Source organism: Salmo salar, chromosome 15 (genome assembly GCF_965601325.2).
Source record: "Salmo salar chromosome 15, fSalSal1, whole genome shotgun sequence".
NCBI lineage: Eukaryota > Metazoa > Chordata > Actinopteri > Salmoniformes > Salmonidae > Salmo > Salmo salar.
In genome coordinates, this window is record NC_138305.1 from 28,596,668 (window position 1) to 28,740,846 (window position 144,179).

At 43.3% G+C, this 144,179-nt stretch overlaps 6 protein-coding genes across 7 annotated transcripts; 3 read left to right on the plus strand and 3 right to left on the minus strand.

The window, feature by feature from the left end:
- Positions 1 to 10,146: 10,146 nt before the first annotated feature.
- On the plus strand, positions 10,147 to 63,902 carry LOC106571113 (uncharacterized). The gene is made up of 17 exons (XM_045695570.2): positions 10,147 to 14,032; positions 14,249 to 14,360; positions 18,042 to 18,103; positions 19,485 to 20,107; positions 30,108 to 30,249; positions 33,014 to 33,101; positions 36,139 to 36,200; positions 36,286 to 36,374; positions 42,047 to 42,176; positions 42,445 to 42,591; positions 43,461 to 43,520; positions 43,789 to 43,909; positions 46,624 to 46,716; positions 57,882 to 57,933; positions 58,107 to 58,256; positions 60,730 to 60,811; positions 62,814 to 63,902. Exons 1-17 carry the CDS (start codon positions 11,204 to 11,206, stop codon positions 62,859 to 62,861), a joined length of 4,890 nt encoding a protein of 1,629 aa, XP_045551526.2. The 5' UTR covers positions 10,147 to 11,203; the 3' UTR covers positions 62,862 to 63,902.
- A 49-nt stretch (positions 63,903 to 63,951) lies between these two features.
- Positions 63,952 to 65,164, minus strand: LOC106571103 (gremlin-1). Its single transcript, XM_014143780.3, has one exon. The coding sequence runs from the start codon at positions 65,162 to 65,164 to the stop codon at positions 64,616 to 64,618; it is 549 nt and encodes a 182-aa protein (XP_013999255.1). The 3' UTR covers positions 63,952 to 64,615.
- A 499-nt stretch (positions 65,165 to 65,663) lies between these two features.
- 7b2 (Neuroendocrine protein 7B2) lies at positions 65,664 to 76,528 on the minus strand. The gene is given in 6 exon segments (NM_001140648.1): positions 65,664 to 66,147; positions 66,476 to 66,529; positions 66,855 to 66,967; positions 73,695 to 73,844; positions 75,545 to 75,773; positions 76,440 to 76,528. Coding segments are annotated over 6 exon segments (723 nt in total). The 5' UTR covers positions 76,512 to 76,528; the 3' UTR covers positions 65,664 to 66,042.
- A 4,139-nt stretch (positions 76,529 to 80,667) lies between these two features.
- On the minus strand, positions 80,668 to 88,870 carry LOC106571104 (actin, alpha cardiac muscle). Its single transcript, XM_014143781.3, has 8 exons — positions 88,735 to 88,870; positions 85,508 to 85,661; positions 85,147 to 85,275; positions 84,581 to 84,776; positions 83,705 to 83,866; positions 82,608 to 82,799; positions 81,577 to 81,758; positions 80,668 to 80,922 (listed from the first exon to the last, which is right to left on the minus strand). The coding sequence occupies exons 2-8, from the start codon at positions 85,634 to 85,636 to the stop codon at positions 80,779 to 80,781; spliced, it is 1,134 nt and encodes a 377-aa protein (XP_013999256.1). The 5' UTR covers positions 85,637 to 85,661; positions 88,735 to 88,870; the 3' UTR covers positions 80,668 to 80,778.
- Positions 88,871 to 98,673: 9,803 nt separating this feature from the next.
- ak7a (adenylate kinase 7a) lies at positions 98,674 to 104,782 on the plus strand. 2 transcript variants are annotated; one of them, XM_014143798.3, is made up of 18 exons: positions 98,674 to 98,803; positions 98,910 to 99,068; positions 99,438 to 99,552; positions 100,215 to 100,309; positions 100,406 to 100,516; positions 100,613 to 100,696; positions 100,792 to 100,880; positions 101,012 to 101,102; positions 101,240 to 101,317; positions 101,512 to 101,661; positions 101,934 to 102,062; positions 102,311 to 102,416; positions 102,726 to 102,854; positions 102,985 to 103,041; positions 103,129 to 103,326; positions 103,514 to 103,734; positions 104,016 to 104,174; positions 104,554 to 104,782. In XM_014143798.3, the coding sequence occupies exons 1-18, from the start codon at positions 98,717 to 98,719 to the stop codon at positions 104,587 to 104,589; spliced, it is 2,094 nt and encodes a 697-aa protein (XP_013999273.1). In that variant the 5' UTR covers positions 98,674 to 98,716; the 3' UTR covers positions 104,590 to 104,782. The 2 variants fall into 2 exon arrangements, with proteins under 2 accessions (XP_013999273.1, XP_013999274.1); XM_014143799.3 differs by lacking the exons at positions 100,792 to 100,880; positions 101,012 to 101,102.
- Positions 104,783 to 108,884: 4,102 nt separating this feature from the next.
- On the plus strand, positions 108,885 to 130,906 carry papola (poly(A) polymerase alpha). The gene is made up of 20 exons (XM_082961637.1): positions 108,885 to 109,116; positions 110,361 to 110,531; positions 113,627 to 113,693; positions 113,936 to 114,017; positions 114,731 to 114,840; positions 115,308 to 115,361; positions 115,492 to 115,603; positions 115,960 to 116,049; positions 118,331 to 118,469; positions 118,774 to 118,846; positions 119,667 to 119,787; positions 120,152 to 120,236; positions 122,502 to 122,555; positions 122,752 to 122,871; positions 122,941 to 123,050; positions 123,205 to 123,326; positions 123,537 to 123,791; positions 127,647 to 127,859; positions 128,065 to 128,136; positions 128,575 to 130,906. The coding sequence occupies exons 1-20, from the start codon at positions 109,109 to 109,111 to the stop codon at positions 128,668 to 128,670; spliced, it is 2,154 nt and encodes a 717-aa protein (XP_082817763.1). The 5' UTR covers positions 108,885 to 109,108; the 3' UTR covers positions 128,671 to 130,906.
- The last annotated feature ends 13,273 nt before the right edge of the window (positions 130,907 to 144,179 follow it).

Genomic DNA, 144,179 nt, shown 5'->3' on the forward strand with positions numbered 1-144,179 from the left:
AGGACAGGTAGGGGACAAAAAGGGGACCAGAAAGCGAGTAGCATGGCTAGACCTGAGGCTGAATGAGCAAAACCAGAATGACAGCCAGAGCAAAGGCGACTCCAGTTGGGCTGAGCCCGGTGTTTCCAGTTTGTCCGCTGTGCTGTCTTCAGGTGAGTGGTCACCTTATGCAATTCATCATGTCCAAATTATAACAAGAAAGATAAGCTTACAGAATGGGGAAAACATACTGCGTAGAACAGAGTTAGACACATTCTGTTACGTAACTAATATCCAGTGTTCTTGTCTTTGAGGATGTATACTGAGCTGCACAGGTTAATCAGCTGACCCTTAAAACAGTAGAAGCTGCTTCTCTTCCTTGACAGACAGACAGACAGACAGACAGACAGGCAGGCAGGCAGACAGACAGACAGACAGACAGACAGACAGAGAGATAGGGGTGAATAAGTGGAAAGCAGAGCTCTATGATGCTCTAGCTAGGTTCTGACAGTCAGGTTTACACATCGCTTAGTGATCTGCTGTTTCTGCCTCAACCACTCTGCATTCTTTATAGTCAGGTGACTGTTAGGGGCCAAGGCTTCTCAGCAGGGCTCTGACACATAAACGTCTCTGACACACACACACACACACACACACACACACACACACACGGATGCTGGGCCTTTTTTACTTTCCAATTTATCACACTCCCTTTCAGGCCGTTAACTCTCATCAACCAGCATGGAGCCATCATTTCCAGAGTACGGATGTAGGGTCCTAATTTGATGCAGGATTATATTCCTGTTGTATCAAACTGTCTCAAATGCAGATCCTACATCTGTACCATCAATCCTCTCTACCCATGTTTAGTGCACCAGAGGTGCCTGTGTGTATATGTGTGTGTGTGTGTGTGTATGTGTATGTGTATGTGTATGTGTATGTGTCTGTGTGTGTGTGTGTGTGCGTGCCTGCGTGCGTGCGTGTGTGCGTGTGTGCGTGTGTGTGTGTGTGTGTGTGTGTGTGTGTGTGTGTGTGTGTGTTCAAGCATGGGGTCAGTGGGCACCTGACAGCAGCTCTCTCTGGAGGCCACGATAGAATGTGCAGTGACCGGAGTCCATCCTAGGTTCAGGATTAAGGACTAGTGTTTGTGTGAACAAAAAAAGCAGAGGTATTTTCAATGGGAAGGAACAGTCAGGAGTGCAACCTAGGGTTAATCAGCATGGTTCAGTGTGATTGTGCCAGAGCTTCAAGGTCTTATAGGTATAGTTTTCAAAGGCCAGGTGTCTTATGTTGGTTACAGTCCTAAACTGGTCGGTACAACCCAAAGTTTGAAATGAACTCCATTGGCGAACATTCATAAAGGTGGAAGAATTCAGATATGATGTAATTGTTTTAGCGCTATCCACTGAGTTGTTAAAAATATTGAAGCTAAAATTGGGATCATGTAGACTCTGTTAATGACCATACAAAAACAAAATGGAACGGAGAGAAATGTACAATATGGAGAACTTAGCAAAACAAGGAATGTGTGGTAAGTGCATTGTGGGCCACCATCTTTATGCACCCTCCACTATTATGCAATGGAGTGAATTCAATGGAGTGAAGTTTTTGCATAAGAGGTGATTACTGGTAACGGCATCTTCTGCTCTCGTGTGTGAAAACGAACAGAATCACAAAGTAGCAGCTGTCTATTTACACTGAGTATACAAAACATTAAGAACACTTGCTCTTGACCAGGTGAATCCAGGTGAAAGCTATGATCCCTTATTGATGTCTCTTGTTAAATCCACTTCAATCAGTGTAGATGAAGGGGTGGAGACAGGTTAAAGAAGGATTATTAAGCCTTGATACAATAGAGACATGGATTGTGTGTCATTGGCCATTGGCCACACCCACGATGTAGCTGACCAATTAACACAGTGTCCATCACCCTGGTATTCCTGCCAACCAGACATCTTCATCCAGACAGCCTCACCAGCTGAGCCATCTGTTATCATTCTACCTGGCACACACATACACTATATATATATACAAAGGTATGTGGATACTCCTTCTAATTAGTGGATTCGGCTATTTCAGCCACAACCATTGCTGACAGGTGTATAAAATCAAGCACACAGTCACGTCATAGGATGCCACCTTTCCAACAAGCCCTGCTAGAGCTGCCCCGACCAACTGTAAGTGCTGTTATTGTGATGTGGAAATGTCTAGGAGCAACAACGGCTCAGCCGGGAAGTCGTAGGCCACACAAGCTCACAGAATGGGAATGCCGAGTGCTGAAGTGCGTAGCACGTAAAAATAGTCTGCCCTCGGTTGCAACACTCACTACCGAGTTCCAAACTGCCTCTAGAAGCAATGTTGCCACAAGAACTGTTAGTCGGGAGATTCATGAAAAGGGTTTCCATGGCCGAGCAGCCGCACACAAGCCTAAGATCACCATGCGCAATGCCAAGCGTCGGCTGGAGTGGTGTAAAGCTCGCCGCCATTGGATTCTGGAGCAGTGGAAACATGTTTTCTGGAGTGATAAATCACGCTTCACCATCTGGCAGTCCGACGGACTAATCTGGGTTTGGAGAATGCCAGGAGAACGCTACCTGCCCCAATGTATAGAGCCAACTGTAAAGTATGGTGGAGGAGGAATAATGGTCTGGGGCTGTTTTTCATGGTTCGGGCTAGGCCCCTTAGTTCCAGTGAAGGGAAATCGCTACAGCATACAATGACATTCTAGATGATTCTGTGCCTCCAACTTTGTTGGCACAGTTTGGGTAGGGTCTTCTCCAGTTTCAGCATGACAATGCCCCTGTGCTCAAAACGAGGTCCATACAGAAATGGTTTGTCGAGATCGGTGTGGAAGAACTTGACTGGCCTGCACAGAGCCCTGACCTCAACCCCATCGAACACCTTTAGGATGAATTGAAACATCGATTGCAAGCCAGGAGTAATCACCCAATATCAGTGCCCGACCTCACTAATGCTCTTGTGGCAAGTTCCCGCAGCAATGTTACAACATCTAGTGGAAAGCCTTCCCAGAAGAGTGGAGGGAGGCTGTTATAGCAGCAAAGGGGGGGACCAACTCCATATTAATGCCCATAATTTTGGAATGAGATGTTCGATGAGCAGGTGTCCACAAACGTTTGGTCAAGTAGTGTATCTCAGTCATTCACATCTCATTACAGGTTAACATGAAGGACATGAGCTGATTTGACTTGTGATTATTTACAATATCAGTACAGTTCCATGCTGTTATATGGGCTGGGGCTACCAGTGGGGTAAAGTTAAAATACTTTAAAGTACTACTTAAGTAATTTTTTTGTAGTATGTACTTTATTTTTGACAACTTTGGCTTTTTCTTCACTACATTCCGAAAGAAAATAATGTACTTTTTACTCCATGCATTTTCCCTGACACCCAAAAGTAAATTTGTTGTGCTTAACAGGACAGGAAAATGGTCAAATTTACACACTTATCAAGATAACATCCCTGGTCATCTATACTGCCTGATCTGGCAGACTTACTAAACACAAATGCTTCATTTGTAAATGATGTGTGCTCCTGGCTATCCATAAAAATAAAAAAAAATGGTGCCGTCTGGTGTGCTTAATATATATTTTAGAAATTACATTTACTTTCCATACTTAAGTATATTTAAAACCAAATACCTTTAGACTTCTACTTATGTAGTATTTTACTGGGTGACTTTCACTTTTACGTGAGTCATTCTCTATTAAGGTATCTTTACTTTTACTCAAGTATGACCGTTTTGTACTTTTTCCACCACTGGGGGCTACTGAGTTGATGTTCAGAAGGACATGAAGAACTCACGTCATTGCTGAGAATGGCAGCAATTCCACTTCTAATTCTGAAGGTGGCGCCACAGCTTAACTTTATACAGAACCATACAGTATTGTGGGTGCTGTAGTGCCCTGGTTATTACACTCAGTCAGAGTCCATTTGTATGAATTCTTTTGCATTAGGAAATGCATTAGGAAACTTAGGGAAAGATATGGCCTTACAGAAGGTTGAAGTTTTAACCTTGGTGTCAACCTTGGCCAATAAGCATTACTGTAGTAGAAGGTGGAACTGGACTTGTTAAGCACATTACACAATACCAACTTCTACCCAGCTTAAGAGGAATGGTTTCTATGTGGGGTTTTCCATTCATTCATTGAATTTCAAGTCACTTCCTGAATTGACTGAATTTAAAATGAAATGTACCCCAAATTTAAACTTCTACCAACTCTATCTGATGTTCCGGTTGTCTCTTCTCTTTAGACGAGTCCCTGAGGAGACAGGAGGTGACCTGGCAGAGAGACGAGTCCCTGGGGAGACAGGAGGAGATCTGGCAGAGAGATGAGTCCCTGGGGAGACAGGAGGATATCTGGCAGAGAGACGAATCCCTGAGGAGACAGGAGGAGATCTGGCAGAGAGAGGTGGAAGAGTCTCTGTCCTACTGCCGGTCTCTCTCCTGCCCATCTTGCCTCTCCCGCCCCAAACACGTTGACTTCCTCAGGATCACACCCCTGGAAGATGACATCACCAGCGACTCACCTTTCTCCCCGCTGCGAGTGAGTGTCAATGATGTGGTAGATATTTCCCTTAGAGGAGTGTGAAGAAGTTTATTTCCAAAACGCTATATCCACCAATTTTTCACATTTGTGTTTTTTTTTAAGAGAAATGATTGCTTAACTCAAAACATATTAACTCTAGGTAGTTATAGACCTATAGGTATATGCCCTCGCAATGGCTGGTGCACATTCTGCATCTGCATTGTTCCATATCGCAAAGCCATATCATATATCTTGGTTGTAAAATAGTTTCTATTGAGCTGAATATTGACAGTACTTACAGAAAGCTGAGATCCTCCTCTCTTTGACAGGGTCATATGGACGAAGCTTTCAAAGCTGTGTTTTTCCAGCAATTGCGTTTTGAAATGTTTTTCTTTCTTCTCTTGAGCGCATCGGGTGGCTTGCTCATCCCAGCACCAGGCCCCAGCGAAACAAGCAGAGGGGCTGGGCAGACACTTTCATTACAGGAATCATGAGGATAATGCACTTTACTGTTTGACCAAATCATGGTTTTAACTGCTCAAAAAACAGGAAGGTTTGATTGAGGTGACAATGTGCTCTGTCTGTGTTTATAGGCACCCTATGTGTCAATTTCCAACAGCCAACCCAACCCAAATTGTCCAGCCCATATGGCATTTGCCAGAATTGCCAGATGGCCAATCGGCCCCCAGATCTCATATTACTTTACTGATTCATTTTATTTAAATCTTTTTTTAGATATTGACATCACAAATGTATCATTTGTATTGTTATTTATTCAAGTTATTTGTTACATTAGACTGTGTAAAACCTAGCAGTACTACTTATTTCTCAGAGAGTGTGGAGGATATACAGTTGAAGTCGGAAGTTTACATACACTTAGGTTGGAGTCATTAAAACTCGTTTTTCAACCACTCCAAAAATGTCTTGTTAAACAGACTATAGTTTTGGTATCACAATTCCAGTGGGTCAGAAGTTTACACGTACTAAGTTGACTGTGCCTTTAAACAGCTTGAAGAATTCCAGCAAATGATGTCATGGCTTTTGAAGCTTCTGATAGGCTAACTGACATAATTTGAGTCAATTGGAGGTGTACCTGTGGATGTATTTCAAGGCCTACCTTCAAACTCAGTGCCTCTTTGCTTGACATCATGGGAAAATCAAAAGAAACCAGCTAAGACCTCAGAAAAAACATTGTAGACCTCCACAAGTCATCCTTGGGAGCAATTTCCAAACGTCTGAAGGTGCCACGTTAATCTGTACAAACAATAGTACACAAGTAAAAACACCATGGGACCACGAAGCCATCATACTGCTCAGGAAGGAGACGCATTCTGTCTCCTAGAGATGAAAGTACTTTGGTGTGAAATGTGCAATCCCAGAACAACACCAAAGGACCTTGTGAAGATGCTGGAGGAAAAAGATACAAAACTACACAGTAAAACAAGTTCTATATCGACATAACCTGAAAGGCCGCTCAGCAAGGAAGAAGCCACTGCTCCAAAACCTCCATAAAAAAGCCACACTACAGTTTGCAACTGCACATGGGGACAAAGATCGTACATTTTGGAGAAATGTCCTCTGGTCTGATGAAACAAAAAAATAACTGTTTGGCCATAATGACCATCGTTATGTTTGGAGGAAAAAGGGGGACGCTTGCAAGCCGAAGAACACCATCCCGACCGTGAAGCACGGGGGTGGCAGCATCATGTTGTTGGGGTGCTTTGCTGCAGGAGGGATTGGTGCACTTCACAAAATAGATGGCATCATGAGGAGGACAATTTTGTGGAGATATTGAAGCAACATCTCAAGACATCAGTCAGGAAGTTAAAGCTTGGTCGTAATGGGTCTTCCAAATGGACAACGACCCCAAGCATACTTCCGAAGTTGTGGCAAAATGCTTAAGGACAACAAAGTCAAGGTATTGGAGTGGCCATCACAAAGCACTGACCTCAATCCTACAGAACATTTGTGGGCAGAACTGAAAAAGTGTGTGAGCAAGGAGGCCTACAAACCTGACTCAGTTACACCACCTCTGTCAAGAAAAATGGGCCGAAATTCACCCAACTTATTGTGGGAAGCTTGTGGAAGGCTACCCGAAACGTTTGACCCAAGTTAAACAATTTAAAGACAACGCTATCAAATACTAATAGAGTGTATGTAAACTTCTGACCCACTGGGAATGTGATGAAAGAAATAAAAGCTGAAATAAATAATTCTCTCTACTATTATTCTGACATTTCACATTCTTAAAATAAAGTGGTGGTCCTAACTGACCTCAGACAGGGATTTTTTTTACCAGGATTAAATGTCAGGAATTGTGAAAAACTGACTTTAAATGTATTTGGCTAAGGTGTATGTAAACATACGACTTCAACTGTATAGCATTTAGCAAAAAAACATGATTATTTGTCTCTCTGAAATGAAATCATCTCGTGATAGATTTCAAACAAATACAGCGCATTCGGAAAGTATTTGGAAAGTATCCCTTTTTCCACATTTTGTTACGTTACAGCCTTTTTCTAAAATGGATTAAGTAAAAAATAATTCCTCATCAGTCTACACACAATACCCCATAATGACAAAGCAAAAACAGGTTTTTAGAAATGTTTGCTAATTTATAAAAAATGACAAACAGAAATACCTTATTTACATAAGTATTCAGACCCTTTTCAATGAGACTCGAAACTGAGCTCAAATGTATCCTATTTCCATTGATCATCCTTGAGATGTTTCAACAACTTGATTGGAGTCCATCTGTGGTAAATTCAATTGATTGGACATAATTTAGAAAGGCACACACCTGTCTATATAAGACGATTTGACAGTGCATGTCAGAGCATAAACCAAGCCATAAGGTCAAAGGAATTGTCTGTAGAGATCCGAAACAGGTTTGTGTCTAGGCACAGATCTGGGGAAGGTTACCAAAATAATTCTGTAGCATTCAAGGTCCCCAAGAACACAGTGGCCTCCATCTTTCTTAAAAGGAAGAAGTTTGGAACCACCAAGACTTCCTAGTGCTGGCCGCCCGGCCAAACTGAGCAATTGGGGGAGAAGGACCTTGGTCATGGAGGTGAACAAAAACCCGATGGTCTCTCTGACAGAGCTCCGGAGTTCCTCTGTGGAGATGGGAGAACCTTCCAGAAGGACAACCATCTCTGCAGCACTCCACCAATCAGGCGGAAGCCACTCTTCAGTAAAAGGCACATGACAGCCCACTTGGAGTTCGCCAAAAGGCACCTAAAGGACTCTCAGACCATGAGAAACAAGATTATCTGGTCTGATGAAACCAAGATTGAACTCTTTGGCCTGAATGCCAAGCGTCACATCTGGAGGAAACCTTGCACCATCCCTACAGTGAAGCATGGTGGTGGCAGCATCATACTGTGGGGATGTTTTTCAGCAGCAGGGACTGGGAGACTAGTCAGGATCAACGGAAAGATGAATGGAGCAAAGTACAGAGAGATCCTTGATGAAAACCTGCTCCAGAGCGCTCAGGACCTCAGACTGGGGCGAAGGTTCACCTTCCAACAGGACAACGCCCCTAAGCACACAGCCAAGACAACGCAAGAGTGGCTTGGGAGATGTCTCTGAATGTCCTTGAGTGGCCCAGCCAGAGCCCCGACTTGAACCCGCTCGAACATCTCTGGAGAGACCTGAAAATAGCTGTGCAGCAACGCTCCCCATCCAACCTGACAGAGCTTGAGAGCATCTGCAGAGAAGAATGGAAGAAACTCCCCAAACACAGGTGTGCCAAGCTTGTAGCGTCATACCCAAGAAGACTTGAGTCTGTAATTTAAAAAAAATTCAAAAAATGTCTAATAACCTGTTTTTGATTGCTCATGATGCAGTATTGTGTGTAGATTGATGAGCGGAAATAACAATTGAATGAAATTTAGAATAAGGCTGTAACGTAGCAAAATGGGGAAAAGGGAAGCGGTCTGAATACTTTCCAAGGTCACTGTACATGTCTGTCATTGAACAACCCCATGCCATGATTAGATAGTGAAAAATGTCTTTAAACAATAAAATATAATTTACCAACAGTTCTAAAAATGAATATATAGCGTTTTGGAAAGAAACTCTTCATATGCGGTGAGTGATAGTAACTATTAGTAATGGAAATCCTATTACATCTAAAAGGGATTTATTGATTAGTATTATTTATGTATTATTTCACGTGATGTGTGTGAACTAACGAGATAGAACTCATTACCCCCACCACTGATGAATAAATAGTTGGTGTGTGTGTGTGTGTGTGTGTGTGTGTGTGTGTGTGTGTGTGTGTGTGTGTGTGTGTGTGTGTGTGTGTGTGTGTGTGTGTGTGTGTGTGTGTGTGTGTGTGTATTTCTGCTAGCCACCAGCTATCTTGCCTAGCAGCTACCCGTTGACAGGCGCCTGGTCTGACTGTTTAAGCAGGGCGGGGTGTTGTTGGCCTGCTCTGTACTGGTCACACCAAGTATCCCAGTTAATCTCTCAATGGCCATGTCTGTTTCTAGAGTAACTAATGAAGTAACTTTAAATGCTACGATGTTTGTTAGGTTTGGAGTTTGGCTGTATAAATATTAGAGTGACCGATGGTGACAGCCTGAAAATCTGCACCAAGATTTTAGCAATAGTCATGATCCACTAACACACACACTGACTCATCATCTTTGAACCATAAACCTCTTTCTTCCATTAATCCTTTATGACTCAGGTAGCTTAGTGGTTAACAGTGTTGGGCTAATAACCAAAAGGTAATTGATATGAATCCCAGAGCTGACTAGGTGAAAAATCTGTCAACGTGCCCTTGAGAAAGGGCAAGAGCTCTGGATAAGAGCAATCTGCTAAATGACTAAAATGTCATTTAAAGCCTAATCATAAAGCAGTACAGCAGTCTAAGCTAGGCAGAAGCCTTGGAGACTATACTGTAAGTCTCAACCCAAGTTCTATAATTGATAATGTATGAATCTGGTCTGTAAATACACCATGCGGCGATAGCATGCCAAATCAAACAAGTATGAGAAGTGATATGTATAGAGTCATTGGAAAAGAGGTGCCTTTTCAAGTACAACGGACAACTATTACATTTTGGACGTTCTTATCCAGAGTGACTTACGGGAGTGATTAGACTGTGTGTGTCTTGCTCAAGTGCACAACATATACATTTTTCACCTTGTCATCTCGGGTATTCCAACCAGCTACTTTTCGTGTCACTGGTCCAATGCGCTAACCGCTAGGCTACCTTCCCATACACACCATAATATGTCGTTTGTAATTGGTTGTGTCCGTTTCACATAGCTCTAAAACGTTTCTATTCTCCTTTATACCTTTATATTACCATCTAAGAAAAGAAGAGTAACTTTCTATGTAAATAAGATTGAACAATAAGCGTTGTAGGTGACTACGCACCTGATTAGTGTTGTGTTGATCAGTCAGTACACATGAGAGAATGGAGACCTCCACACCTCCTTTTTATAGACTCCTGAGTTCTGGGAGAAAGAATTCTCTCTCTACTTCACAGTCCAATTAAGCTTTGTCGACGAATTGAGGGGACAAAGTGGATGTGTGTTAGATCCAGCCATGCTTGAAGGGGTACAACGGAAGTTGAATAGAATAGCTCACCAGAGTACATATCCTACTCCAGATCCTACTGCATCAACCCTGTTTAACCTACAATCAGTCAGCACGTCAATCTGGGTGTGGTGTTCTGTGTTGTACTGTTGTCTGGGTGGACACCAGAGTACCACTCCAACGGGGAGCTCTTAGGGTGTAGTCTGATTCACTCGAACACTGTGGCTACTACTGCTCTGGACAGAGTCTTCAGTGAACAGGGAAGGAAAGGAGAGGCTGGAGCATTGGAAGGGGAGGACTGCTCAAGTCTACTGCAGGGAAGGATTGTTTTTTAGTAAGAGAAGGAAGGAGGAGAAGCTTCAGGGTCGGTTGTGGAGGAGAGAACCAGACCAACTGTCTGATACTGTGGCTGCTGCTGACAGACTGTCTTCAGTGAAGAGAGAAGGTGACAAAGCTGGAGAGTTGGATGAGGTCTGCTTCAGTCTAGTTGGAGAAAAAGCTAGAGGGATCTGAACAGAAGACAGGGATCTGAACAGAAGACAGGGATCTGAACAGAGAAGGAGAAGATGAGACTGATGATAGAGTTTTTATTAAAGCTAAGTAGAGCTCATGAATGTGTTGCAAAAAAGTACTGGTAACTCACTGCATGACTAAGTACCACTTCTGGGTATTTTTCCATGCTGATGTTTCTTCCTCACAAAACATTTTGGTGGTGAATGGTATCCCCATCAACACCTTCAACTTTTGGAGGACTTTTCAAATAATATTACTACTCAAACTTCCTTCAACTGTTATTGTGACTACAAAAAAAGGAAAATCAGTTTGAATATATATTTTTTAATAGTTGGATTTAGATGCCTTTCTTATTTTCTAGTTATTTTCCTCTGGAGCAGACGCAGCATGTGTTTCTGGAGGTGTACGGATGTACTGTTTCCCGTCAACACTGAATGGCCACATTGTGTTGGACTAACACATCATTACCTGGATCAGAGACAGATTCAAGTACGTTACATGCATTAAAGTGAACGGTGTGTGGGGCGATCGCTGGACATGCTTTGGACCTCAATCATATTAGTTGTTATGATTTATTTTTGATGATTTAAATCTGGATAAAGATCTCAACCATGGACAGAGTAAACAGGAACGCGAACGGCAACACTGATGCTGCTCAGAGGAAGGCCTCTTCCAACCCCATCATCTTCACCCGCTCCGACCGGTCCGAGTCCCAGAGGCCTGATGTCGAGACGCCGGTCCTGAAGTTCTTCCGGACTCTCTCTGAAGAGACAGACACTTCTCCCGACACTTCTCCCGGGAACGTCAACAGCAGTCATGGAACATCTGTTGAAGTCAATGGAAATGAGAGGACAGGAGGGGATTCAAGTGCAGTAGGTGTGGTTCAGAAGAATGGAGAATCCACCACCCCCACCATAGTTGTACGGGCCAATGAGAGAGAGGAAGTATGTGGAACAGAGGGCTGCAGGGAATTGGAGTCTGTAGATGGGATGCCACCAGGGACTAGCTGTTCTGTGGATTGTGACAGGAATGGAGGTCTGGCTCAATGGATTCCAGAAGCACCGAGTGACATCATGGACTTAAAGGAGGATGATGCAAATGGTAAATGTCTTGTCGAGTCAAAAGACTACATCACAGATAAGAAGACCCATTTACAAGGATATGGTGGGTCAACAGACCAATCGGATGGCTGCATTCCAGAAAGGACATCTCACTTACAAGGATATGTGGGGCCAATGGATTCTTTAAAAAATGAACTGAAAGTGTCCATAGACAAACATAGGAACAGTGGAGCATCAGAAGACTGCAATAGGGAGGAGCCTATAGACACAGACACGCAGTGTGCTACAGGTAGCACCAATCAGGACGTAGCCACTGACTGTCCCAGTACAGACCAGTCAGAGATAACTGACCAGCAACGTCTGTACAGATCCACAGACAAAATTCATCAAGATATGTTAAATAGTGATGAAATCAGTAACACTGATGACAAAGACACCGCCAAGGATGTTCGCAACAACACAGATGAATCTACAGACAAGCACAACATACTGACCTGGTTAACAGACAGTGAAACCAATCCAGCAAGCAGCAGTAAACAGGAAACATGTACAGATGATAATCAAATCCAAGACTCACCAACACCTGATGATGATGTGACCAGAGACCTTGCTAACCCCTCTGCAGTAAGAGCTGGTAAACCTCAAGACTTACCAACACCTGATGATGATGTGACCAGAGACCTTGCTAACCCCTCTGCAGTAAGAGCTGGTAAACCTCAAGACGTACCAACACCTGATGATGATTTAACCAGAGACCTTGCTAACCCCTCTGCAGTAAGAGCTGGTAAACCTCAAGACGTACCAACACCTGATGATGATTTAACCAGAGACCTTGCTAACCCCTCTGCAGTAAGAGCTGGTAAACCTCAAGACGTACCAACACCTGATGATGATTTAACCAGAGACCTTGCTAACCCCTCTGCAGTAAGAGCTGGTAAACCTGACACCAGTGGAACACCATCTTCAAACAACAGAACTGTGGTTCTAACCATGATCAGGACTGAACCTGTTTCTGAGGAGCAGCAGCATTCATTCGCTGAAACGGAGCATGTTGTTGGTACAGGACAGACTGAGGAGCCAGGATGTGGGTCTAGCATTGAGGTGAAGGTGAGAGAGGAGACCTACCCACACTCAGATTCAGACAGTCTCACTGGGGCAGTAGTGGAGACAGGAGAGACCGATACTGGGAATGACAGGGTGGTGTCTTGTCCTTCTGAAACTATGCTGTGCTCTGAAGTGATAGAGAGAGCACCTGTATTGGCAAAGTCTACAGCCGGGCCTTCTCACCCAACAAGTCCCCAGGGGCCAACCTCAACCCCAGGTCCAACCAGTGGCCCTCCCCCTGGCACCACCTCCATCCGAGCCACCTTCTCCCTCGGTTCTCCGGTGGAGAAGCCCCTCCAGCTGCCTGCCCTCTTCAGTGGTCTGAGGATCCGAAAGAAGGGAGCGGCAGGGCCGGATCAGGACAGAGTGGCCCTGATCAAACCACCATCACCATCAGACCTGGGTGTGAACAAGCCTGTGAGGAGAGAGCAGAAGACGGTTCGCAGGAGGCAGGGGACTTTCTTGGACCAGCTCTCCCAGTTCCTGAACATAGAGAAGGATGATAACAGTAAGATGAAGGAGTCTACAGGAGAGGAAAGGAAGGAGTCTACAGGAGAGGAAAGGAAGGAGTCTACAGGAGAGGAGAGGAAGGAGTCTACAGGAGAGGAGATGAGGGAGTCTACAGGAGAGGAAAGGAAGGAGTCTACAGGAGAGGAGAGGAAGGAGTCTACAGGAGAGGAGATGAGGGGGTCTACAGGAGAGGAGATGAGGGAGTCTACAGGAGAGGAGAGTAAGGAGTCTACAGGAGAGGAGAGTAAGGAGTCTACAGGAGAGGAGAGGAGGGAGTCTACAGGAGAGGAGAGGAAGGAGTCCGAGCCGTCAGAAGAGTCTAAAGAATTCAGCGATGAACCTGAGGAAGGGAGGGGGGTGAAAGAGAAGACAGAGAAGGATACAGAGACAGAAAAGACAGAGAAGGATTCAGAGAAAGAGAAGACAGAGCAGGATACAGAGAAAGAGAAGACAGAGAAGGATACAGAGACAGAAAAGACAGAGAAGGATTCAGAGAAAGAGAAGACAGAGAAGGATACAGAGAAAGAGAAGACTGAAGGACGGTCTGTGATAAAGCAACCGGAATCTTCAGAACCTTCTGAGACTCTAGAACCCTCAGAACCTAAGGGACCTCAGAAGCCTCCCTCCAGTGCGGAGGTGGCATTTGATGCGTTCAAGGCCTTTTTTGTCCCCAGGCCCCTGAGGAGGGACCAGGATGCAGTGAAGAGGAAGGCCTGGATCTTTGAGAGAAACTTCAAGACTCCTGAAAAGATAACTGATTCAAAAGTATGTTGTCTTGATCTGACCATGATTTCTCTCTATCGTCTGATATGAGTGAATGGGGTAATCAGTTGGAACGTTATTTAATGTTGTTGAAGTGTTCCCTAATGTTGTAGGAACTTTCACAGTTTGCTGGGACATTCATTTCTGTGTTAAGTGCTTAATGCCTGAAATATAGACTGTCTTGAAATATTTTTTTAATATTGTGCCTCTGTCCGCCAGTTGCGGGCGTCGACCCCAGGTGATGGAGAGGACCGGTCCACCCCAGGCCGTCTGCAGGCCATCTGGCCCCCAACTAAGGAGGAGAAAGTGGGACTGAAATACACAGAAGCCGGTAAGGACCCAAAGGACAAAAAGCAACTTAAAGTAAACAAATATTCACTATGGGTGGAACCCTACGGTAACTTGAGGTACGTGTGTGAGATACCTCTGATTATATAACATATTTAATGATGTCAAAGAGAGATTTGGATGGAAATTCAAGTTCTATGTACAGGTCTCAAGTTAGGATTCAGCCTGTGGCCTTGACCCATGCAGCAAGCCAGGCCAGCTCTTTGCTGTGACTAACTGAGCTCTATGGCTTCAATTCCATTTCAATTCCAGTCAATTCCAATTCCACATTTTTCTCATTGAAAATAATTGGAATTTCAATGTACTTCCTGAATTGACTGGAATTGAAATGAAATGAACCCTGTCTGAAAGTTACAGTATGCAATAGAGACAGAACAGTGGATAGGTAGAGAGGGAATGAGAGTGAGAGAGTGTGAGAGAGAGTCAATGTTTTCTCTGTAGTATCTCTGTAGTAAATGTAAAATCCCATGATCTAACGGGAAGGTAAATACTCATACTATACTAATGGGAAGGTAAACACTCCTCCACCCTATCCCTGTGATTGTCCATAGTAGAAGGCTGCCTGGATTCTAGATGACTGATGTCACAAAGGTATTGTTTTGGGACAGGGCTGTGTGTACAGTGGTGCCAGGAACTGTTACATTCACTTCTTCAATTCTTATCCATCCGATAACACATCAGGTGTGTTTGGCAGGGGCCACTCCTTGTGCTCACACAGGCACCAGCTGATTATCAAAGAAATACACAGTACCAGTCAATAGTTTGGACACACCTACTCATTCAAGGGTTTTTCTTTATTTTCACTATTTTCTACATTGTAGACTAATAGTGAAGACATCAAAACTATGAAATAACACATATGGAATCATGTAGTAACCAAAAAAGTGTTAAACAAATCAAAATATATTTTATATTTTACATTCTTCAAAGTAGCTACCTTTGCCTTGATGACACCTTTACACACGCTTGGCATTCTCTCAACCAGCTTCACTTGGAATGCTTTTCCAACAGTCTTGAAGGAGTTCCCACATATGCTGAGCACTTGTTGGATGCTTTCCCTTCACTCTGCGGTCCAACTCATCCCAAACCATCTCAATTGGCTTGAGGTCAGGTGATTGTGGAGGCCAGGTCATCTGATGCAGCACTCCATCACCCTCCTTCTTGGTCAAATAGTCCTTACACAGCCTGGAGGTGTGTTGGGTCATTGTCCTGTTGAAAAACAAATGATAGTGCCACTAAGCTCAAACAGTGTCACCAGCAAAGCACCCCCACACAATCACACCTCCTCCGTGGGAACAACACATGCGGAGATCATCCGTTCACCTACTTTGCGTCTCACATAGACATGGCGGTTAGAACCAAAAATCTAAAATTTGGACTCATCAGACCAAAGGACAGATTTCCACTGGTCTAATGTCCATTGCTCGTGTTTCTTGGCCCAAGCGAGTCTCTTCTTCTTATTGGTGTCCTTTAATAGTGGTTTCTTGGCAGCAATTCGACCATGAAGGCCTGATTCACACAGTCTCCACTGAACAGTTGATGTTGAGATGTGTCTGTTACTTGAACTCTGTGAATCATTTATTTTGGCTGCAATCTGAGATGCAATTAACTCTAATGAACTTATCCTCTGCAGCAGAAGTAACTCTGGGTCTTCCTTTCCTGTGGCGGTCTTCATGAGAGCCAGTTTCATCAGAGCGCTTGATGGTTCTTGCGACAGCACTTGAAGAAACTTTCAAAGTTCTTGACATTTTCCGGATTGACTGACCTTCATGTCTTAACCTCTTGGGGCTAGGTGGGACGCTAGCGTGCCACCCGTGGTGCACTCCATCAACAGCAGGTGCATTTCAAGAGCGGCAAATTTGAATCCAAATAAATGTCAAAATTCAAATTTTTCAAAAATACAACTATTTTACACCATTTGAAAGATAAACATCTCCTTAATCTAACCACGTTTTACGATTTCAAAAAGGTTTTACGGCGAAAGCATACATTTAGAGTATGTTAGGACAGTACATTTACAAGAGTTGTGTGTAATGTTTTGTCAAGTCAAAGACAGGGTCACCAAAACCATAAAACCAGCTAAAATGATGCACTAACCTTTTACAATCTCCATCAGATGACACTCCTAGGACATTATGTTAGACAATGCATGCATTTTTAGTTCTATCAAGTTCATATTTATATCCAAAAACAGCGTTTTACTATGGCATTGATGTTGAGGAAATCGTTTCCCTCCAATAACCGGCAGTCAAGTCAGCGTCACAAATTAAATAATTAAAATTAGAAAACATTGGTAAAATATTATATTGTCATTTAAAGAATTATAGATTTACATCTTTTGAACGCAATCAACTTGCCAGATTTAAAAATAACCTTACTGGGAAATCACACTTTGCAATAATCTGAGCACTGCGCCCAGAAAAATACGCGTTGCGATACAGACTAGACGTCATGTTGGGGAGATCTAAAATCGAAAATACTATGTAAATAATCCATTACCTTTGATTCTCTTCATCAGATGTCACTTCCAGGTATCACAGGTCCATAACGAATGTAGTTTTGTTCAAAAAAGCTCATCATTTATGTCCAAAAATCTCCGTCTCGTTAGCACATGATGTAAGCCAGCCGGACTTCTCGTCATGAACGAGGGGAAAAAATATATTTCCGTTCGTTCAAACATGTCAAACGTTGTATAGCATAAATCATTAGGGCCTTTTTTAACCAGAACATGAATAATATTCAAGGTGGACGAATGCATACTCTTTTATAACGTATTGGAACGAGGGTACCCAACATGAACTCGCGCGTCAGAGTCTAATCGGCCATCACCGTTCCATGGCTCTTGTTCGGTCAGATCTCCCTCCAGAAGACTCAAAACACTTTGTAAAGGCTGGTGACATCTAGTGGAAGCAATAGGAAGTGCCAAAATATTCCTAAACCCCTGTGTTTTTCAATGGGATAGGTTTAAAGTCAATACAACACATCAGGTATCCACTTCCTGTCAGAAAATGTCTCAGGGTTTTGCCTGCCAAATGAGTTCTGTTATACTCACAGACACCATTCAAACAGTTTTAGAAACTTTAGAGTGTTTTCTATCCATATATAATAAGTATATGCATATTCTAGTTACTGGGTAGGATTAGTAACCAGATTAAATCGGGTACATTTTTTTTATCCAGACGTGCAAATGCTGCCCCCTAGCCCCAACAGGTTAAAGTAATGATGGACTGTCGTTTCTCTTTGCTTATTTGAGCTGTTCTTGTTATAATATGGACTCAAACGCATTAAGAAGAAAATAAGTTCCACAAATTAACAAGGCACACCTGTTAATTGAAATGCATTCCGGGTGACTACATCATGAACTGGTTGAGAGAATGACAAGATTGTGCAAAGCTGTCATCAAGGCAAAGGGTGGCTACTTTGAAGAATCTAAAATCTAAAATATATTTCATTTGTTTAACACTTTTTTGGTTACTACGTGATTCCATATGTGTTATTTCATAGAATTGATGTCAAATAGTCAAAATAAAGAAAAACCCTTGAATGAGAATGAGTGGCAGTGTACATCTATAAATAGTTGTCATGAGAATGTTTAGGAGAACACAGACTTACTGCTGCCTTGTGGTTCAGTTGTATATTTCATCACGGTCTGCTTGTCCTCCAGAACACCAGGCAGCCCTCCTGCAGCTGAAGAGAGAATGCAATGAGGAGATGGAGAAGATACAGGTCAGTAAAGCACAGTACTACATCTCCTTTGCTAACTGTGACCCAGACACAGATTTCGCCACAGACCTGTAGGTCATACAGCTGTTTTTCCTATTCCTTTACATAATATACAAAAATTAGTTTCCTAACCCTAACACAACCCTAACACAACCCTAACACAACCCAAACCCTAACACAATCCTAACACAATCCTAACACATCCCTAACACACTACTAACACAACTCAAACCCCAACACAACCCTAACACCATCCTAACACAACCCTAACATAACCCTAACCCAACCCTAACACAACCCTAACACAACCCAAACCTTAACACAATCCTAACACAACCCAAACCTTAACACAATCCTAACACAACCCTAACACAACCCTAACACACTCCTAACCCTAACACAACCCTAACACAACCCTACACAACCCAAACCCTAACACAATCCTAACACAACCCTAACACAACCCAAACCTTAACACAACCCTAACACAACCCTAATACAACCCTAACACAATCCTAACACAACCCTAACACAACCCTAACCCACTCCTAACACAACCCAAACCCTAACACAACCCTAACACAACCCTAACACAACCCAAACCCTAACACAACCCTAACACAACCCTAACACAACCCAAACCCTAACACAATTCTAACACAATCCTAACACAACCCTAACACAACCCAAACCCTAACACAACCCTAACACAACCCTAACACAACCCTAACACAACCCTAACACACTCCTAACACAACCCAAACCCTAACACAATCCTAACACACTCCTAACACAACCCTAACACACTCCTAACACAACCCAAACCCTAACACAACCCTAACACAACCCTAACACAACCCTAACACAACCCTAACACACTCCTAACACAACCCAAACCCTAACACAACCCTAACACAACCCAAACACAACCCTAACCCTAACACACTCCTAACACTAGACCTAACACAACCTTAACACAACCTTAACACAACCCTAACACAACCCTAACACAACCTTAACCCGAACACAATCCTAACAGAACCCCAACACAACCCTAACCCTAACAGAACCCTAACCCCAACACAACCCTAACACAACCCTAACACAACACTAACACAACCCTAACCCTAACACAACCCGAACCCTAACACAACCTTAACCCAAACACAACCCTAACACAACACTAACACAACCCTAACCCTAACACAACCTTAACCCAAACACAACCCTAACACAACCCTAACCCTAACACAACCCGAACCCTAACACAACCTTAACCCAAACACAACCCTAACACAACCCTAACACAACACTAACACAACCCTAACCCTAACACAACCTTAACCCCAACACAACCCTAACACAACCCTAACCTTAACTGCAGGAGGACTTTTGGAAGCAGCTGCGCCAGATGAGAGGGGACAATGAGGAGCGTGTATTCCATCTGGAGTGCAACCTTGCCCGGCTACAGAGCGACCTAGCACTGGGTGCCCACCACCGCCGTGGAGACCTCCGAGACGTGGCCGTATCCACGGGAGATGACCTCTCACCCCGGACCGTCCACACAGTGTGCGTCCAGACGGACCGCCAGACCTTTATCAGAACCCCTGAGGATGAGGAGGGAGGTGTCAGGCTGGGCCCCCAACCGCCCCTCAACGTGCCTAAGAGACTGGGCCTGGCTTCTATCAGTCTAAATCTGTCTGGACAGGCTACCTCTCCCTCTTCTCCCTCTTCTTCCCCCCTTCTTCTCCCTCTTCCTCCTCCACCTCCTCCTCCTCCTTTCCCAAAACAGACCCAGGGACTTGACAGCCCTCCTCCAACCTCTCCACCAGGCTGCAGCCCTCCACCCCCTCCACCTCCTCCACCGCCACCAGGCTGTGTTCCCCCTCCCCCTCCAGGAGGTCCTAACTACAGTGTGTTGGTGGATAAACCCCACAGGAAGCCTGCTGTGGAACCAGCCTGTCCCATGAAGCCTCTCTACTGGACCAGGATACAGATACAGGACAAGTACGTGTTACATCTAACTATCAATCAATCACTCAATCAAATGTTTCTTTCCCCAAAGTTGTCTTTTTCTTGTATAAGGTAACAAAATCGTTATTGCTCTTCCATTTTTACATTGCAAACACCGTTGTAAAGTTGTTGTTTTTTACTTTGCAAAACACAACAGATAAACCACTGATCCCACCTCGATGTTCACACTTATCACTGATCCCGCTCACCTCGATGTTTACACTTATCACTGATCCCGCTCACCTCGATGTTCACACGTATCACTGATCCCACCCACCTCGATGTTCACACGTATCACTGATCCCACCCACCTCGATGTTCACACGTATCACTGATCCCACCCACCTCGATGTTCACACTTATCACTGATCCCACCTCGATGTTCACACGTATCACTGATCCCACCCACCTCGATGTTCACACGTATCACTGATCCCACCCACCTCGATGTTCACACGTATCACTGATCCCACCCACCTCGATGTTCACACTTATCACTGATCCCACCCACCTCGATGTTCACACTTATCACTGATCCCACCTCGATGTTCACACTTATCACTGATCCCACCTCGATGTTCACACTTATCACTGATCCCACCTCGATGTTCACACGTATCACTGATCCCGCACACCTCGATGTTCACACTTATCACTGATCCCGCCCACCTCGATGTTCACACTTATCACTGATCCCGCCCACCTCGGTGTTCACACTTATCACTGATCCCACCCACCTCGATGTTCACACGTATCACTGATCCCACCTCGATGTTCACACTTATCACTGATCCCGCTCACCTCGATGTTCACACTTATCACTGATCCCACCTCGATGTTCACACTTATCACTGATCCCGCCCACCTCGATGTTCACACTTATCACTGATCCCACCTCGATGTTCACACTTATCACTGATCCCGCCCACCTCGATGTTCACACTTATCACTGATCACGCCCACCTCGATGTTCACACTTATCACTGATCCCACCTCGATGTTCACACTTATCACTGATCCCACCTCGGTGTTCACACGTATCACTGATCCCGCCCACCTCGATGTTCACACTTATCACTGATCCCACCTCGATGTTCACACTTATCACTGATCCCACCTCGATGTTCACACTTATCACTGATCCCGCCCACCTCGATGTTCACACTTATCACTGATTCCGCCCACCTCGATGTTCACACGTATCACTGATCCCGCCCACCTCGATGTTCACACTTATCACTGATCCCACCTCGATGTTCACACTTATCACTGATCCCACCTCGATGTTCACACTTATCACTGATCCCGCCCACCTCGATGTTCACACTTATCACTGATCCCGCCCACCTCGATGTTCACACTTATCACTGATCCCGCCCACCTCGACGTTCACACGTATCACTTTTCATAATGAATAATACACCACAGGACACGTCTAAAATAATTCTAATCAAAAGAAGCAGAAGCAGACATCAATCAGCAGCTAGCATGGTTCTGAATGTTAGGAACCTGTAAAAGAACCCCAGATTTTCCTACACTTAATATTTCCTGACACGGTAGGATATTTAGTACATATAGAATACTAGGTGATCACCTAGTTCCACCATTGTCATGTTGATAGAGCATGTTTTGATTTCCATTTTGATTAGATGTACATTTTACCTGCAGTAGCAGTGGCAGTTGATATTTAACAAGGTTATCTCCCCTTAACACCCACATCCTGGGGTCCTTTTTCCTAAAGTTCCCTAAGTATGGACAACTCCATCCCAGTGGATACAGACGACGTTTCAGCGTCTAGTTTTGATTTACATTTGTTTGAGTTGTCAGCTCATGTGAATACGACATGAAATCAACAATAAATGTCACCATGTCACTGAATGTAGGTTAAATGTTGGGTGCTAAAAAAAAAGCCCTTATATTGATGACTTTTTGCAAATCCAATCAGTTTTCCACATTGATTCAACGTCATCACATTTCATTTTTGTTTTTAAGTTATATGGAAACAACGTTGATTCAAGCAGTTTTGGCCCAGTGGGATAGGACATTTGTCAGTTATCTTATTATCAAGCAAATACAATAGTTACAGGTCATATAAGGAAATCAGTCAATTTAAATAAATTCATTAGGCTGTAATCTATGGATATCACATGACTGGGCAGGGGTGCAGCCATGGGTGGGCCTGGGAGGGCATAGGCCCACCCACTTGGGAGCCAGGTCCACCCACTGGGGAGCCAGGCCCAACCAATCAGAATGAGTTTTTCCCCACAAATGGGCTTTACTACAGACGGAAATACTCCTCAGCTTCATCAGCTGTTCGGGTGACTGGTCTCAGACGATCCCACAGGTGAAGAATCCGGATGTGGAGGTCCTGGGTTGGCGTTGTTACATGTGGTCTGCGGTTGTGAGGCCGGTTGGACGTACTGCCGGATTCTCTAAAACAACATTCAATTCTCTGGCAACAGCTCTGGTGGACATTCCTGCATATGGAACATTTCTGGGATCTTTTATTTCAGATAATGAAACATGGGACCAACACTTTACATGTTGTGTTTATATTTTTTTGTTCAGTGTATGAAGCCATTTTACATCAGCAGTTGTCACAGCACTTTACAGTAACCCGGTCTAGATCGGATCACTTAGCCTGTTCCCAGGTCTGTTAGTGCTGTATAGTATAGCCAACTTCTATGGTCGTTTTCATGACAAATAGACCTAGGACCAATCTAGCAATCTTGCACTATTTTGTTCAACCACATTTTGGTTCCTGTTAAGCCTTTTCATTCCTTGTGGGATATGGGGTCCATTGACAAATTGCTTCCATCCCAACCTTTTTCTAGGTTTGGCTCATAAGAGCCTGGTCTAAACGTCTTGGGTGGCTGTACAGTAGACAATTTAGTGTCGTCTGCCAGTAATACAGGAGGCATTGATTTTTGTGTGTCGTCCAATCCATTGGCCATCCTCTCTATTGTTGCACTTTAATCTGAAACCTTTTGAAGGAACTTGTACCCACCCACAGCTCTCCATCGAGCCAATGTAGACAACTGCAAACTGTTATGTTATGAGTGTGGCTCTGTTAAATTGCTGTTGCACCAACAGCCTCCCTGGATGGTCTTTCATCCTGGTGGTGATTGCCAGAGAGAAAGGAAGAGAGAAAATAGCGCAACATTTGTTGCTGCCAAATATAGTGTCACCTTTGCACTTTTCTTAAATAATTCCCTATTTCTTAAAAAATAAGTTGAAATTGAAGAAAACGTTTGGTCTCCACATCATGTTCATGGATTTTCAACATTGTAGAACCAATTTATTTTTGTAAAGTTAGATTTAAATTGTTTATTTAGAAAATAAGAACAAATGGCATGGACAAAATTATTTTCAGATCTCGCCATAGGTTTTAGATGTGATTCAGATGTGTACTTTGCTGGCTTGGGTGCTTTTTAATGTGTGATTGGGGTTGTTGTCCCGCTGGAAGATCCACAACCTTCAACAGAGATACAGTATTTGGACACTGGGTTGAACATTGCACTCCAAAAAACCTTAATAATCTGCTTCTAAATTGAAATTGTGAACTAAATTAAAATTGGTTCTGCAATGTTGACAATCCAATAGCATTTTTTTCAATTTCAATTTATTTGAGAAGAAATAAGGGATTATTTAAGAAAAGTGCAACGGTGCCAATATAAATCAAATCAAATCAAATTTTATTTGTCACATACACATGGTTAGCAGATGTTAATGCGAGTGTAGTGAAATGCTTGTGCTTCTAGTTCCCACCATGCAGTAATATCTAACAAGTAATCTAACCTAACAATTTCACAACAACTACCTTATACACACAAGTGTAAAGGAATGAATAAGAATATGTACATAAAAATATATGAATGAGTGATGGCCGAACGGCATAGGCAAGATGCAGTAGATGGTAAAGAGTACAGTATATACATATGAGATGAGTAATGTAGGGTATGTAAACATTATATAAAGTGATGGCTGTTTAACAATCTGATGGCCTTGAGATAGAAGCTGTTTTTCAGTCTCTCGGTCCCCGCTTTGATGCACCTGTACTGACCTCGCCTTCTGGATGATAGCGGGGTGAACAGGCAGTGGCTCGGGTGGTTGTTGTCTTTGATGATCTTTTTGGCCTTCCTGTGACATTGGGTGGTGTAGGTGTCCTGGAGGGCTGGTAGTTTGCCCCCAGTGATGCGTTGTGCAGAGCTCACTACCCTCTGGAGAGCCTTACAGTTATGGGCGGAGCAGTTGCCGTACCAGGCGGTGATACAGCCCTACAGGATGCTCCCGATTGTGCATCTGTAAAAGTATGTGAGTGTTTTTGGTGACAAGCCGAATTTCTTCAGCCTCCTGAGGTTGAAGAGACGCTTCTGCGCCTTCTTCACCACGCTGTCTGTGTGGGTGGACCATTTCAGTTTGTCTGTGATGTGTATGCAGAGGAACTTAAAACTTTCCACCCTCTCCACTACTGTCCCATCAATGTGGATAGGGGGCTGCTCCCTCTGCTGTTTCCTGAAGTCCATGATAATCTCCTTTGTTTTGTTGACATTGAGTGTGAGGTTATTTTCCTGACACCACACTCCGAGGGCCCTCACTTCCTCCCTGTAGTCCATCTCGTCATTGTTGGCAATCAAGCCTACCACGGTAGTGTCGTCTGCAAACTTGATGATTGAGTTGGAGGCGTGCATAGCCACGCAGTCGTGGGTGAACAGGGAATACAGGAGAGGGCTGAGAACGCACCCTTGTGGGGCCCCAATGTTGAGGATCAGCGAGCTGGAGATGTTGTTACCTACCCTCACCACCTGGGGGCGGCCCGTCAGGAAGTCCAGGACCCAGTTGCACAGGGCGGGTCGAGACCCAAGGTCTCGAGCTTAATGACGAGTTTGGAGGGTACTATGGTGTTAAATGCTGAGCTGTAATCGATGAACAGCATTCTTACATAGGTATTCCTCTTGTCCAGATGGGTTAGGGAAGTGTGCAGTGTGATTGCGATTGTGTCGTCTGTGGACCTATTTGGGCGGTAAGCAAATTGGAGTGGGTCTAGGGTGTCAGGTAGGGTGGAGGTGATATGGTCCTTGACTAGTCTCTCAAAGCACTTCATGATGACGGAAGTGAGTGCTATGGGGTGGTAGTCATTTAGCTCAGTTACCTTAGCTTTCTTGGGAACAGGAACAATGGTGGCCCTCTTGAAGCATGTGGGAACAGCAGACTGGGATAAGGGTTGATTGAATATGTCCGTAAACACACCAACCAGCTGGTCTGCGCATGCTCTGAGGACGCGGCAGGGGATGCCGTCTGGGCCTGTAGCCTTGCGAAGGTTAACACGTTTAAATGTTTTACTCACGTTGGCTGCAGTGAAGGAGAGCCTGCAGGTTTTGGTAGCAGACCATGTCATCTGGCCACAACTTCTTATTCTTAAACACATCACTATGTATGGAATTGATCTAGACTTATTTCTCTCTCCCTCTTTCTGTGGGAAGGAAACATGTTTCTTCTCTTGAGAGCCAGGTCTGCCTACGGCAGCCTTTCTCAATAGCAAGGCTATGCTCACTGAGTCTGTACATAGTCAAATATTTCTTTAATTTAGGGTTAGTAACAGTGGTCAGATATTCTGCCAATGTGTACTCTCTGTTTACGGCCAAATAGTATTCTAGTGTGCTCTGTTTTTTTGTCAATTATTTCCAATGTCAAGTAATTATCTTTTTGTTTTCTCATGATTTGGTTGGGTCTAATTGGGTTGCAGTCCTGGGGCTCTGTGGGGTCTGTTTGTGTTTGTGAACAGAGCCCCAGGACCAGCTTGCCCCAGGTTTATTTCTCTGTAAGTGATGGCTTTGTTAAGGAAGGTTTGGGAATTGCTTCCTTTTAGCTGGTTGTAGAATTTAACAGCTCTTTTTTGGATTTTGATAAATAGCGGGCATCAGCCTAATTCTGCTCTGCATGCATTATTTTGTGTTTTTTTACGTTATACACAGAGGATATTTTTGCAGAATGCTGCATGCAGAGTCTCAATTTGGTGTTTGTCCCATTCTGTGAGTTCTTGGTTGGTGAGCGGACCACAGACCTCAGAACCGTGAAGGGAAATGGGTTCTATAACTATATTTTTTGCCAGATCCTAATTGTCAAATTGCATGTTCCTTTTGATGGCATAGAAGGCCCTTCTTGCCTTGTTTCTCAGATAATTCACAGCTTTCTGGAAGTTACCAGTGGCGCTGATGTTTATTTATTTATTTTATTTAACTAGACAAGTCAGTTAAGAACAAATTATTATTTACAATGACGGCCTACCCCGGCCAAACCCAGACCAATTGTGCGCCACCCTATGGGACTCCCAATCACAGACGGATGTGATGTAGCCTGGATTCGAACCGGGTACAGCAGTGATGCCTCTTGCCAGGAACACGAACAGTGGACCTTTTTTGGAACACCATTATTTTTGTCTTACTAAGATTTACTTTCAGGGCCCAGGTCGGAACAGAATCTGTGCAGAAGATCTAGGTGCTGCTGTAGACCCTCCTTGGTTGGGGACAGAAGCACCAGATCATCAGCAAACAGTTGACTTCAAATTCTAGTAGGGTGAGGCCGGGTGCTGCAGCCTGTTCTAGTGCCCTCGCCAATTTGTTGATATAGACACTACCGTTCAAAAGTTTGGGGTCACTTAGAAATGTCCTTGTTTTCCATGAAAACATACATGAAATGAGTTGCAAAATGAATAGGAAATATAGTCAAGACGTTGACAAGGTTATAAATAATGATTTTTAATTGAAATAATAATTGTGTCCTTCAAACTTTGCTTTCATCAAATAATCCTCCATTTGCAGCAATTACAGCCATGCAGACCTTGGGCATTCTAGTTGTCAATTAGTTGAGGTAATCTGAAGCGATTTCACCCCATGCTTCCTGAAGCACCTCCCACAAGTTGGATTGGCTTGATGGGCACCTCTTACGTACCATGCGGTCAAGCTGCTCCCACAACAGGGTTGAGATCCGGTGACTGTCCTGGCCACTCCATTATAGACAGAATACCAGCTTCTTCCCTAAATAGTTCTTGCATAGTTTGGAGCTGTGCTTTGGGTCATTGTTCTGCTGTAGGAGGAAATTGGCTCCAATGAATCGCCATCCACAGGGTATGGCATGGCGTTGCAAAATGGAGTGATAGCCTTCCTTCTTCAAGATCCCTTTTACCTTGTACAAATCTCCCACTTTACCACCACCAAAGCACCCCCAGACCAACACATTGCCTCCACCATGCTTGACAGATGGCGTCAAGCACTCCTCCAGCATCTTTTCATTTTTTCACCATCTCACAAATGTTCTTCTTTGTGATTCGAACACCTCAAACTTAGATTCATCTGTCCATAACACTTTTTTCCATCTTCCTCTGTCCAGTGTCTGCGTTCTTTTGCCCATCTTAATCTTTTATTTTAATTGGACAGTCTGAGATATGGCTTTTTCTTTGCAACTGCCTAGAAGGCAGCGTAGCCTAGTGGTGTTGGACTAGTAACTGAAAGGTTGCAAGATCAAATCCCTGAGCTGACAAGGTACAAATCTGTTGTTCTGCCCATGAACAAGGCAGTTACCCCACTGTTCTTAGGTTGTCATTGAAAATAAGAATTTGTTCTTAACTGACTTGCCTAGTTAAATCAATATAAAAGGCCACCATCCCCGAGTCGCCTCTTCACTGTTGAGACTGATGTTTTGCGGGTACTATTTAATGAAGCTGCCAGTTGAGGACTTGTGAGGCATCTGTTTTTCAAACTAGATACTCTAATGTACTTGTCCTCTTGCTCAGTTGTGCATCGGGGCCTCCCACTTCTCTTTCTATTCAGGTTAGAGCCAGTTTATGCTGTTCTGTGAAGGGAGTAGTACACAGCGTTGTACGAGATCTTCAGTTTCTTGGCAATTTCTCGCATGGAATAGCCATAATTTCTCAGAACAAGAATAGACTGACGAGTTTCAGAAGAAAGTACTTTGTTTCTGGCCATTTTGAGCCTGTAATCGAACCCACAAATGCTGATGCTCCAGATACTCAACTAGTCTAAAGAAGGCCAGTTTTATTGATCTTTAATCAGAACAACAGTTTTCAGCTGTGATAACATAATTGCAAAAGGGTTTTCTAATGATCAATTAGCCTTTTAAAATGATCAACTTGGATTAGCTAACACAACGTGCCATTGGAACACAGGAGTGATGGTTGCTGATAATGGACCTCTGTACGCCTACGTAGATATTCCATTAAAAATCAGCCGTTTCCAGCTACAATAGTCATTTACAATGTCTACACTGTTTTTTTGACCAATTTGATGTTATTTTAATGGACAAAAAAAAAGGCTTTTCTTTCAAAAACAAGGACATTTCTAAGTGACCCCAAACTTTTGAACGGTACGGTGGAAAGAAAAGTGTGTTCTTTGCCAATTTTAACCGCACACTTGTGGTTTGTGTACATTTATTTTAGAACGTTGTATGTTTTTCCCCCACACCACTTTCCCTCAATTTGTATAGCAGGCCCTCATTCCAAATTGTGTCGAAAGCAACAAAGCATGAGAAGACTTTGCCCTTGTTTTGATTTGTTTGTGTGTCAATTAGGGTGTGCAGGGTGAATACATGGTCTGTCGTACGGTAATTTGGTAAAAAGCCAATTTGACATTTGCTCAGTACAGTGTTAATGACAATGCAGAGGATTTCCCCAAGGTTGCTGTTGATGCATATCCCACGGTAGTTATTGTGGTCCAATTTGTCTCTACTTTTGTGGATTGGGGTGATCAGTCCTTGGTTCCAAATATTGCGGAAGATGCCAGAGGTGAGGATGATGTTAAAACGTTTAACTATAGCCAACTGAAATTTGTTGTCTGCATTTTTTATAATTTCATTCAGGATACCATCAACAACACAGGCCTTTTAGGGTTGGAGAGTTTGTATTTTGTCCTGTAGTTCATTCAATGTAATTGGAGAAACCAGTGGATTCTGGTAGTCTTTAAGGGTTGATTCTAAGATTTGAATTTGATCATGTATATGCTTTTGCTGTTTGATCTTTGTTATATAACCAAATAGATTGGAGAAGTGGTTTACTCATACATCTCTGTTTTGGATAGATAGCTATTCCTGTTGTTTGTTTAGTGTTTTCACATTTTCCCAGAAGTGGTTAGATTCTTCAATTACATTGAGCTGAATTCTGACGTGCTGTTCCTTCTTTTTCCATAGTGTATTTCTGTATTGTTTTAGTGATTCACCATAGTGAAGGCGTAGACTCAGGTGTTCTGGGTCTCTATGTTTTTGGTTGGATAGGTTTCTCAATTTCTTTCTTAGGTTTTTGCATTCTTCATCAAACCATTTGTCATTGTTGTTAATTTTCTTAGGTTGTTTGCTTGGAATGTCTAGATTTAATAGGGAAGCTGAGAGGTGTGTGTGATTTTGCTGTGATCTGATAGGGGTATCAGTGGACTGACTGTGAACGCTCTAAGAGATTGTTGAAATTGTTGATCTCCCCCTCTAGGATGGAGAAGCTGTCATCGTTAAAGTATGGGGATTCTAGTGGGGGATATAGGTATCACACATGAGGACATATTTCCCTGTTGAAATAATTTCCTTCTTTCATTTCTAGCCAGATGTAAAATCCTGTTTTGATTCATTTAATAGAGTGGGTTAGGTCTGCTCTATACCAAATTAGCATACCCCCTGAGTCCCTCCCTGTTTCACACCTGGTAGTTTGGTGGATGGGACTACCAGCTCTCTGTAACCTAGAGGGCAACCAGTGGGTCCGTCTCCTTTATACCATGTTTCTTGTAGGATGACAATGTCTATATTTTCAATTTCTTTGATGAAGTCTGGGTTCCTGCTCTTTTGGCCAAAGGCAGATGACCTCAGACCTTGTATATTCCTCTCTTTTTATCACTCTCTCCCCGTCTGTCTACCACTCTCTCTCTCTCTCTCTCTCTCTCTCTCTCTCTCTCTCTCTCTCTCTCTCTCTCTCTTTCTCTCTTTCTCTCTTTCTCAGTAAGGACACACTGTGGAACTCTCTTGTGGAACCAGACATCATCAACACCACAGAGTTTGAAGATCTGTTCTCCAAGACCACCTTACAGACCAAGAAAAAACCTCTGTCAGAGGCCTATGAGAAGAAAGCCAAGGCCAGGAAGGTACTGTGAGGCTCCTCTCTGATTCAGGGGGGTTGGGTTAAATGCGAAAGACACATTTCGGTTGAGTGAATTCAGTTGTGCAGCTCACTAGGTTTCCGCTTTCCCTATGTAACACAATATGGAGTGTCAATGTGTCTGTTGACCTCTAGAGGGGGCTGATGTCTGGATTTACAGTAGCTGAAATGTAGCCTGGAAATCCACACTGTATTCAGTTCCACTATTGTTTCATGTCTTCACTAAATTAACTGTGAATTCAGTTTGGATTCCCAGGCTAGCTGATAATATGGTTGTAGTCCAAAATGTAATGTATTCATGTTTTATTTCTGGACACCAAAACGTGCCTGTGCATTTCCTCCTCAAATGAACGTGATAGTTCTGGATGTGACCATTATTATTTTACTGACAATGATGTGAAAACATGAAGCTGGAGAGTAATTTTATAACTTTTGCTCCAGAAACCTGATCAGAAAATGCTTGTTTAAAAATTAGTTGATGAAGTCCCCATGGCCATCTATCTATAGTCAGCCATGATGAAGTCTCCATGGTCATCTATCTATAGTCAGCCATGATGAAGTCCCCATGGTCATCTATCTATAGTCAGCCATGATGAAGTCTCCATGGTCATCTATCTATAGTCAGCCATGATGAAGTCCCCATGGTCATCTATCTATAGTCAGCCATGATGAAGTCCCCATGGTCATCTATCTATAGTCAGCCATGATGAAGTCCCCATGGTCATCTATCTATAGTCAGCCATGATGAAGTCTCCATGGTCATCTATCTATAGTCAGCCATGATGAAGTCCCCATGGTCATCTATCTATAGTCAGCCATGATGAAGTCCCCATGGTCATCTATCTATAGTCAGCCATGATGAAGTCCCCATGGTCATCTATCTATAGTCAGCCATGATGAAGTCTCCATGGTCATCTATCTATAGTCAGCCATGATGAAGTCCCCATGGTCATCTATCTATAGTCAGCCATGATGAAGTCCCCATGGCCATCTATCTATAGTCAGCCATGATGAAGTCTCCATGGTCATCTATCTATAGTCAGCCATGATGAAGTCTCCATGGTCATCTATCTATAGTCAGCCATGATGAAGTCCCCATGGTCATCTATCTATAGTCAGCCATGATGAAGTCCCCATGGCCATCTATCTATAGTCAGCCATGATGAAGTCCCCATGGTCATCTATCTATAGTCAGCCATGATGAAGTCCCCATGGTCATCTATCTATAGTCAGCCATGATGAAGTCCCCATAGTCATCTATCTATAGTCAGCCATGATGAAGTCCCCATGGTCATCTATCTATAGTCAGCCATGATGAAGTCTTTTCATAGTCATCTATCTATAGTCAGCCATGATGAAGTCTCCATGGTCATCTATCTATAGTCAGCCATGATGAAGTCTTTTCATAGTCATCTATCTATAGTCAGCCATGATGAAGTCTCCATGGTCATCTATCTATAGTCAGCCATGATGAAGTCCCCATGGCCATCTATGTATAGTATAGTCAGCCATGATGAAGTCCCCATGGTCATCTATCTATAGTATAGTCAGCCATGATGAAGTCCCCATAGTCATCTATCTATAGTCAGCCATGATGAAGTCCCCATGGTCATCTATCTATAGTCAGCCATGATGAAGTCTTTTCATAGTCATCTATCTATAGTCAACCATGATGAAGTCTCCATGGTCATCTATCTATAGTCAGCCATGATGAAGTCCCCATGGTCATCTATCTATAGTCAGCCATGATGAAGTCTTTTCATAGTCATCTATCTATAGTCAGCCATGATGAAGTCTCCATGGTCATCTATCTATAGTCAGCCATGATGAAGTCTTTTCATAGTCATCTATCTATAGTCAGCCATGATGAAGTCTCCATGGTCATCTATCTATAGTCAGCCATGATGAAGTCTTTTCATAGTCATCTATCTATAGTCAGCCATGATGAAGTCTCCATGGTCATCTATCTATAGTCAGCCATGATGAAGTCCCCATGGTCATCTATCTATAGTCAGCCATGATGAAGTCCCCATGGCCATCTATGTATAGTATAGTCAGCCATGATGAAGTCCCCATGGTCATCTATCTATAGTATAGTCAGCCATGATACATGGAAAAGTACATTCCTCCAGATACAGTGTTCCACTTTAATAGGTACTGTACACCATGTTGTGACCTTCAATGTGCTTGTACCTCTTTTGACTAGCTTAAATTCTCCATCAGAGATAGAAAGAGAGAGAAAGGGGGAAACAATAGAATGATGGGTGGAGAGAAAAGAGAGAGAGTGAAGAGGAGGGGGGAGACAAGAGAAAGAGAGGGGGTGAAGAGAGAGGAGAGAGAGAGAGAAAGAGAGAGGGAGGGGGAGACAAGAGAAAGGGAGAAATACAGAGGGGGTGGAGAGAGAGGAGAGATAGGCTCTGGTCTCCATCAGAGAATGAGAGAGAGGGGGGGACAAGAGAAAGAGAGGGGGTGGAGTGAGAGAAAGAGAGGGGGTGGACAGAGAAGAGAGAGAGGCTCTGGTCTCCATCAGAGAGTGTGAGAGAGGGGGTGGACAGAGAGAAAGAGAGGGGGTGGAGAGAGAGAAAGAGAGAGGGGTGGACAGAGAAGAGAGAGAGGCTCTGGTCTCCATTAATGATCAACCCCTCCATCAGTCTTCCATTAGTCCACCTCCCTTCCTCTTACCTAATCTGATGGTCAGCTGAGCTCCACTGTTGTCATGGTGACTGTGTTGTCTTCTTCTCCCTGGTCAGGTCATCAAGCTGCTGGATGGGAAGCGTTCCCAGGCCGTAGGGATACTCATCTCTAGTCTGCACCTGGAGATGAATGACATACAGCAAGGTGAGTGGCATTATCAAGCCCTTGATTAGGTGAATCAGGTGAGCTTTTCAGGGTTACAGCAACGTTGTGACATGTCTGGCGTCCCTGAGGTGAGGTTTGAAAACCCTGGCATGTACTGTGCACCTAAAATCATCTCTGAGAAGAAGGGTGCATACCCTCTTTTAAAAAAAACGTAATCCAGAGATTCAATAGAGGCCTTTATCCAAAGCTATTACATAAATAGTAGCTGAATGCCTATGTGGCCCATGTAGGATGCGAACCCACAACTTAATCTAAGATAACACAATTAACAGTTTACACATACAGCATATTCAATATGTGTGGTCCGTGTAGGACTCAAACCCACACTCAAGCACTAGTCTATGTTCCAACCAAGTGAGTCATCTGAACCACAACTTCAAGTCTGACTCTGGACCCCTCTACCCTGTATTTGACTTCAAACAGACAGACAGACAGACAGACAGACAGACAGACAGACAGACAGACAGACAGACAGACAGACAGACAGACAGACAGACAGACAGACAGACAGACAGACAGACAGACAGACAGACAGACAGACAGACAGACAGACAGGGCCTAACTCCAACCACCACCAAATCTCCATTCAGCTGTACTGTAATACTGTCATATCTGATCTAGTCAGACCAAGTGGAACATCAGGATATATGATCAGTATTACACAAATGCAACATCAGGATAAACAGTGCATTCAGACAGTATTCAGACACCCTTGAATTTGTCCATCTTTTGTTACATTACAGCCTTGGTCTAAAATTAATTAAATAAATGTTTTTCCACATCAATATACAGACAATACCCCATAATGACAAAGCGAACATTTTTATTTTTTTTTATTTTTTTTTTAAACAGAAATACCATATTTACATAAGTATTCAGACATTCGCTATAAGACTCGAAATTGAGCTCAGGTGCATCCTGTTTCCATTGATCATTCTTGAGATGTTTCTATAACTTAATCGTCGTGAATTCAATTGATTGGACAGGATTTGGAAAGGCACAAACCTGTCTATGTAAGGTTGACAGTTGACAGTGCTTGTCAGAACATAAACCAAGCCATGAGGTTGAAGGAATTGTCCGTAGAGATCCGGCCCAGATTTGGGGAAGGGTACCAAAAAAAGTCTGCAGCATTGAAGGTCCCCAAGAACACAGTGGCCTCCATCTTTCTAAAATGGAAGAAGTTTGGAACCACCAAGACTCTTCCTAGACCTGGCCACCCGGCCAAACTGAGCAATCGGGGGAGAAGGGCCTGGGTCAGGGAGGTGATAAAGAACCCAATGGTCACTCTGACAGAGCTCCAGAGTTCCTCTGTGGCGATGGGAGTACCTTCCAGAAGGACAACCATCTCTGCAGCACTCCACCAATCAGGCCTTTATGGTAGAGTGGCCAGATGGAAGCCACTACTCAGGAAAAGGCACATGACAGCACGCTTGGAGTTTGCCAAAAGGCACCTAAAGGACTCAGGTCATGAGAAACAAGATTCTCTGGTCTGATGAAACCAAGATTGCACTCTTTGGCCTGAATGCCAAGCTTGACGTCTGGAGGAAACCTGGCACCATCCCTACGGTGAAGCATGGCAGTGGCAGCATCATGCTGTGGGGATGTTTTTCAGTGGCAGGGACTGGGAGACTAGTCAGGATCGAGGGAAAGATGAACGAAGCAAAGTACAGAGAGATCCTTGATGAAAACCTGCTCCAGAGCGCTCTAGACCTCAGACTGGGGCGAAGGTTCACCTTCCAACAGGACAATGACCATAAACACACAGCCAAGACAATGCAAGAGTGGCTTCGGGACAAGTCTCTGAACGTCCTTGAGTGGCCCAGCCAGAGTCCGGACTTGAACCCGATCGAACATCTCTGGAGAGACCTGAAAATAGCTGTGCAGCGATGCTCCCCATCCAACCTGACAGAGCTTGAGAGAATCTGCAGAGAAGAATAGGAGAAACTCCCCAAATTCAGGTGTGCCAAGCTTGTAGCGTCATACCCAAGAAGACTCGAGGCTGTAATCGCTGCCAAAGGTGCTTCAGCAAAGTACTGAATAAAGTGTCTGAATACTTATGTAAATGTGATATTCAGTTTTTTATTTTGAATACATTTGCAATAAGTTTTAAAAACCAGTTTTTGCTTTTTCATTATTGGGTATTGTGATGTCATTATGGGGTATTGTGATGTCATTATGAGGTATTGTGTATAGATAGATGAGGGGGAAAAAAATATTTAATCCATTTTAGAATAAGGCTGTAACGTAACAAAATGTGGAAAAAGTCAAGAGGTCTGAATACTTCCCTGAAAACTGCTTTTGACCCGGGCCCAGCAGTGCACTATATAGGGAATAGTGCACTACATGGCACCCTATCTAGGGAATAGTGTGCCATTTGGAACAGATTCTGAGAGTTACCATTTGAACTGGGAAAGACAGTACCTTAAGGGGAAGGAATCTACACTGTGGGTCTCTTTGGTTTCTGTGGCAGGGAGCAATTAGTTTCCCAGAAGTGGAGAGTTTTAGATTTGGTGTGTGTGTGTGTGTGTGTGTGTGTGTGTGTGTGTGTGTGTGTGTGTGTGTGTGTGTGTGTGTGTGTGTGTGTGTGTGTGTGTGTGTGTGTGTGTGTGTGTGTGTGTGTGTGTGTGTGTGTGTGTGTGTGTGCGCGCGCACGCGCATCTGGCCCTCACACACCTCTCACCAGCCCAACATTGACAGACCTTGTCCACTGGGCTATCATGGATATATCAGTTTCAGCAGCATGTTTAAGAATAGGGAAACATCCACGTTTGGTTGGTTCATCTGATCCAGTCCTGTTGGATTTCAGCTCTGTGAAAATACACCTTTGGGAATCGTGTAGGAGAGTTGGCTTCAGTTTTTTGTGTGAATCTTACAATTACACCTACAGCCTCCCGCCAGTCGTAGAAATACCCTTATGTGACCCCACAGGCCTGTAGAGATGCAATTCACTGTATACTGTGTATCCATCCATGCAGTACCTTCGCTCATGACTCAATGAACCTGTTTACTCCTGTAGCTGTGCTGACGGTGGACAACTCCGTAGTGGACCTGGAAACCATCCAGGCTTTATACGAAAACGTGAGTACAACTTCTTTCTTGTCTTGTCCTTTTTGGATTTTGAGCTCTCTTCAGTTTGTTAAGTGTTGTTTTATGCCCCTACCAGAGAGCCCAGCCCGATGAGCTGGAGCTGATAAAGAGACACTACCACACTTCAGAGGACGAACTGGTCAAGTTGCTGGACAAACCTGAACAGTGAGTGTTCTCCTTTCCCTTCTCATCACCTTTTTAACTTTCTGTGGAGGGTGATAGCTGGGGAAAACCTTGTGTGTAGCTCCACCTCAAAGCACCGTCTCCACGTCAGGGCACCATCTCCACATTTTTATATAGTACCAGTCAAAAGAAAAAGGAGCTGATTGTGGACTACAGGAAACGGAGGGCCGAGCATGCCACCATCCACATCAAAGGGGCTGTAGTGGAGCAAGTCGAGAGCTTTAAGTTTCTCGGTGTCCACATCACTCAGGATCTATCATGGCCCACACACACCAACACAGTAGTGAAGAGGGCACGACAATGCCTCTTCCCACTCAGGAGGCTTAAAAGATTTGGCATGGGCCTTCAGATCCTCAAAAAGTTACACAGCTGCACCATTGAGAGTATCTTGACTGACCACTTGGTATGGCAACTGCTTGGCATCCGACCACAAGGTGCTGCAGAGGGTAGTACGTCCTGCCACCCAGGACCTCTATACCAGGTGGTGTCAGAGGAAGGTCCTAAAAATTGTCAAAGACTCCATCCACCCAAGTCATAGACTGTTTTCTCTGCTACCGCACAGAAAGCGGTACCGATGCACCAAGTCTGGAAACAACAGGACCCTGAACAGCTTCTACCCCCAAGCCTTAAGAAATAGTTAGTTAAATAGTTAACCAATAGTTACTCAGAATATCTGCATTGACCCTTTTTGCACTAACTCTTTTGACTCATCCCATTTCCTGCTGCTACTGTTTATTATCTATCCTGTTGCCTAGTAACTATATCCCTACCTATGTGTACATACTGGATCTACCTCAATTACCTCGTACCCCTGCACATGGACTCAGTACTGGCACCCCGTGTACATAGATAAGTTATTACCTCGTACCCCTGCACATGGACTCAGTACTGGTACCCTGTGTATATAGACAAGTTATTACCTCGTACCCCTGGTCATGGACTCAGTACTGGTACTCTGTGTATATAGACAAGTTATTACCTCGTACCCCTGCACATGGACTCAGTACTGGTACTCTGTGTATATAGACAAGTTATTACCTCGTACCCCTGCACATGGACTCAGTACTGGCACCCCGTGTATATAGATAAGTTATTACCTCGTACCCCTGGTCATGGACTCAGTACTGGCACCCCGTGTATATAGATAAGTTATTACCTCGTACCCCTGCACATGGACTCAGTACTGGTACTCTGTGTATATAGATAAGTTATTACCTCGTACCCCTGGTCATGGACTCAGTACTGGTACTCTGTGTATATAGACAAGTTATTACCTCGTACCCCTGGTCATGGACTCAGTACTGGCACCCCGTGTATATAGACAAGTTATTACCTCGTACCCCTGGTCATGGACTCAGTACTGGTACTCTGTGTATATAGACAAGTTATTACCTCGTACCCCTGGTCATGGACTCAGTACTGGTACTCTGTGTATATAGACAAGTTATTACCTCGTACCCCTGGTCATGGACTCAGTACTGGTACTCTGTGTATATAGACAAGTTATTACCTCGTACCCCTGGACATGGACTCAGTACTGGTACTCTGTGTATATAGACAAGTTATTACCTCGTACCCCTGGTCATGGACTCAGTACTGGTACTCTGTGTATATAGACAAGTTATTACCTCGTACCCCTGGACATGGACTCAGTACTGGTACTCTGTGTATATAGATAAGTTATTACCTCGTACCCCTGGTCATGGACTCAGTACTGGTACCCTGTGTATATAGACAAGTTATTACCTCGTACCCCTGGTCATGGACTCAGTACTGGTACTCTGTGTATATAGACAAGTTATTACCTCGTACCCCTGCACATGGACTCAGTACTGGCACCCCGTGTATATAGATAAGTTATTACCTCGTACCCCTGGTCATGGACTCAGTACTGGCACCCCGTGTATATAGATAAGTTATTACCTCGTACCCCTGCACATGGACTCAGTACTGGTACTCTGTGTATATAGATAAGTTATTACCTCGTACCCCTGGTCATGGACTCAGTACTGGTACTCTGTGTATATAGACAAGTTATTACCTCGTACCCCTGGTCATGGACTCAGTACTGGTACTCTGTGTATATAGACAAGTTATTACCTCGTACCCCTGGTCATGGACTCAGTACTGGTACTCTGTGTATATAGACAAGTTATTACCTCGTACCCCTGGACATGGACTCAGTACTGGTACTCTGTGTATATAGACAAGTTATTACCTCGTACCCCTGGTCATGGACTCAGTACTGGTACTCTGTGTATATAGACAAGTTATTACCTCGTACCCCTGGACATGGACTCAGTACTGGTACTCTGTGTATATAGACAAGTTATTACCTCGTACCCCTGGTCATGGACTCAGTACTGGTACTCTGTGTATATAGACAAGTTATTACCTCGTACCCCTGGTCATGGACTCAGTACTGGTACTCTGTGTATATAGACAAGTTATTACCTCGTACCCCTGGTCATGGGCTCAGTACTGGTACTCTGTGTATATAGACAAGTTATTACCTCGTACCCCTGGTCATGGACTCAGTACTGGTACTCTGTGTATATAGACAAGTTATTACCTCGTACCCCTGGTCATGGACTCAGTACTGGTACTCTGTGTATATAGACAAGTTATTACCTCGTACCCCTGGTCATGGACTCAGTACTGGTACTCTGTGTATATAGACAAGTTATTACCTCGTACCCCTGGTCATGGACTCAGTACTGGTACTCTGTGTATATAGACAAGTTATTACCTCGTACCCCTGGTCATGGACTCAGTACTGGTACTCTGTGTATATAGACAAGTTATTACCTCGTACCCCTGGTCATGGGCTCAGTACTGGTACTCTGTGTATATAGACAAGTTATCGTATCTCATTGTGTATTTATTCCTCTGCATTGTTGGGAAGGGCCTGTAAGTAAGCATTTCACTGTTAGTGTACACCTGCTGTTTACGAAGCATGTGACAAATAACATTTGATTTGATTGTAAGTGTACCCATAGGAACAAAACAGGAAGTAAAAGTACGTGCTGTGATTTGTTGGTTCAACTCAACTGACATTCCAAAATATACATTTAATTTCATGAGCCACATCAGTTGGCATCATTTGAATGAAAATTCGATTTTACCATGAAAATGATTGCATCACAGTACCAGGCAGCAATTCTGCAATTCCCCTTTATAATAAAGCATTCTACGCATCCTTGCATTTGCAGACTTACTGTATGTAAGATATACCACATGATCAAAAGTATGTGGACATCTAATCGTCAAACATCTCATTCGAAAATCATGGGTATTAATATGGAGTTGGTCCCCCTCTTTGCTGCTATAACAGCCTCCACTTATCAGTGAAGGCTTTCCACTAGATGTTGGAACATTGGACTTGCTTCCATTCAGCCACAAGAGCACTTGTGAGGTCAGGCACTGATGTTAGGCGATTAGGCTTTGCTCACAGTCGGTGTTCCAATTCATCCCATAAGCATTCGATGGGGTTGAGGTCAGGGCTCTGTGCAGGCCAGTCAAGTTCTTCCACACCGATCTCAACAAACCATTTCTGTATGGACCTCGCTTTGTGCACAGAGGCATTGCCATGCTGAAACAGGAAAGGGCCTTCCCAAACTGTTGCCACAAAGTTGGAAGCACAGAATCCTCTAGAATGTCATTGTATGCTGTAGCGTTAAGATTTCCCTTCACTGGAACTAAGGGGCCTAGCCCGAACCATGAAAAACAGCCCCAGACCATTATTCCTCCTCCACCAAACTTTACAGTTGGCACTTTGCAGTCGGGCAGGTAGCGTTCTCCTGGTATCCGCCAAATGAATTGTGATTCATCACTCAAGAGAACGAGTTTCCACTGCTCCAGAATCCAGTGGCGGCGAGCTTTACACCACTCCAGCCGACGCTTGTCATTGCGCATGGTGATCTTAGGCTTGTGTGCGACTTCTCGGCCATGGAAACCCCTTTCATGAAGCTCCAGATGAACAGTTCTTGTGCTGACGTTGCTTCCAGAGGCAGTTTGTGTGAGTGTTGCAACTGAGGACAGACTATTCTTACTCTCTACATGCTTCAGCAGTCTGCGGTCCTGTTCTGTGAGCTTGTGTTGCCTGCCACTTTGCAGCTGAGCCGCTGTTGCTCCTAGACATTTCCACTTCACAATAACAACACTTACATTGGCAGCTATAGCATGGCAGACATTTTTGGGAAAGGTGGCATCCTATAACGGTGCCACGTTGAAAGTCACTGAGCTCTTCAGTAAGGCCATTCTACTGCCAATGTTTGTCTATGGAGATTGCATGGCTGTGTGCTCGATTTTTAAGCACCTGTCAGAAACGTGTGTGGCTGAAATAGCCGAATCCACTAATTTGAAGGGGTGTCCACATACTTTTGTGTATATATAGTGTAGCTTACTGTTCCTAATGTGATGAACAGATTGGATAGTCATAATCTAGGCTAATAACATAACTCATTTACTGTTCAATGCAGCACGTAGTGATGTAGAGGAGGTCTAAGCTATATCACACATGTTTCTGCTCCTTTCTTTGCATGGGAAACAATGGGGCCTTTTATAAACACATTTCATGCAATTCTACTGTAGTTGATATGACTGGAGATATTAGCAGAATCATTTTTAATCTGATAAAATAATGACAGTGTAGCCTACTCTGCTGACACTGACACACAGATCAATAAAAGGATGTTGTCTGATCCATATAATCGGCATATGTGAAGGGGAGACACAAATACAATATGACATCCATCTAACCTGGAGGAGAACTTTATTATCCAAAAACAAATCTTCAAGGGGCACTGAGCCAACGATGATGAAGACAGTGAATATACCCATTAACCGGGAATATGGCCGATGCTCTCTATTGGTGCCAATAGGATAAGCTACTGTTCATACAATTAAGTTGAGAATTTTGATAACTAAAAGACAGATTGGAGTCTTTTCATTGTTTTGCCTTCCCTGTGGCTCAGTTGGTAGAGCATGGTGTTTGCAATGCCAGCATGGTGTGTGCAGCGCCAAGGTTGTGGGTTCAATTCCCACGGGGGGCCAGTACAAAAAAAAAGAAATGCATGAAATGTATGCATTCACTGGTATAAGTCGCTCTGGATAAGAGCGTCTGCTAAATGACTAAAATGTAAATGTCATCTCTTTACAGCAATAGCCATTTGCTTTCCAAACTATGTTTTCCCACGATTATATTTAGAAATATTGCGATATGCCTGTCTGGGCCTCTCTACTTTTCACTGACTGTCGCAACTCAACGATCGTCTATTTGGTATTTGCCGTGCGCGGCCCAAATTGCGGGTCCTTCAGACTATGTGATTTAACACAATAAACAGTTTTATTTTATTGTGTCCAAATCAGCCTTTCTGGTGTAGTAGCCTATTTTGAATGATTGTATTTATTTCGGTATAGGCTATTTAAGCTCTATTTTGGCAAATGTAATTCAATTTACTTTAGGGGAAGCTTAGCTTAAACGGTTATGATGGTTATTTCATTTTCAGGACGGTCCTCATCCGTAACCGTCGGTTATACGGTAATTTTGCCAGCCCTAAACTCTAATGTAGGAAAATGACTTAACAAAGATGGTTGTAGAATCAAAGTAACTTACATCAAGTCTTCTTCCTGTCTCCCTGTGTTGTCTCTAGGTTCCTTTATGAGTTATCTCAGATACCAGACTTCCCAGGCAGAGCTTCATGTATCATCTTCCAGTCTGTCTTCCTAGACGCCATCGCCTCCGTACAGCGGAAGGTTGACATCGTCTCTCGCGTCTGCAAGGTAGTTCCAAGATAATAAGGAATATTAAGAGATTCCCGATTCCCTACCAGATGAATTGAGGAGCTTGCTGTGCTCATTTAAACGACATTCAAGCCTATGTGTCAGGCCTCATTTCCATGGTCTATTTCGGTGGCTCGGTAACAGAGTAACCACAGGAAGCGTCTGTACTGTACATCACATTGTTCAAAAGACTCAAAAGAATCTGTAGTGTTCTGAAGTGTAGTCAAAAGTCTCTAAGTTAACAGGAGGTTGGTATCTCTGAATGTAGGATCTGTTGGAGACCTCCAGTGTGAGGGAAGTAATGGGTCTAGTTCTAGCTCTGGGGAACCACATGAATGGGGGCAACAGGACCAGAGGACAGGCTGACGGCTTCGGACTGGAGATCCTTCCCAAACTAAAAGACGTCAAAAGCAGGGTAATGAAGTCTCAACTCTACAGTATTGTAGTGACTTTAGTATAATTCCTAACAACCTCATGTAAAAAGGTTCAAACCCCTTGGTGTAGTGGCTAAAGTGTTGGACTGACAATAATAATCACAGAATAGTGTACATTGTAACCCAGTATACACACATACCAAGGTTTAATTATTAGTTCGTCTTGTATACATCCTCTCCAGTACCATCATTTTTTATTTTACCTTCATTTAACTAGGCAAGCCAGTTAAGAACAAATTCTTATTTACAATGACGGCCTAGGAACAGTGGGTTAACTGCCTTGTTCAGGGGCAGAACTACAGATTTTTTCCTTTGTCAGCTCAGGGATTTTTCCTTTGTCAGCTCAGGGACCTTTCAGTTACTGGCCCAACACTCTCACCACTATCTTACCTGCTCTAACCGCTAGGCTACCTGTTCTAAACACTAGGCTACCTGCTCTAACCACTAGGCTACCTGCTCTAACCACTAGGCTACCTGCTCTAACCGCTAGGCTACCTGTTCTAAACACTAGGCTACCTGCTCTAACCACTAGGCTACCTGCTCTAACCACTAGGCTACCTGCTCTAACCACTAGGCTACCTGCTCTAACCACTAGGCTACCTGCTCTAACCACTAGGCTACCTGCTCTAACCACTAGGCTACCTGCTCTAACCACTAGGCTACCTACTCTAACCACTAGGCTACCTACTCTAACCACTAGGCTACCTGCTCTAACCACTAGGCTACCTGAGGCAGAAGACAGACAAATGTGGAGTTCGTTTGCAGTGATCTTTCTTTTGATTATGTGCGTTGTGTTTTTTAACATTCTGTTTGATGTCGTTTTGATGTGTCGTGTCTTTGCTCTTTTCAGGACAATCGAATCAGTCTGATCGACTACGTGGTATCATACTATCTCCGCAACCTGGATGAGGTAATGTCACTTTATTGTGATGAACGTTTTTACACAAAGTTGGTCTATGGTGTTTGGTTGGTCTATGGTGGTTTGGTTGGTCTATGGTGGTTTGGTTGGTCTATGGTGGTTTGGTTGGTCTATGGTGGTTTGGTTGGTCTATGGTGGTTTGGTTGGTCTATGGTGGTTTGGTAGATTTCTGGTTTAGCTTTTTTGCTTCCATTCTCGAATGTTGATCAACGTTGTTGTCACTGATATTGTTGTTGATGTTGTTGTTGTTTCCCTCCAGAACGCTGGGACAGAGAAATGTGTCTTCCCTCTCCCCGAGCCACAGGATGTGTTCCTGTCAGCCCAGGTCAAGTTTGAAGACATCACCAAGGAGCTGAGGCAGCTGAGACGGGACCTGACAGGTGGTGGAATCATAATACATTATTCATTATTGATTGGATGATATAGCCCTTTTCCTGGCATTCAACTCACTATTGTAAGAGAGAAACTCACCTGATCCACCACCAATGGTGAGAGGTCTTTTAGGCATCACAATACCCACTTGAATAACTGATTGAAAAGTGTGACAGCATGTTTTTTGTATTTATGTGAATGGAATGGTGTTACTCTGAGGTTAGTGTGTTATGTGTTAGTGTTTGAGAGCCTCCTTCAGCCTCTGTAACTCTATCTCTGTAGTTAGTGCTGCTTCAGATTCCGAACAGCCGCAACCTCAGACTCAGTCAGTCTGGCAGTGTTCTGTTCTCACCAGGCCTCATTCATTCATTCATTCATCCATTCATTCACACAGCAATAAGGGTGGTTTCCCGTCAGACATTACTGGCCACAGCAGCCGTTTAAAAAAAACATGTTTTAATGCTAAAGTACCATCTTTGACTTACTCACAGTCCACCCAGCTTCAGAACAAAAGAGTTCCTCTCCTCCACAGTCCACCCAGCTTCAGAACAAAAGAGTTCCTCTCCTCCACAGTCCACCCAGCTTCAGAACAAAAGAGTTCCTCTCCTCCACAGTCCACCCAGCTTCAGAACAAAAGAGTTCCTCTCCTCCTCCTCTCTTTTATTCCACCTCAGTCATCCTGGAATGTCTTTAAGTGTGCCCATATGCCAGCCAATCAGCCCCAACTATGGTCGCCCTGAGGACAATGGCTCACTCTCTCTGCCATTGTGTGTGTGCTTTGATATTTCTTAGGTTACTGTTTATGTGCATGCGTGTGTGAACACACGTGCAAGTCTGCATGTGTGTCGTGTGGAGACTTCTTGGAGTCTCTCTTGGAGTCTCTGTGATACTGCTCTGGCGCCTTTCAGATACAGCTCTTATCCTGCCCATCAGATCTGTCTCTGTGTTGTGCCTCCTCCTCCTCCTGCTCCTTCTGCTCCTCATCCTCCTAATTCTCCTCCTGCTCCTCATCCTCCTAATTCTCCTGCTCCTCATCCTGCTCCTCTTCCTCCTGCTCCTCCATCTCCTCTTCCTGCTCCTCCTCCTGATATTCCTCCTCCTCCTGCTCCTCTTCCTCCTCCTCATCTTGCTCATCCTGCTCTTCTTCCTCCTCCTCTTCCTACCCCTCATCCTCCTCCTCCTCCTGCTCCTGAGTGTCTTTGTGTGATTGTACTGTATGTTGCCAGCTGAACAGCTTCACATTGCTGCTCTGTCCGTATGTAATCTGAGGGGGGTACTCCTTATCAACCCAATCGGACTGCCCTACTCACACACACGCACGCTCACACACGGAACACCCTACGCACACCCCTTATCTTCTGTTTGGGGCTCTGCAGAGATGCGCTATTCTACCCTGCTTCTCCGTATCACACGGCATCCCCTGTGGCCCCCAGATGTGTGTCCCAGATTCCTTTCTCAGCCTCTCAACACGACTAGGTCTTATCAGTGAGATGCTCAACCACCGTGACATCTCTCCATCTATCTCAGGATCCTTTTGTTCTGCTGTTTGAACCTCCCTCATGCCTGGATTGAACCGTGCTTTTGTTTTTCTTCGGTTAGTGTGTTTGTGTTTGTTTGTGTGTGTGTGTGTGTGTGTGTGTGTGTGTTACTCTCTTCTCCACCTTCTTGTATTGTTGTTGGACAGTGGTTTTGGTGGTGGCGTTTATCCCAGAGCATTATGCTGGGAAATATGAACTGCCGTAGCAAACGAATGACTCACTTTGCGTGGGTGTCTGCCCATGCAAAATACATTTTGAATGTAGTTGTTATATTTTCCTGAAGGAGTTTCCATTAAGTGTCATAACAACCCTTACCGAGCATGTCAAATCCCTAGGTTGTAGAATCAAAGCTGTTCCATTGTCAGGAAGGAAATCACATCTTTGTGGCAGCACTGATTGGTCACACAGGTGAAGAGCTCTAAGAGGGACTGCCCTATCACAGAAGAATTGTAACCTGAAACAAATCACCCAAAAACACAACTCAAAAAGTGGGTTTGATTTAGTCTCACTTTGCCACGTTGGCTGTGTGAAGAGGCTACGTTGGTTTTGCTGCGTCAAACAGTTGCTTCACTACTACACCGTAGTTACAGTACACTTTTAATGTCAAGTAGGCATGTGGCCTCTGTTTACCTGAGACGGAATTACCCTCTTCAAGTCTGACAAGAACAAACTCCTCTCCAGCACAAAAGAGAGAAAAACAAACAAAGCAAAGAAAGACTCGCCACAATGAAGATACCCGCCTCCACAGTTTACACAAATCCTCAATGAAAACAGTATTCTTTGTAATTTTATCTGGGTGGTGATGATGGAGCGTGGCGTGGGGGGCAGGAGGGAGGGGGTGTGTTACTGTGACTCCCAGCAGGCTGTATTATGACTGGACCTGGAGACTGGCTCCTCTGGCTCTCCTGTGATGCCCTGATTGGACGAACAGTGAGCCAGAGGGAACAAACAGAACAGGGACAGGTCTAGGAGCCACAGAGAGAGAGAGAGATATCGGCTGCCGCCAGCTGTATGTTCATCGGTGCATCTAAACAGTTGTTATCAAAAAGGGGAACCATAACGATAACCTTCCCCTCTGGTACAGTTGGAGCTGACTGAAGCTACCTCTCGGTCTGTCCGTATGTCTCTATTTGTTTATTTGGATAAAGTGTACGAGAGAAGTCTAACAATATATGTTTTTCCAGTGTGTGAGAAAGGTGTTCAGAAGGTATGTTCCAGCTCTCCAGAAGAACACCTCCAGCCGTTTAAGGACAAGATGGAGGCGTTCATTCTGATTGGTGAGTAGCCTATAGCACTGGGCAGTAATGAGGACAACAGTAGTCCCCAGTAGTTAGTAGTATAGTGACATAACAACAGTAGGTAGTAGTATAGTGACATAACAACAGTAGTCCCCAGTAGTTAGTAGTATAGTGACGTATAGTGACATAGTCCCCAGTAGTTAGTAGTATAGTGACATAACAACGAGTCCCCAGGTAGTAGTATAGTGACATAACAACAGTAGTCCCCAGTAGTTAGTAGTATAGTGACGTATGAGTGACAGTAGTCCCCAGTAGTTAGTAGTATAGTGACATAACAACAGTAGTCCCCAGTAGTTAGTAGTATAGTGACATAACAACAGTAGTTAGTAGTATAGTGACATGACAACAGTAGTCCCCAGAAGTTAGTAGTATAGTGACATAACAACAGTAGTCCCCAGTAGTTAGTAGTATAGTGACATAACAACAGTAGTTGGTAGTATAGTGACATAACAACAGTAGTTAGTAGTATAGTGACATAACAACAGTAGTCCCCAGTAGTTAGTAGTATAGTGACATGGCAACAGTAGTTAGTAGTATAGTGACATAACAACAGTAGTCCCCAGTAGTGAGTAGTATAGTGACATAACAACATTAGTCCCCAGTAGTTAGTAGTATAGTGACATGACAACAGTAGTTAGTAGTATAGTGACATAACAACAGTAGTTAGTAGTATAGTGACATGACAACAGTAGGTAGTAGTGTAGTGACATAACAACAGTAGTTAGTAGTGTAGTGACACAACAACAGTAGTTAGTAATATAGTGACACAACAACAGTAGTTAGTAGTGTAGTGACACAACAACAGTAGTTAGTAATATAGTGACACAACAACAGTAGTTAGTAGTATAGTGACACAACAACAGTAGTTAGTAGTATAGTGACATAACAACAGTAGTTAGTAATATAGTGACACAACAACAGTAGTTAGTAGTATAGTGACACAACAACAGTAGTTAGTAGTATAGTGACACAACAACAGTAGTATAGTGACACAACAGCAATAGTTAGTAGTATAGTGACACAACAACAGTAGTTAGTAGTATTGTGCCATAACAACAGTAGTTAGTAGTATAGTGACAAAACAACAGTAGTTAGTAGTATAGTGACAAAACAACAGTAGTTAGTAGTATAGTGACAAAACAACAGTAGTTAGTAGTATAGTGACATAACAACAGTAGTCCCCAGTAGTTAGTAGTATAGTGACACAACAACAGTAGTTGGTAGTATAGTGACACAAAAACAGTAGGTAGTAGTATAGTGACACAAAAACAGTAGTTAGTAGTATAGTGACACAACAACAGTAGTATAGTGACATAAAAACAGTAGTTAGTAGTATAGTAACACAACAGTAGTTAGTAGTATAGTAACACAACAGTAGTTAGTAGTATAGTGACATAACAACAGTAGTTAGTAGTATAGTGACATAAAAACAGTAGTTAGTAGTATAGTGACACAACAACAGTAGTATAGTGACATAAAAACAGTAGTTAGTAATATAGTGACACAACAACAGTAGTTAGTAGTATAGTGACACAACAACAGTAGTTAGTAGTATAGTGACATAACAACAGTAGTTAGCAGTATAGTGACACAACAACAGTAGTTAGTAGTATAGTGACATAACAACAGTAGTTAGTAGTATAGGGACACAACAACAGAGATGAAAAAGGCTATTTGAGCTGTCTCAGATACATGTAGATCATGGAACATCTCTTAGCCTTGAACTACCAACCAACTTTCCACAATAGTTTTTTCAGTCAAATTCTTATGTTCTTAAACTTCCATTGTACAAGGCCTTCTTCATCAGCAGGTAGGCCTCATGTACAAAGGTCGTCCACAAAGCCAGCATCTCAACATGCCTCCCAGTGTCCATGGGTTATCCTTGTTTTCCTCGCCTATCTATTCTTTCTCGCTCTCTCTCTCTTTCTCTCTCTCTCTTTCTCTCTCTCTATATACAGTATATATAATGGAAGTTGGAAGTTTACATACACTTCGGTTGGAGTCATTAAAACTAATTTTTCAACCACTCCACAAATTTCTTGTTAACAAATTATAGTTTTGGCAAGTCGGTTAGGACATTTTTCCAACAATTGTTTACAGACAGATTATTTCTCTTATAATTCAAAGTATCACAATTCCAGTGGGTCAGAAGTTTACATACACTAAGTTGACTGCGCCTTTAAACAGCTTGGAAAATTCCAGAAAATGATGTCATGGCTTTAGAAGCCTCTGATAGGCTAATTGACATAATTTGAGTCAATTGGAGGTGTACCTGTGGATGTATTTCAAGGCACACCGATACAAAACACACGTAACATAACATAACATAACAAAAACAATCACTGACAAGGACATAAGGGGAAACAGAGGGTTAAATACACGACATGTAATTGATGGGATTGGAAACAGGTGTGTAGGAAAACAAGACAAGACCACTGGAAAATGATGTGGGCGTGCCCCAAGGGTCAATACTGGGGCCCCTCCTGTTCAGCTTGTACATTAATGATCTGCCTTCCGTCTGCACTGGGTCTGAAGTTCAAATGTATGCAGATGATACAGTGATATATGTGCATGCAAAGAGCAAACAACAAGCTGCACAAGAACTCACTACTGTAATGGTCCAGGTTACAAAGTGGCTCAGTGACTCGTGTTTGCATCTCAATGTGAAAAAAACAGTTTGCATGTTCTTCACAAAGAGGGCAACAGATGCTACTGAGCCAGATGTCTATGTGTCAGGTGAGAAGCTCCAGGTGGTATCTGATTTTAAGTACCACCTCTCTTTTAAAAAGCATGTGAAAAAGGTAATTCAAATAACCAAATTCAACCTAGCTAATTTCCGATTTATACGAAATTGTTTGACCACAGAGGTAGCAAAACTGTATTTCAAATCAATGATACTCCCCCACTTAACATACTGCTTGACTAGTTGGACCCAAGCTTGCTATACAACATTAAAACCTATTCAGTCTGTCTACAAACAGGCTCTCAAAGTGCTCGATAGAAAGCCCAATAGCCATCATCACTGTTACATCCTCAGAAAGCATGAGCTCCTGAGTTGGGAAAATCTTGTGCAATACACTGACGCATGTCTTGTATTCAAGATCCTAAATGGCCTGGCTCCCCCTCCACTCAGTATTTTTGTAAAACAGAAAACCCAAACATATGGCAGCAGATCCACAAGGTCTGCCATGAGAGGTGACTGTATAGTTCCCTTTAGGAAAAGCACCTTTAGTAAATCTGCTTTCTCTGTGAGAGCTTCCCATGTCTGGAATACACTGCCATCAGACACACATAACTGCACCACATATCACACTTTCACAAAATGCATAAAGACATGGCTAAAGGTCAATCAGACTTGTGAACATAATCCCTAGCTGTGTATTGCCGCTTTCCATGTTGTCTGTAGCTTGTGAGGTGTGGAAACACTTTGTTTTTATGGATTTTGTCTTGTTGCTTTTTGTTCTATGTTGCTCTGTCTGTATGCTACATCTTGCTTGTCCTATGTTTCTCTGTCTGTATGCTATGTCTTGCTTGTCCTATGTTACTCTGCGTGTGCTCACTGTTCAATTGTCTATATTGTAATTGTTTTTAATAACCTGCCCAGGGACTGCGGTTGAAAATTAGCCGGCTGGCTAAAACCGTCACTTTTACTGAAACGTTGATTAATGTGCACTGTCCCTGTAAAAATAAAATAAACTCAAACTCAAAATGAGAAACTGATCAATGATGGCTAGAAGGCCGGTGAAGTCGACCGCTGAACACCACCCGATCCGGATGGAGACGATGGAACTCTCACAGCAGGGAAGGATCTAACACATCCTCCACCGGAACCCAGCATCTCTCCTCCGGACCGTACCCCTCCCAGTCCACAAGGTACTGAAGACCCCTCGCCCGACGTCTCGAATCCAGGATGGATCGAACGGAGTACGCCGGGGCCCCCTCAATGTCCAGAGGGGGCGGAGGAACCTCCCGCACCTCAGCCTCCTGGAGTGGGCCAGCCACCACCGGCCTGAGGAGAGACACATGGAACGAGGGGTTAATGCGGTAATAGGAGGGGAGCTTTAACCTATAACATACCTCGTTCACTCTCCTCAGGACTTTAAACGGCCCCACAAACCGCGGACTCAGCTTTCGACAGGGCAGGCGGAGGGGCAGGTTTCTGGTCGAGAGCCAGACCCTGTCCTCCAGTGCACCGGGGCCTCACTGCGGCGATGGTCTGCACCAATTTTCTGGTGCCGCACGGCGCGCTGAAGGCGGACATGAGCGGCGTCCCAGGTATCCTCCGCGCTCCGGAACCAGTCGTCCACCGCAGGAGCCTCGGTCTGACTCTGATGCCAAGGAGCCAGAACCGGCTGATACCCCAACACACACTGAAAGGGACAGAGGTTAGTGGAGAAGTGGCGGAGCGAGATCTGAGCCATCTCTGCCCAGGGCACAAACTCCGCCAACTTCTCCGGCCAGTCCTGGCAATAAGACCTCAGAAACCTACCCACATCCTGGTTAACTCTCTCCACCTGCCCATTACTCTTAGGGTGAAAACCCGAGGTAAGGCTGACGGAGACCCCCAGACGTTCCATGAACGCCTTCCAGACCCTAGAAGTGAACTGGGGACCCCGATCAGACACTATATCCTCAGGCACCCCGTAGTGCTGAAAGACGTGTGTAAACAGAGCCTCCGCCGTTTGTAGGGCCGTAGGGAGACCGGGCAAAGGGAGGAGACGACAGGACTTAGAAAAACAATCCACAATGACCAGGATCGTGGTGTTACCTTGTGAAGGTGGAAGACCGGTTATGAAATCCACCGACAAGTGCGACCACGGCCGTTGTGGAACGGGTAAGGGTTGTAACTTACCTCTGGGTAGGTGTCTAGGAGCATTGCACTGGGCGCACACTGAGCAGGAGGAAACATAAACCCTCACGTCCTTAGCTAAGGTGGGCCACCAGTACCTCCCACTAAGACAGCGCATCGTCCGCCCAATCCCAGGATAACCAGAGGAGGGTGACGTGTGAGCACAGTAGATCAATCGGTCGTGGACAGCAGACAGAACGTACAGATGCCCAGATAGACACTGAGGGGGAGCGGGCTCTGCACGTGACGCCCGCTCAATGTCCGCGTCCAGCTCCCATACTACCGGTGCCACCAAACACGAGGCTGGGATTATGGGAGTGGGATCCATGGACCGCTCCTCTGTGTCATACAGCTGGGACAGTGCGTATGCCTTAACGTTCTGGGAACCTGGTCTGTAAGAGAGGTAAACACAATCTGGATGTACTCCAGATTGCGGTGGTCAGTCCAGATGAGAAAAGGGTGTTTAGCCCCCTCAAGCCAATGTCTCCATACCTTCAAAGCCTTGACGACAGCCAACAGCTCCCGGTCCCCCACATCATAGATTCCCTCTGCCGGGCTGAGCTTCTTAGAAAAGAAGGCACAGGGGCGGAGCTTAGATGGCGTACCCGAGCGCTGAGAGAGCACAGCTCCTATCCCAGCCTCAGACGCGTCCACCTCCACTATGAATTGCAAAGACGGATCCGGATGAGCCAACACAGGAACCGAGGTAAACAGAGCCTTCAGTTTCCTAAACGCCCTGTCTGCCCCAGCCGACCACTGCAAACGCACCGAACCCCCCTTCAGCAGTGAGGTAATGGGAGCAGCTACCTGACCAAAACCCCGGATAAACCTCCGGTAGTAATTGGCAAACCCGTATGTTTCCATAGCCGCCGTCTCCTCCTGTGACAGAGGATACACGTGACTCTTGGGAAGTGCAGCGTCTACCATGAGATTTATCGCACAATCCCCCTGTCGATGGGGTGGTAATTGAGTCGCTTTCCTTTTACAGAAGGCGAGAGCCAAATCGGCATATTCAGGGGGAATGCGCATGGTGGAAACCTGGTCTGGACTTTCAACCGTAGTAGCACCAACGGAAAACCCTACACACCTACCTGAGCACTCTCGCGACCACCCCGTGAGAGCCCTCTGTGACCAAGAAAAAGTGGGGTTATGACTAGTTAACCAAGGTAGGCCCAGCACTACGGGATACGCAGGAGTGTCAATAAGGAAAATACAATTTTTTTCCTTGTGACCCCCCTGCGTCACCATACTCAAAGGAGCTGTGGCCTCCCTGATTAACCCTGACCCTAATGGTCGACTATCTAAGGTGGGAACGGGGAAAGGCACATTCACGGGTACAATGGGGATCCCTAAACTATGAGCAAGAGCTTGATCAATGAAATTCCCAGCCACGCCTGAATCTACTAGCGCCTTATGCTGGGAACACGGGGAAAAATCTGGAAAAGTAACAGACACAAATATATGAGCAACAGAGGGCTCTGGATGAGAATGGTGCCTACTCACCTGGGGTGGCGCCAGAGCGCCCTGCCTGTTACCTCGATTCCCAGAGGAACCCACCCGGCACCGACCAGCAGTGTGACCTCTGCGGCCACCAATGGTGCACGAGCGGGAACCCCCTCCGGTCTCCCTGTGCACCCTCTCTCCCGGCTCCCTGGGTCTAGGAGAGGGGGTGCGGGAGGATGGAACCACCAGACCCCGATCTGGACGTCCGCGAGCAGCCAGCAGGTTGTCCAGCCAGATGGACAGATCCACCAGCTGGTCGAAGGTGAGGGTGGTGTCTCTGCAGGCCAGCTCCCGACGGACGTCCTCACGCAGACTGCAGCTGTAATGGTCAATCAGGGCCCTGTGATTCCATCCCGCACCAGCTGCCAGGGTTCTGAATTCCAGGGTGAAATCCTGGACGCTCCTCGTCTCCCAACCGTGAAGCATCATGTTGTTGGGGTGCTTTGCTGCAGGAGGGACTGGTGCGCTTCACAAAATAGATGGCATCATGAGGAGGACAATAATGTGGATATATTGAAGCAATATCTCAAGACATCAGTCAGGAAGTTAAAGCTTGGTCGCAAATGGGTCTTCCAAATGGACAATGACCCCAAACATACTTCCGAAGTTGTGGCAAAATGGCTTAGGGACAACAAAGTCAAGGTATTGGAATGGCCATCACAAAGCCCTGACGTCAATGCTATAGAAAATATGTGGGCAGAATTGAAAAAGCATGTGCGAGCAAGGAGGCCTACAAACCTGACTCAGTTACACCAGCTCTGTCAGGAGGAATGGGCCAAAATTCACCCAAATTATTGTGGGAAGCTTGTGGAAGGCTACCTGAAACGTTTGACCCAAGTTAACCTCTATGGGCTATTCAACAGCCAGTTGAATCCTGTGGCGCGTTATTCAAATCCTTAGATATGCTATTACTTCAATTTTTCAAAAATGACTATTTTACACCATTTTAAAGATAAGACTCTCGTTAATCTAACCACACTGTCCGATTTCAAAAAGGCTTTACAACGAAAGCAAAACATTAGATTATGTCAGCAGAATACCCAGCCAGAAATAATCAGACACCCATTTTTCAAGCTAGCATATAATGTCACATAAACCCAAACCACAGCTAAATGTAGCACTAACCTTTGATCTTCATCAGATGACAACCCTAGGACATTATGTTATACAATACATGCATGTTTTGTTCAATCAAGTTCATATTTATATCAAAAACCAGCTTTTTACATTAGCATGTGACTAGCATGTGACTAGCATTCCCACCGAACACTGCCGGTGAATTTACTAAATTACTCACGATAAACATTCACAAAAAGCATAACAAATATTTTAAGAATTATAGATACAGAACTCCTCTATGCACTCGATATGTCCGATTTTAAAATAGCTTTTCGGTGAAAGCACATTTTGCAATATTCTCAGTAGATAGCCCGGCATCACAGGGCTAGCTATTTAGACACCCAGCAAGTTTAGCACTCACCAAAGTCAGATTTACTATAAGAAAAATGTTATTACCTTTGTTGTCTTCGTCAGAATGCACTCCCAGGACTTCTACTTCAATAACAAATGTTGGTTTGGTCCAAAATAATCCATCGTTATATCCAAACAGCGGTGTTTTGTTTGTGCGTTCTAGACACTATCCTAAAGGCTAAATAAGGGTGACGAGCATGGCGCAATTCGTGACAAAAGAATTCTAAATATTCCATTACCGTACTTCGAAGCATGTCAACTGCTGTTTAAAATCAATTTTTATGCCATTTTTCTCATTAAAAAAGCGATAATATTCCGACCGGGAATCTGCGTTTAGATAAACAGACAAAGGAAAAGAAAGCATTCGGTCGAAGCGGGCACGCGCCTCAGCCCATAGTACTCTGAGTGGCCACTTGCCAAAAGCGATAAAGTGTTTCAGCCAGAGCCTGCCTCGATGTCGTTCAACTTTTTCCCGGGCTCTGAGACCCTATGGAAGACGTAGGAAGTGTCACGTTATTGCACAGATCCTGAGTCTTCAATAAAAAGAGCCAAGATGAAACACTACTTCTCAGACAGGCCACTTCCTGCTTGAAATCTTCTCAGGTTTTGGCCTGCCATAGGAGTTCTGTTATACTCACAGACACCATTCAAACAGTTTTAGAAACTTTAGGGTGTTTTCTATCCAAAGCCAATAATTATATGCATATTCTAGTTACTGGGCAGGAGTAGTAACCAGATTAAATCGGGTACGTTTTTTATCCAGCCGTGTCAATACTGCCCCCTAGCCCTAACAGGTTAAACAATTTAAAGGCAATGCTACCAAATACTGATTGAGTGTATGTAAACTTCTGACCCACTGGGAATGTGATGAAAGAAATAAAAGCTGAAATAAATCATTCTCTCTACTATTATTTTGACATTTCACATTCTTAAAATAAAGTGGTGCTCCTAACTGACCTAAGACAGGGAATTTTTACTAGGATTAAATGTCAGGAATTTTAAATGTATTTGGTTTAGGTGTATGTAAACTTCCGACTTCAACTGTATATACCTCTTCATCTCTTTCGCTCCCCTTTTAATTTCTCTCTTTCTATTTCTCTCTTTCTCTCTATATATACAGTGCCTTGCTAAAGTATTCGCCCCCTTGAACTTTTCGACCTTTTGCTACATTTCAGGCTTCAAACATAAAGATATAAAACTGTAATTTTTTGTGAAGAATCAACAACAAGTGGGACACAATCATGAAGTGGAACGAAATTTATTGGATATTTCAAACTTTTTTAACAAATTAAAAACTGAAAAATTGGCCGTGCAAAATTATTCAGCCCCCTTAAGTTGATACTTTGTAGCGCCACCTTTTGCTGCGATTACAGCTGTAAGTCACTTGGGGTATGTCTCTATCAGTTTTGCACATCGAGAGACTGACATTTTTGCCCATTCCTCCTTGCAAAACAGCTCGAGCTCAGTGAGGTTGGATGGAGAGCGTTTGTGAACAGCAGTTTTCAGTTCTTTCCACAGATTCTCGATTGGATTCAGGTCTGGACTTTGACTTGGCCATTCTAACACCTGGATATGTTTATTTGTGAACCATTCCATTGTAGATTTTGCTTTATGTTTTGGATCATTGTCTTGTTGGAAGACAAATCTCCGTCCCAGTCTCAGGTCTTTTGCAGACTCCATCAGGTTTTCTTCCAGAATGGTCCTGTATTTGGCTCCATCCATCTTCCCATCAATTTTAACCATCTTCCCTGCCCCTGCTGAAGAAAAGCAGGCCCAAACCATGATGCTGCCACCACCATGTTTGACAGTGGGGATGGTGTGTTCAGGGTGATGAGCTGTGTTGCTTTTACACCAAACATAACATTTTGCATTGTTGCCAAAAAGTTCAATTTTGGTTTCATCTGACCAGAGCCCCTTCTTCCACATGTTTGGTGTGTCTCCCAGGTGGCTAGTGGCAAACTTTAAACGACACTTTTTATGGATATCTTTAAGAAATGGCTTTCTTCTTGCCACTCTTCCATAAAGGCCAGATTTGTGCAGTATACGACTGATTGTTGTCCTATGGACAGAGTCTCCCACCTCAGCTGTGATCATGGGCCTCTTGGCTGCATCTCTGATCAGTCTTCTCCTTGTATGAGCTGAAAGTTTAGAGGGACGGCCGGGTCTTTGTAGATTTGCAGTGGTCTGATACTCCTCCCATTTCAATATTATCGCTTGCACAGTGCTCCTTGGGATGTTTAAAGCTTGGGAAATCTTTTTGTATCCAAATCCGGCTTTAAACTTCTCCACAACAGTATCTCGGACCTGCCTGGTGTGTTCCTTGTTCTTCATGATGCTCTCTGCACTTTAAACGGACCTCTGAGACTATCACAGAGCAGGTGCATTTATACGGAGACTTGATTACACACAGGTGGATTCTATTTATCATCATTAGTCATTTAGGTCAACATTGGATCATTCAGAGATCCTCACTGAACTTCTGGAGAGAGTTTGCTGCACTGAAAGTAAAGGGGCTGAATAATTTTGCACGGCCAATTTTTCCGTTTTTTATTTGTTAAAAAAGTTTGAAATATCCAATAAATTTCGTTCCACTTCATGATTGTGTCCCACTTGTTGTTGATTCTTCACAAAAAATTACAGTTTTATATCTTTATGTTTGAAGCCTGAAATGTGGCAAAAGGTCGAAAAGTTCAAGGGGGCCGAATACTTTCGCAAGGCACTGTATATATCACTCTCTCTCTCTCTTTTGCTCTCTCTCTCCCTCCCTCCCTCCCTCCTCACGTTGCTCCTATCATAATTATTCAATTGTCTCAGCTCTCAGATAAGGACGCATACATCCTGTTGCCATGACGAATTTCTTATCTGTCTTTTTTAGAGGTTTGATATGGGTCTGAGGGGAAGATAGACAGCTTACGGTGAAGTTCAGAGGCTAGACACACAGATAGGGATCAGGCGGTGCGTACTGGGACTCTGGAGAGAGACAGATAGGAGGAACGTTTAGTGGGAGAAACTGTTCAGAGAGAGAGAGCGAGAGCGAGAGAGAGATACTTCTGTTCTGCATGGCTCTAAGTCTTTGGATTGAAATAGAATCATAGACCATTATAGAAACACCGAAGGATAGGGCTTGTTACAATTAAGGCAGCAAAACAGCCCCTTTGTGGGAGAATTGCGTGTTTTTAAGAAGAAAAAGTTTGTCTGGCTCCATTTAACTTGCATTTGTCAAGACCATTGTACTGTACAATACCTTCTCAGTGCTTGTCTTTGCATGCCGGTGTATGTAGTTCATTTAAATGTTAAACAATTGTGTATATTTCATTTGCAGCGCATAAAGAACAAGATGAAGTGCATGCCCAGTTGATGTTTGCACAAAAAAGGTTTGAAAACACACCTCTCTCTTTCTACTTCTACATAGCCTTTGTAGTACGACGAAGTAAGTTTAATTGAAGAGCGCCACAAGGCAATACTGCCGTCGACAGTAATTCAATTATTATACGAGAGATTCCAGAAGTTCTAACACCATCTTCCCTTATCTCTGTCTGTTCCTCAGCTTCCACAAGCTGGTGACGTTCTTAGGGCTGAAGCCCAAGACAGGAGAGACCGAGGTGGCGACAGGTCACTTCTTTATGCTGTGGTTTGAGTTCTGTACCGACTTCATGACCAGGTGGAGGAGAGAGAACAAGAATATCTCCAAAGAGAGGTGTGTGTGCGTGCGTGCAAAAGAGAACATTTGGAACCACACTTGTGTGATGTAACCTTGCCAGAGAACTGATGACTTGCATTAGCTCCCCAAGCTCAGTCTTGTGGCGTGCAGAAAACCCAGGTTCAAAACCCTGGTCAGTTACGGCTACAAACACAGTGAACTACTGTAGCTCCAAGACTAGAGTAATTTAATTCCCACAGGGATCAATTACACATACTGAAAACATATGTATTCACTGTAAGTCACTGGATAAAAACATCTAATTGACATATACAATATATATTACTTGGATTTGACTGTGTATTATTTTGCTTATATAACTATATCCCCTTGAGAATTGACTAAATCAGGAAGATGGCTATCTAAGATGGCCGCCATCACCCATCTGCTACATCCCACAAAGACGCTGCCGGTCCACGGACTGACTGACGGTTGAGTAACACTGTTCTACATTTGATTAATTTAGCAGATGCTCTTATCCAGAGCGACTTACAGTAGTGAGTGTACACATTTTCATCATACCGGACCCTCAGTGGGAATCAAATCCACAACCCTGGAGTTGCAACCGCCATGCTCTACCAACTGAGCTACACGAGACCAGACTGACTGACTGAGACTGTTTGTCTGTCTGAAGATTGTGATCTTGTGGAAAACATTGTTCTATCTCGAACATCGGTTGAATCTCCTGTATGTTACTGGGTCCGAGGCTGATGTGAACTTGTCTCCTGAGGGGCCGTACGTATCAAGTGTCTCAGAGTTCTGATTTAGGATCAATTCAGATCACAGTGCCTAGGATTACATGGAGTGGGGGGGGGGGTGGGGGGGGTGGGGTACTGATCCTACAGTCGTGGCCAAAAGTTTTGAGAATGGCACAAATATTAATTTTCCACAAAGTTTGCTGCTTCAGTGTCTTTAGATATATTTGTCAGATGTTACTATGGAATTCTGAAGTATAATTACAAGCATTTCATAAGTGTCAAAGGCTTTTATTGACAATTTCATGAAGTTGATGCAAAGAGTCAACATTTGCAGTGTTGACCCTTCTTTTTCAAGACCTCTGCAATCGGCCCTGCCATGCTGTCAATTAACTTCTGGGCCACATCCTGACTGATGGCAGCCCATTCTTGCATAATCAATGCTTGGAGTTTGTCAGAATTTGTGGGTTTTTGTTTGTCCACCCGCCTCTTGAGGATTGACCACAAATTCTCAATGGAATTAAGGTCTGGGAAGTTCCCTGGCCATGGACCCAAAATATCTATGTTTTGTTCCCCGAGCCACTTAGTTATCACTTTTGCCTTATGGCAAGGTGCTTCATCATGCTGGAAAAGGCATTGTTCATCACCAAACTGTTCCTGGATGGTTGGGAGAAGTTGCTCTCGGAGGATGTGTTGGTACCATTCTTTATTCACGGCTGTGTTCTTAGGCAAACTTGTGAGTGAGCCCACTCCCTTGGCTGAGAAGCAACCCCACACATGAATGGTCTCAGGATGCTTTACTGTTGGCATGACACAGGACTAATGGTAGCACTCACGTTGTCTTCTCCGGACAAGCTTTTTTCCGGATGCCCCAAACAATCGAAAAGGGGATTCATCAGAGAAAAGGACTTTACCCCAGTCCTCAGCAGTCCAATCCCTGTACCTTTTGCAGAATATCAGTCTGTCCCTGATGTTTTTCCTGGAGAGAAGAGGCTTCTTTGCTGCCCTTCTTGACACCAGGCCATCCTCCAAAAGTCTTCGCCTCACTGTGCGTGCAGATGCACTCACACCTGCCTGCTGCCATTTCTGAGCAAGCTCTGTACTGGTGGTGCCCCGATCCCGCAGCTGAATCAACTTTAGGAGACCGTCCTGGCACTTGCTGGACATTCTTGGGCGCCCTGCAGCCTTCTTCACAACAATTGAACTGCTCTCCTTGAAGTTCTTGATGATCCGATAAATGGTTGATTTAGGTGCAATCTTACTGGCAGCAATATCCTTGCCTTTTTGTGCAAAGCAATGATCACGGCACGTGTTTCCTTGCAGGTAACCATGGCTGACAGAGGAAGAACAATGATTCCAAGCACCACCCTCCTTTTGAAGCTTCCAGTCTGTTATTCGATCTCAATCAGCATGACAGAGTGATCTCCAGCCTTGACCTCGTCAACACTCACACCTGTGTTGACGAGAGAATCACTGACATGATGTCGGCTGGTCCTATTGTGGCAGGGCTGAAATGCAGTGGAAATGTTTTTTGGGGATTCAGTTAATTTGCATGGCAAAGAGGGACTTTGCAATTAATTGCAATTCATCTGATCACCCTTCATAACATTCTGGAGTATATGCAAATTGCCATCATACAAACTGAGGCAGCAGACTTTGTGAAAATTAATATTTGTGTCATTCTCAAAACTTTTGGCCACGACTGTAGATCATCACTCTCACTATGAAACTTATGTGAACCTGCTCTTTTCCCCATCCTTCCCTCCTTCTCCCAGACTGAAAGAGGCTCAGCTGTCGGTGAAGAAGATTACAGCAGACAAGAAGGTGGAGACTAGGAAGATCAACCCTAACAGTCTGGTGAGAACAACACAACTCAAACTTAAGATAGACATACAGTCAGGGGGCGCAACTTTGGTCTTAGAAGTGGGAGGGACATAGATGTTTTATCCGGTTGGATAAATACTCCAAACATCCTATCCAACCTCTCTGAGGCGTCCACATGGTCCTAAAGCACACTGTTGCCTCGTTTTGTATCACATTCCAATGATAAAACTAGGGCGGGGGACAAAAATGCAATTTCAGAATATGGGGGGGGGGTCATGTTCCCCCCGTCCGCAGTGAAAGCTGCGCCCCTGCATACAGTATAGAGCTCTGAGCACCACTATCCACTATCCATCACATCTGATTAACCCTACCAGTGTGGTGAGGCTCAGGGAAACATTACCACTCAACACAAACAGCAAACATGTTAGAATGAATTTCATAGCTGTTGGTTATTGCCGTGCATTACTTAAGCAATAAAGCATGAGGTGGTGTGGTATATCAAATCAAATCAAATTTTATAGCTCACATACACATGGTTAGCAGATGGTATTGCGAGTGTAGCGAAATGCTTGTGCTTCTAGTTCTGACAGTGCAGTAATATCTAACAAGTAATCTAACAATTCCACAACAACTACCTAATACACACACGTCTAAGTAAAGGAATGGAATAAGAATATATAAATATATGGATCAGCAATGACAGAGCGACATAGGCAAGATAAAAATTATGTATCCAGGCACTCTGCATAGCGTCGTGACTAAGAACAGCACTTAGCCGTGGTATATTGGCCATATACCACAAGTCCCTGAGGTGCCTTATTGCTATTATAAACTAGTTACCAACGTAATTAGAGCAGTAAAAATAAATGTTTTGTCATACCCGTGGTATATAGTCTGATACACCACGGATGTCAGCCAATCAGCATAAGGGCTCGAACCACCCAGTTTATAAAGAGAAATAATGCACACTCAAGGATGCCCTTCAAGCCAATCAGAAACGACTGTTCAACAATGCTGTGGTATAAAGATATGAAGTACACCCTAATAGTCTGGTGAGAGTATAGAGATATACACTGAGTGGACAAAACATTAGGAACACCTTCCTATTTTGAGTTGCACCCCCTTTTGCCATCAGAACAGCCTCAATTCATCAGGGCATGGACTCTACAAGGTGTCAAAAGTGTTCCAAAGAGATGCCGGCCCATGTTGACTCCAATGCGTCCTTCCCACAGTTGTGTCAAGTTGGCTGGATGTCCTTTGGGTGGTGGACCATTCTTGATACACACAGGAAACTGTTGAGTGTGAAAAACCCGTCAGCGTTGCAGCTCTTGACACAAACCGATGCCCGTTGCACCTACTACCATACCCCGTACAAAGACACTTAAATCTTTTGTCCTGCCCATTTACCCTCTGAATGGCACACATACACAATCCAGGTCTCAATTGTCTCAAGGCTTAAATATCTATAACCTGTCTCCTCACCTTCACCGACGTGAATTTAACAGGTGTCCTTAATGTTTTGTACACTCAGTGTATATAGTGATATATTACTGTTATGTAATTCTATGGGTTTAAAGCAACACCATTGCACTGCACAGTACGATAGATCATAATCAATCCTCTATCATGCTAACCAGGTTTTGGGGCTAAGTTATAAGCATCATCCATTTTATAGATTTTTGGATTCAGGCTCAACAAAACAGTGCAATTTTATTTTTGATCTCAGGAACCTGGTTTTGATTGAATAATTGAATTACTGTTACATGCATAATAACTCTTGCAATGGGCCTCAAAAGTGTGAAATTCTCCTCCCCCTATGGGCTGTTCTGGCTCGGACAAGGCTTACTTAATGACTTAATTGGACAAGGCTTACTTAATGACTTAGTTGGACAAGGCTTACTTAATGTGGGACAAGGCTTACTTAATGACTTAGTTGGATAAGGCTTACTTAAAAGCCAGTACAGTACAGCATGTGGAGACAATTTGCTTACTGTCCCTAATGGAAAACAATAACCCCTTTTCGCTGCCCTGACAGAAAGAGAGACTGCGTCAGAAAGAAGCAAACATGGTGGCCACAAGCTGAGAGACCGAACAGGACAGAGAAGAGATTAATGAGAAGAGTTGATGTGTGAAGGACTGGGGACTTCTCCCACCTTCTCCCGTCACCGCCCTTCAGCCACCCACACAGGACTGGGAACTTCTCCCACCACCGCCCCTTAGCCACCCACACAGGACTGGGGACTTCTCCCACCACCGCCCCTTAGCCACCCACACAGGACTGGGGACTTCTCCCACCACCGCCCCTTAGCCACCCACACAGGACTGGGGACTTCTCCCACCACCGCCCCTTAGCCACCCACACAGGACTGGGGACTTCTCCCACCACCGCCCTTCAGCCACCCACACAGGACTGGGGACTTCTCCCACCACCGCCCCTTAGCCACCCACACAGGACTGGGGACTTCTCCCACCACCGCCCCTTAGCCACCCACACAGGACTGGGGACTTCTCCCACCACCGCCCCTTAGCCACCCACACAGGACTGGGGACTTCTCCCACCACCGCCCCTTAGCCACCCACACAGGACTGGGGACTTCTCCCACCACCGCCCCTTAGCCACCCACACAGGACTGGGGACTTCTCCCACCACCGCCCCTTAGCCACCCACACAGGGGGGTGATCAGGATCATACTAGTCTCTGATCCTGCCCACCCTGTTATGGACCAAGCCTGGAACACTGTACTGGATGCCCTTTGACCCTGCCCTCGCTGGACACTAGAGGAAACCCAATGGTTCGGAGGTCACAAAGTTGCAGATGCATTCACTGACCAACAGGATGATAAATATTTAAGTTCATTTTGATTTTTTGATTGTGCACCTCATCCTAGCACTGCTCTGTTAAAAAAACATTTATAAAAAAAAGGCTGATAACTGGACAAATTAATAAGACGATGTATCATGGTAAACTTCCTATGAAATATAGATTTGATCATGTAGATTTGAAATTCAGTTGTCTGTTTTCTGATATTAAATATCAGAAGTTGTTTGTGTTTTATAATACATTTAAGTTTATAATCTTACATTTCCACTGTCAATCATTAATATATATCATCTATGTATTGTATCTTGCCATCAGTCTGTTATTGCAACCCCAACAACACAACCTAGTTCAATAAGGTGTACAATCATGAGTTTATTCAGCAACCACTTTATATACATGATTAATACAATAACAAGTACATTAAGTGACGTCTAACAGGGCAAAGTTTAAAAAGAAAAGCCAATATTCATTAACACCACACTCGTCTAGCGCTCTGGAAGTGAACGCATCCACCAACTCATATTCCACACAGTGGAAACAATATAGGCTCTCTGAACGGTTTACAAAAAGAGTCTCAAATTCTTACACTGTGGCTTTTTCGCCTTATTTTAAATGGCAAACATGCGCAAATCTTCTGGTTTCCACAGTGATACTGTTATATTTGTATTAGGCGCAAGCCAGCAATATCATTAAAAAACAATTACGCTCGAAGCTATAAGCCATTTACAATGTGCCAAACCAGTCATTATAGTCCCATACATTACACTGGGGAGTCTGTTGGGGTTGGCATAGCTACCAGTTCAGGGTTTTGGAATGGTTTTGAACAGTTCCATCCCTTGGTTTCGTTGTCTTTTGATCTCCCCTTTTAGGATTAAGATTGGACATTCTCTCCCTCATGCATATTCGGTTTTTGCAATGGAAGCACATTTAATTGTATGCATTGGTCGGTACCTTTTAATTCTTCCCGTGGAAAGTAAACCAACAGAGACTGTGTCCATCTATGGTTTTAACTAGGCCTAATCCAGGTCTATGGAAGCGCAGCGGCACGTCTTTACGCGCTGAACGCGTTTCTTTCGGGAGCTGGGTGATTTTCCGGGACATATGAGGGTATAGGTGACGGTGGTGAATGTTTTCGGTTTACAGGTGGAACACGATTGGAAAGCCCCGTCATCTTCGTAGATGTGTCGGGGGATGTAGAAGGAGTTACACTGCCCGTAACAGAAACGATTGATTATAGTGCGGCTGAGGCATCCTTCCTCGTGGATCGTCTGTTTCAGCGGCTGCGTTTTGCACCAGTCCAGTTTGAGATACCGGCGCTCCGTGACGTGTAAGGCTTCTTGGCTGGATTCTAGAACCTCGTCATTGGCAGTTACTGGCCCCATTTGGCGGGAGACAAATCCGTTCTGTGGTGGTGGCTGCTGCGGTGAGCGCTCAGACTGGTTGGGACTGGAGTTGTATTTGTATGGGTGCTGAAAGGAACCCTGGAAGCCACCTACCGCTGCGCTCCTTTGCGGACAGAAGAGTAGTCCCAACACCATGGCCGAGGCAAAGACTGACGTCTTCATCCTGATCTATAGAATATTAAATAATTACATTTAAAGCCGTCGTGGAAAACAGAACAAATTACGCATAACTTTTATCAAGGTTTATGCAGTAATGTCACACCAAATACATTTCCAAGTGGTTAAAGCGTACAGTTAAGACTAATAGAATAATTTCAACATTGTATTTGGTAGAGCGAAAATGATAAATAGCTAGATTAACTCACCTGTGTCCTACACAAACGACACGACAGAAGATTCCCTGCGGGATTAAGATATTGCTGAAGTATTCCTGTATGATCTCTTCTTGGAATAGGCAAAACAAACTGCTGTCTAGCTGTACTGTCTCAGATTTAAGTACAGTAGAGGGATGTTCCCGCCCCCTCCAACGCCCATCATCCTCTCTGATAGATCCTAGTAAAAACGACTCAAACCTGGGAAATTTGCAGATTAAATCATTTATTTTAGATTAAGAGAAAATGATCAGAAAACAGCAAGAGACTTAGTTAAGGCTTGAGCCACAAAAAAAGCAAAACCATAGCAACTTGATTAAATGTATATCAAAACATCAACAGCATATTTGTTTGATAAAAACAGAAAATTTAGCTTCATAGGGTGAATCGTACACCACAGGCACACAAATAAACCGAGTATCAATAATTGATCAATTATTGATTGAGAACTGAAAATAGCAAGAGTATAATACCTTATTTGTTACACAAGTTGTACATATCAATAGACAGCTGTTACTGCATGTAACATTGTTAGTAGGCTACATAGTTCAACAAGATGTCATGGTGATAAAGTAGAATTTAGAGAACACTCCCAATACTTTTGTGAATATAGTTTCGTTTGAGTGACGTGACATGGTGGGGTAATAACTTTAGAACAGCAGGGTGTGTTCAGGTGGATGTTCTGTAGTCCTCCTCTTCTGGGTAGTGGGGAACAGACTTCTTGGCCACAACGTTGTCCAGTTTCTGACCCATCAGATAGGGGTTATTGACACTCTGGAATAAAAAGGGAGAAAATATGACATTGTATTGTGGTGCTGGGATTTTAAATAAAATCTTATTACATTCTTGAAAAAGGTGTCGATAAAGAGGTAAGCTATAGGTGTTCCAGAGGTGTTTGTGATCATTGACGGAGAAATGAAAGACAATGTAGTCCGGATTCAAAATTGACATTGGTCGGTCAACATGCAACATAATCTAGAAATGTGAGTTTAAAAAGGGCATTATCCCCTTCAGGGTATAACAACTCAATGGTGGTGATGTGGTTTCACAAAAACTATTTCTACAAAAGCTTAAACAAAAAAAACATAAAAGCTGTTATAACCCTTTGTCTTCTTTTGGGTCCTCCCTTCAGTTTCTGGTACAACAGTTCCTTGTTCTGAAATGACAAAGTTAGTTTAGTGACAAAGAATGTTTCTATTGTTTTAGAGCAAATTATTTTATTTTCTGTAATCATAAACACATAGCTTGAGCCTTTACAGGAACAAAGACCTTTCCATGGTTGACTTGTCTAGTGTCCACAGATGGGGTGTGGTGTCAGTTAATACAAGCGGAAAAACATTTCCTAAAAGAGGGTAAGGACATGGACTTATTCAATAGTACAGGGGGCACAGCTTTGTTGTAACCACCTGAGCCTAGTGGAGTAGGGTGAAGTTGCCCGTACACTCTGAAGGCAATTTTACCAAGTTGCCCTAGTCACTCACCCACTTAGCCAGAGCAGAGTAGTCATGTTCTGGGTCGAACAAGTGCTGATGCTTCTGGAACTCTCTGCTGAACTCTGCTGTGTCCGGGACGTTCTCCAGACAACCATCTGCAGCTACAGTACAAGCAAAGAGAGGACAGTCAAGCTTTTTCAAAATTGGATTTGTGTAACTCCTGCATCCGTCCATCGAGGTGGCGGCGAGGAGGGGGAATGTGGACAAAAATGCACTTCTATGAAATGACTCCTCCACTCGCGTCGTCAGGCAAATGATGTTTACAGGGGAAGGATCCACAAAATGAATGTGTAAAGTCAAAAACAAATGAAGTTAGTTCAAGACATTTTATAGATAAAAACAATATGCAACTTTTTCCCTTTTAAACGTGTGCAAGATTTTCTCCTCCGATAAAAACAGCTGATTCAAAGGGGGTGTGGCAGATATCAAAACTCCTCCGTGAAGGACTCCGGTAGGACACGCACGACTATCCTGATGGAACGTGGTTAGAGGGGAGGACACTAACAAACTGACATCGCCTCGACAACTCATCGGTTTCTGGGGCTACGGAGGAGAGGGGGTGGAGGATGGATTCTTTTCCCAAATGAGGAAAGGACATAGACAAGGCAAACCCTAGATTGATCTGCAGCAGTGGGGGCTCCTCAGAGGACCATCATCCTCAGTGAATATCATTTATTTATTGTAAAATGTGGATAAAGTCATCCTTTAAATAAAACTAAATATATTCACCTCACCAAATAATTGATTGAAACACTTTTACAATGAAGGTCTATAGTAGCCTCAACAGCACTCTATAGGGTAGCACCATGTATCTGGAGGACGGCTAGTTTCCGTCCTTCTCTTGGTATATTGACTTCATTACACAACCTAGGAGGCTTGTGGTTCTCACCCCCTTCCATATACTTGCACCGTAATTATAACAACTTCTGGAGGACATCCACCAACATATCAGAGCTCTTGCAGCATGAACTACATGTTGTCCACCCAATCAAAGGACCAGAGAATTAATCTAGTAGTGAAAGCATAAACTACAGCTAGCTAGCACTGCAGTGCATAACATATTGAGTAGTTGACTCAAAGACACAATAGTTGAACAGTTTAACAAATTATTTTTCAAAAATGAAGGCGAAGCAAGAGTCATTTTTTTCTCTCAATTAGCTAACAAATGCAGCTGGCTAGTTTAGTTTCTCAAACACCAGGCTCAAACAGAGGGATGCTATGTTAGTTAGCTGGCTATGACTATCCAACAACACTGGAACTCCAAGTCAAGGTAAGCTTTTATTAATTTATTGCCCCGGGGTCCACCGGTGTAACTGCTTACTGACTATACACTAATGTTACTGCATGATTGTAGCGGGTTTACTAACGCTTTAATTATATTAGCTATGTTGACTAAGACGTTACTTTAGCTAATATGGAGACAACGATGTAGGCTGTGTGTAGTGGTTATGACATGGTTTGGCTTGGAAAGGTTTTTTTTTTAACCTGGTCACATACAGCTGATGTGTTGTTCATTGAAGTCCACAAACAAAGGGAAAAAGTGAGAGGAGGAGAGTGCAGAGGCTAGAATGAATACAACGTGGCTGCTATGAAAGTGACTGTTTATGCGTGATCAGGGGTGTATTCATTCCACCAACTGTTGAAAAACATTACTTAAACAGAACCAAATGAAACGGGGATAAAAATACTCAATTTGTCCAATAGAAACTCTCGTTCGCAACTGTTGGAATAATGATTACACCCTTGATAAGCTAGACGCAGACAAGAGTGTGCAAGGCGGTATTGAATGTGTCACTGTATGTCCATGTGTCATTGTCGTCTCGACCTGCGTGCACCTACGTTGTAAACTTTCATTTGTAGGCTGTTGTAGCAACCTCATGATGGGTATAATGTGAGTATCATGTAGTAGCCTAAACCTATCGATGTTCCATTGAACTGGGTGAATGCAATATGAATGACAGTCATCCAACATGCTGTAATAGAAATAAGGCCATGCTGATAAAAATAATAATAATTGTACTCCATCACAAACGGCACTGACCGCCACTGATCTGCAGCTACAACAAGTCAGGGACAAGTACTAGGAGTATTCCTCAGATAGAACATACACGGCGACCTGGAGGGGAGGGCTGCCGTATTACCGGCTCTTAACCAACCATGCTATTTTGTTCGTTTTTTTGCGATGTTCGTAGCTTGTTTTCTTCATAATGTTGCTGCTACCGTCTCTTATGACCGAAAAGAGCTTCTGGACATCAGAACTGCGATTGCTCACCTCAAACTGGACGAAGAGTTCTTCAATGAGTTAGACGGGAGGGATGCACTACTACAGACACCCAACCAGGCCCAGATCCCCGTGATTCACTGGAGAGGGAAACGGAGATTGTGGAAAAAGATCAGGGTGCCTTGCAAGGATCAGGCAATGAGTGGCTAATCTGTCCTTGCCTTCCGTCCTGCTAGCTAATGTTCAATCGCTTGAAAATAAATGGGACAAGCTAAAAGCACATATATCCTACCAACGGGACATTAACTGTAATATCTTATGTTTCACCGAGTCGTGGCAGAACGACGACATTAAGAACATACAGCTGGCGGGTTATACACTATCGGTAGGACAGAACAGCAGCCTCTGGTAAGACACGGGGCGGGGGCCTATGTATGTGAACAACAGCTGGTGCACGATATCTAAGGAAGAGTCAGGGTTTTGCTCGCCTGAGGTAGAGTATCTCATAAGCTGTAGACCACAATATCTACCGAGAGAGTTTGTATTTTTCGTAGCTGTCTACATACCACCACAGACCGATGCTAGCACTAAAACCGCACTCAATGAGCTGTATTCCGCCATAAGCAAACAGGAAAACGCTCATCCAGAGGCGGCGCTCCTAGTGGCCGGGGACTTTAATGCAGGGAAACTTAAATCAGTTTTACTTCATTTCTATTAGCATGTTAAATGTGCAACCAGAGGGCAAAAAAATTATAGATCACCTTTAACCACACAGAGACGTGTACAAAGCTCTCCATTTGGCAAATCTGATTCCTGCTTACAAGCAAGAAGTAAAGCAGGAAGCATCAGTTGTCAGATGCTAAACTACAGGACTGCTTTGCTGTCACATACTGGAATATGTTCCAGGATTCTTCCGGTGGCATTGAGTACACCACATCAGTCACTGGCTTTATCAATAAGTGCATCGAGACGTCGTCCGCTCAGTGACTGTACGTACATAACCCAGCCAGAAGACATGGATTACAGGCAACATTTGCACTGAGCTAAAGAGTAGAGCTGCCGCTTTCAAGGAGCGGGACTCTAACCCAGAAACTTATAAGAAATCCTGCTATGCCCTCCAACGAACCATCAAACAGGCAAAGCTTCAATACAGGACTAAGACCGAATCGTACTACACCGCCTCCCGATGCGCGTTGGATGTGGCAGGACTTGCAAATTATTACAGACTACAAAGGGAAGCACAGCCGAGAGCTGCCCAGTGACACAAGCCGACCAGACGAGCTAAATAACTTAGTTGAAGTCAGAAGTATACATACACTTAGGTTGGAGTCATGAAAACTTGTTTTTCAACCACTCCACAGATTTCTTGCTGTAGTTTTGGCAAGTCGGTTAGGACATCTACTTTGTGCATGACAAGTAATTTTTCCAACTGATTACAGACAGGTTATTTCACTAGATCACAAATCCTGTGGGTCAGAAGTTTTACACTAAGTTGACTGCGCCTTTAACCAGCTTGGAAAATTCCAGAAAATGAAGTCATGGCTCTATAAGCTTCTGATAGGCTAATTGACATAATATGAGTCAATTGGAGGTGTACCTGTAGATGTATTTCAAGGCCTACCTTCAAACTCAGTGCCTCTTTGCTTGACATCATGGGAAAAACAAAAGAAATCAGCCAAGACCAAAGGAAAATAAAGATAATTGTAGACCTCCACAATTCTGGTTCATCCTTGAGAGCAATTTCCAAACGCATGAAGGTACCACGTTCATCTGTACAAACAATAGTACGCAAGTATAAACACCATGGGACCACGCAGCCGTCATACCACTCAGTAAGGAGACGAGTTCTGTCTCCTAGAGATGAACGTACTTTTGTGTGAAAACAAATCAATCCCAGAACAACAGCAAAGGACCTTGTGAAGATCCTGGAGGAAACAGGTACAAAAGTATCTATATCCACAATAAAACGAGTCCTATATCGACATAACCTGAAAGGCCGTTCAGCAAGGGAAAAGCCACTGCTCCAAAACCGCCAATAAAAAGGCAGACTACGATTTGCAACTGCACATGGGGACAAAGATCGGACTTTTTGGAGAAATGTCCTCTGGTCTGATGAAACAAAAATAGAGCCGTTTAGCCATAATGACCATCGTTATGTTTGGAGGAAAAAGGGGGAGGCTTGCAAGCTGAAGAACACCATCCCAACTGTGAAGCACGGGAAGCACAGCATCATGTTGTGGGGGTGCTTTGCTGCAGGAGGGACTGGTGCCCTTCACAAAATAGATGGCATCTTGAGGAATGACAAATATGTGGATATATTGAAGCAACATCTCAAGACATCAGTCAGGAAGTTTAAGCGTGGGTCTTCCAAATGCACAATGACCCCGAGCATACTTCAAAAGGTTGTGGCAAAATGGCTTAAGGACAACAAAGTCAAGGTATTGGAGTAGCCATCAAAGCCCTGACCTCAATCCTATAGAAAATGTGTGGGCAGAACTGAAAAAAAGTGTGCGAGCAACGAGGCCTACAACCTGACTCAGTTACACCAGCTCTGTCTGTAGGAATGGGCCAAAATTCACCCAACTTATTGTGGGAAGCTTGTGGAAGGCTACCTGAAACGTTTGACCCAAGTTAAAGAATTTAAAGGCAATGCTACCAAATACTAATTGAGTGTACGTAAACTTCTGACCCACTGGGAATATAAAATAAATAAAAGCTGAAATAAATAACTCCTATTATTCTGACATTTCACATTCTTAAAATAAAGTGGTGATCCTAACTGACCTAAGACAGGGAATTTTTAATAGGATTAAGTCAGGAATTGTGAAAAACTGAGTTTAAATGTACTTGGCTAAGGTGTATGTAAACTTCCAACTTCAACTGTATATGCTCGCGTCGAGGCAAGTAACACTGAAACATGCATGAGAGCATCAGCTGTTCCGGATGACTGATGACGCTCTCCGCAGCCGATGTGAGTAAGACCTTTAAACAGGTCAACATTCACAAGGCCGCAGGGCCAGACGGATTACTAGGACGTGTACTCCGAGCATGCACTGACCAACTGGCAAGTGTCTTCACTGACATTTTCAACCTGTCCCTGACAGAGTCTGTAATACCAACATGTTTCAAACAGACCACCATAGTCCCTGTGCCCAAGGAAGCAAAGGTAACCTGCCTACCGACATGTAGCACTCACATCTGTAGCCATGAAATGCTTTGAAAGGCTGGTCATGGCTCACATCAACACCATTATCCCAGAAATCCTAGACCCACTCCAATTTGCATAGCGCACAAACAGATCCACAGATGATGCAACCTCTATTGCACGCCACACTGCCCTTTCCGACCTGGACAAAAGGAACACCTATGTGAGAATGCTGTTCATTGACTACAGCTCAGCGTTCAACACAAAAGTGCCCTCAAAGCTCATCCCTAAGGACCCAGGGACTAAACACCTCCCTCTGCAACTGGATCCTAGACTTCCTGACAGAACACCCCCAGGAGGTAAGGGTAGGTAACACATCCACCACACTGATCCTCAACACACGGGCCCCTCAGGGGTGCGTGCCCAGTCCCCTTCTGTACTCCCTGTTCACTCATGACTGCACGGTCAGGCACAACTCCAACACCATCATTAAGTTTGCTGATGACAGGGGTCTAAGCCCCGACAATGATGAGACAGCCTATAGGGAGGAGGTCAGAGACCTTACCGTGTGGTGTGAGGACAACAACCTCTCCCTCAACGTGAGACTACAGGAAAAGGAGGACCGAGCACGTCCCATTCTCATCGATTGGGCTGTAGTTGAGAACTTAAAGTTCCTTGGCGTCCACAATTCTTTTTTTAACCTTTATTTAACTAGGCAAGTCAGTTAAGAACACATTTTTATTTTCAATGACGGCCTAGGAACAGTGGGTTAATGCCTTGTTCAGGGGCAGAATGACAGATCTTTCTTTACCTTGTTAGCTCAGGGATTCGATCTTGCAACCTTTCGGTTACTAGTCCAATGCTCTAACCACTAGACTACCTGCCACCCCAACAGCAACAAACTAACATGGTCTAAACACACCAAGACAGTCGTGAAGAGGGCACGACAAAACCTATTCCCCCTCAGGAGACTGAAAAGATTTGGCATTGGTCCTCAGAAGGTTCTACAGCTGCAACATCGAGAGCATCCAGACTGGTTGCATCCCTGCCTGGTATGGCAACTGCTCAGCCTTCCGACTGCAAGGTTAGTGCGTACAGCCCAGTACATCACCAGGACCAAGTTTCCTGCCATCCAGGACCTCAATACCAGACGGTGTCGTTTAAAAAGAATTGGGGCCGGTATTTTCTTTAAACTGCATTGTTGGTTAAGGGCTTGTAAGTAAGCATTTCACTGTAAGGTCTACATCTGTTGTATTTGGCGCATGTGGCAAATAACATTTGATACAGGGACAGAGAACCAACCATACAGAAACAAAGGATAAAGCCTCGCTGAGTGCTAGCCTGTTCCTGCTTTAGCTAACTTGAGGTCTTGCTGTCTTGCAAGACTAATGGTACTGAAAGTTAGGCACCAAGCCTAAAGGAGAAATCCTTGTCACAAACAGAAATATAGCCATTTGTTTACCCATCTTTCCTAGTGGACATGGGTTGGAAGGGTTGGGGTAGCCATGGTCCTCACTGAAGTATTTGGGGATGTTGTCCCCTGTCAGCTCAGCTACGATGTTGGGGATGTTTCCATAGGGACCCAGGTGCTGCAGCCCCTCATGGGCTCCTCCTAGTGGAGGAAACGGAATATGACAAGAATATATATTTTTAGTCATTACAGGGACAGAGACAGAGGGGGCATGTTTACTACCATTCTTACATTTTAGAGTGATGCTCCAGAAGTTGTTTAATTTCAGCCAGTAGTTTTGAAAGTGGCGCTCACGAGCCAAAACAGGTCCCCGTTTTCTGTGTAGCATGTCATCCAACTGTGTAGGACGTCAGCCAATTCATATATGTTTCACATTTGTTGTGCTTAAGATCCCAGACTGCTGCTTTAAAAATTTGATTAGCATAAGTCAAAAGTGAAATCAATATCAGAATACAATACTAAGTCTAGATGTTATTTCTGTACAGTGCATTCGTTAATTATTCAAACCCCGTCTCGGAGCTCTACAGTGTATGCCTTCACATTTTTTTATGTAACCTTTATTTAACTAGGTTAACTAGTTAAGAACAAATTCTTATTTACAATGACGTCTTACACCGGCCAAATAGATGACGCTTGGCCAATTGGGCGTCCTATAGGGCGGCGCACAATCACTGACGGTTGCGATACAGCCTGGAATCTAACCAGGGTGTCTGTAGTGAAGCCTCAAGCACTGAGATGCAGCGCCTTAGACCGCTGCGCCACGCGGGAGCCCATATCTTGTCCAATCAATTGAATTTACAACAGGTGGACTCCAATGAAGTTGTATAAACATCAAGGCTGATCAATGGAAACAGGATGCAGCTGAGCTCAATTTCAAGTCTCATAGCAAAGGGTCTGAATACATTTGTAAAAAAAAAAATCTAAAAGCCTGTTTTCACTTTGTCATTATGGGGTAGTGTGTAGACTGATGAGGGAAAAAACAATATTTAAGACATTTTAGAAGCAGGCTGTAACGTAGCAAAATGTGGAAAAAGTCAAGGAGTCTGAATACTTTGCAAATTCACTGTACATGTCCCATCTCCAAACACAATCCCAAGTACAGAAACCCAAGGCCAGAAATGTAAATGTGATCTCCACAATGGTACTGGGAACTATAACCATTGGCAAAACATTTTCTCGCTCCGAGATGCATGCCCTCTCTCCCACAGAATATATCCCCTCAATACTCCTGAACATTTGGCAGGAGCTTTGGTATAATATAAAATAGCTGACTTGCCGGTCCACATCGATGTAGACCTGTTATTAAACTCCATTATGGCCATGTACAAAATGGAACACTATAAAGTGCACTACTTTTGACCAGGGCCCATAACCCTATGAAGTGCACTACTTTTTACCATATGGGATGTCGCTGAGTGATTTATCCAAGGCTATGAACTGGACACAAGACAGATCTGTGGTGTAATTACTGGTAGGGAACATTTCAAAACAGATGTAATTTCATTTCACAATGGAAAATTGCCTGCAATAGAGTGGAGAGTATTTCTTAGACATAACCCATGTGCCAAATCATGACACACCCCAGATATACACAGACTAGGCTTGTGGTCTTACACGTCATACTGTTTTATAGGTATAGTGTTTGATTACTAAACAAGTCGTCAACCAAATTGTCAGATACAATCCAGTTTCTGTACTTTTTGCTTCATTGACAACCAAAAAAATTAAGATTAACAACAAGCCTGAAATATACTTTATGTCAAGCCAACTACTACAGCACTATGACTAAAACAGACAACTCCTTTAACTCATAGATTATTATTTTAAACCATGGACCCCACCTTGGATACTCTGGGGACCCACGATGTTGGTGGCCTGGTGAGCGGGGTACTCAACCCTGTGCCGAGCGATGCCAAGCTGCTCCATGGCGCCGTGTAGGAGGCGTTGAATGTCGGCCTCAGATACCTGGTCTGCCGTGCGGGGGCTCCGGGCCGATGCCAGCTCCGCCACGCACACCAGAACGCTCAGCAACACGGTTCTACTCAACCTGACCGTCGAACCCATCGCGGTCTGCAATAGAGAGACAAAAATATAACGTTGCTTATCAATCATGTTTTCAGTTGCATTTTTCTACTAAATACGTCGTTCTAATTATGTTTCAGAGGGATGTCCACCTGACAGAAACCATCATTAACCCACATATAAACAGTTGACTAACAGAAGGCAGGTGCAAATAGACACTTTTGTTGTTCCTTCCCCATGTAGGCTAATAATAAAATCACACCATTCGGCCATAGGAATCGCATTATGTCCAAATACAGCGGATGCCCAAATTTAATGTAGACATGGGCATAACCTAGAACTAACCTAATAAATACATTATTACGCAGGTACGCTAAGTGTTTATTTGTAAATCATGTCTAGAACATAAACACATGTAATATAGCCCAATACATTGCAAAATGTAGCATCCGTAATCCTAATTAACCATATAAAACAAAATCAACCTATATCTGGAATTAAGGCATACGTGCGTTTGCCTCTTTTCTGTGAAAACAAAAATGTGCGCCACCGGGCAAATATGCTACAGAGGCCGCAACAGTCATACATATTCTGGATATACCAATAAACGACATTCAACAGATGCAATATTTTTGATCTCATAGGCTACTGTTACACATATCGAAAAGGCCTACACGATATTTATCTGACTTTACGATGTATCGTTTTCCTTACGGTGTATCCTGGATGCGGCGAGAAAGAGCTTGTGATGCTGACGGATGATGCAGTCGTCGCTCCACGGATCATTACCTTACCGGCTCTTGCCAGGCACCAAAAAAAAAAATCCCTGGCATCTCCGTGAATGTCATTAAACAATGTCGATAATTTAGCGCATCAGGGTGGCGTTTTCGTGTGATTTACAAATTTAGTAGACAAACATGCAATAGCCTAAGCTGTGGCTAAAACAGTCGTCAATTTTAATAAATTTGACTCCAAAGAAAAATTAAAATAGGCCTATTTATTAAAACATTTAGTTTTACAGACATATTGGACAGGTGGGCTACAGGTAATATGTAAAGGGAAATAAATTAAATATTCAGTCAAAAAGGCTCCAAAGATATAACAGAATGTCTTTGCAATACAATATAACATTGATAAGACTCCATTTTTATCTTCAATGCAAAAATCGTAAAAACAATGACAACTGCCATATGGACCTTCACATGTGATGAATAGAACTCTATCCATTTGATGAGACTGGAGTCGTATGTCTCCTGCTCTTCCAGGGGGGTTCGGTACAGCTTTCCCCAAACCAGGAGACAGGCGGACACCGTCACTCAGCCTTTTGGCCGAAACACACCCAACGTTTCACCGAATCCATTCTGAGGGAAGTAAAGAAAGGGAGTTCATGGTTCCACCTATTATCAGTGGGGCAGGACCCAACCTTGCTCTTTTTTCCTTCACTTTGTACGAAAGAGAATAGCATACAAAATTACATTTTTGCCCTGACCTGGCCAACAGGGATGAAGAGGGACTGGAGCCTGGCCAACAGGGATGTGGGGGGGACTGGAGCCTGGCCAATAGGGATGTGGGGGGGACTGGAGCCTGGCCAACAGGGATGTGGGGGGGACTGGAGCCTGGCCAACAGGGATGTGGGGGGGACTGGAGCCTGGCCAACAGGGATGTGGGGGGGACTGGAGCCTGGCCAACAGGGATGTGGGGGGGACTGGAGCCTGGCCAACAGGGATGTGGGGGGGACTGGAGCCTGGCCAACAGGGATGTAGGGGGGGACTGGAGCCTGGCCAACAGGGATGTAGGGGGGACTGGAGCCTGGCCAACAGGGATGATGAGGGACTGGAGCCTGGCCAACAGGGATGTAGGGGGGACTGGAGCCTGGCCAACAGGGATGATGAGGGACTGGAGCCTGGCCAACAGGGATGAGGAGGGACTGGAGCCTGGCCAACAGGGAAGCAGGCTGTGGCTCAGGGCATAGACCACAGCCAGGTTACTGCTAGTCATCTGTTCTCAGCACACCTGAGAAAGGGAAAGAAAGGCAGAGAGGAAACAATTACATTATCTCTGCAGGAACTGTACCATACAGCAAGACATTTTGGATCAAAGCATCTGCTAAATTATACACGTCGCAATCTGGGAAACGCATTTAAATATATTTCACAGCACCGAACATGAGTCCCAAAATAGAATGGTAACTTAGCTCCCAGTATGTACGCATACTACAGCTTCTTCGAAGAGGTCAGGACCTTAATGGCACAGGAGCTGCTCTAAACACATTACCTGCGGGAGACCTTTGAGAGGAAATGGAGAAAGTGTCTGAGGAAGGCACAGTTCTTGTCAGGCAGTAGGCAGGGCAGCAGCTGGGTGGCCCGAGGTCCTCTCCTCCACCGTGGGCAGAAGCTGGGCCTTTAGCAGGGCAGAGTGGATGTCTAGGGAGGGGGAAAGAGAGGTTATGGAAGCGCCAGACAGAACAGCTTCAGTAGGCTGGCCACATTACAAGGGAGGGTTGTGGATAGGCAGGCTTCCCAGTGGTCCAGCTTAGCCTGTGAAATAGATGTAGCAGACAACAAAACAGGCTTGAGTTGAAGTCCAGTGGATCAACCACCATGACTCAGTTCCATTACACAAGAGTCATTGAATGAATGAGTCTTCTGTATGGGTGAGTTTACCCGCAATAACATCTGCTAAAATGTGTACGTGACGAATAAAATGTAATTTTGACTTGGCCCCCTGACGCTCAGTCTGAACATTACCAAGCATTTCTTTCAGTACGGTTTTGGAATCATAAGGACCTTCTTTCATATAAGTGTGAAATAATTTTAGAAACACAAAAAAATACAACTTCGTAGGGTTACTGTTCCCACACGGCCATATCTCCGTGTTACACAGACCGTTTACGGAAGACAGAGGGACCGCCTGTGTTAATTTTCTATCTAGCATGGTCCCCACACCTGGGTGTAATGGAAGAAGGCTGCCAGAGCCACTGAAAAATACTGTTGGCTGCAACTGTCATAGCCAGTTAGTTATTTATATATATAAATAACTAACTACATTTGTTAGGGTTAAACTGGATATTTGTTTGCATAACTTATATAATATACTGGAGAAGCTATGCTACATTATTAAGTATATAAACTACGGATAAGTCAACTGCTGAAGACAAGAACTACAACCGGTGACAGGAAGTGCGTCACGAGGCTGGGACCAGCCTGCACGCCGACGATAGGAGGAGCAAGTTTAAACCACGCTCCTCCTCCCTCTGACAGGCCAGCATTGAGCGGGAACTATCACTGTCAGAGTATATAAGAGAGAACAATAGGATGTGTCGCTCTCTTCTGTCTGCCCTGCGAGGTGTCACAGAGAGACCGTATACGAACGACATATTTACCATACACGTTAATTAAAGTACAAATAAATCAGAAGTTACTATGTGCTGACTATTTTGTTCTGATACCAGAAACGAATTGACGCAACTTTGACACATGTGTGATTGTTTTGATGTGATATGAAAGGGCTTTATTTCTAGAACCGTATCGCAATTGAGAAACGAGTCACACTTAGATGGAATATTTGGCTGTTCTGGCTGCCAGAGCCAGTCTACCTCTGAAAATAAATAACATGACGTCGTTGGACCTTAAAGCGTAACGGGCTCCGTAAGAGCACATCTTGGGCTACCACGACCCATGCATTTTACACCACAGAACCTATGGTTAAACTCACACCACTTACGGTCCTCAGACGAACAACAGAGCCAGAGTTTCTTAACAGGCCATTAGTACCAGCATGTTGGTGTTCACAATAATCCACATTGAAATGGATATGAATCATTTGTCACTTAAAAAATAAATAATAATAAAATAAATAAAATCAGGTATTGGAGGTCTATTGAAATTGTAACCGGTGTGTTCTTACCAGGGTAGCAGCCCATACTCAGCTATGTAGCACTGTGGCAAACTCTCCAGCGGCTCTCCAAACACCCGTTTTCACCAGTTTTATCCCATGAACCACACGAAGACGTTGCAAAACATAGGCATAGTGAAGTGGTTCGGCTCGATCTGAAATCTTAATATTTCTGTCACTTTTTTTTTTTCTGGTGAAAACGAAGCAGTCTTCCTAAATGTCATTGACCAGTAAATGCCAGGCAAACTATTTTAACACAATTGCTGCCGATTCTGAGAAGTCGCTAGTTGTTCCTGCTATTTAATTATTGCCATCAGAATCACCTGTAGCACTTTGAAAACACACCATTTAATTAAGCGCCTCTCTGGCAGATGCAATACATCCGTCAGACTGAGGGTGGCGTTGTAGTATCACGTTCAAAAACAAAGTAGTTCCGTCAAATACAAGCCAACCTGGGCCTGTTTTCTCAAAAGCATATTAAGGCTAAGTTAATCTTAGAACCAATGGATCCTAATGGTTCCAACGATGAATTTATCCTTAAGATGTTTTTTTGGGGAAACCGGCCCCCGACTATTATTTCAGATGAGGTAAACTGGCTAAATGAAGGGTTACTGCTTGTCAGAGGCTTGATGAAAAGGGCATGGATGTGCTGGGATGCAAGAAGGTTGTGGCCTAACTTTCAGGAATGGGTCACGGTGGGTTTGTTTTCTAGGGTTGGAATCGTTGAAATCTATGGGCACACTTTTACTGTCATCTTGTTTTGGTAGAAATGCTTATGATTCCTCATGTGGTTGATTGATTATTTACAACAGTTCATGTTACTTAGGCTGTGTTTACAAAGGCAGCCCAATTGTTGGTAAAAGGGCTGATCTGATTGGTCAAAAGACCAATGGGGGGGTCGGAGTGGGGAGGGGGAGTCTGAAGAGGGCGGTCTGTGTAAACACAGCCTCAGGGCCCAGATAGTCAAATTATAATGAAGATCAGACAACACTATTTTATGTATTCTGAATGTGTTCCCTCAAACCGAACAGACATCCAACAACAATGCTTATTGTTACAAGCAACTATTTTATTACAACAGAACATGTATATACAGTACAAAGGCAGACAACAGAAGGAGGGTGTATGTGTATGGAGGAGGTGTGGGGAGATGGGATGTTTAGAAGCACTTCCTGTGGACGATGGAAGGGCCGGCCTCGTCGTACTCCTGCTTACTGATCCACATCTGCTGGAAGGTGGAGAGAGAGGCCAGGATGGAGCCGCCGATCCACACAGAGTACTTACGCTCGGGGGGAGCGATGATCTAGAGGAGGAGAAGAGAGGAGGAGGTGGAGGAGATGTGGAGGGTTGGTTAAGAACTCAGAGGCTAAGGTTCTTTGCTGCTCAGTGCACAAGTGTTGCTTATTTAAATCAGAGCTGTGGGTATACAGAGTTAGCCATTCTAGTCAAAATGCAATTTAGCATGTTATTGTAGTGAAGTGTATGGAAAGAGGGTTGGTTAAGAACTCTTCAGAAGTCTTATGTGCTCTCTAGCACAGTGGACAGAGAGTGTTGCTGATTTCAACCAGCGTTGTGTGTGTACAGTATTAGGCAAACATGGTTTGTTATTTAAAGTAAAGGATAGTTGGCTGAACATGGAGGATAGTGGGGCAACTCCTGTAAACCTACAGCCTATCCACGGCTCTGACATTGTTGGAAATAGTCAATGTTCCAATGTCCATACTACCATACCACATAGAATACACGTCCAAGACATGGCTTCATTCATTAGTACACTAATGTGGACATCAGGGTTGGGGTCAATTCCATTTCAATTCAGAAAATACACCAAATTCCAATATCAAATCCTAATTTTCCTAAGTGAAAAGCATAGGAGAGAATTGAAATGGAATTGACTCCAACCCTGGTGGACATTGGAACCTAGTTCCTCCTGTGTTGAATAGAAATGTTCCCCCACCTTGATCTTCATAGTGCTGGGGGCCAGAGCGGTGATCTCCTTCTGCATACGGTCAGCAATACCAGGGTACATGGTGGTACCGCCGGACAGGACATTGTTGGCGTACAGGTCCTTACGGATGTCAATGTCACACTTCATGATGCTGTTGTAGGCGGTCTCATGGATACCAGCGGACTCCATACCTGAGCAGGTGAGATGAGAAGAGACACTTGGTGAGCAACGACACCTCCACAGACAGGACGTAGGTGACCAACAGGAGTTAGACATGTAAGGAATAGATAAATGATGCTTACATTAAATGGCTATGTGTGTGGAATCTAACAGTAACAGAATGGCAATGTCCATTGGACACTAAAGGACAGTGTTGTGACATGTATGGCAGGGAGGGCCTAGTGTCTGCAAGTTTTTGGTCTTTCCTGTTCCTTACTAATTAGACCTTAATTCATCAATCAAATAAAAGGGAGGATTGAAAACCCACAGACACTCTTCCCTCCGTGGAATGAGTTTGCCACGTGATGTATGGCAACATGGAGTCAAATCTGAAAGTAAGTGTGTGAAGAGATACATGGTAAGGTGAACATGGTCTACTGTAGAGAAACCAGAGATACAGTGAGAGAGAGAGAGAAAAAGCATTTGAAAACAAATCCAATTTTGATAAACTCCCATAAGATGGATTTGTGACCTGTTGCCACAAGAAAAGGGCAACCAGTGAAGAACAAACACCATTGTAAATACAACCCACATTGTAAATACAACCCATATTTATGTTTATTTATTTTCCCTTTCGTACTTTAACTATTTGCACATCATTACAACACTATATAGACATAATATGACATTTGAAATGTCTTCATTATTTTGGAACTTTTGTTACTGTAATGTTTACTGTTACATTTGTATTGTTTATTTCACTTTTGTTTATTATCTATTTCACTTGCTTTGGCAATGTTAACATATGTTTCCCATGCCAATAAAGCCCCTTAAATTACATTGAAATTGAATTGAATTGAGAGAGAGCGAGAGATACGCACCAATGAAGGAAGGCTGGAAGAGAGTCTCTGGGCAACGGAAACGCTCGTTACCAATGGTGATGACCTGACCGTCGGGCAGCTCGTAGCTCTTCTCCAGAGAGGAGGAGGAGGCAGCGGTGGCCATCTCATTCTCAAAGTCCAGGGCCACGTAGCACAGCTTCTCCTTGATGTCCCGCACGATCTCACGCTCGGCTGTAGTGGGGAGATTCAGGGTGTTGGTGAATCAAGTCCAACGTTAGATGCTACATAGAGCCTCATATACGCTACATAGAGCCTCATAGACGAGTACATAGAGCCTCAAAGACGCTACATAGAGCCTCAAAGACGCTACATAGAGCCTCAAAGACGCTACATAGAGCCTCAAAGATGCTACATAGAGCCTCATAGACGCTACATAGAGCCTGAGACGCTACATAGAGCCTGAGACACTACATAGAGCCTCATAGACGCTACATAGAGCCTGAGACGCTACATTGAGCCTCATAGACTTCTGAAGGTAATTGGTTGCAGCAGATCTTATTTAGGGGCTTCATAGCAAAGGGGTGAATACATATACACGCACCACTTTTCCGTTTTTTTATTTATTTTTTAAAACCAAATAAAAATCTATTTAAATTACTGGTTGTAATACAACAAAATAGGAGAAAACGCCAAGCGGGATGAATACTTTTGCAAGGCACTGTATACCACGGCTAAGGGCTGTTCTTAACCACGACGCAACGTGGAGTGCCTGGATGCAGCCATTAGCCATGGTATATTGGCCATATACCACAAACCTCCGAGGTGCCTTATTGCTATTATAAACTGCTTACCAACGTAATTAGAGCAGTAAAAATAAATGTTTTGTCATACCTGTGGTATACGGTCTGATATACCATGGCTGTCAGTCAATCAGCATTCAGTGCTCGAACCACCCAGTTTATAATAAATAACATATTATAGATAGGCTTATCTTGATGTTGGTTGAATCCTAGTATACTAAATAACATATCATAGATAGGCTTATACTTTATCTTACCAAGATCATGTTCTCTCAACTTGTCTCTGTATAATGTGATCCTGTCTATAGAAATCTTGGTTCTTGGTGGCCATCTTACCGGTGGTCACAAAGGAGTAGCCGCGCTCAGTCAGGATCTTCATCAGGTAGTCAGTGAGGTCGCGACCGGCCAGATCCAGACGCATGATGGCATGGGGCAGAGCATAACCCTCATAGATGGGTACGTTGTGGGTCACACCATCACCAGAGTCCAGCACAATACCTGAGGAGAGGATGGATTATCAGATGAGGAAGGAGGTGGACACAGACCTGCTGCTTTTCACGTATAGCTTGTGGTTGGATGTCTTGTGAGACTGCAATGGATCACTACCCTTAAAGTGTCTAAATCAGGCCTGGGCAACTCCAGTCCATTGGGGGCCTGATTGGTGTCACACTTTTGCCCCAGTCCCCAGCTAACACACCTGACTCCAATAATCACCTAATCATGATCTTCAGTTTAGAATGCAATTAGTTTAAATCAGCTGTGTTTGTTAGGGTATGGGGGGAAAGTGTGACACCAATCAGGCCCCCAATGGACTGGAGTTGCCCAGACTTGGTCTAAAGAACATTATGTGAGTAATGTAAACAGCACTTATTAATGTCAAACCATGTCGTCATAGGAGTAGAAAATATTGTGCCTGTAGCATTATACCATTTGTTTATTGTGTATATGGTATTGTGGTATGGTATTTATTGTGTATATGGTATTGTGGTATGGTATTTATTGTGTATATGGTATTGTGGTATGGTATTTATAGTGTATATGGTATTGTGGTATGGTATTTATTGTGTATATGGTATTGTGGTATGGTGTTTATTGTGTATATGGTATTGTGGTATGGTATTTATTGTGTATATGGTATTGTGGTATAGTATTTATTGTGCATATGGTATTGTGGTATGCAATGTGATAGTCGGGTGTCCTGTGGAATCTCACCGGTGGTACGACCGGAGGCGTACAGGGACAGCACAGCCTGGATGGCGACATACATGGCGGGGACGTTGAAGGTCTCAAACATGATCTGGGTCATCTTCTCCCTGTTGGCCTTGGGGTTCAGGGGGGCCTCAGTGAGCAGGGTGGGGTGCTCCTCAGGGGCCACGCGCAGCTCGTTGTAAAAGGTGTGGTGCCAGATCTGATGGAAGAAGGAGGAGAGAGATGGTCAGAGAAGTTCTGGAGAACAGAACACATTGTGAGATAGAAAAAGATTTCGCTGTCCCATTGGAAGTCATGTTGTTTTGCATAATGTAGCCATAAAATATTTCCTATATTCCTTTTTTTTTGTTTTATACATTTTTAATATGGATGTGTTATGTGTGTTGAAATATCGTCATATCTTAAGTTTCATAAGGCTATTTGCATCATATTGGATAGTATCCCAAGTGTCATTAGCTTCTTGTCTCTAAGTATATGTGTATCTTGAGATATGAAGTTCTGCTTTTATCATCTTACGATCATTCACAAATGTCTAATATCTCTAGTAGCGTCTTGTCTCTGGGACCCACCTTCTCCATGTCGTCCCAGTTGGTGATGATGCCGTGCTCGATGGGGTACTTCAGAGTCAGGATACCTCTCTTGCTCTGAGCCTCGTCTCCCACATAGCTGTCCTTCTGTCCCATACCCACCATCACGCCCTGTATAGAGATCAAACACGGTCAGGAGAGTTCACAATACGCACAACACATTAATTGAACTTTACGCAAACTTTTACGCATGGCTAGATGTGGGTCTCATTACCAACGCAACGCTACAAACGTAAACTGCACTACATTATCTAAATATAGTCTAGTATCTTTAACGTCATGACCTAAGTAAACAAACAAATCAGTTAGTAACGGCCAACGGCTATCCGTTTTTTTAGCATACCTGGTGACGGGGACGTCCAACGATTGATGGGAACACAGCGCGGGGAGCATCATCACCGGCGAACCCAGCCTTGACGAGGCCAGAGCCGTTGTCGCACACGAGGGCGGTAGTCTCGTCGTCGTCACACATGATTGGTCTTGATTCAGATGGCCTTCTGTTAGGAGGAGAGACACGTTGGTAAGAGCTCTGTCTGAGCACGTTAACACTGTGATGTACATAGATACAGTATTTACCCAAGTTTATCTATCTATAGAAAACACCATGTACATTAGTTGAGGCTACCACTGCATTAACAGTTACATTTATGCACTATTGCTACAGTGCCTTCGGGAAGTATTCAGACACCTATAAGTTTTCCAGATTGTTACATTACAGCCTTATTCTAAAATGTATTAAATTGTATTTTCCTCATCAACCTACACACAATATCCGATAATGACAAAGCAAAAACAGGTTTTTAGAAATGTTTGCTAATTTATAAAATTTAAAACTGAAGTATCACATTTACATACACTACCGTTCAAAAGTTTGGGGTCACTTAGAAATGTCCTTGTTTATGAAAGAAAAGCTCATTTTTTTGTCCATTAAAATAACATCAAATTGATCAGAAATACAGTGTAGACATTGTTAATGTTGTAAATGACTATTGTAGATGGAAACGGCTGTTTTTTTATGGAATATCTACATAGGCATACAGAGGCCCATTATCAGCTCGTGTTCCAATGGCACATTGTGTTAGCTAATCCAAGTTTATCATTTTTAAAAGGCTAATTGATCATTAGAAAACCCTTTTGCAATTATATTAGCACAGCTGAAAACTGTTGTTCTGATTAAAGTAGAAATAAAACTGGCCTTCTTTAGACTAGTTGAGTATCTGGAGCATCAACATTTGTGGGTTCAATTACAGGCTCAAAATGGCCAGAAGCAAAGCCTTTCTTCTGAAACTCGTCAGTCTATTCTTGTTCTGAGAAATAAGGCTATTCCATGCGAGAAATTGCCAAGAAACTGAAGATCTCATACAACGCTGTGTACTACTCCCCTTCAGATAACTGAGTAAACTGGCTCTAACCAGAATAGAAAGAGGAGTGGGAGGCCCCGGTGCACAACTGAGCAAGAGGACAAGTACATTAGAGTGTCTAGTTTGAGAAACAGACGCCTCACAAGTCCTCAACTGGCAGCTTCATTAAATAGTACCCGCAAAACACCAGTCTCAACGTCAACAGTGAAAAGGCGACTCCGGGATGCTGGCCTTCTAGGCAGAGTTGCAAAGAAAAAGCCATATCTCAGACTGGCCAATTAAAATAAAATATTAAGATGGGCAAAAGAACACAGACACTGAACAGAGGAACTCTGGCTAGAAGGCCAGCATCCCAGAGTCGCCTCTTCACTGTTGACGTGAAAAAAATGATTGAATCCGTTTTAGAATAAGACTGTAACGTAACAAAATGTGGAAAATGACAAAGGGTCTGAACACTTTCCGAAGGCACTGTACAGTACATTTAGGAATCAGTTACGTTAAAGACATCCTCCAAGGAGGTGACTGGTGAATTAATATGTTATCATTATTGTTTAATATAATGCCTAATGTGCCATGATATAGTTTTTTTTATGTTGTCGTAATTTCAGTATTTTAAAGTGCAAATAAATTGAAATGTTCCTAGAAATAACTTTTCAAAAGTGTTATTGAAATAACCTAGTACTCTTACTGACCACTGATAACAAATCTTCTCCCTCTTTGTCAGAGCTGCCCTGTAAAGCCAAACAGGGACATAGTAGAGCCCCCCCACACTACTGTCTCTATTCTTAACCATGGCCCTTGTCATTCCAAACAGCAGCCACACGGAACACTACCTTCTCCCCTCTCTCCTCATCCTCCCCTCTCTCCTCATCCGCCCCTCTCTCCTCCTCCTCCCCTATCTCTAACAGAGCTATGTCACAGCTGAAGTAGCTTGTCTGTTGACAAGTAACAGTGGTGGCCAAGTAACTGTCGGCACAATAGTAACTCCTGTATGCTTTGTAGGGGAGCTGGAGAGCATGTGTTACTGTCCCTCTATTCCTCCACCCAACCTCCTCTTAATCTATCTATCCCTCCATACTCCTGTTACTGTCCATCTATCCCTCCCTGCTTTCCTCTATCTATCCCTCCATACTCCAGTTACTGTCCCTCTCCATCCCTCTCTTCAGCCAGCCTTGGTCTGACAGCTCCCTTCAGAGCATGTGTTTCTGTCCCTCCAGTCCATCTTTCCATTACATCCCCCTCTCCCTCTATCCCTCTATTCCTCAATCCATTATCCTCTTGCTGTATCTTTCCATCGCTTCATCCCTCCTTCCCTGCCAGCCAGCCAACCAACCAACCAGCCAACCAACCAACCAACCAGCCAACCAACCATCCATCCAGCCAACCGGCCAGCCAGCCCTGGCATGACAGCTCCCTTCATTGGTAGATGTGTCCAGTGGTCAGAAGTCTGGAGGCCTGGCGCTCCACAGCGGGCGATCTGTTCGTCTGTCTGACCCCCTGGTCAATCCACCAGAGCCACAGATCAATGTTCACACGTGTTGCCACCAGCATGGCCTGTCAATCAATGACAACAAGCCTAGCTGCTGCAGACTGCTGAACTACATGCACTGTCTTCCTGTCTCCCCATTCAGCTCCTTTCAGCTCTCTTTCTTTCTCCACCCTTTATTCCTTCTCTCAACAACCTCAAAACATCATTCTCTCACAGCCAATTAGAAGTAGACAGACATCCGTTGTAGGCATTAACTCTACATGTGGTGATGTGCTCTCTCTTTCAACCACAGCAGCAGCTCCCGGCTGATAAACCAACATCCTTCTTCCCTTTCCAAAACCACAACAACACAGCGGCACCATGCTTCCCAAGAGTAGCTCACAAAAGTGTGAATCCTTCCTAACACCACCAAGTCATCTAGCCATCCTCCTCTCCCCTCTCTCTGTCGTCTCTCTGAAGTAGTGGTAGTCCAATAGTGAAATACATCTTCTACAAGCACAGGGCAGTACTGAGTCCAATAGAGAAACAGTGTTATAGACAGTACTGAGTCCAATAGAGAAACAGTGTTATAAACAGTACTGAGTCCAATAGAGAAACAGTGTTATAGACAGTACTGAGTCCAATAGAGAAACAGTGTTATAGACAGTACTGAGTCCAATAGAGAAACAGTGTTACCGATCCGTACTGGAACAGGAACAATAACAGAAGGAAGACACTCACCAAGTTGTACGCCAAGACTGGAGTTTCCACTGGGACAAAGGGTGAGGGTGAAAGGTGTCCCTTAAATATTCCCCCTTTGTCCCGGGGCCGGGGGCCTGGGGCCTGTGGGCGGGACCAGGAGTTCACAGAAGCCCAAATAAGAGCTGCTAGATAAACGGTTCACTAGAAAGTCTATCCTGTGTCACTCAGGGCCTTCTTTGTGACGGAACGCCATCTAAAACTGAGTGTTGTTACCTAGGAGACGGAGGGTTCTAGTCCCGCCCCCTGACTGGCTGGCTGGTACAAAAATAACAATTGGTTGGCAGAGTGAACTGAAAGGGATTATTTCTAGATTTTTTCCCATTATAGTGTTATGGTTGATTATAGTTGTGTCATGATGAAGTAGGTGTTAACAGACTGACCTTTGAAGACCTGTGATTAGCTCAGACCATTCATGACCGTATTCAGATACATTAAAACTGTCAAGGAATTTATGGCCCTTCCTATTGGTGGAGCTAAAATAATTTACTGTTGTATCAGATTTGACCCTGTTTGTTATTGTGTTATAAAGGAGAGAAAATTAAGTGAAAAGAATGGAGGACACACAATTAATCGCCATGTTTTTACATAATTTGCATATTCATTTGCATATTGATAATGATTATAAATGACTAAAGCATACATTGAGAGTGTTGATATTTTTATTTTGTGTATGAATGTATCTCAAATAGCCTACAAGTGTTGTCACTGAATGTGACAGAAGCTTATTTATCCGTCAGGTCTGTTATCATGTTGATGAATGGCATGATTTGTTTACCCTATCCCACACCTTTTGGCTCATAACAGACAAGCAAACCATTATTTATTCACATCAATCATGACTGACTCCTTACTGGCTGTCATCTCATCCCAACACGGAGTGAAATGTTGAAGTCACAACTTAACACAGACACTGTATTTTATTTACATAGCATAACTGAAACTTGAAGCTTGAAATTTCATCTCCATTCACTGAAACTATCCTCCTATCCATGACCGAGATACAGTCACGTTATAATGACTAAGCTGAGATATGGGGTGTCTGTCAGAGAGGGTAGATGATGTGGGGGTGTAACTTTAGACCTCCTAGGGGGTCTGCTGATAGGGCCTGTGGTAGGGTAGGGCCTGTGGTAGGGTAGGGCCTGTGGTGGGGTAGGGCCTGTGGTGGGGTAGGGCCTGTGGTGGGGTAGGGCCTGTGGTGGGATAGGGCCTGTGGTGGATAGGGCCTGTGGTGGGGTAGGGCCTATGGTGGGATAGGGCCTGTGGTCGGATTGTGTCTGTGGTGGGATAGCATCTGTGGTGGGATTGTGTCTGTGGTGGGTAGTGTCTGTGGTGGGATAGTGTCTGTGGTGGGATTGTGTCTGTGGTGGGATTGTGTCTGTGGTGGGCTGTGTCTGTGGTGGGATAGTGTCTGTGGTCAGATAGCATCTGTGGTGGGATAGGGTCTGTGGTGGGATAGCGTCTGTGGTGGGATAGTGTCTGTGGTGGGATAGTGCCTGTGTATATTTGCCAACCAAGAGCCGTTGTGGAATGTTTGAGAGTGAGGACCCAAAAATATGCCAGACAGCTGAGAGGAGGAGGGGGCAAAGGAGGGTAGGAAGGGGGGGTTAGAAGTTAAGAGGGGGGAGGGAAGTGAAAGAGAGAGAGACACACAGAGAATGATAGAGAGAGAGAGAGAGAGAGAGAGGAGTAATGGGGTTGGAAGCCAAGAGAGAGGAGAGAGGAGGGGATAACAATCAGTGTCCAGAGTCCAGACCCTCCTCTCTCTCCGTCTGCTTGGCTCAACGTGTCTTGGGGCCAGCCTGTGGCAGCAGCCGGGTGATAGCCTCTTTCCGATTGGCTCCTCTCTCTCCTTTTAGGGGCATGCTGGGTAACAGGGGTCGGCGGCTGCACATTGTGGAAGCTTCCGGAAGTAACGTACTCTGCCCCAGCTCCTTATTAGTCACCTCCCTCCATCCCCCCATACACTCTGGCTTTGTATCTTATCAGGAGACAGAGAAGGTTTTTTCAATATAGAATCTTGGGCCGGTAAGGCCCAATAGGAATGCGAGGACCCCCCACCGTCACCATTTTGAACTGCGGTATTCCATGTGTAGCTGCTGTACTGTGTGTGTTGTGATGTTGATGTACCCAAAGGGAGTGTCTCTAGCCAACCTACTTTAATATGTCTATTCTAAGCATTTACACAAGATAACTGTTTAAAACCAAGGCTTCCTACAACTCTTCTTGTACCTATGTTGGAGAATAATAGCTAGGTTAAATACATATTGAGAAACTATTGTAAAGTGGTTGTTCCACTGGATATCATAAGGTGAATGCACCAATTTGTAAGTCGCTCTGGATAAGAGCGTCTGCTAAATGACGTAAATGTAAATGTAAATGTAAATCTCCTGGTGAATCTCTTCACACAACAACACTACTTCACAACTCTCATTGTTGTAGTCTCTCTTAAGAACAAAAGGTCACATTGTTTTAGAAATGTATCATGACAGTATAGATACCTACACCTGTCTAGTCATCTAAATGGGAGAGATGAGAGATGGTGGAAGGATGGCGAGGTGTTGTGTGTTACACTATGTCCCGTTTCAGACAGTGAACCAACACTATGAGGTATTGGCCTGACCGTGTTCCATCACGATTATGTGAGAGCATTTCTCTGTCTGCGTCCTAAATGGGACCATTCTCCCTATGTAGGGCACTACATTGGACCAGAGCCCTAGACCCTATTTCCCTAAGCCCGTATGGTCCTGGTCCAAAGAAATGCACACTAGTTAATAGAGTGGCATTGGGATGCAACCACAGTATAGTCTCACTGGATACCGTGATGAGGAGAGGCTAGGGGGCTATATTTACTAGATACCGTGATGAGGAGAGGCTAGGGATATATTTACTAGATACCGTGCTGTGGAGAGGATAGGGGATATATTTACTAGATACCGTGCTGTGGAGAGGATAGGGGATATATTTACTAGATACCGTGCTGAGGAGAGGCTAGGGGGGTATATTTACTAGATACCGTGCTGTGGAGAGGCTAGGGGGCTATATTTACTAGATACCGTGATGAGGAGAGGCTAGGGGATATATTTACTAGATACCGTGCTGTGGAGAGGATAGGGGATATATTTACTAGATACCGTGCTGTGGAGAGGATAGGGGGGTATATTTACTAGATACCGTGCTGTGGAGAGGCTAGGGGGTATATTTACTAGATACCGTGCTGTGGAGAGGATAGGGGATATATTTACTAGATACTGTGCTGTGGAGAGGATAGGGGATATATTTACTAGATACCGTGCTGTGGAGAGGATAGGGGATATATTTACTAGATACCGTGATGAGGAGAGGATAGGGGGGTATATTTACTAGATACCGTGTTGAGGAGAGGCTAGGGGATATATTTACTAGATACCGTGCTGTGGAGAGGCTAGAGGGGTATATTTACTAGATACCATGATGTGGAGAGGCTAGGGGGGGTATATTTACTAGATACCGTGATGAGGAGAAGCTAGGGGGGGTATATTTACTAGATACCGTGCTGAGGAGAGGCTAGGGGATATATTTACTAGATACCGTGATGTGGAGAGGCTAGAGGGGTATATTTACTAGATACCGTGCTGAGGAGAGGCTAGGGGATATATTTACTAGATACCGTGCTGTGGAGAGGCTAGGGGGGGTATATTTACTAGATACCGTGATGAGGAGAGGCTAGGGGGTATATTTACTAGATACCGTGATGAGGAGAGGCTAGGGGGTATATTTACTAGATACAGTGATGAGGAGAGGCTAGGGGGGTATATTTACTAGATACCGTGATGAGGAGAGGGTAGGGGATATATTTACTAGATACTGTGATGTGGAGTCGCTAGGGGGGTATATGTACTAGATACCGTGCTGTGGAGAGGCTAGAGGGGTATATTTACTAGATACCGTGATGAAGAGAGGATAGGGGGCTATATTTACTAGATACCGTGCTGTGGAGAGGCTAGGGGGGTATATTTACTAGATACCGTGCTGTGGAGAGGCTGGGGGGGTATATTTACTAGATACCGTGCTGTGGAGAGGCTGGGGGGGTATATTTACTAGATACCGTGATGAGGAGAGGATGGGGGGGGGGGTATATTTACTGGGGGTTATCACAGCAGTAGATAGAGAGCGTGTGAACACAACCCTTCAGGATTCCCTGTATTTGTACTGTAGTATGGATCATAATGAGGGATGAGGAACCATGTTGATGAAGAACAACAGATCACTGTCTGTAGGGAGGGTGGAGGGATGATCTGAACAGCAGATCACTGTCTGTAGGGAGGGTGGAGGGATGATCTGAACAACAGATCACTGTCTGTAGGGAGGGTGGAGGGATGATCTGAACAACAGATCACTGTCTGTAGGGAGGGTGGAGGGATGATCTGAACAGCAGATCACTGTCTGTAGGGAGGGTGGAGGGATGATCTGAACAACAGATCACTGTCTGTAGGGAGGGTGGAGGGATGATCTGAACAACAGATCACTGTCTGTAGAGAGGGTGGAGGGATGATCTGAACAACAGATCACTGTCTGTAGGGAGGGTGGAGGGATGATCTGAACAACAGATCACTGTCTGTTCACAGCTAGGGTCAACAGTTTCCGTTTAAAGTCTAACAAAAAAAAAGCACAATTATAATTTTCTTTTGAGAATAAAAACATTATGAAACACCATACATTTGTTTGCTGTGAAATGTGAAGGGTATTCACCAAAGGATGGCAATAGTGAAAATATGTCTCTGATTCATTCAGCCTTTATGTTCCTCAAAAGTTCCGGCACTGACATCCATGTTGAATCCTTCCATGACAGGCACAGAGGAGACATATCAGACATTCAACAACATGTATTAGACACTATATGTAGCCAAACTACTTTATGTTTTACATTTATCATAAATACATAAAACATTGCATTCGGAGCTAGCAGATAACAGATAAACAACAAAGCAATGATACACAACGAATACCACTCCAATAATGAGGCTAAACAAATACCATATTCTGATACCAGCAGGGGTGAAAAAGGAAAAAGAAAATCACTTTGAACACCATTGTAAAATCTTTTTTTTTACTTGTTTCACGGTCAAGTGACACCAAGCCCAGTGAGAGTTGACCAGGATAATCAGAATAGGTCTGAAACAGGTCATCATTTTAAGGGACCTTCTTCCTTATAAGGTAACGCAGGAGGCCCAGGATATGTCTGCCTGTGTCTGTCTCTGACAGCTGCCTGGCCTTGCCTGCCCTGTGTGTGTGTGTGTGTGTGTGTGTGTGTGTGTGTGTGTGTGTGTGTGTGTGTGTGTGTGTGTGTGTGTGTGTGTGTGTGTGTGTGTGTGTGTGTGTGTGTGTGTGTGTGTGTGTTTTGGGATTTACTTTCCTTCTGGGGACAAGAAGTCCTCACAAGGATAGTAAAACAAGGAACATTCGGACAAGTTGGGACATTTCGCCGCTCACCACAAGGAAAAATGCTATTTTAGGCTTAGGGGTTAGGTTTAGAGTTAGGGTTACAATTATGGTTAGGGTTAGGCATTAGGTTCAGGTTTAGGTTTAGGCTTAGGGTTAGGGAAAATAGGATTTTGAAAGGGAATTGATTGTTTGGTCCCCACAAGGATTGTGTGTGTGTGTGTGTGTGTGTGTGTGTGTGTGTGTGTGTGTGTGTGTGTGTGTGTGTGTGTGTGTGTGTGTGTGTGTGCGCGTATGGCAGCAGTGGTCATCACCGTTGGCAGCTGTTCTGTTGGCTTTTTAGCATTAGCACACGCATGCCCCACCCACCTGAGGATCTGTCCTTTTCAACCATCTATTTCCTGTGTTTGATGGGTCAAATTCCACTTGTCACTTAAATCCTGCTGGATTGATTGCTTTAATTTTACTCCTGCGACTCTTTCATACTCTTGCTTGTGCCTGTTGTTTTTCCCCCCGTTAACGTTACGACCACGGAAATGTTTGTTAAACACACCCTGGTAATGGATGAAATGGGCTCAATGGAACACATTGTCTTTACGTTGCATCTATAATGTAGCGACCCGCACAGACAGCTGTGTGCTATGTGTTAGGCTATTAGTTGGTTGTGTTGTACTGACCAGTACACAGTGTTCGCGGGGTCCGACATGCCAATCAACCTGCTATCTGCCAATCATGGGAATGCCTGGAATGTTCTGATGCCGGGCATCCTGGTGGTTGGTGGAGGGGGGTTAGGCAGGGGGATGGAGCATTGGAAGTTAAGACCAGGTTTAGCTATTGTTCTCTCTCTTACGTCTGGCCTTCTCAAGAGAAGGTCACAGTTGTTTTGTAGGGTATCCTTCATTTATTTGGCGTGGGCTACGGCCAAACAGTAGCCTGTGTGAAGTTGGGTTAATAAACCGTAAATTCGTAAACTCAACCCTCTGTCTGGACAATTGTTCCTTTATGATCTAATCAGGTCATTACAATAAGAACCCTAAAGCTTCGTCAGGGATTTAATGCATTGTCTTGACATTTACATCACAAGAAAGAGACGAGAGAAAACTTTGTTTTGATGGGTGTTCATTTTTTGTGGAATTGAAAAAAGTTATAGTCAATACAGTTGACATTTTTACAAATTAGACGTGCTGAAATGAAAGCAATTTCCCGAAAATGAACAGTCAGATTATAGTGATACGGGGGGAGAGCCCCCTGTCTATATATTAATCCCTCTCAATATCTACACCACAATTTCGCCCTTAGTATAGAGGTGTAATCTAGAGCCTAGCGTGTTGATTTATTTATTTTTTAAATCAGAGGCTATCCTACTATTGACACACTTGTTGAATGATGCAACAGTATGTGACAACAACTGTAATTAACGAGGCAGTCTAGACAGCACAGGCAAGTGCAGGAAGGCCTAAACAGAGCAAGCTGTTGGTGGTGGCAGCCCTGCTCCACCCCTTTATGTTAATACATTCATATATGCAAATGATCCCTGTGTGTTTTTGCAATTGAGGCGCATATCATTATCTTTATTTTAACTCAAAATATAATAAAAAAATACCTGATATCATTAGAACATTTATATTTGAGTGCATTCTAAGAAAAAAAAAGTGGAATATGACAATAGATTTAATTCCTCAGTTCCCACCAAAATCCCTGAACTCCATTCAATATTCCCACCAAAATCCCTGAACTCCATTCAATATTCCCACCAAAATCCCTGAACTCAGTACCAGTAAGATGTTTTATGTGCTATAATTCAGTCAATATCTGATGGATTTTAAAAATAAAACATTTTCAAAAGTTTAGAGTATCAGGAGTCACCCTTTTTCTCCCCAATTTTGTGGTATCCAATTGGTAGTTACAGTCTTGTCCCATCGCTGCAACTTCCCTACGGACTCGGGAGAGGCGAAGGTTGGGAGCCATGCGTCCTCCGAAACAGGACCCTGCCAAGCCGCACTGCTTCTTGACACACTACTCGCTTAACCCGGAAGCCAGCCACACCAATGTGTCTGTTTGCAGATGCTAGGCCCGCCACAAGGAGTCGAGCGCGATGGGACAAAAGAATCCCGGCCGGCCAAACCCTCCCCTAACCTGGAAGACACTGGGCCCAATTGTGCACTGCCTCATTGGTCTCCCGGTTATGGCCGGCTGTGACACAGCATGGGATCGACCCCATGTCTGTAGTGATTCCTCAAGCACTGCGATACAGTGCCTTAGACCGCTGCACCACTCCAGAGGCCCCTGCAAATGGATTTTAACAAACAATTGGTCCCCCCCAAAATGCGGCCCGTCGTTGAATTTCAAAATCCCGATGTGGCCCTCGAGCCAAAAAGTTTGCACACCCCTGCTCTATACTCTCTCAAAGACAGGATTTAGATGCAGTTAGACCACTTGATGAGTAGTGTGTAAAGACAGGATTTAGGAGCAGCTAGACCACTTGATGAGTAGTGTGTAAAGACAGGATTTAGATGCAGTTAGACCACTTGATGAGTAGTGTGTAAAGACAGGATTTAGGAGCAGCTAGACCACTTGTTGAGTAGTGTGTAAAGAATGACTAGGTGAATGATAGGAGCTTGAAATCATGCAATTTGAAAAGGGTGAAAATAACTTTGACTTATAGTATTCTATTTGAGTTATTTAAGTGTATTGCCTATTTGAATAAGAACTGAGGTCTCAATCGAAATATCTAAACAGTTTGCCAGTGGCATCTACTGCCTAATTTTGTCACTCTACCTTGCTATTCTATGAATATGTGTTACAACTTACTGCCAGGTGCCATGTCTGGAATGATGCTTTATAGTGTCATTGACAGTCATACCATTGTGTGGTTGTGTTTTACAATGTGTTGTCATTGACAGTCATTCCATTGTGTAGTTGTGTTTTACAGTGTGCTGAAAGAGGTAGTTGAGCCGTTTGAAGGCAGATGAAGCCGTGCCAGCAGTTTGTCAGATAGTGTCAGCTCTATAAATATGTGAAGTGCTTCGGAAGTTTCCATGTCAACGCTAACTAACCCTGTTGTTGTCCTGTGCTGCTACAGGTGTGTGGGGGTTGGGGAGGGTGTGTGTGTGTGTGTGTTTATGGGTTGCATTGCACATACAGTGAGCTACAAAAGTAATTGGACAGTGACATATTTTTCTACAAATTTGTTGGATGCATTTGCTGTTTGTTTTGGTTTCAGATTATTTTGTGCCAATAGAAATTAATGGTAAATAATGTATTGTGTCATTTTGGAGTCATTTCCATTGTAAATAAGAATAGAATATGTTTATAAACACAGACAGCTCTAGGAAGAGTTTTGGTGGTTCAAAACTTCTTCCATTTCAGAATGATGGAGGCCACTGTGTTCTTTAGGACCTTCAATACTGCAGAAATGTTTTAGTACTCTTCCCCAGATCTGTGCCTCGATACAATCCTTTCTCGGAGCTCTACGGACAATTCCTTCGACCTCATGGCTTGGTTTTTGCTCTAAAAATAAAGAGAGTACCACACTCTATACAAATAAACTCCCAGTAATTTATTTGGTGAAACAGGATGCACCTGAGCTCAATTTTGTCTCATAGCAAAGGGTTTGAATACTGTTTTTTATTTTGAATACATTTGCAAACATTTCGAAAAACCAGTTTTCACTTGTCATTATAAGGCATTGTGTGTAGATTGATGAGGGAAAAAAATGCATTTAATACATTTTAAAATAAGGCTGTAACTTAACAAAATGTGGAATAAGTGAAGGGATTTGAATACATTCCGAATGCACTGTAAGTGAATTTGTCCCAATACTTTTGGTCCCCTAAAGTGGGGGGACTATGTACAAAAAGTGCTGTAATTTCTAAACGGTTCACCCGATATGGATGAAAATACCCTCAAATTAAAGCTGACAGTCTGCACTTTAACCTTGTAGTTGTTGTGTCATTTTAAGTCCAAAGTGCTGGAGTACAAAGCCAAAACAACAAGAAATATGTCACTCTCCCAATACTTTTGGAGCTCACTGTATAACAGCCTACAATCACCTGTCCTATTCTGAATTGCATTAATATCAACACTATTCGTAAGAGAGTAGTTTAAAAGACTAGTTGCGGTGAGTTTTGGAGGAAGACATACTTTAAATCACCAAACAATCAACACCCTTCCCACAGAGGAAGATAAATGATGAAGGCATTTATCATTCACATGACAGGACACGACAGAGAATATGACTGACAAAAATAGCTAATATTTTACACCACAACTGGAGAACAAGTGCTATCTTCTGCACAAAACTCCACCAAAAATAACCCGTGTAAAAAGTTAACATTTATGCATTGCATTTGTTATAATATGAAATGAACATTGAATGATGTATTTTTTTTTATCTATTTTATTATTTACTGGTATTTAAGCAAGACGCTTTTGGTGCTCAGTCTTTGCTCATTGTTCACTTTTGCAAATGCACTCATTTCATTTGTTGAGGTGGTGACCGTAGCAACCCCAACGCGTCCCTCTTTCCCCAGCAACGGCAAACATGGCAAATGAAAAGAAAGGAAGTTACCGAACTAAACGAGTTTTCGTCAACAATATTGATACCTATTCATCTAAATGTATCGCAAAGGTAAAATAGCAACGCTATAAGTCTTTGTATCAGAGTTTGATGTGGTGAAATATTACATAATGTAGCTGACAATGTTTTTGTTGACACATTTTGCGACTGTTTATAGTTTCTGTCAACCTGCATGGTTGGCGGCTCCTTGGAGGAGGCAGATGAAGATGGTCCCGCTGAGGATGAGACAACACTGCAAGATGGGACTTTTCAAATTGTTGGAACTATCTCAAACAACGAGGGGGAAAAACCCAGTTTTGCGTTAGAATGTTATACAGTGAGTATGCTAATAACCAACTATAAACTGGGTGGTTGAAGCCCTGAATGCTGATTGTCTGACAGTCGTGGTATACCACGGGTGACAAGTCATTTATTTTTACTGCTCGTATTACGTTGGTAACCAGTTTACAATAGCAATAATGCACCTTAGGGGTTTGTGGTATATGACCAATATACCACGGCTAAGGGCTGTATCCGCATTGTGTTGTGCGAACAGCCCTTAGCCGTGGTATATTGGCCATATACCACACCCCCTCTTGCCTTATTTATTAAATATACAATATTGATATATCCACACACTTCATCATTCAGCACTATGCGATTTTCATCTAGGCCTGTCATTGATGTCTTTCCATGTCCATTCCAGTCACAGAAGCGAGATCAGCTACTGCCAAGCCTATTGGAATGTGATGTGGTGGTTTACAACATCTCAGAACATGCAACAGCAGAGCTGATAGATGAGGCAACTTGGGCAATTTCAGGTAGGCTACGGACCAGTCCATCTGTTGGATGAAACCATCATGATAAATTCACTGTCAGATAGGGTTGTCAGAGTTAATCAGTTTTACTCAAGTTAACTTTTTGCATTCATTTAAAAAAAAAAAAGTGTTTAATCGCAGTCTGAAAGCATTCAAAATATACATCATCTATACAGATAATAACAACAATGCAATGTCAAAACAAGTTAACATTGAGGTTAAAAGTGACCTTTATCAATTTGCTTGATTTTGCAAACCATTACTTTGGACAAAATCAAGATGTCAATATTCTTGTAATGCTTTTTGTATAAAAATGAAAATGTAATTACAGCTCAATTTGAGCAAATTCAGAATTTGCCATTGTGATTAATCACAGCAATATCTGCGATGAACTAGATGTGTTCTTTTCTTAACGTCTGTCAGCCCTACTCTCAGTCTGTCAGCCCTACTCTCAGTCTGTCAGCCCTACTCTCAGTCTGTCAGCCCTACTCTCAGACTGTCAGCCCTACTCTCAGTCTGTCAGCCCTACTCTCAGTCTGTCAGCCCTACTCTCAGACTGTCATATTATCTCACTGGACCTTTTGAGTTACATTGCAAATACTGCATGGCCTATAGCCTACTGTACCTACGGTAAGAAGCTGTCTCCTCTTCCTTTTATGCTGCAGCTCTTCACTCAGATATTGAGAGTTTTGTGTCTCAGAAGATATTCATTTTGATATCATCAGTCATGACCTGGGCAATGAGCAAGCCAGCCGATCCTGTAAGTTTCTATTCAAATCTTATGTTTCCTAACTACTATATCATTTATGTGTCAATACACTTTTCTGAATATTACTAATATATTTTCTGTCCTTAGAATGACCCAGAGATTCCTCTGACAGAGGACGACTACAGGAGGAAAAAACATCATCCTAACTTCAAGGAGCACACCAACGCAGAGAAAACGGTGCTCAAACTGGGCAAAACTGTAAGTATAATGGGTAGGGTTTGGCAATTGTCAACAACAATGTCAACAACAACAAAAACAATGGCAAAAACAACAACTCTTTTCTTTACCATACAGAAAAAGTCCAAGCTGTCCAGTTATGTTGTGGCAGCAGGTATTCAGTATGGAATGGGAGAAAACCTCCTCCACTACTTCTTCAAGGTACATCTGAACTATGTAACTGAGACATTGTTGTTCTATCAATACTTCGATGGATGTTCTCTGTCTCACTCTTTTCTCTGGCTTGACTCCTCAAGACGTCTTGGCTGGGAGAGTTTTCAAGAGCTCCTGTTTTTGGGCCTGGCACAAATGTTATCCCTACTATTCATGTCAATGACCTTGCAGGGTTTGTATTTTTCAATGTGTCCAATCCATTGTCTCGATGTTCAATTATTGCTTATTTAAGGGCATCTGTTAGAGTTTGGCTGAAGAAAAAAAAAGACTAATTCTATGATATCGTCTACTTTTGTCTACAAGGGTTATTCAGAATGTAATAGACCACAAGCCAAAGATACATTATTTCCTCGCTGTGGATGATTCCAATAATACTTTTGAGGATATTGTGAAGGTAAATAGGCTAAGCCAGACAGACATCTTGTTGATCATTTCAAGTTGGTCAAATTATTGCATTTCTTTCTTTTTTAAATAGATTTGTAGATCTACAAAATGGTTGGTGTTTTTTTTCTTCTGTATTCCCCCTGCTAGATAATAAGCTTTGTGCTCGGTCCAGGGAAGATCAAGAAAGTCCCTAAGGAGGAGGCCTACCTCACCAATGTTCTGACGGTCTGTCTGTTTTCATCTCTCATCTCAGGTTTAGGAAAGCTAATTCAGAAATGACCGTTGTCAGTTGGAGCATATCTTAACTAGCCTGGTCCCAGATCTGTTTGGTGGTCTTGGTTGACCATGGGGAATTGACAGAACAGCAGTAGATCCGGGTCTGGTCAATGTTGGAGCATCAATTTCACCTTGTTTTCCAGAACGCTGATATGGATTACCTGAGTGTCAACCTGCGGATAGAGCCAATCTTTCTGAAGGAAACCTTCAACCTTCACTGGGTGTCGGAGGCTGGCATCATTGATAACATCAACCGGGTGGTGGAGGAATACAAACTGTTGAGACTACTACGGGTGAGGGACCAAACCAACTACTGTATGTTTAGCTCTTCTGTTCTTAGCTTGGGTCTGAATAGATTTTCCCAGCACCGATTTAGAAGGTGAACATGATTATTGTCTCTTATTGGAAGGAAAGCTTCATTACACAGCAATACAGAGAATGTATAGATAGATAGATATTATAGATTATAGATAGTGTCATTATATTATTTTATATGATATTATATACTCATGTTCAAGTCAGAAATTGTTCAAATATTTAACATGCTCTTTGGTTTTCTCATCAGCCCATCAGAATCTGTCTCCTGGGCCCTCCAGCAGTAGGGAAGAGCAGCGTGGCAGAGAAACTGTGTAAACATTACAAACTGCACCACATCAACCTCAAAGAGGTCATTGATGAGATGATGAAACATCTGGTCAGTAAAAGCAAAGCAATGACACTTGTAAAGCTCTTCACATTTATTCTCTCTTGTAAAATAGGAAATGTCTCCCCTTTGTGGTAGATCAAAAGAAATGCACCCTTGTTATTTTCTGATATTACAGGTCTCTCTTGTACAATACACGAACGCTCTACAGTATCAATAGGTGTGTGAACCATTTTGTAAAACAACATCTTACAATATATTAATCCAGGTATTCATTTGAGTTGTCCATTATATGTCAGGAGGAGGCTGTGAATGGGGCTGAGCAGGAGGGAGAGAGTGAGGAGGCGGTCAGTAACGCTCAGGACCAACTGGACTCTCTGAAGGACAGCATGGAGCAAAATGAAGGTATATTAATATTCCACAACACAGCCGTGAGTTGTTCCTGAATGCGTGTTTGTAGATTTAATTTAGGTAATATTCCACAACACAGCCATGAGTTGTTCCTGAATGCGTGTTTGTAGATTTAACTTAGGTAATATTCCACAACACAGCCGTGAGTTGTTCCTGAATGCGTGTTTGTAGATTGAATTTAGACTCCGCCCCTCATCTCTATAATTTGTTTGACTTCATAGTTATGAAGATGTTTGTTTTCTAACATTTCTGAAGCAGTGTTATTGGTTAGTGGATTGATGAATGTCATCATTATTCTTGCAGGTCGCCTGAGCGACGGGCTTGTTTACCGTATCATACGCGATAAGCTGAACTCAACGCCTTGCAGGAACCATGGCTTCGTCCTCGACGGCTTCCCCAAGTCCTACGATCAGGCCAAGGAGATCTTCTATGGTAAACATAAATCAAATGAACATTATTTACAATTAAAGCGTTGATGATATCGTAAAATACTTTACAAATAAATGATGAAAAAGATAACTTTGTCATCCTGCTTGTTCTCTTAAACACTGATGTTTTCCAGATGAACTGGATTATCCCAGGTCCAAAATGCCTGCCTACAACAAGAAGATAATTCCTGGTAAGTAATTGTTAATTTAACTGAATTGCACAGTATTGCATGGCTATCACTGATTTTCCCCCCCGCCCCTCGTCTGCTCTTTTGCAGAGTTCATTTTCTCCCTGGAGGCATCTGATGACTTTTTAAAGGAGCGGGTGCAGAACCTACCTGAGAGTGTGGTAGAGAAAATGCACTACTCTAAAGACGAGTACCTTACCCGGCTGAAGAAATTTCGAAAGGCCAACGTGGAAGATGAAACGGTTCTGAACTACTTTGACGAGCTGGAGATTCACCCAGAGCACATTGGTAAGGATGAAATACTGTAGATATTGATTTACCAAAAGAGAATAATGCGATAGATAGAATCATTTTGAAACCCTAATATTCAACTGTAATTATGAGAACCAGTAATTGTAGTAAATAGTGATTTTGATTAGAACTCAACGCATTGAGAGGAAGTCTGTCAGTCTTTCATAGTCTGTCTGTCTGTCAGAGGTGAACAATGCCGTCGATCCTGAATACGGTGCTGTGATGGACAAAATCACCAGGCTGGTGGGGCGTCCCAGGAACTACGGACCCACCCCTGAGGAGAGAGAGGAGATGGAGAGGAAGTCCATAAAGGAGACAGCACAGCGCCTGGTACTGGAGACAGCAGAGTGGAAGAGGAGGGAGGCTGAGACCGCTGCCAAGATGGCCACCCAGCTAGAGCAGTGGGTAAGAGATGGGCTGCATCAGAAGTAGTATACTAGAATGGGGTGGCATTTCAGGAAACATCTCTCTCACATTACTCATTGAGATTTGATTCCATTGTGGAATCCTTTTAGGCTCATCTCCACATTGCTTACCCCTATCCAGTCCTCTCAGATCTCTAAACTTTTAGAATCACCCTATACCATGGAAGAGTGGGCCACCAGCAACAACGTAAAGCTGTAGTTTCTGGAGCTGTAGTTTCTGTGTAGCTGAGCTGTACATACCTTGTGTGTGGTTATCTCTAGAACCGTCACGTGACTGAGGTGAAGAGGCAGGAGCATGAGCTGCTGGAGGCTCGCTCCGCCCCCCTGAGGAACTACCTGATGAATTACGTAATGCCCTCTCTCACTGAGGGCATGATGGAGTGCTGCAAGGCCAAGCCAGACGACCCAGTAGACTTCCTGGTAATGTTATTATTCCTTTTTTAATTAAAATATATATATATATATATTATTCATCCCACAAAGAGAAATCAGATTTGTCACCAGCAAGAGACATAATAATATACTGTACACACGCATACATCAGAGACCAGTAGACGGCGCACTGATGGCTGGCGAAATAAGCAAAACCCATGTCTTCCATAGAAGAAAATGGATTCAATAGAGTAGTAGCCTACTTCTACTCTTCAATTATATAGGTTGTACTTCAACAATAAACCGATGTGAATTGTTGTCAGGTACCGAAGTAGCTAGGCCTACAGTAAACAAGTGTCACGTTTCCAACCGAATTGTCCTTTTTAGTTTTTTCTAAATACTACCTTTTTGTGTTTATCTATTTCAGGCTGAATATCTCCTCCGGAATAATTCACAAGATTAGTGTGATATGGTTAACACATTCCAAACGTCTATGAGACCTTGTCGACTGGTATTATAAATGTTTTGTCATGACAGTGTTCTGTGTTGATCAAGTCTACCTTGTTTATTTTTCCCCACAAGAAATACAACAACAACAAAATAATTTTATGAATATAATGATCTTTAACTAAATAAAAGTTAAATGTATATTCTGATTCAATTGTGTGTTAATGCCTCTTCTACATTAACCCTAGCATGAATTGTAATCCAATTACAAACCCACAGCTGATTGGCACAGCGGCTGAATATTAAAAACAAGCGTGAAAACAGAGCTAGTGATTTTCTGAACAAGAAGTTCAACTGATTAAAACTCACAAAAAAAAAAAGCTTACATTTAAGGCCAGGCATCACAGGCTGACATTTTTGCGTCTATCAATTTTGAGATTTGTTTGTATTTTGGTCTATTAATATAAAATATATAGTTTCTTTAGCTGATCATATTCTACCTTCATTTGAATGAATTTTAACCACTTTAAAATGGAATTATATCAATCATTTCAAAGCTCACTACATTGATTTCCCCATCATTTAAATCCCATTTCATAGAGAATGTTACCAACTGGACTATATTTAGTAACTTACTTTGAAGAGATGGTGATTGGGTCTAAGTAGGTGTTTAGTAGCCTAATTTCAGTGTATTTGTCAGAAAGTTGCCACCACATTTTTCTCAGCATCAGAAGCATCTGTATTCACCAATTTGTGTGTGGTAAGATATATTCTCCAGACTTGCCCTGAGGGAATTGTTGATATGTTGTAAATGTTTTATTCTAGATAACATTTTCTTTGGAAAAGAAAGAAAAATGAAAAAAATGAATGTCATTAGTATTTTAATCTGCTCTGGAAATGTCCGGTCCTGGAGTGAAACCATCCAGCATCCAGAAAAAGGGATTTGTGCGATATGCAAATATGGACATATAATGAGACATCACCTAATTTGCATATTTGTATAAAATATTGATTGAAAAATATATATATATATATATAAAAATGTGTGTCTACGTTCAACTGGTAAAAGTTGATTGTGATATGATTAAGCTAAAACAAATCCCTATTGGGGTGTGGTGACATGCAGGGATAGGCGTCCCGTTAACGGGACAGTTGTAAATCATGCAGCGCCTCGTGTCACGATCGCAGATTTTACAGAAACAACAAATGTCGGTACATATAAGTGTCTCATTTCGGCTGAAAGCTTAAATTCTTGTTACACAAGACATTTGAAAACACCGAAAAGTGTAAAGACATTTGCTGATTGTCATTAGGCAAGAATTTATGTTTCCACTTCTGGCCGTGTGTATCTCGGTGCCGGCCACTCAAATTTCAGTGTTCTCTTCGAACCACATCGCTGGGATGCCGTTCCGGACCACCTTACTTTTGGCCCTGCACATAATGCAACACACTTTGAAAGGCAGTGACCAACATTGGTCAACCTCTTGACAAAAGTGATCGACCAGAAAGTGCCCACACACTCCTCAACCAGTTTCCGGGTCATGAAGAAGACAGAATGGAGAACGGAGGAGAGAGGACGGTGGCCCAATCCCAAATCGACCCCTAGACCCTACGCCCTATTCACTTGTACAAACCTGAGATGATTTGACGGGTCTATGTAATAGGGTGAAACTTCCACCCAGCCTATCAGAGGGCAAGTACGAACTATTACCATATTGATTTCACCTGTCACATCCACAAGTGCGTAGGGTCTACGGCATGGACTGTCAACTATACTGAACAAAAATATAAATGGAACATTAAACAATTTCAAAGATTTTACTGAGTTACAGTTCTTATAAGGAAATCAGTGAATTCAAATAAATTCATTAGGCCCTATTCTATGGATTTCACATGACTGGAAATTCAGATATGCATTTGTTGGTCATAGATACACTACATGACCAAAAGTATGTGGACACCTGCTCTTCGAAAATGTCATTCCAAAATCATGGGCATTAATATGGAGTTGGTCCCCCTTTGCTGCTATAACAGCCTCCACTCTTCTGGGAAGTATTTCCACTAGATGGTGGAACATTGCTGTGGGGACTTGCTTCCATTCAGCCACAAGAGCATTACTGAGGTCGGACACTGATTTTGGGCGATGAGGCCTGACGTTCCAATTCATCCCAAAGGTGTTTGATGGGGTTGAGGTCAGGGCTCTGTGCAGGCCAGACAAGTTCTTCCACGCCGATCTCAACAAACCATTTCTGAATGAACCTCGCTTTGTGCACAGAGGCATTGCCATGCTGAAACAGGAAAGGGTCTTCCCCAAACTGTTGCCACAAAGTTGGAAGCACAGAATCGTCTAGAATGTCATTGTATGCTGCAGTGGCGATTGCTTATTTGAACTGTTCTTGCCATAATATGGACATGGTCTTTTACCAAATAGGGCTATCTTCTGTATACCACCCTTACCTTGTCACAACACAAGTAATTGGCTCAAACGCATTAAGAAGGAAAGAAATTCCACAAATTAACTTTTAAGGCACCCCTGTTAAGTTTGGAACTCGGTAGTGAGTGTTGCAACTGAGGACAGACAATGTTTTTGTGCTACGTGCTTCAGCACTTGGCAGTTCCGTTCTGTGAGCTTGTTTGGCCTATCACTTTGCAGCTGAGCCGTTGTTGCTACTAGACGATTCCGCTTCACAATAACAGCACTAACAGTTGACAGCTCTAGCAGGGCAGAAATTTGACGAACTGACTTGTTGGAAAGGTGGCGTCCTATGACAGTGCCACGTTGAAAGTCACTGAGCTCCTCACTAAAGCCATTCTACTGAAAATGTTTTTCTATGGAGATTGCATGGCGGTGTGCTCGATTTTATACAGCTGTCAGCAATGGGTGTGGCTGAAATAGCTGAATCCACATACTTTTTTATCTATAGTGTACCTTAAAAAAAAAGTAGGGGTGTGGATCAGAAAACCAGTCAGTATCTGGTGTGACCACCATTTGCCTCATGCAGTGTGACACATCTCTTTCGCATAGAGTTGATCAGGCTGTTGATTGTGGCCTGTGGAATGTTTTTCCACTCCTCTTCAATTGCTGTGCGAAGTTGCTGGATATTGGCGGGAACTGGAACACGCTGTCGTACACAATGATCCAGAGCATCAAAAACATGCTCAATGGGTGAGTATGCAGGCCATGGAAGAACTGGGACATTTTCAGCTTCCAGGAATTGTGTACAGATCCTTGCGACATGGGGCCGTGCATTATCATGCTGAAACATGAGGTAATGGCGGTGGATGAATGGGACGACAATGGGCCACAGGATCTCGTCATGGTATCTCTGTGCATTCAGATTGCCATTGATCAAATACAAATTGTGTTTGTTGTCTGTAGTTTATGCCTGCCCCTACCATAACCCCTCCGCCACAATGGGGCACTCTGTTCACATCAGCAAACCGCTTGCTCACACAATGCCATACATGTGGTCTGCGGTTGTCAAGTTCTCTAAAATGAAGTTCGAGGTAGCTTATGGTAGAAACCTTTACATCAAATTCTCTTGCAAGAGCTCTGGTGGACATTCCTGCAGTCAGCAGGCCAAAATTAAAAAAGCTGATTTCCTTTTATGTCCAACAATAAATAAATGAAAAATATATTTTGTTTTTTTTGGACTGCTCAGAATACTTGCGGGACCAAACCAAATAGAACCCTGGTCTAGGGGTTGATTTGGCCAGACTTTTGTTGAAACGAGAAATTCCCCTGTCCTTCTGCAGAGGTGGAACTGTAGCGATATAGATAGACGATTCATCTTTATATCTGTGCCATTCGAGCGTGACCATGCTAAAATTCACTTTTGGCCACTTTGACCGAAGTGGAAGAGAGGCCCAACTCGGCGGAAAATCTGTCTCCCTCCAACATGTGGCGCTTTTTCGTTGTTTTGCCCATCAAGCAAGGAGTTTTTGAATGGAAGTCCAATAGAGCGTGTCGAATTTGTTAAAAAAAACATGAATGGCTTATTTGCTACGTGACGCTTATTTAATTGACTATAAGTTGTGTAATGCATAAGTTGTTACACGAGTGTACTGATATAAGTAGGATTCATGACATCCAAGCAACTTTGAGAGAAAAAAAAAAAAAAGTCTGGAGATGGCTATGCATATTCATGACATGACATAGCTCTCGATTGAATACAGGCGGTAGAAATCAACAATCATATTCGAATATATATATTTTTTAAAGTAATTAAAATAAATAAAGAAGGGCGCTGTCATTTAAAGGACTACAGTTCCCATGTGATAAAGTAAAAGTGTGTTTTACGTCATGACGTCCACACAACACACCCGCCCCGTGAAGGTTGCGGGGGTTTTGCGGTGACAGAACAGCTGCACACGCCATGTTCAGCGGAAACAAAAGGGACAAGTTCCACTGCTTGGTTGCCGGGTGAAATAAATAACATCGCTGGCTAGCTAGCTAAGTTTGATGAAAAAAGAAAAAACGAGTATGAGAAGGGAATTTTGGTGGGGGCTGAGTGGATTTGCTGGAGGTTGTTACAATGCCCTTGTAAGTATCTCTCTTGGACACTATGCACTGAGTGTGTTTGGACAGGGGGTTGATTGGGCCTAACCGATGCGAGGTTGCCAGTCCATGTTTGCACAAAAAAAGAAAGAAAGAAAGAAGAGCTAGTAGGTTGTGTAGCGGGAAATGGCATTGAAACAAGATGGAACACGTTGTTTTTGAGTATTGGTTAAGCTAACGTTACTTAGGTCTGACAGTCGAGTCTAGAAATGTTTTAAAGAGGTCTTGAACAGTTGCCAAACGGTATCAAGCTAGTTAGCTACATTTTGTAGTTTAGTAATGTTAACGTTAGTTAGTTAGCATAACAACGCTAGCTAACGTTAGTTATTTTCGCTAGCACGCCGCAATTCGGCACAGCAGTAAATGTAGCTATTTTGTGATCACACGTAGTACCCAACTAGTTACCAAATCACAATTGACTGCTAACTACGTGTGTTTACTAGTGTCCATGTTGTTGAAGTGTAAATGAATATCCGCAGAAGTAGTTAACTTAGTTAAATAGTCATCAGTGTACGTGACGGAACATTTGCAATATTTCATGTTGTCTGTAAGATGTAACGTTACTAGTTTTATAATCATTTTCTCAAACTAAACATGATCATATTCTTCAGGTAGACTACTTAAGTTACATCGTGTTTTTTGTTTTGTTGCCGTCTCTGACACGAACCTATAGCTGATGCCATCATAATTGCGAAGGACAAATCACGTTTTTGGGAGTCTTGAGTTCCTACTTTTGTTGTGCATTGTAATGGGACACAATAGGAGGAGGGGGCTGGGATGAGGAGGAGGATGAGGAGGGAGCAGTTTCATGTCAACATGAAACTGCGATATAGATAGATATTCATGATTTCCTTATTGGTGCTTTACACCCAAACACAGTCAAAAGACATTTGACTATAACGTATGAGGCATGAGAATAGACATACATGTTTTTACCCAAAGACCAACATTTTAGACGTATACCTTCTAACACATCCAAATAAACCACAGCAAGCAATGTAGCTATGTAAATCGGTGTAGAAATAAGCTAAAAGCACGCTCACTATGTGCTTTTTGATACCATGGAACACTTTCTGTACGGGTTATCAGGTATATTTTTATTGATATTCAAATCCTTTATTTGTTAATGCGTTTCTTTGGACAACACCAAGAGAAATTCCTAGTAACATTTGTTGCATGGCTATAAAGTCTTCTTATTCTGATCACAACCACGTCTGTCCTGTTTTCAGTCCGTCTACTAGCCAGGTGTTGTTGGGTCGGGAGACACCCAAGCACTATGGGATCACGTCTCCTATCAGCCTGGCCCAAGCCAAGGAGGCTGACCTGGTCCTCACACACAGGCTGACTGAGGCCCTGAAACCATATGGGGTATTTGAAGAGGAGCTGGAACTACAGCGCAGGTAGGATGGTTGTCACTAGTTGGCTAAATTGTCATGTTAGAATGGACACAAGTTTCATCAAGGCCTATTAGGGGTGGTGGTTGGAGTAGGGTGAAGCCTATTAGGGGTGGTGGTGGTAGGATGAGGGCTATTAGGAGAAGTAGTGGTAGGATGAGGGCTATTAGAAGTAGTGGTGGTGGTAGGATGAGGGCTATTAGAAGTAGTGGTGGTGGTAGGATGAGGGCTATTAGAAGTAGTGGTGGTGGTAGGATGAGGGCTATTAGAAGTAGTGGTGGTGGTAGGATGAGGGCTATTAGGGGTGGTTGTGGTAGGATGAGGGCTATTAGGAGGAGAAGTGGTAGGATGAGGGCTATTAGGAGAAGTAGTGGTAGGATGAGGGCTATTAGGAGAAGTGGTGGTAGGATGAGGGCTATTAGGAGAAGTGGTGGTAGGATGAGGGCTATTAGGAGAAGTGGTGGTAGGATGAGGGCTATTAGGAGAAGTGGTGGTAGGATGAGGGCTATTAGGAGAAGGGGTGGTAGGATGAGGTCTATTAGGAGGAGAAGGGGTGGTAGGATGAGGCCTATTAGGAGGAGAAGGGGTGGTAGGATGAGGCCTATTAGGAGGAGAAGGGGTGGTAGGATGAGGCCTATTAGGAGGAGAAGGGGTGGTAGGATGAGGCAGGTTAGGAGAAGTAGTGGTGGTGGTAGGATGAGGCAGATTAGGAGAAGTGGTGGTGGTGGTAGGATGAGGCAGATTAGGAGTGGTGGTGGTAGGATGAGGGCTATTAGGAGAAGTGGTGGTAGGATGAGGGCTATTAGGAGAAGTGGTGGTAGGATGAGGGCTATTAGGAGAAGTGGTGGTAGGATGAGGCAGATTAGGAGAAGTAGTGGTAGGATGAGGCAGATTAGGAGAAGTAGTAGTAGTGGTGGTGGTAGGATGAGGCAGATTAGGAGTGGTGGTGGTAGGATGAGGGCTATTAGGAGAAGTGGTGGTAGGATGAGGCAGATTAGGAGAAGTAGTAGTGGTGGTGGTAGGATGAGGCAGATTAGGAGAAATAGTGGTAGGATGAGGCAGATTAGGAGAAGTAGTAGTGGTGGTGGTAGAATGAGGAAGATTAGGAGAGGTGGTGGTAGGATGAGGGCTATTAGGAGGAGAAGGGGTGGTAGGATGAGGGCTATTAGGAGGAGAAGGGGTGGTAGGATGAGGGCTATTAGGAGGAGAAGGGGTGGTAGGATGAGGGCTATTAGGAGGAGAAGGGGTGGTAGGATGAGGCAGATTAGGAGAAGTAGTGGTGGTGGTAGGATGAGGCAGATTAGGAGAAGTAGTGGTGGTGGTAGGATGAGGCAGATTAGGAGAAGTAGTGGTGGTGGTAGGATGAGGCAGATTAGGAGAAGTAGTGGTGGTGGTAGGATGAGGCAGATTAGGAGAAGTAGTGGTGGTGGTAGGATGAGGCAGATTAGGAGAAGTAGTGGTGGTGGTAGGATGAGGCAGATTAGGAGAAGTAGTGGTGGTGGTAGGATGAGGCAGATTAGGAGAAGAAGTAGTGGTGGTGGTAGGATGAGGCAGATTAGGAGAAGAAGTAGTGGTGGTGGTAGGATGAGGCAGATTAGGAGAAGTAGTAGTGGTGGTGGTAGGATGAGGCAGATTAGGAGAAGTAGTAGTGGTGGTGGTAGGATGAGGCAGATTAGGAGAAGTAGTAGTAGTGGTGGTGGTAGGATGAGGCAGATTAGGAGAAGTAGTAGTAGTGGTGGTGGTAGGATGAGGCAGATTAGGAGAAGTAGTAGTAGTGGTGGTGGTAGGATGAGGCAGATTAGGAGAAGTAGTAGTAGTGGTGGTGGTAGGATGAGGCAGATTAGGAGAAGTAGTAGTGGTGGTGGTAGGATGAGGCAGATTAGGAGAAGTAGTAGTGGTGGTGGTAGGATGAGGCAGATTAGGAGAAGTAGTAGTGGTGGTGGTAGGATGAGGCAGATTAGGAGAAGTAGTAGTGGTGGTGGTGGTAGGATGAGGCAGATTAGGAGAAGTAGTAGTGGTGGTGGTGGTAGGATGAGGCAGATTAGGAGAAGTAGTGGTGGTGGTGGTAGGATGAGGCAGATTAGGAGAAGTAGTAGTGGTGGTGGTAGGATGAGGCAGATTAGGAGAAGTAGTAGTGGTGGTGGTAGGATGAGGCAGATTAGGAGAAGTAGTAGTGGTGGTGGTAGGATGAGGCAGATTAGGAGAAGTAGTAGTGGTGGTGGTAGGATGAGGCAGATTAGGAGAAGTAGTAGTGGTGGTGGTAGGATGAGGCAGATTAGGAGAAGTAGTAGTGGTGGTGGTAGGATGAGGCAGATTAGGAGAAGTAGTAGTGGTGGTGGTAGGATGAGGCAGATTAGGAGAAGTAGTAGTGGTGGTGGTAGGATGAGGCAGATTAGGAGAAGTAGTGGTGGTGGTAGGATGAGGCAGATTAGGAGAAGTAGTGGTGGTGGTGGTAGGATGAGGCAGATTAGGAGAAGAAGTAGTGGTGGTGGTAGGATGAGGAAGATTAGGAGAAGTAGTGGTGGTGGTAGAATGAGGAAGATTAGGAGAGGTGGTGGTAGGATGAGGCCTATTAGGAGAAGTGGTGGTGGTAGGATGAGGCCTATTAGGGGGGGTGGTAGGATGAGGCCTATTAGGAGAAGTAGTGATGGTGGTAGGATGAGGCCTATTAGGGGTGGTGGTAGGATGAGGAGAATAATCACTTGATCCAATATCTTGCCAGTACATTAGCCAACTATTCTTGGCTGATGGGGTGGCAGGTAGCCTAGTGGTTAGAGCGTTGGACTAGTAACCGAAAGGTTGCAAGATCGAATCCCTGAGCTGACAAGGTAAAAATATGTCATTCTGCCCCTGAACAAGGTAGTTAAACCCACTGTTCCCCGGTAGGCCGTCATTGAAAATAAGAATTTGTTCTTAACTGACTTGCCTAGTTAAATATTTAAATAAATGTAAAATAAAAACATTCTTAGGTTGGTGTTTCAGTCAGTACTAGGTAGACTGTATTTGTGGTTATAAAGTGCTATACTTGTTTAGTTATGATTTTTTTTTTTTTATCTGAAAATACCAAAGACTTCCTCTAAATCGTGCCTCGTTTTCCATAGAATACACGTGTTGGGAAAACTGAACACACTGGTGAAGGAATGGATCCGTGACGTCAGTGAGACAAAGGTAGGCTTTTACTTCCTCCTCCTGACGGTTCTCTGCTACAGCAGGGGTCTGGTGATCAATGGCTTTGTCCAAAATGTTCCCTTTTTAGTGTACTACTTTTGACCAGGGTTTTGCACTATGACTGGAATAGGGTGCCATTTGGGACATGGATGATATTACAACAACAAGACAGTGTTGCCTACCACGATGCAGCAGGTTATAATGATTTGAATGTACAGTTTTTTGTTTTTTTGTCCTCCTAGAATCTGCCTGCCTCAGTGATAGAAACGGTTGGAGGGAAGATCTTCACATTTGGGTCCTACAGGTTAGGAGTCCACACTAAAGGTAATTATGTCGTCTTTAGGAGGGATACAGGTTATTGAGTTGTGGTTAACACATTTGGGTCCTACAGGTTAGGAGTCCACACTAAAGGTAATTATGTCGTCTTTAGGAGGGATACAGGTTATTGAGTTGTGGTTAACACATTTGGGTCCTACAGGTTAGGAGTCCACACTAAAGGTAATTATGTCGTCTTTAGGAGGGATACAGGTTATTGAGTTGTGGTTAACACATTTGGGTCCTACAGGTTAGGAGTCCACACTAAAGGTAATTATGTCGTCTCTAGGAGGGATACAGGTTATTGAGTTGTGGTTAACACATTTGGGTCCTACAGGTTAGGAGTCCACACTGAACTATTGTACGGTCAGCCTATTGTACGGTCAGCCTATTGTACGGTCAGCCTATTGTACGGTCAGCCTGATGTTGTCCTCTTATCTTAGGAGGACTTGTCCAATAGCAACAGTAGTTTTTGTTTTCAAAACATTTTCTCCTGTTTGGTTTTTAAAGTTCCTTTGAGATTCTCTTCGAATAGCACTGTATAATATACCAAATAATATACTATATAATACACTATAATATACTATATAATACGCTATATAATATACTTATTATACACAGCCTGGGCATACCGCACAGGTAAAAAAGGTAAACAAAGCTTCTTACCATCAAAATGAACTTTATTAAATGAATTGTTATGTCTTGTCCCTGTCCTTGTGTAGGTGCTGACATTGATGCCCTGTGTGTGGCTCCTCGGCATGTGGAGAGAACAGACTTCTTCTCCTCGTTCCTGGACAAGCTGAAGGAGCAGGAGGAGGTCAAAGATTTGAGGGTAGGTATCTGGACTATCTCAATTACATTGCCTTCATTCCTTGGGTCTTCTTTCCTCTTCTCAAAACCCATTTTTACCTCGATGAACTTCTACCCCTGCACATTGACTCGGTACCGGTACCCCCTATATATAGCCTCGTTATTCTATTGTTACTCTTTATTTTTTAGTTTATTAAATATTTTCTTAACTCTATTTCTTCAACTGCATTGTTGGTTAAGGGCTTGTAAGTAAGCATTTCACGGTATTCTGTGCATGTGACAAATGCTATTTGATGAGAAGGTAAGAGGCCCCGCCCCTCTGACCTTCTTATCCAATGGGTTTTGAGAAGGAGGCCAGAAGAGGACATGAGGAATTAAGGTAATGTAATTGCGATTCTTCCATGGTGTTGGTAGACTAGGAGGGGAAGATGTGAACCCGAAAGTTAACGAGGTGCAGACTGTTCGTCAACTCTTTTCTCTTTTTCCCAGGCTGTTGAGGAGGCGTTTGTCCCTGTGATAAAGCTGTCTTTCGACAGCATTGAGGTATGACATTTGAAAGTATTTATTGTTTATAATTTCATTATAGGCCTAAATGTGAAGTTGGTTCAAGTCATCAAATATGAATTGAGATTTGCTGTTTTTTTAAATGCCCATGAGTTTTGTGTATTTCTAGATTGATATCCTGTTTGCCCGGTTAGCGTTGCAAACCATCCCAGAGAATCTGGACCTCCGAGATGACGGGTTGCTGAAGAACCTTGACATCCGCTGCATAAGGAGTCTTAATGGTAACACAGCTCTTTATATCTCCTGAGCTCTGGTCCTGATGTGGTTCTGTTGGTAAAAGGGTGCAGCTGTCGTCAACAGTGTTGGTGCGATTATCGCTGGGGTCACATGGTAAAATGGATGTCGCTTTGGATAAAATCATCTGCTGCATGGTTTCTCCACTTCACTGTTGTTGATATCAGATCCATGTTAAAAACACAAGGCCTAACAATTGGTTGTTGGTTCACCTCTGACCCTACCTACACTTAGTTGAAAGCATCCGCTGTGTTGTAGATTTCAAGTAATCTGCATTGTCTATGTTGCCCCCCTCTCTGTCTCTATTGTGAGTGATAATGACTTGGAAGTTTTCTGTTTTCAGGTTGTAGAGTTACAGATGAAATCCTCCATCTTGTGCCCAACATTGAGAACTTCAGACTGACACTGAGGACCATCAAGCTGTGGGCTAAACGTGAGTTGGATCTGTATGGTGTTGTGTAGTGTCAAGCATAGGAATACAATCATTTGCCTTGGTGGAAACAACTGTTGAGTCGGCATCTCCTGTAAGCGTGTCTGTACTTGTGTGTTTTGAGTCGGTCCCTGTACTATATCAGTTTGTACATCTTGTTGTGTAACACTGTTCTGGCTAGGCAGGTGGGATTATCTCATTCTCACCTTGTCCTCTTCACACAAACAATCAACTAATGGCATGTCAACAAGCTTTGCCCAAACTGACAGCCTTCAGGTCCTATTCCCTAAACAGGATTAGCCTCTAAAATAAACTGAGTCATGGCATTTTTACACAGGACAGACCACGTCCCTCTTGGCCATAGTGAATTTGTTTGGCTTGCATACGCTGCCTGGCAACCAACTGTCCAATCATGTTTTGTCTTGTGGGAACACCTGCCGCGGAGTCACTCACTGGCTTGTATGATAGGTCAGGTGCATAACTAAGCCCAATCCAAAAACATCCCCAGACCCCCCCCCCCCCCCCAACCCTTTGATCTTTAGAAACTAGATAGATGTAAGCTATATGGAATAAGCATTTCCAAGTTTATTGGGAGGCAAGGCAGAACCATCAAGGAATTGCCTTTTTAAATGACAAAATCAGCAAAATTACACTGGTGCCTTGTGGTCATTGACATAATGCCCTTATTAGGTCTTTGTTTCTCTCACCTGGACCAAATGGCTCAATTACCATCACGTGTGAATCTACTGGTATACTTTACCAGAAAATGTATCTACGACTCACTCACCTCTATCCTGCCGACTGGCATGTAGGGCAACAACAACATAGCTAATCTACAGTCTACAGCCATCTACAGTGCTGGACACGTCCTCTTCCAGGTCATAACATCTACAGTGCTATACACGTCCTCTTCCAGGTCATAACATCTACAGTGCTATACACGTCCTCTTCCAGGTCATAACATCTACAGTGCTGGACACGTCCTCTTCCAGGTCATAACATCTACAGTGCTATACACGTCCTCTTCCAGGTCATAACATCTACAGTGCTATACACGTCCTCTTCCAGGTCATAACATCTACAGTGCTATACACGTCCTCTTCCAGGTCATAACATCTACAGTGCTATCCACGTCCTCTTCCAGGTCATAACATCTACAGTGCTGGACACGTCCTCTTCCAGGTCATAACATCTACAGTGCTATACACGTCCTCTTCCAGGTCATAACATCTACAGTGCTGGACACGTCCTCTTCCAGGTCATAACATCTACAGTGCTATACACGTCCTCTTCCAGGTCATAACATCTACAGTGCTATACACGTCCTCTTCCAGGTCATAACATCTACAGTGCTGGACACGTCCTCTTCCAGGCCATAACATCTACAGTGCTGGACACGTCCTCTTCCAGGTCATAACATCTACAGTGCTATACACGTCCTGTTCCAGGTCATAACATCTACAGTGCTGGACACGTCCTCTTCCAGGTCATAACATCTACAGTGCTATACACGTCCTCTCCCAGGTCATAACATCTACAGTGCTGGACACGTCCTCTTCCAGGTCATAACATCTACAGTGCTGGACACGTCCTCTTCCAGGTCATAACATCTACAGTGCTGGACACGTCCTCTTCCAGGTCATAACATCTACAGTGCTATACACGTCCTCTTCCAGGTCATAACATCTACAGTGCTATACACGTCCTCTTCCAGGTCATAACATCTACAGTGCTATACACGTCCTCTTCCAAGTCATAACATCTACAGGGCTGGACACGTCCTCTTCCAGGTCATAACATCTACAGGGCTGGACACGTCCTCTTCCAGGTCATAACATCTACAGGGCTGGACACGTCCTCTTCCAGGTCATAACATCTACAGTGCTATACACGTCCTCTTCCAGGTCATAACATCTACAGGGCTGGACACGTCCTCTTCCAGGTCATAACATCTACAGGGCTGGACACGTCCTCCCCCAGGTCATAACATCTACAGGGCTGGACACGTCCTCCCCCAGGTCATAACATCTACAGTGCTGGACACGTCCTCCCCCAGGTCATAACATCTACAGTGCTATACACGTCCTCTTCCAGGTCATAACATCTACAGGGCTGGACACGTCCTCTTCCAGGTCATAACATCTACAGGGCTGGACACGTCCTCCCCCAGGTCATAACATCTACAGGGCTGGACACGTCCTCCCCCAGGTCATAACATCTACAGGGCTGGACACGTCCTCTTCCAGGTCATAACATCTACAGTGCTATACACGTCCTCTTCCAGGTCATAACATCTACAGTAACATCCTGGGCTTCCTGGGTGGTGTGTCCTGGGCCATGCTGGTAGCCAGGACCTGCCAGCTCTACCCCAACGCTGTGGCCTCCACCCTCGTACACAAGTTCTTCCTCGTCTTCTCCAAATGGTAAGCAGTCTCTCTCCATTCGGATGTACTCTGTGACCTGTTTCTCATGGCCGTTTAGTTGTTCTGTCTTTTTTGAGGGAGATTTCTTTGTTTCTCTTTAGTGTGAAGTGTTTATGAACTGAGATTCTGTTAGAACATCCTTTCTACGTTGTCCTCACATTTTCTCACTCCTTGGTGCTTGTGGCAGCTCTATTGCTGCAGTTTTCCTTAGGAACATAGTGAAACAAGATGATGTCTAAAGGGGTGACTGACCTACTGGTATTACCTGGTCTGTATCGTCACACTAAACTTGAGTTTTATGCAGGGAATGGCCCAACCCTGTTCTCCTGAAGCAGCCAGAGGACTGCAACCTGAACCTACCAGTCTGGGACCCCAGGGTAATGTTGATCATAATGTTAAACCTGCCAGTCTGGGACCCCGGGGTAATGTTGATCATAATGTTAAACCTGCCAGTCTGGGACCCCGGGGTAATGTTGATCATAATGTTAAACCTGCCAGTCTGGGACCCCGGGGTAATGTTGATCATAATGTTAAACCTGCCAGTCTGGGACCCCGGGGTAATGTTGATCATAATGTTAAACCTGCCAGTCTGGGACCCCGGGGTAATGTTGATCATAATGTTAAACCTGCCAGTCTGGGACCCCGGGGTAATGTTGATCATAATGTTAAACCTGCCAGTCTGGGACCCCGGGGTAATGTTGATCATAATGTTAAACCTGCCAGTCTGGGACCCCGGGGTAATGTTGATCATAATGTTAAACCTGCCAGTCTCGACCCCGGGGTAATGTTGATCATAACTACTACACGTGTTCATACTGATACTAGTCCGCTCCTGAGCAACACTGATACATCAAGGACTGTCATGAACTTAACTACCTCAAGCATTTTACTAGCAGAGCTGCCAAGTTAAGGAAAATACAATAAAAACAGGTAGTTATAAAACCCTGTTCCTCCAGGACATATCCCATGGTGTTAACCATTTAAAGTCTAGGGCCAGGGTTTTTTCCCCTGTAACATCAGTCCCACTTCTTTCATCTGTTCCGGTACAAACACAGTTGATTCACCTGCGTTAGATGCTTCATAACACTAATATCAAGGTAGTCACACACATTCTCAGAGTTCTATCGTACCAAGTGACCCCTTCTGCATGTAGTGGAGGGTTTTGATTGGCTCTGAGTGTCCTAACTGCTGTTCCAGGTGACCCCCAGTGACCGGTACCACCTGATGCCCATCATCACACCAGCCTACCCCCAGCAGAACTCCACCTACAACGTCTCTGCTTCTACACGTGCTGTCATGGTGGACGAGTTCAAACAGGGTCCGTAAAGCCGTCTCAAATTCTAACTTCAAACACAGACTTTTGCATCCACTCTTAGGTGTAGTCTCTCTGAAACTGGATGCTCTTAATACAACACCCTTCAGGCCAGAGTCCTAATTTTAAGAGACTTGAGCAAGAAACATACTCAAACATTCACATACATTATCCATTGATGTCAGAAAGGGAAGTTACATCAAATGTAAATTGTTTATTCCAATCTCGAGTAAATTCAGCCTCGTCGGGTGTCTTCTCAAGGGGTTCCTAACCTCTTACTTCATTGTAGCCTTGGATACGATGGCTCATCTGTAGTGTTTCCTTTGGTTCTCCTTCCGTTTTGGTAAACACCTTTTCCTTCCCTCTACAGGTCTGTCCATCACAGATGAAATTTTGCAGAGTAAAGCAGAGTGGTCCAAGCTATTTGAAGCACCAAACTTCTTTCAGAAATACAAGTATGTATTAAGCAGCTTATCCTGTGGGACACGCATGGTGAGACAAACCAACTATTTCAATAAAGATTTCGATTTTCAAAATACACCAACCACCTCACTCGCACCTTTTTCAGTAAATGTGAAGTTCTCTTGTTCCTCTCTGTATATGTAATCCACTCATTCAGTTGATTTATTTGTATTATTAAATAAACACTTCAGGCTTAGACTCAAAATATGCTTTATTCTGCCCTAAGCACCCTCTGATTCCCAAAACGATGATCGTAAAAACAAATCCAATGTGAATGTTATGCAGACCCTGAAGCCCAGTATAGTCACTGCTATTACCTACAGACTGTGCTTCTCTAATGTAAGCACAGCTCAATATTTGATGTTTGTATATTTTAATATCTTACTAAAGGTAGGTACTTCAGCTGTAAGGTTTTCTTATTATACTGTACATCTACTTCCCAAATAAAATGCTTTAGTTAAACATTTGCACTATGTATTTCTTGTTAGTCTTCATTTTGTAGATTTTTTTTTTTTCTTCTTATCAAGTTTTGATCATGACAAATCCGTAAATTGTAGCACAACATTAGCAGGAAGCCATGTGAAGAATACAAGATTTAAGTAATTGGATCTTCATTCTATACATGTGGGTACCACATCCCTTTTCACTTATCAGTTGTGCTCAATCTTGAAAATGTACTTGAATGTTGAAATCTGAAGTGGGGGGGGGAAAAGGTAAAAATGAAAAGATCATTTTGTTAATTGGTTTATCAGTAATATGCAAGAGCATGATGCTAGCCTTGGACAGTGGCAACAATTATGTTACTGAAGAGGCCTTGTCCTTGGAAGAGGGGACTTTCCTCCTTTTGCAGCCCCAATCAACATGTAGACCTATTTTCAGAATGCTGATCTTTTTGCTGCCCAGTCCCCTCCTTAAGTGTTCTAGATTGACTTGTGTTCCAATCCCCTTTCATTTACCAAAATCTTCTATTCCTGAGTCTCTCTATTTGAAATCAAATCCCCTCAAGTCTTTTGGGAAATCAGTTTGATCCAGTAACCCTTTCTTTTGACAGAGAAGTATCAGAACATGTTGATGTATTGCCTTAAGCACACCCTGGCTTAAGCACCTCTTCTCATCCTCTGGGTTGCTGACAGAGGAAAGGACAAAATGCACCAGCACATTCTGGACAGTCATTTGACAGCACTGGAGAGCCTGAAAAAATGGATACAATTAAAGTGATTTTAAAATAAATCCAGCCTATGGATTGGACTGCAGAGTTAGAGGAGAGGGTATATATCCAGCCTGTGGATTGGACTGCAGCTTTAGAGGAGACAGTATATATCCAGCCTGTGGATTGGACCGGTGCATTAGAGGAGACAGATGTTAGTATGTTTTGATTGTTATCCAGGTTAGATGAACATATTTCAGAATTAGACCATCCTGCTGATCTGGCTGGCACCCTGCTGATTACTGCACTGCTTTCTCTGTACTGTTGTTGTTTGAATAAATCAATCATTTGTCCTGGGCTCAGACCTTTTATTTTCAACGTGGCCTGAAAATGAAATATCTATCCTTTCCATTCATCTGCTTGGCAATGTAATCCTATTTGTAATATTCTAACCTCATGGGAAATGATCAGAACAAGCTCCAGTGATTGGACTAACAGTGAGGTAGTGTGGTTTTCAACAGGTGCAAGGCAGAGCATACAGTATGCTTGGTGCTACTGCGATAACTGCATGGAGATTGTACATGTAGGCAGACAAGAAATGTAAGTGAATACTTTTGTACAGTTAGTGTAATAATAGTGACTCTCAGTACACTTGAATATTGTGGAAGATATATTTTACACTAAATTAGGTTCGTTCTCAGTTGACGTGAAGAGGGTTTGGTGAATGAATTGTCTTGGTAGAGTGATTGGTTTTCTCTGGCTAGTTGGATTTGCTATGGAGCGTTTAACTGTTACTGTGACATGTTTGTGTAAAAGACGACTGCATGTTCAGTTTAGGACAATGTAGTTTGCCTTTTAACACAGACGTTGGTAATTATTTGTAGTTTTTGGCTGTTTTAGTTTGATAGAAGTGTGTTTATAAAGAAAACTATTTCCATGACCTGCTGTACGGTGGTGGCGAGGACTGGGTGATCTGGTCCGGGCCTCTCTGCCTGGGGCTCTGCTCTCCTAGCCTGGGGCTCTCCTAGCCTGGGGCTCTCCTAGCCTGGGTTCGTTGCCTGGCTGCTGTCTTTAGGGTGTAATGGTAATGTTCTTTCTCTTATGTTCCAAGGCATTATATTGTGTTGCTAGCAAGCGCCCCCACTGAGAAGCAGCACTTGGAGTGGTGAGTACTGACTGTGGGTGGGGGGGGGGGGGGCTGGAAAAACCTTTGGATGAGATTATAATACTGACTGAATGAATGAGGGTGGAGACATGGTGTATTACATTTGAGTCAATTTCAATGTTACTCTTTAAAGCCTTTATTCGCCTACTGTCGGGGAATACATTAGGAAAAGTGCTGTTTTTCTCTGTCCTGGCAGGGTCGGTCTGGTTGAGTCTAAGATCAGGATCTTAGTAGGAAACCTGGAGAAGAATGAGTTCATAACGCTGGCCCATGTCAACCCCCAGTCCTTCCCTGGACCCAAGGAAAGCAGGGAGAAGTGAGTATATTATGCAAGGTTGTAGTAAGCTCTTAATGGACTATTTCTCACCTGTCTTGTCTTTTCCAGAGAGGAGGTCAGCACCATGTGGGTGATAGGAGTCATCTTTAAGAAGATGGAGGCATCAGAGAACCTCAACGTTGACCTGACCATTGACATCCAGTCCTTTACTGACACAGGTATAAAATCACCTCATTCAACTCAGGATGTAGAATTTGAAAACGACATTTGTCATGTTTTCTGCATTTGTATCTAGTTCTATTATTTGACACAAACTAGCGTGCTAATGTTATATTAAAAAGTGATTTTATATTTTCTAAATGCTTCCTGCAGTGTACCGGCAGGCGATGAACAGCAAGATGTTTGAGGCGGACATGAAGATCCAGGCCATGCATGTGAAGAGGAGACAACTTCACCAGCTACTGCCCAACCTGGTCATGCCCAAACGCAGGAAGGTACGACAGCCTTCCTACTGAGGCTACATGTCATTTCATTAGTTAGTCTGCTCCTTGTTAACGTTTGTATGTGCATCTGCAGCATCTATAGAGGTGTAACACTCATTTATAGTGTTTTTATATTCTGCTTTTCACACAGTCTCTTAGCTGACTGGATTGCTTGCTTGCGGTATTGAGTTGTAACCAGTGTCATTTTGTTCTGTCCTCCAGCACTCGACAGAGGGGCTTCGTCAGATGAATGACAGTAGTCTGGACCTTTCGCTGGACAGTGACAACAGTATGTCAGTGCCGTCCCCCACGGCCGTGTCAGCCACTGTGCCCACGTCGACCCCAGTGAAGTGTGGCCCACTAGGTCCCCCTCCAAGTCCCATCGCGGCTGCAGCCAGCCAGCCTGAGGCCCCAGCTGTGAAGAGACCTGGCTCCCCTATGCAGGAAGAGAGGAAGAGGTTCAAATCAGATGCTGAGGTATTCAATCTTTATTGTCCCAGTAGAGAAATTCCCTTTTCATTGTGTAGCCAGGAGTTTACAGATAATATTGTAAACTGTATACGCTTGCGTCCCACCTATTCAACAGCCAGTGGAATCGCGTGGCGCGAAATACAAATACCTCATAAATGCTATAACTTCAATTTCTCAAACATATGACTATTTTACACCATTTTAAAGACAAGACTCTCGTTAATCTAACCACATTGTCCGATTTCAAAAAGGCTTTACAGCGAAAGCAAAACATTAGATTATGTCAGGAGAGTACCCTGCCAAAAATAATCACACAGCCATTTTCAAAGCAAGCATAAATGTCACAAAAACCAAAACCACAGCTAAATGCAGCACTAACCTTTGATGATCTTCATCAGATGACACTCCTAGGACATTATGTTATACAATACATGCATGTTTTGTTCAATCAAGTTCATATTTATATAAAAAAACTGCTTTTTACATTAGCATGTGATGTTCAGAACTAGCATACCCACCGCAAACTTCTGGTGAATTTACTAAATTACTCACGATTAACGTTCACAAAATACATAACAATTATTTAAAAAATTATAGATACAGAACTCCTTTGCAATCACAGTGTCAGATTTTAAAATAGCTTTTCGGCGAAAGCACATTTTGCAATATTCCGAGTAGATAGCCCGGCCATCACGGCTAGCTAATTTGACACCCACCAAGTTTGGCCCTCACCAAACTCAGATTTACTATAAGAAAAATTGGACTACCTTTGCTGTTCTTCGTCAGAATGCACTCCCAGGACTTCTACTTCAACAACAAATGTTGTTTTGGTTCCAAATAATCAATAGTTATATTCAAATAGCTCCGTTTTGTTCGTGCGTTCAGGTCAGTATCCGAAGGGTGACGCGCGAGCGCATTTCGTGACAAAATATTTCAAAATATTCCATTACCGTACTTCGAAGCATGTCAAACGCTGTTTAAAATAAATTTTTATGCTATTTTTCTCGTAAAATAGCGATAATATTTTAACCGGGCGATGTTGTATTCATTCAAAGACTGAAAGAAAAACATGGAGTCGTCTCATGGACGCGCATCTCCAGTGTCATTGTTCCCTGCCTGATCACTCACAAAAACTCCTGCTGTTTTTCGCCCAGAGACTGCAGAGACGTCATTCCACTTTCTGGCGCCTTCTGAGAGCCAATGGAATCCTTAGAATATGTCACGTTACAGCAGAGATGCTGTATTTTTGATAGAGATGCCACAGAAGGAGAACAAATTGCCAGACAGGACACTTCCTGTATGGAATCTTCTCAGGTTTTGGCCTGCCATATGAGTTCTGTTATACTCACAGACACCATTCAAACAGTTTTAGAAACTTTAGGGTGTTTTCTATCCAAATCTACTAATTATATGCATATTCCTGTTTCTGGGCAAGAGTAGTAACCAGTTTAAATCGGGTACGTTTTTTATCCGGCCGTGCAAATACTGCCCCCTAGCCCCAACAGGTTAAGGACACCTCTCTTCTGTCTACAGATCTGTCACTTATTTCTGGCATAGTGGGCGGTGTTGGGATAAAACTTTTTTTTTTCAACGAAAGTAACACTATATATTACCTTCCGTTACCTTCATTAAAGAAATCTGTTTGTTTGACTGTCAGGAGGAGCAAGGACGAGCTACCAAAGATAGTCTACTTACTAGGCGGCAGGTAGCCTAGTGGTTAGAGCGTTGGACCAGTAACCTAAAGGTTGCTAGATGAAATCCCAGAGCTGACAAGGTAAAAATATGTCGTTTTGCCCCTGAACAAGGCAGGTAACCCACTGTTCCCCCGGTAGGCCGTCATTGTAAATAAGAATTTGTTGGTAACTGACTTGCCTAGTTAAATAAAGGTTAACCTCTTACATCTAGATGTTCCGCTAGCGGAACACCGCTCCAATATCCAATGATAGGGCGTGGCGCGAATTACAAATACCTCAAAAATCCCAAAACTTCAATTTTTCAAACATATGACTATTTTACACCATTTTAAAGACAAGACTCTCCTTTATCTAACCACATTGTCCGATTTCAAAAAGGCTTTACAACGAAAGCAAAACATTAGATTGTCAGGAGAGTACCCAGCCAGAAATAATCACACACCCATTTTTCAAGCTAGCATATAATGTCACAAAAACCAAAACCACAGCTAAATGCAGCACTAACCTTTGATGATCTTCATCAGATGACACTCCTAGGACATTATGTTATACAATACATGCATGTTTTGTTCAATCAAGTTCATATTTATATCAAAAAACAGCTTTTTACATTAGCATGTGACGTTCAGAACTAGCATACCCACCGAAACTTCCGGTGAATTTACTAAATTACGATAAACGTTCACAAAAAACATAACAATTATTTTAAGAATTATAGATACAGAACTCCTTTATGCAATCGCTATGTCCGATTTTTAAAATAGCTTTTCGGTGAAAGCACATTTTGCAATATTCTGGGTAGATAGCCCGGCCATCATGGCTAGCTATTTTGACACCCACCAAGTTTGGCACTCACCAAACTCAGATTTACTATAAGAAAAATTGGATTACCTTTGCTGTTCTTCTTCAGAATGCACTCCCAGGACTTCTAGTTTACACCCAATGTTGTTTTGGTTCCAAATAATCCATAGTTATATCCAAATAGCGGCGTTTTGTTCTTGCGTTCAAGACACTATCCGAAGGGTGACGCGCCGGCGCGTATCCTGACAAAAAAATTCAAAATATTCCATTACCGTACTTCGAAGCATGTCAAACGCTGTTTTAAATCAATTTTTATGCAATTTTTCTCGTAAAATAGCGATAATATTCTGACCGGGAGACGTCGTTTTCGTTCAAAGACTGAAAATGTAAAATGGACTCTTCACGTGCATGCGAGCGCCCGTTTCATTGTTCTCAGATCGACCACTATCCAAATGCGCTACTGTTTTTCGCCCAGGGACTGCAGAGTCATCATTCCCCGTTCTGGCGCCTTCTGAGAGCCTATGGGAGTCTTAGAAAATGTCACGTTACAGCAGAGATCCTCTGTTTTCGATAAAGAGGCTATAGAAGGCCAAGAAATGGTCAGAGAGGGCACTTCCTGTTTAGAATCTTCTCAGGTTTTGGCCTGCCATATGAGTTCTGTTATACTCACAGACACCATTCAAACAGTTTTAGAAACTTTAGGGTGTTTTCTATCCAAATCAAACAATTATATGCATATTCTAGTTTCTGGGCAGGAGTAATAACCAGATTAAATCGGGTACGTTTTTTTATCCGGCCGTGAAAATACTTCCCCCTATCCTGAACAGGTTAAATAAAAAAACGACTATCTCTGGTTTGATCACTAGTTCATCCTCCTCTGTGGCACTGCTTTCCTGTGCTGCTGAATTAGCCAGGTACACTGCGAGACAAACATATGTTCCCCCCCAAAAAACATTCATTCAAGTTCTGGTTATAGACCGCACCTACACAGACCCATGGAGATGTATAGAGGAGACACCTCCCACTAGACGGGGTAGTCCTCTGTGGGCTTTGCGATCACAGAAGCGATCAATGGCAAAGATCAGAAGTGCACCCTCTATACATTTCTATTGGACAGCAGCTGTCATGGCGTTTCCCTAAACAGCTTTTCTACGCTCGCATGAGAACTAAATGAGGAAACGAGATATGATTGTGAAAGTAACCACGCTAGTAACTGTAATAATTGACCCAATTTAAAAAGTAAACCGTTACTTAACTCCGTTACTCATATAAAGTCATCTGAATACGTAACGCGTTACCCTCCAACACTGATCCATTTATTGATCTGCTCAATATTCTTAACTGATAAACTTCTCTTCCTTTGTAGGATTCAGCCGGTGAGAAAAAGCTTTCAGGAGACACAGTCCCCACAAGCCTGACCCCCTCTCCTCTGCCCACCATGGGCCCCCCAGCGGCCCCCCAGACCTCTCGCCAGGAGATGCTGGAGGAGGAGGACCCTTCCCCAGTCCCAGAGACTAGGACATCAGAGGATGGTGCAGCTGCTAGAGAGGGAGAGGAGTGCACCACTGTGGAGGCACAGGTACCTAACAAGCTTATCCATAGTGTCACATCATCATGTATAAATATAATCATTGTTGTATTCTGTATTTTCAGAATATGTTTGGCTACATATTGATGATATTATAAGAAGCAGATATTTTTTTATTAATGCTAGATTTAGAAGAGTCAGATGAACATGGTTAGATAGTTGTGTTAAACTGTTCTGTGGGTCCTGCTGTTCCCAGGTCAATGAGGACAGTATGTCTGAGGAGATACCTGCTTCTGAAGGGGAAGTCAAGATGGAGGCAGATATTAAGGTATCAATGCACTCTTTCTATTTATCTGTCTGCCTCTCTGTCTTCTCTCTTTCTGTTTTCTCTCTCTCTCTCTGTCTTCTCTTTCTCTGTTTCTCTCTCTCTGTCTTCTCTTTCTGTTTCTCTCTCTCTCTCTGTTTCTCTCTTTCTCTCTGTTTCTCTCTCTCTCTCTCTCTCTGTTTCTCTCTCTCTCTCTGTTTCTCTCTCTCTCTCTGTTTCTCTCTCTCTGTTTCTCTCTCTCTCTCTGTTTCTGTCTGATTCACTCACTCACTCACTCACTCACTCACTCACTCACTCACTCACTCACTCATAATTCCTGTCTGAAAAGTGTACAGGTCATTTTCTATATGGTTTGTATTTCCAGTAGAGTGGAATTGGGTTGGCTGTTTGTTGTTAGTTTTGCAGCCAAACTACAACTTCATTATCTTACTCTTCCCTCAGCGAATGGTCAGTGCGGACCTGTCTGACGTGCCCCTCCTGCCAGCCAACCCAATTCCAGTGGTGAAGAACTCTATCAAGCTTCGCCTCAGCAGGTAGGAGGGAGGACAGACAGACGCCTCTACTCGCCTCCCCGGCCCCCCCTACCCTGAACTCTACTGTGGATGTCCTAAGACATTCTCAGTCTGCCACGGAATGCCCACAGTGCTGCAGATAAAGACACAGACAGGCGACTAGACAGACAGACGGCACTCTTTTCAACCAGGGACATTGTCAGTTGACATGCAGGACGTAGCTGCAACTGTCTCCACAAGAGGGCGATGTTGCTCTTCTGCTGAATTCTCCTAGGTGGCTTCCAACCTATACCTTACTGGTTAAAGGGTAGAAGTTGTCCCATAGACACAGATCTAGGATCAGCGCACCTTCCGCTGAGTCTTAGTAAAACACAAAACGGACCCTAGATCAACATGTCGAGGCATCTTCATCCTACTCCTTCCAGAGCTGCTGGTTACCAGGAATAAACAACGTGGCACAAAGATGTCGTCATTCCTGTGCAAGCAGACATGTGTTCTGTGCGTGTACGTGGATGCTCATTGGTTCTCTCTTCTTCTCTCCTCATTGTGTTGTCCAGAGAACAGACGATGACGGAACAAGCTCTGTTGACTAATGATGTTGGGATTTCTTTGTCCCGGTGGTTTACGGTGTGTGCGTGAGTGAAGCACCTTGGTATGATGTCAAAACGTACTTTGAGTAATACAGAGAAGAGCAGAACGGAAAATGAAGATTGGGTCAGTGGTGTTAGATGTCTTCCTGTTACCGTTGTGATATACTGTAGTGTATAACAGATGACAGGTTATGGCTGCGTCAAAGGTAGTACACTAAAGGGAATAGGGTGCCGTTTGGGACACCCAAGCTAATCACTGTCAGTCAGTCAACTGTTGGGATGTGAGGTGGCCTTGGGGTTGTATGGAGATGTATAGAAAAGGGTATGAGCGTGTTTGGGATGCATCAAAAAGACATGGACACAGTCAGACACATGCAGCTAACGCTTGCTAAAGGAACTAGCTCAGGTTTAAGTACCGCTTGCTAAAGGAACTAGCTCAGGTTTGAGTACATACACAACACAATAACTTTGACCAAAAAAGCTCACAACTTCTGTGGGAACAGAATAGCTTAGTCTCTTCAGGAGAGTTTCATGTTTTATTAGTCGTATGTACAGGATACACCTGGAAAACATCGTCTGACGAAATACTAACTGGTTCCTTCTGGACAATGCAACAATAATAAGAACAAATAAAAGATAAGAATAGGAACATGAAGTAAATGTCTCGGTAGAATAGAATAAACAATTTTTTTTTATTTTTTTTTAATCATAAGTATAATAACAGGAAGTCACAATTTCTAGTACAATATTTGGACAGGGTAGGATAGTCAATAGCGATACAGGTCTATAATCTAGAGATGACAAGGAGTTAAGAGTTGAGTTCTACAGGAATGTTCAGATTATATCAGATGAATGCTACAGGAAAATATGGTAGTAGAGTGCTATGGCTGGCAAATTGAGTGGAGAAGTGGTCTGGTGTCTGAGTAGACCATTTAGTTATATATATATATGCATAGAATTAGAATGAATAGAACGGGCGTAGTACCTCTGACCATTCTATTCATTCCGATTCTATGTTTACATGCATTGTACAGTAACTGTTAGTGTCGTGTACCAAAAACATTAAAATGATGAAAAACAATGCTTTTTCTTTTGCGTGGAACATTAAAGACTTGAGCTTTCGCATTGATGGATTATTTGAATGTTGCATAAAGTGGTTGCGATTTTGAATAGAAATATAATTACTCAACCATCACGCAGAAGGTTAAGAGCACCAATGTTCTTTGTTGGCTATTCATTTCTGATTTACTAGGTCATAACATAATTGGAATTTGCAAGAATAGTCAACGGGTTGAAAACTTGATAGTATTGTTAGAGGACGACGCAACAGTTATTTTGATTCACAGTTTTTTTGAAAAGTTTTAAAACGATGTGTACTGAATTTTCACTTTGTCAGTATTTTGTTGATGTATTAACAAAATGTAGCTTTTGTCTCGATTGTTTTGTGCTAATTGTGTGGGACTCGTATGTTAACGATGAATCTGAATTTAGACCACTGTCAACCTATGGTGCGTTAATCTACATGAATAGATCATTTTCTTCAATGATGAAACATTATTTCCCGTTCTTACAATGCTCTTTTTCAGTTCAAAGTTTTTTCTTAGGTGTGTTTGTAAGGACGAGGTATTGTACTTTTTTTCCCTCAAAAATAAAGCTCTACGTTGTTGCAAAGATGCATTGGTCTTATGTTCTTGTTCGAAGTACCCCACCATCGCGAACAAAAATAGTGAGCACTTCCAAAACAGCGACATAACGCCACATCGGACTCTTACCCCCCGCTGCGGCTTCCCAACACCACGGGTCAACGAGTCATCGGTTTTCGTTCTTTCATTTGTGCCGAAGGATCGTCGTGGTGCCGAAGGAGCCTCGTGGTGCCGTAGGAGATGGTTCAAATTACTTTGGCAGTGCTTACATCAGATGTTTCATCACATTTTTGAATAATTGCTGGTGGTTTTGACATTTTCATTACTATTTAAAATGTGGTTAAAATTTTTCTGTGAAATCACAGAAGAAATCCTAAAAATCTGAGAAAATTATAAAGTAGAAAAAGTTTCAACTCCTAGTAGATGAAGAGACTCCTACCCAGAGAGTAGAATCACAAGTCAGACAATAGTTTCTGAAATATCACAAAGGAAATGTAAAAGACTGGAAACTGGCTACCCAGAGAGCAGGCTCATAACTCGGCCTAGTTAAAGGTGTCTGTAGTCTGTTGTTATTCCTGTCTGCATCCTGATTCGGTCCGAATTTCCCAAGACGTTATACGGATCTTACAAGAGTTTCTTGTTGCTTAGGAACAGCCTTCCTCCTTGCTCAGCAGGTGGTCTTGTCTTCTTTTGAATAATATTATGGTATACACACACCACCTTATTCACTCCCAGATCATCATTATCACTCCTTTAACTTATTGCTTCAATATGGTAAGGTGTTCATGTCTCTGCTTTACATAGGACCTAACTTAGACTCTATAGGTCCTATGTATTTACAGCTAACTGTATATGTGGCACACAGCTTTCAATCAGCAATCCCTTACATAAAGAGGCAGAGGTACATAAGAAATACTAAACTTGGTAGTTTGTATGACTGTCTCTGCTGGCTGTTCCTATGGCATCGTGATCACATGTAGACTCAGTGGTGCTCTAGCTGGGTTAATTCAGATGGATCTATGGCATCGTGATCACATGTAGACTCAGTGGTGCTCTAGCTGGGTTAATTCAGATGGATCTATGGCATCGTGATCACATGTAGACTCAGTGGTGCTCTAGCTGGGTTAATTCAGATGGATCTATGGCATCGTGATCACATGTAGACTCAGTGGTGCTCTAGCTGGGTTAATTCAGATGGATCTATGGCATCGTGATCACATGCAGACTCAGTGGTGCTCTAGCTGGGTTAATTCAGATGGATCTATGGCATCGTGATCACATGCAGACTGTGGTGCTCTAGCTGGGTTAATTCAGATGGATCTATGGCATCGTGATCACATGTAGACTCAGTGGTGCTCTAGCTGGGTTAATTCAGATGGCTCCTCATCATAACCCACCGTGTACGTTTTAACCACAGCAGTGACACTGCACCATAGAATGTCCATTCTAGTGATCCTAGTTCTATGCGTGGATGTCCGTCCATACCATTCTCCATAGAAACACATTCAATTACTGTTGTATTTAATTATATGCTGTTCTCATAAATCATCCTCTACGTTAGGCCTTCATCCAGAGGTGTGTTTGCTCTGTGGGAGAGAAATGGTCTGGGCCATGGGTTACCCCTGGTGTTGTGGCCCCTCAGCCCAGCAGAGTGTTCTCTGTGTGGGGTAGAGGCCCAGGGCATTGCCCCCTGTCCTCCTGCTGGGCCTCCATCTGCTGGAGGTTGTTAGACCACCAGATTGACGGGACAAGGAGGAAGTGACACGTGTACCATGTGAGTGACAGAGGGGCTCTGTACCACATACTGGCACACTTCTATGTTGCCATGACCACACACTATGGTCACCAGGAGGGAATAGTCTGGCAATGCATACTGGGACTTGTATTTTAGTTCAGCTCCTTTTGAGAGTACTGTACTGTCTTTAGGAAGTCTGGTTTATTGGCACGCCTGGATTCTATCAGTGAATGAATAGAACATTTTCCTTATTTTCTACGTTGACTTTTTAATTAATTAATTTAATTACAAAGTTGACATAGGGCCATAGTGATATTATGAGTTGACATAGGGCCATAGTGATATGAGTTGACATAGGGCCATAATGATATGCGTTGACATAGGGCCATAGTGTAGTATGAGTTTACATAGGGCCATAGTGTAGTATGAGTTTACATAGGGTCATAGTGATATTATGAGTTGACATAGGGCCATAGTGATATTATGAGTTGACATAGGGTTATCATGAATTGACATAGGGCCATAGTGATAGTATGAGTTGACATAGGGCCATAGTGATATAATGAGTTGAAATAGGGCCATAGTGATATTACGAGTTGACATAGGGCCATAGTGATATCATGAGTTGACATAGGGCCATAGTGATAGTATGAGTTGACATAGGGCCATAGTGATATTACGAGTTGACATAGGGCCATAGTGATATTACGAGTTGACATAGGGCCATAGTGATATTACGAGTTGACATAGGGCCATAGTGATATTACGAGTTGACATAGGGCCATAGTGAAATAGGGCCATAGTGATATTACGAGTTGACATAGGGCCATAGTGATATTACGAGTTGACATAGGGCCATAGTGATATTACGAGTTGACATAGGGCCATAGTGATATTATGAGTTGACATAGGGACATAGTGATATTATGAGTTGACATAGGGTTATCATGAATTGACATAGGGACATAGTGATAGTATGAGTTGACATAGGGCCATAGTGATATAATGAGTTGACACAGGGCCATAGTGATATGAGTTGAAATAGGGCCATAGTGATATAATGAGTTGAAATAGGGCCATAGTGATATTACAAGTTGACATAGGGCCATAGTGATAGTATGAGTTGACATAGGGCCATAGTGATAGTACGAGTTGAAATAGGGCCATAGTGATATTACGAGTTGACATAGGGCCATAGTGATATTACGAGTTGACATAGGGCCATAGTGATATTACGAGTTGACATAGGGCCATAGTGATATTACGAGTTGACATAGGGCCATAGTGATATTACGAGTTAACATAGGGCCATAGTGATATTATGAGTTGACATAGGTTTAGAGTGACCTTAATAACCTCTCCTCTAAGTGGCACCCAGGAGAGTGCAGCCCAGTTCATATTGCAACCATGCATTAGGTGCTATGTATATCTACACAGACAGACAGACCAGACTTTCCTTTGCCTTGGATGCCTCCTCCTCCTACCCTGCCTTCTCCTCCCCTACATCCTCCTCTTCCTCTCTGAGTTGCTGTCTGTGAAGTCTGCTAAATCCTCTGGTATCCTGACTAATTAGTTTCCCTCCCAGTTAATCCTTTCCTTTTAGATGCCCTGCTCTTTACCATGCTCTACCTGTTATTGATGCTATCCTCTTTACCATGGTATACCTGTTATTGATGCTATCCTCTTTACCATGGTATACCTGCTATACCTGTTATTGATGCTATCCTCTTTACCATGGTATACCTGCTATACCTGTTATTGATGCTATCCTCTTTACCATGGTATACCTGCTATACCTGTTATTGATGCTATCCTCTTTACCATGGTATACCTGCTATACCTGTTATTGATGCTATCCTCTTTACCATGGTATACCTGCTATACCTGTTATTGATGCAATCCTCTTTACCATGGTATACCTGCTATACCTGTTATTGATGCTATCCTCTTTACCATGGTATACCTGTTATTGATGCTATCCTCTTTACCATGGTATACCTGTTATTGATGCTATCCTCTTTACCATGGTATACCTGCTATACCTGTTATTGATGCTATCCTCTTTACCATGGTATACCTGCTATACCTGTTATTGATGCAATCCTCTTTACCATGGTATACCTGTTATTGATGCTATCCTCTTTACCATGGTATACCTGCTATACCTGTTACTGATGCTATCCTCTTTACCATGGTATACCTGTTATACCTGTTATTGATGCTATCCTCTTTACCATGGTATACCTGTTATTGATGCTATCCTCTTTACCATGGTATACCTGTTATACCTGTTATTGATGCTATCCTCTTTACCATGGTATACCTGCTATACCTGTTATTGATGCTATCCTCTTTACCATGGTATACCTGTTATTGATGCTATCCTCTTTACCATGGTATACCTGCTATACCTGTTATTGATGCTATCCTCTTTACCATGGTATACCTGTTATTGATGCTATCCTCTTTACCATGGTATACCTGTTATTGATGCTATCCTCTTTACCATGGTATACCTGCTATACCTGTTATTGATGCTATCCTCTTTACCATGGTATACCTGCTATACCTGTTATTGATGCTATCCTCTTTACCATGGTATACCTGCTATACCTGTTATTGATGCGATCCTCTTTACCATGGTATACCTGCTATACCTGTTATTGATGCTATCCTCTTTACCATGGTATACCTGTTATACCTGTTATTGATGCTATCCTATTTACCATGGTATACCTGCTATACCTGTTATTGATGCTATCCTCTTTACCATGGTATACCTGCTATACCTGTTATTGATGCTATCCTCTTTACCATGGTATACCTGCTATACCTGTTATTGATGCTATCCTCTTTACCATGGTATACCTGTTATTGATGCTATCCTCTTTACCATGGTATACCTGTTATACCTGTTATTGATGCTATCCTCTTTACCATGGTATACCTGCTATACCTGTTATTGATGCTATCCTCTTTACCATGGTATACCTGTTATTGATGCTATCCTCTTTACCATGGTATACCTGCTATACCTGTTATTGATGCTATCCTCTTTACCATGGTATACCTGTTATTGATGCTATCCTCTTTACCATGGTATACCTGTTATTGATGCTATCCTCTTTACCATGGTATACCTGCTATACCTGTTATTGATGCTATCCTCTTTACCATGGTATACCTGCTATACCTGTTATTGATGCTATCCTCTTTACCATGGTATACCTGCTATACCTGTTATTGATGCGATCCTCTTTACCATGGTATACCTGCTATACCTGTTATTGATGCTATCCTCTTTACCATGGTATACCTGTTATACCTGTTATTGATGCTATCCTATTTACCATGGTATACCTGCTATACCTGTTATTGATGCTATCCTCTTTACCATGGTATACCTGCTATACCTGTTATTGATGCTATCCTCTTTACCATGGTATACCTGCTATACCTGTTATTGATGCTATCCTCTTTACCATGGTATACCTGCTATACCTGTTATTGATGCGATCCTCTTTACCATGGTATACCTGCTATACCTGTTATTGATGCTATCCTCTTTACCATGGTATACCTGCTATACCTGTTATTGATGCTATCCTCTTTACCATGGTATACCTGTTATTGATGCTATACTCTTTACCATGGTATACCTGCTATACCTGTTATTGATGCTATCCTCTTTACCATGGTATACCTGCTATACCTGTTATTGATGCGATCCTCTTTACCATGGTATACCTGCTATACCTGTTATTGATGCTATCCTCTTTACCATGGTATACCTGTTATTGATGCTATACTCTTTACCATGGTATACCTGCTATACCTGTTATTGATGCTATCCTCTTTACCATGGTATACCTGCTATACCTGTTATTGATGCTATCCTCTTTACCATGGTATACCTGCTATACCTGTTATTGATGCTATCCTATTTACCATGGTATACCTGCTATACCTGTTATTGATGCTATCCTCTTTACCATGGTATACCTGCTATACCTGTTATTGATGCTATCCTCTTTACCATGGTATACCTGCTATACCTGTTATTGATGCTATCCTCTTTACCATGGTATACCTGCTATACCTGTTATTGATGCTATCCTCTTTACCATGGTATACCTGCTATACCTGTTATTGATGCAATCCTCTTTACCATGGTATACCTGCTATACCTGTTATTGATGCTATCCTCTTTACCATGGTATACCTGCTATACCTGTTACTGATGCTATACTCTTTACCATGGTATACCTGTTATACCTGTTATTGATGCTATCCTCTTTACCATGGTATACCTGTTATTGATGCTATCCTCTTTACCATGGTATACCTGCTATACCTGTTATTGATGCTATCCTCTTTACCATGGTATACCTGCTATACCTGTTATTGATGCTATCCTCTTTACCATGGTATACCTGCTATACCTGTTATTGATGCTATCCTCTTTACCATGGTATACCTGTTATTGATGCTATCCTCTTTACCATGGTATACCTGCTATACCTGTTATTGATGCTATCCTCTTTACCATGGTATACCTGTTATACCTGTTATTGATGCTATCCTCTTTACCATGGTATACCTGCTATACCTGTTATTGATGCTATCCTCTTTACCATGGTATACCTGTTATACCTGTTATTGATGCTATCCTCTTTACCATGGTATACCTGTTATTGATGCTATCCTCTTTACCATGGTATACCTGCTATACCTGTTATTGATGCTATCCTCTTTACCATGGTATACCTGCTATACCTGTTATTGATGCTATCCTCTTTACCATGGTATACCTGCTATACCTGTTATTGATGCTATCCTCTTTACCATGGTATACCTGTTATTGATGCTATCCTCTTTACCATGGTATACCTGCTATACCTGTTATTGATGCTATCCTCTTTACCATGGTATACCTGTTATACCTGTTATTGATGCTATCCTCTTTACCATGGTATACCTGCTATACCTGTTATTGATGCTATCCTCTTTACCATGGTATACCTGTTATACCTGTTATTGATGCTATCCTCTTTACCATGGTATACCTGTTATTGATGCTATCCTCTTTACCATGGTATACCTGCTATACCTGTTATTGATGCTATCCTCTTTACCATGGTATACCTGCTATACCTGTTATTGATGCTATCCTCTTTACCATGGTATACCTGCTATACCTGTTATTGATGCAATCCTCTTTACCATGGTATACCTGTTATACCTGTTATTGATGCTATCCTCTTTACCATGGTATACCTGCTATACCTGTTACTGATGCGATCCTCTTTACCATGGTATACCTGTTATTGATGCTATCCTCTTTACCATGGTATACCTGCTATACCTGTTATTGATGCTATCCTCTTTACCATGGTATACCTGCTATACCTGTTATTGATGCTATCCTCTTTACCATGGTATACCTGCTATACCTATTATTGATGCGATCCTCTTTACCATGGTATACCTGCTATACCTGTTATTGATGCTATCCTCTTTACCATGGTATACCTGTTATACCTGTTATTGATGCTATCCTCTTTACCATGGTATACCTGCTATACCTGTTATTGATGCGATCCTCTTTACCATGGTATACCTGCTATACCTGTTATTGATGCTATCCTCTTTACCATGGTATACCTGCTATACCTGTTATTGATGCTATCCTCTTTACCATGGTATACCTGCTATACCTATTATTGATGCGATCCTCTTTACCATGGTATACCTGCTATACCTGTTATTGATGCTATCCTCTTTACCATGGTATACCTGCTATACCTGTTATTGATGCTATACTCTTTACCATGGTATACCTGCTATACCTGTTATTGATGCTATCCTCTTTACCATGGTATACCTGTTATTGATGCTATCCTCTTTACCATGGTATACCTGCTATATCTGTTATTGATGCTATCCTCTTTACCATGGTATACCTGTTATTGATGCTATCCTCTTTACCATGGTATACCTGCTATACCTGTTATTGATGCTATCCTCTTTACCATGGTATACCTGCTATACCTGTTATTGATGCTATACTCTTTACCATGGTATACCTGCTATACCTGTTATTGATGCTATCCTCTTTACCATGGTATACCTGCTATACCTGTTATTGATGCTATCCTCTTTACCATGGTATACCTGCTATACCTGTTATTGATGCTATCCTCTTTACCATGGTATACCTGCTATACCTGTTATTGATGCGATCCTCTTTACCATGGTATACCTGCTATACCTGTTATTGATGCTATCCTCTTTACCATGGTATACCTGCTATACCTGTTATTGATGCTATCCTCTTTACCATGGTATACCTGCTATACCTGTTATTGATGCTATCCTCTTTACCATGGTATACCTGCTATACCTGTTATTGATGCTATCCTCTTTACCATGGTATACCTGCTATATCTGTTATTGATGCTATCCTCTTTACCATGGTATACCTGCTATACCTGTTATTGATGCTATCCTCTTTACCATGGTATACCTGCTATACCTGTTATTGATGCGATCCTCTTTACCATGGTATACCTGCTATATCTGTTATTGATGCTATCCTCTTTACCATGGTATACCTGTTATTGATGCGATCCTCTTTACCATGGTATACCTGCTATACCTGTTATTGATGCTATCCTCTTTACCATGGTATACCTGTTATTGATGCTATCCTCTTTACCATGGTATACCTGCTATACCTGTTATTGATGCTATCCTCTTTACCATGGTATACCTGTTATTGATGCTATCCTCTTTACCCTGGTATACCTGCTATACCTGTTATTGATGCTATCCTCTTTACCATGGTATACCTGCTATACCTGTTATTGATGCTATCCTCTTTACCATGGTATACCTGTTATTGATGCTATCCTCTTTACCATGGTATACCTGCTATACCTGTTATTGATGCTATCCTCTTTACCATGGTATACCTGTTATTGATGCTATCCTCTTTACCATGGTATACCTGTTATTGATGCGATCCTCTTTACCATGGTATACCTGTTATACCTGTTATTGATGCTATCCTATTTACCATGGTATACCTGCTATACCTGTTATTGATGCTATCCTCTTTACCATGGTATACCTGTTATACCTGTTATTGATGCTATCCTCTTTACCATGGTATACCTGCTATACCTGTTATTGATGCTATCCTCTTTACCATGGTATACCTGCTATACCTGTTATTGATGCTATCCTCTTTACCATGGTATACCTGTTATACCTGTTATTGATGCTATCCTCTTTACCATGGTATACCTGTTATTGATGCGATCCTCTTTACCATGGTATACCTGTTATTGATGCAATCCTCTTTACCATGGTATACCTGTTATACCTGTTATTGATGCTATCCTATTTACCATGGTATTCCTGCTATTGATGCTATCCTCTTTACCATGTTATATCTGCTATTGATGCTATCCTCTTTACCATGCTATATATGTTATTGATGATATCCTCTTTACCATGCTATATCTGCTATTGATCCTATCGTCTTTACCATGCTATATCTGCTATTGATGCTCTCGTCTTTACCATGCTATATCTGCTATTGATCCTATCGTCTTTACCATGCTATATCTGCTATTGATCCTATCGTCTTTACCATGCTATATCTGCTATTGATGCTATCGTCTTTACCATGCTATATCTGCTATGGATGCTATCGTCTTTACCATGCTATATCTGCTATTGATGCACCCCTCTTAGATGCCTGGCTGTCATTGTCCAAGTTGAAAAGAAATCTCTCCTGACTGTTTTCAAGCATCTCCACTCGGCAAACAGGTGATAAAAGCGGGAACGGCTTTCACAAACTGAGAGGTGAGGTGAAAACAATGAAACGATGGATGCTACTGTACTGTATACCTTCAAAAGAAATGCAATTGCAGGGAAACGCCATAATGTGAGGCTGTTGGGAGACAGGAAGGGAAACACCATAATGTGAGGCTGTTGGGAGACAGGAAGGGAAACACCATAATGTGAGACTGTTGGGAGACAGGAAGGGAAACACCATAATGTGAGGCTGTTGGGAGACAGGAAGGGAAACACCATAATGTGAGACTGTTGGGAGACAGAAAGGGAAACACCATAATGTGAGACTGTTGGGAGACAGGAAGGGAAACACCATAATGTGAGACTGTTGGGAGACAGAAAGGGAAACACCATAATGTGAGACTGTTGGGAGACAGGAAGGGAAACACCATAATGTGAGGCTGTTGGAGACAGGAAGGGAAACACCATAATGTGAGACTGTTGGGAGACAGGAAGGGAAACACCATAATGTGAGACTGTTGGGAGACAGGAAGGGAAACACCATAATGTGAGACTGTTGGGAGACAGGAAGGGAAACACCATAATGTGAGCCTGTTGGGAGACAGGAAGGGAAACACCATAATGTGAGACTGTTGGGAGACAGGAAGGGAAACACCATAATGTGAGGCTTTTGGGAGACAGGAAGGGAAACACCATAATGTCTGTTGTGAGACAGAAAGGCAGGAATATTAAAGAGTTGTCTACTCAGGGAGATCAGAGAAGATAAACTGAGGTGTGTTATGGTGATGTGATGCACTGAGTGATCTGACCCAGCCTGGTCTTCTAGACTAGGCGTAACATAGTACTTTAAATGCAAATCCGGGACATTCAAAGGGGTATGATATGTTACGTTTTGTATGTTTACATACAGTGCATTTGCTTGGCCTGAATGCCAAGCGTCACGTCTGGAGGAAACCTGGCACCATCCCTACGGTGAAGCATGGTGGTGGCAGCATCATGCTGTGGGGATGTTTTCAGCGGCAGAGAATGGGAGACTAGTCAGGATCGAGGGAAAGATGACCAGAGAAAAGTACAGAGAGATCCTTGATGAAAACCTCCTCCAGAGCGCTCAGGACCTCAGACTGGGGTGAAGGTTGACGTTCCAACAGGACAACAACCCTAAGCACACAGACAAGACAATGCTGGAGGGGTTTTGGGACAAGTCTCTGAATGTCCTTGAGTGGCCCAGCCAGAGCCCGGACTTGAACCCATCGACCATCTCTGGAGAGACCTGAAAATACCTGTGCAGCGATGCTCCCCATCCAACCTGACAGAGCTTGAGAGGATCTGCAGAGAAGAATGGGAGAAACTCCCCAAATGCAGGTGTGCCAAGCTTGTAGCATCATACCCAAGAAGACTCGAGGTTGTAATCGCTACCAAAGGTGCTTCAACAAAGTACTGAGTAAAGGGTCTGAATACTTATGCAAATGTGATATTTCCGTTTTTTTCTTTTTTTTATACATTTGCGAAAAAAAATCTAAAAACCAGTTTTTGCTTTGCCATTATGGGGTGTTGTGTGTAGATTAAACAATTGAATCAATTTTAGAATAAGGCTGTAACGTAACAAAATGTGGAAAAAGTCAAGGGATCTGAAAACCTTCTGAATGCACCGTAAGACAGAAGGTTACAATCTGCAGTTGCTACATCCATTTTTTGCACCAGTGCTGTAGAGGAGAGAAGACAGTGGTGTCATGGCAGACAGGTTGATGAGGTCATGTCTAGATGGAATACAGCTGATGTCAAATTAACTTCAAAAGTATACTTTTTTTTTCTCCTTCATTTGAACTAACCTAACAATTTTTCCAAACCTTAACCTTATTCTCCTAACCTGCTACATTAATTCTCCTAACTTGCGTAAGTTCTCCTAACTTGCTATGAAAAGTCAATTTTGACATAAAAGCTGTATCCTATCTAGTCATAACTGGTTGAGGGTGTGTGGATAATTTGTTGTACTGTTGGAGGTAAGAGGAGACAGTAGCAACGTTCGCCAACTTTTCAGACAGGTGTATTGGTGGGGAGGACATGTATGTAGAGGAGGATGTGGAGGGCTGTTTTGTAGTACTGATTTCAATTAAAATGGTCAAAAACAAAAATAGCTTCTTAGCAAAGAACAATTTCTCAAACAAGAATTTTGCTAGGACTGTCTGGGAGTGGTCTGAGTGGGGAGGTGAAAACTAGCTGTTATTGGCAGAGAGGTTTGGAACTATCTTTCTTATTGGTCTATTAACTCATTTATCGCCTGGGGATGTCGCCAAAAATACATCCCACCAAAACAGGCGGACATTTCAGACAGTCTTTTCAAACAGCTTTTATACTAAAATGGCATTATCATAATTTTCACAATTTCACAGTATTATTCCAACATCATAGTGTGGAAATATATATAAAACACAGCAAAATCACATTTTTGACTGCATTGGGCCTTTAACCAATAGAAGAATAGAACCAACTATTGTATTTGGAGCACTAGGAATGTTTATCATATAGTTAACAGAAAAATATTCATTGGACGTTATGGGCCCTCAAATAGTATGAAAGACATAAAGGGCTTAACTGAAGTCCACTACAGCAACCGTCACCATGGCATCGAGGGAAAGGCCAGTGTCTGCCAGGAGACTCTGCCCAGGATGGCTCTCTGACTGGGTCTATCTGGAAGACAGGTCTGGAGTCAGATAAACACTGATAACAGGTTATAGAGTCGTTAAGGAACACACACGTACTATACCGTCTAGTGGGTAGAGCATTGGATCGAATCCCCGTAGCTGACAAGGTAAAAATCTGTCGTTCTGCCCCTGAACAAGGCAGTTAACCCACTGTTCCCCGGTAGGCTGTCATTATAAATAAGAATTTGTTCTTAACTGACTTGCCCTAGTTAAATAAAGGTTACATAAAATAAACTATACTGTAGCAGGAGAATGGGTCTCAAACCAATATTTTGATGTAGTTGTTTTATCAATACTTTGGTTTTGAGATCATCATCATTATTTATGTCAAGGTAAATTTTAATATGTTATCAAAGTTGTGTGTTTATTTGTTAGCAGGACAATGTTTTGAGCTCCCACCTTGAGCTGTTGATTTGGCGAGCCCGTCTCAACCTCTGCCCTGCAACTTATCCCTGTTCTAACTTCCTCCCTGGTACTGTGCCTATCCCTCAGCACCAATACCCCCACCCCCAGTCCCTATACCACCGCCCAGTTGCCATCCCACCCCCTAGTCGTGTGCCACCTCACACCCGCTGGTCACACTCTCCCTACATGAGCGCGCTCTCTCTCACGGGTGCTTGCACTACACAGAGCCTAATTAAGGCCTTCATATGCAAATGAGTGTCTCCACAGCTGCTGGCACACAGCCTGGCAGCTCCGCCTCTGGGGGTTTGTCAGGAGGGCGACGATGGGGCTCGAAGTGTTGGTGACAAGGAGAGGAGGAGGCTGTGGCTGAGGTGGAGGCCTCTCTCTCTCGCTGGCTGAGACTGAGGTGGAGGCCTCTCTCTCTCGCTGGCTGAGACTGAGGTGGAGGCCTCTCTCTCTCGCTGGCTGAGACTGAGGTGGAGGCCTCTCTCTCTCGCTGGCTGAGACTGAGGTGGAGGCCTCTCTCTCTCACTGGCTGAGTCTGAGGTGGGGGCCTCTCTCTCTCACTGGCTGAGTCTGAGGTGGGGGCCTCTCTCTCTCACTGGCTGAGTCTGAGGTGGAGGCCTCTCTCTCTC

Excerpts from the sequence above, each read along its gene's own strand:
- LOC106571113 (XM_045695570.2), top strand. The coding sequence starts at position 11,204 with ATGGACAGAGTAAACAGGAACGCGAACGGCAACACTGATGCTGCTCAG. Across the intron at positions 36,375-42,046 it reads TTGCTGGACAAACCTGAACA|GTTCCTTTATGAGTTATCTC; the intron begins GTGAGTGTTCTC and ends TGTTGTCTCTAG. Across the intron at positions 60,812-62,813 it reads AGATCAACCCTAACAGTCTG|AAAGAGAGACTGCGTCAGAA; the intron begins GTGAGAACAACA and ends CTGCCCTGACAG.
- LOC106571103 (XM_014143780.3), bottom strand. The coding sequence starts at position 65,164 with ATGAAGACGTCAGTCTTTGCCTCGGCCATGGTGTTGGGACTACTCTTC.
- LOC106571104 (XM_014143781.3), bottom strand. The coding sequence starts at position 85,636 with ATGTGTGACGACGACGAGACTACCGCCCTCGTGTGCGACAACGGCTCT. Across the intron at positions 83,867-84,580 it reads CGCCTCCGGTCGTACCACCG|GTATTGTGCTGGACTCTGGT; the intron begins GTGAGATTCCAC and ends TCCTCTCCTCAG. Across the intron at positions 80,923-81,576 it reads CCAGCACTATGAAGATCAAG|ATCATCGCTCCCCCCGAGCG; the intron begins GTGGGGGAACAT and ends CTCCTCCTCTAG.
- ak7a (XM_014143798.3), top strand. The coding sequence starts at position 98,717 with ATGGCAAATGAAAAGAAAGGAAGTTACCGAACTAAACGAGTTTTCGTC. Across the intron at positions 100,881-101,011 it reads CATGTCAATGACCTTGCAGG|GGTTATTCAGAATGTAATAG; the intron begins GTTTGTATTTTT and ends TTTGTCTACAAG. Across the intron at positions 103,735-104,015 it reads CCACCCAGCTAGAGCAGTGG|AACCGTCACGTGACTGAGGT; the intron begins GTAAGAGATGGG and ends GGTTATCTCTAG.
- papola (XM_082961637.1), top strand. Across the intron at positions 110,532-113,626 it reads GAGCTGGAACTACAGCGCAG|AATACACGTGTTGGGAAAAC; the intron begins GTAGGATGGTTG and ends CGTTTTCCATAG. Across the intron at positions 122,872-122,940 it reads CCCAAGGAAAGCAGGGAGAA|AGAGGAGGTCAGCACCATGT; the intron begins GTGAGTATATTA and ends TGTCTTTTCCAG.